The sequence below is a fragment of the Meriones unguiculatus genome, chromosome 14, assembly GCF_030254825.1.
Source record: "Meriones unguiculatus strain TT.TT164.6M chromosome 14, Bangor_MerUng_6.1, whole genome shotgun sequence".
In the NCBI taxonomy this organism is placed as follows: Eukaryota; Metazoa; Chordata; class Mammalia; order Rodentia; family Muridae; genus Meriones; species Meriones unguiculatus.
In genome coordinates this window covers 4,824,567-4,966,664 of record NC_083361.1, presented here as the reverse complement: position 1 = coordinate 4,966,664, position 142,098 = coordinate 4,824,567, and the positions used below count along the sequence as shown (strand labels likewise).

Genomic DNA, 142,098 nt, shown 5'->3' with positions numbered 1-142,098 from the left:
GGTGCTGGGAATTGAACCTGTGTCTCTGGAAGAGCAGCCAGTGATCTTAACTGCTGAGCCGTTTCTCTCTAGCCCCCCTTTTTTTTATTTTCTGGTGTTTCTTTGACAATTTTCTACTTGAGTTGAATGCATTCTGAGAACTCTTTCCTGACCCTCTCCTACTGCGCCAAGGCCACATTTGAGAAGAACCTCAAACGACAGCGATGCAGAGTAAGTACTTACGCCACTTGTTTCTGTCAACATGATCATGGGGCCAATGTTCTAAACCTGAGTTTTTTGCAGGAATTCTTTACTAATGTATACAAAAATAGAGGCTGAGCGGTGGTGGCTCATGGCTTTAATCCCAGCACTCAGGAGGCAGAGGCAGGTGAATCTTTGTAAGTTTGAGGCCAATTGGTCTAAAGAGTTGAGTTCTATGACAGCCACGGCTACAGAGAAAAACCCTATTCTTGAAAAACAAAACAAAGCAAAAGAAATACAATAAGGGTTTTTCATCTGGTGAAGTGAAGAGGCCGGGCAGACACCCCAGGCTGTTATAATTTTTAAGCAAGAATGTCACTACAGTGACCTTAGAATGGACAACAAAGACTGAAATAACTTTGCTTCTCAAATTCCCTGCTAAATGATCAGGTTCACCATCAAGATTTGTTCTTGTAAATGAACCAAAGCCCGGGAAATGGAAATTCTAGACAACAGATGCAGTTTGTATGAAGCAGATGCCCTAGGCTGGTTCCACAAGCACAGTTTCCTCTTCCCCAAATCACTTGAGTCTCTTGAAAAGATTCCTGAATTTCAGTAGTATTTGGAAGCTAAGAAGCCTCTCTATGAACAAAGTGGCAAATTTGGCTTACCTCAGCCATGTCTTTAGATGCAAAATCCATCTCTCCTCCTCCTCTTTTGGTTTCTTAAGAGAAAGAAAAAGGTGGGAAATGGTTAAGAAACTGTGCATACACAGAGCACACTCCTGCACCCCCCTCCCCACTATAGCACCAATGAGACCCCACGGCCTTCTCCAATCTTTACTTAAACAGGTGGCCTTAGGGCCCAGACTGGAGTCCTGGGGCGGAGTCCCAAATGTAGCTTCTTTGTGGAGAAAAGGCTGTCTGCAGCCACCATCTTTAACTAGTCAGCTCTCACCTGTCTCAGAAGGTAGCAGGGCTGGGCCTGCCTGGTGAGCATGCAGATGAGAAGAGCCACTGTCTTCAGTCCCAGCATCTTACCCTGCGCCCAAGTCTGGCTCTAAGGCGCTGCCCAGCAGTGGGTGCGCTGTTCCCTGCGGGCTATCAGACCAGAGTCTACACTGCACAGAGGGGACCTGTGCTCACACAGAGTACACTCCTGCACAGAGGGGACCTCTCTCCACCCAGCTCCCACTGCGTTCACACACGAGGGGCCACTGCTGGTGACTACCGTGTGCCCCACATATACATCTGCGGACGGCCCATAAGAGCAAGAAAGTACAAATGCAGCAACCAGAGCCACGAGGAGCTCTCTTCCATCGGAGCCTTCTTGCACCCTCTACCGACCAAGCTTAACATCATACATCTACGTTCCACGCCAAGGAGTAAAGGCTAACTCTTCAATCAGCAGGCAATACATTGTAATTGCAGCCTTTCCCTCTGGCTACTCAGTTCCTATATGCCATCTGACACATAAACAAAAGCTTACTTATGGCAAAACAACTCTAGTCCTTCCTAGCAAATCGTAACCACTGGCTATAAAAAACTAACTGGATAATTAGTGGCTATATTGCTTTTCAAATGCAGGTACACTACACTGAACATTCTTTTCCCTAAAGAGTATTATAGTCAAGTGTAGTGGTGTGTGCCTTCAACCCCAGCATTCAGGAGGCAGAGGCAGGTGAATCTCTGTGAGTTCAAAACCACCTTGGTCTACATAGTGAATGCTAGGACAGCTAGGACAACACAGACCTTAGCTCAGAAAAAAGAGAGAGAGAGAGAGAGAGAGAGAGAGAGAGAGAGAGAGAGAAAGGGGGTGGTGGTGGTGGTGGTTAGAGAGATGGCTCAGCAGCAAAGAGCACTGGCTGCTCTTCCAGAGGTCCTGAGTTCAAGTCCCACAACCATACTGTGGCTCACAGCCATCTATACTGTAATCTGGTGCCTCTTCTGGCCTGCAGGTGCACATGCAGATACAGCGCTCATACATCAAACAAGGAAATAAATCTTTAAACAAAACAAATTTATAGCTTCTAAAAATTTACATGTAAACTGAAAATAAAAAACCATAAGTAATATGTAAACACAGGCAACAAGATCAACCACAGAGTTACTAGCAGCCTTCCCTTTGTGGTTGCTGCAAGTTGTCCTGATGCCTGCAGTCTCCTTGTTCAGCAATGTCTTCTGTGCCACTTCACTCAACATTCAGGCTACCAAGGACCACTCAAGCCCTCAAGTTTGACAAGCAGGATGACCTAACCTTCATTCATGAACTCTTGACTCCTCAGTCACCTCTCCCTCCCCCTCCCCTTTCACTGTTCCACTTCCCCACTGTAATAGCAGACACAGACTGACCAAGAGCAAACCACAGAAGCTCCTGGGCTCTACAGCCAGCTACCTCCCCGTGCAGCTGCAAGCCGGTTTTCAGGAAATCAAGAGCATTCCAACTAGTAAGCAGTATTTGTGGCAATTCTTTCTCTGAGTGAGAGGAGAGGTTATAGTCAGGTCAAAATGTAAAAGCCACTGGAGCTTGCAAAGGCCTTCTGAGGTGAGGAAAGAGTTAGAACTGGTTTTTATAAGAGGACACCCAAATTATGTTTGCTGCAGCAGAAGTGAACAAGTCCCCTTTCCCTCTACTATTAGTGACATCCCATGACGCTTTATTGTCTACTGTCAATTATTTCTCAGGTACACCATAATTTTTTTATCATTTTGATACAAAGATGAGACAGGCTTAGATTCCTCATGTTATAGTTAACACTATAATTTATTCTTCACCTTCAATATTTGTTTCCCCTCCCTCCTTTCTTTTTCTTTCCTTCTCTCTTCCTTCCATTTTCTTTCTTTCCTTCCCTTCCTTCCTCCCTCCCTCCCTTCCTTTTTCCAGACAGGGTTTCTCTGTGTAGCCCTAGCTGTCCTGAAATTCTCTCTGTGGACCAGGCTGGCCTTGGACTCACAGAGATCCACCTGTCTCGGCCTCCAGAGTGCTGGGACTAAAGGTGTGCACTACCACAGCCTGGCTCAATACTGGCTTCATTAAGTAACTCCCACACACTGCAGAATACCAGACTTTAAAAAGTTATTGTACACAGGATGTATTAAGAAAGTACCATTTTGGGAGGTTGGAGAGATGGCTCAGCACTAAGAGCATTGGCTGCTCTTCCAGAGGACTCAAGTTTGGTTCCCAGCACCCATATGATAGCTCACAGCTGTTTATAAACTCCAGTTCCAATGACTCTAACAGCCTCTTCTCATCTCTGCACTTTCCTGAACACATGTGGTATACATACATACACTGAGGAGTCGTGCAAGTGCACACACGTACACACAATACATAAATTAAAAACAATGTAAAGTAAGCCTTCAAAGCTGAGTGTAACCCAATACTTGGGAGGCTGAGGTTTAAGTTCAAGGCCAGCCCGGTTTATACAGTGTGATGCTGTCCCAAAATTCATAACAAAACAAATGAAAAGTTAACATTTTGCAAAGGTTCAGAAGCTGCCACAGGTGTGTGCCAAGGGCCTCCAGGGTAAAAGAATGTATCATTGGGCCTGAACCCTCCTCGGAGCCCTAGCTGTGCTGCTAACTGTCCTCTGAGCTTCAGTGACTTTTTATTGCTTGTTGGTTTTTTAAGACAGGGTTTCTCTGTGCAGACCAGGCTGCCCTGGAACTCAGAGATCCACCTGCCTCTTTCTCTGAGTGCTGGGATTAAAGGCATGCAGCACTGCCCAGCCTTCTGGAAGCTATGTTGAGAATGAACTTTTCCAGAAAATCCCACTAGTGGGTTGGAGTGTCCCCCAGGCTTGGATGAGAACCCACTGCCTTTAGTCTAAAGATACATATTCTTCCTTGGTTTACCATTTGTGACATTTGTCACACACCAGGAAGGAGGTTAAAGAATTATGAAGATAATTGTCTTTTATCCCTCTCAACTGGATCTGACAAATTAGCCAAAAACCTTGTAACGAGTCTCAAACTCTTTACACATTCAGGTAACTTCATACATTTGGACAGAAAATGCAACAGTTCCTAGATCACAATCTTTTCTGCCTTGGAAGGTGCCCTCTCTTCTGCCAATCTTGTTACAAAAGCCAGACAGGTGGTGGCGCACACCTTTGATCCCAGTGCTCAGGAGGCAAAGGCAGGCAGATTGCTGTGAGTTCGAAGTCAGCCTAATCTACACAGTGAGTTCCAGGACAGCCAGGGCTACACAGGGAAACCCTGTCTCAAAAAGCAGAACAAAATAAAAATCAAACGGACAAAACCTAAACAACCCCCCTCCCTCCCAACAAACCCCCAACCCCTCCGCTCCAGCTGTCCAGCTGCTGCAGCTCTCCTTCCTGTGAGGGGCAGCCTGCCTTGTGCAGCTTTCTTCCCAGCTCAACTCCCTGCTCTGGGGAGTTCCAGTTCTTGGGCTAACACCCTCCTCTGCAGACCCGCTGGGTGGGAGTGAACGCTTGCTGCCCAGCAGCCTCCAGAAAGGCTGAGGGATCGGCCATTGCTCCGCGCAGGGAGCCCCTCACTACCACTCGCAGTTCCCTGGCTCAGGCTAAGACATAAACAAGTACCAAGTTCTCAGTCTCTCAAAAAAGCCCATCCACAGTCATATGGTCTGGTGACAGCCTGACTGCATCTATCTGGATCTCCTTAGTTGTCCTGGAATGCCTGGTAGCAAGAATGGAAACCCTAAACACATCTCTGTCCAATTTTTAGCTGAAAGTAGAGACGGAGACTCACTGTCCATTAAACCAGTTTAAATGACTTTAGAGTTAGGTGTCTAGCTGGGTATTTGCAGGCTTGGATACCACTGAGGAAGGACCCCTCCCTTCAGGGTTTCACACACTAGAGACTATCCCAAGACTCTCCTGATAAGGATCCCACCTTTGCCCAGCAGAAAAGGAACTACTAAAATCACAAGTGTTTCCCCTCCACCCTTTCACCTGGCCCAAACGAAGCAACCAAACACCCTCACGAATGTTAGCTATGGGTCAGCCAGTATCCAGAAGCCCTCCATAACTTGTTTTCTCAGGCAATCCTGCCTCCAGGCCACAGACAGCCTCACTGAAAGCGTGGCACAGACGCTTGCCCCTTCCTCTGAGGCCTAAAGAAAGGGCAGCCATTCTGCCACACGGGGCTGAACCCTCCTCAAAGCCCCCACTGTGCCTGTCTGTTCCTCTGATGTTAATAACTTTTAATAAACCTCAAACATAACGAGAACAGGACATCTTGAACCATAGGGAACAATTCTAAAATAGCAAACCAAGCATGGTTCTGGCACGCTCACCTAACAGAGACTATATTGAGAATGCTCTAAGTGTAAGCGGCTCTTTGTGCTGCTCCCAGCTGTTAAATTCAGTTGGAGCAGAAGCAGCAGCTGGTTAGCTCCAGGGGACCAGGCGTCAGTTATGCTCCAGAAGCAGCTGCTGAAGCTGACCGTGGGTTGGGCAGAGGCGCCCTGCTCAAAGCCTAGTGCAGCTGACGCCATCTGTCATTTGCTGGTACAGTCATCAGTCAAAATTACCACCGTGCCTGGCATGCCCACAGCTTGCCAAGCTGAGAAAAGAAACTTCTGTGATGGAATGAACAGCACTAAACATGACGAGTTCTCATGAGCACACGCCTCACACTGCTCAGCCAGTCTTCCCTCAGCACTCATCTGCTCAAGAGTGACGAAGCCCTCGCCTACATGAAGTCTATGTCTGCATGCGCTGTTGCTTACTTTCTCACAGACCCCACACTGAAAGCCGCCCAACTATTCACGGACAGCTGACTGGACGAGATAGTTGTGGAAACATTACCAGTGAAAAGAAGCTAGAGACCGCAGGGTGGCAGAAGCCCGCAGCCAACAGTGTCAGCGCAGGGCTTCCAGGAAGCCCTACAATATGCAAACCAGTCCACCGAGATGGACACTGGGATCGGTGATTCAGACTGGGAATGGAGTTCTCTGAGGGAAGGACAGAGGACACCATGGGGAATGGATTAAATACTCTACTTCCTCTTCTAGGAGGAGAGACATGGGTCTCTGTAAATTCGGCTTAAGACTTAAAACTTTATGTAAAATGCTTCCATTTTTAAAAGGGAAAACACTTTGTCTTAAAATAAGGAAATAAAGAATTTTCAGAGTCCAGGTAAAGGACTGAAAGAAGAAATGATGGACAAACAGCCTGACTAGTTCAGAGCAGAAGTAATGAGCACTTAAACTCTGGCCTCTGGACTGCGTGCTCGGGGCCTTCCAAGCTCCGTACTCTCACCTGAAAACCCACTTTACAAATGAACACCTTCTCAGGCCCATCCCAGGACAAACTATTCCCCCAATTCTAAAGCAGCAGATGGGAGAGTCACAACTGACTGGAGCAGAGGCCACAGGAAACAAGTGACAGAGAAGTGAGCAATGAGGGTAGAGACCCCCAAACTACAGCTGACGAGTTCCCGGCGCCTCAACACAACTCTGAGGGTACAGCCCCAGTGCCAGGGAAACAGCCCCACAATTTCACCAGTGTTTTTGTTTTTAAATAAAAATATAGTAATTTTATTTAAAATATAAGGGGCAATATCCATTTTGCTTAATAAGATTGGCCTCAAGTGTTTTTATGCCATCACACAAATTGACATGCCAAGGACATTTTGAATGCTAAACACAAGAGTGAGTGAGGAGATTGTTTAGTTTGGGAAAGTGAAACACGACACTAAGCAACTTCCCTCTTTTCCTCTACAAATCCCCCAGGCAGCACTACAGTTTTCTCTGTCAGCTAAAGTTTCAACCTTTCAAAACAGAAGGGCCGAAGGAAAGCTGGCAAAAAAAAAAAAAGGAGCAAACCGACAAATGTAACTGATGGCGGCAGCTGCCACTTGCAGCAGACCAGAGACTAGCCTGGTCTATTTTCTTTATACTCGCCCTGACATCTTCCCAAACAGACTATGGCCACTACATTTTTGAGCAAAGGTGTTCTAGACTCAGGACAGAGAAGCCCGGGCAGCAGCAGACAGGCTGTGCTTTACATCCATTCCTAAGTGGGACAAGCGACTAAGGCCAAACACAGACTATGGAAAGCCGGGAAACTGGGGCCAGGAGCAAAAAGGCTTGAACTCTTGAGCAGTGCAGCCCATTTCCTCCCCTCAGCACAGCGACCTCAGGGAGACAGCATTAGCAAGAGCACCTGTCACCCCTCCCCTGCAACAAACTACAGCGAACAGATGCCAAGCCTAGTCTCCACTTGCTCTCAGCACGTCTTATGTGTCTGCCTGCTGTCTAGCAGAGCAGGCACACACAAGGAGGAAACAGGGAGCATCAAGGAAGAGTAGATTATGTTTATTATCGATTTGTTCTCTCTATCCAAAATTTCCACCTCACTCCCTGAGCCTCAGCCCTGCCTCCTAACATTAGGAATGGTTGGTGTGTGGAAACAAGGCTCACGGAAAGCAGGCCTGTCCTGGAGGGTAGATCCGTCTGATCTGTAGATGCCTCACCAGGTTCTTGGTAGAGAGTACAGAAATTCTCACTGTACATCGGACAGAAGGCCAGGAAAGCCACCCTCTGAAACACACCCAGAGCACTCTGTTCTTCGCAAGGCCAGCCCCAGGGGCCTATGCAAGAGCCTAACCTAGTTGAGCTCCATTAGCACTAACTGGCCTGGGGATGGGGGTTCACTGCAGTCATCCCACTCCCCCTCCAGGGTAAAAGCTGAGACGCACTGGTGAAGCTCACGAGACGACCGCCACCAGATAGGAAGGGATCCCTCCACACCAGGTTCCAGATAGGAAGGGTTCCCTCCACACCAGGTTCCAGAACAGGGGAGCTCACCAGCAAGAGGGAGAATGACTCCAGAGTGGAGAGGCGGGCTGTGTGCTCGCCACCCGCACCTTACTAGCACATCACTACAGGTCTGTTTACTGCAGTTACTCTTGTCAAGAAATGTCTAGTTTTCAACAAAAAAAAAAAAACAAATTGCAAGGCACAGTAAAAATGAAAACACCAAGAGTTAGAACCAGAACCTGATCCAGAACAAGACCACTCAAGTTAAGCAGGTGGGATTTAAAGCAGAATAGCATGTTACAGGCTATTGGGAAAAGGTGGGGGTGAGGAGCCAAGAAAAGATGGGCAGTATAATCAGAGAGATAAAAATTCTAAGGAAAAATAAAACAGGAATGCCACAGATCAAAAAGGCTGCAAAAGAAAGCAAGTTATATGTCATTTTTATAACTAAACCTTAAGTTCACCATGGCTTTTTTATGTTGGAGATTGGCTTGCGCATCGCTTTATCCATTCTATAAACACAATGAAAACAACCCCCCAAACTCCGAGAGACCAGCAAGATGGTTTCAGTGCCAAGCCCAAGAACCCAAGTTCAATCCTGGGACCCACATAATCAAAGGAGATAAGCCACTCTACAGGGGGTCTCTTGATCTCCACACACAGCCCTGTGGAGAAGAGAGCCAGAGAGACGGCTCCATGGGTAAGGGTGCTTGCCCCAGAGTCTAGCAAGCTGAGTTCAGTGCCTGGGACCTGAATAACAGAAAGACTTCCACAGTCACCTATTCCATATACCCACAATGAAGGAATAAATCAATAAATGCAAATGTCAATACACTAGAACAAGAATTTCATATATGAAGCTGCTTAGGTAACGAGTAATACATAGAAAGACGGTACTGGAGGGGTCGGAGACACAGCTGAGCAGGTGAGTGAGCTTCTCGTTCTTCAACGAGACCAGAGTTCTGCTCCTAGCACAACTGGGCCAACTTACAGCTGCTTCTAACTCCAGCTTCTGGGATCCAGTGTCCTCTTCTGGCATGTACACACACACACACACACACACACACACACACACACATCTTCAAAAGGGGGGAGGATGAGTTTCAATTATCGCCTCCTAACCCTCTTATTTTTAGTGTATAGTCGGTACTCTAGCCAGCAGTAAAAGATGAGTATTGATTTCTTGCCTTGGGTTATCCAGGGTTATGTGATTTGTACAGTTTCCTACATTTTATACATTCAAATAATTTAAGCTGACATCCATGTGTAGCTGCTAATATTATTATTGTCAAAGGCATCTTATTTTGGGTCACGGAGAGTCTCTTCAAGAGCTCTTCTAGTCTTTCAAATAATCTCAGAAGATAGTTTTCTTGCCTTTTTTTTTTGGACAGGGTTTCTCTGTGTAGCCCTGGCTGTCCTGGAACTCAGTTTGTAGACCAGGCTGGCCTCGAACTCAGCGATCCCCCTGCCTCTGCCTCCCAGGTGCTGGGATTAAATGCGTGTCCACCATGGCAGGCCTCTTCTTACTTCTTGACACTTCGTTTACTGAATTTATGATGAGCCATCCTTGCATTTCAGAAATATTTTACAATGGTGTGATAATTCTTTCTGGCAGGTATTTAAACTGTTTGCTAGTGCTTTGCCAAGGTTTTTTGCATGAGCAATTTAAATTAAAAATTAATTTATCATTATCAAAACTGTTGTTTTGCCTGAATGTATGCCTGCACTACATGTGTGCACAGAAGCCAGAAGAGGATGTTAGATCCTCTGGAACTGGAGTTACAGCAACCATGGGGACAGGAATTTCCCCCAGCTCCTCCAAGAACAGAGAGTGCTCTTAACCACGGAGCCATCTCTGTAGCCGTGAGAACTTATAAGGGATGTATCAGTCTGCATTTTCTTATGTGTTTGTTTGGCTTTTCTATCAGGGTAATGCTGATCTCACAGGAAGAGAAAGTATGCTTTCCCCTCTAAGTTTTCGGGAAGGTTTGAGAAAGTGGTGTTCTTGGTTCCTTGTACGTTTTTCCAGTTCAGGTAACTATACATTTCGAATATCATGTGTACTAACTCTTCTCAATGACTGATGAATTCCAAATTTTGAAGGATGGGACCCCTGCCCTTTCAGCAACTTCTGTAAGGTGTGGGTTCCTTGGGCACAGCCACAAAAGCCTCTTTGTCAGGAAACCAGACAAGGGCTTCTTTCTGGCTATGAATTTTCAATTTTCTTTTCATCTTAAACAACCATTTCACTACAGAATTCAAACTTTAAAAACATATTAAACACTTTACTTGCACACATGATTTCTCAAGGAAATCAGTATGATTCTTAAGCCTTCTACGGAATATTACCTAATACAGAAAGAAACCATGATATACGCTGTAATAGGGAGGATCTTTGAAAAGCCCTCTCCATTGGCTTCTTTCAAGGTTTGCTTCCTCATTTTCTTTTTTGAGTGTTTTAGTACGATGCACAGAGCAACAGTTTTTCATATTTAACCTGTCTGGTATTCTTTTGAGTCTAGTGGATCTGTGATTTATCATCATTACTTTTGAAAAGTCCCAGCCATTAGTTGTCAACATACTTTTTTTTTTTAACCTTTTCCTCCTTCTGCCATTCCAGTGACAATTATGTTACATCTTTTTAATTGATCCTCAGTTCACAGACATTCTGAGTTTGCATTTCAGTTTGAGAAATTTCAGCTGACATATTTTCAGCTTACTGTATCTTTCCTTGGCTGTGTTCAGTTATACTGATGAGCCTTTTGAGGACTTGGAGATGTTTTCATTTCTTTGCTTACATTACTTACCTGCTTACATACTTGATTATACTTTCCACACACTCCTTCACATTTCAGTCATACTTATCTTAAAATTCTTACTTATGAATCTGCATCAAATCTGAGGCTGGTTTTATGTTCACCTTCATGTACTCAGGCTATTTTTCCTTGCCTTTTAAGCATGCCCTCCAATGTTTAACTGGAAACATGCAATGTAAAGTGTAGGTATACTCTCTTGCGTACTGTATGGATTCTTCATCTGTTGATAAACAGCTGACTGGCCAATAGCTGAGGCAGGAAATAGGAGGGAGGAGTTTGGGTAGAGAGAGTGAATGTTGGGATAGAGTGAAGAAAGTGTGGGAATTCACCCCAGGAAACTGAGGAGGACAGACCCATGAAACCTGAGGAAAGGTAACTAGCCATGTGGCAGAACTTAGATTAGGATATTAGTTATAAGCAAGTCAGGGAACATGCCTAGCTACATTGGCCTAGGCTTTTGTAAATATATTTAAGACTCATAGTCATTTTTTCTGGGAACAAGGGCATTGGTGAAAAACGCGGGTTATAGAAAACCCCATCTACACTTAAGATAAGCATGCTAGACTGTTTTAATGTTTTGCAGCTGGTTTTGAGTGTCCTCTAGTTCTCATGGGTCTTCCCATCGCTTGCTTTTCTCAAGATCTCTATCTTGGTCTCTCTCACAATTGCGTCACTACAGTTTTATGGAGCGGCCTCCTGCGAAGCGCTCTGTAAGTTTACAACCCGATGTCACACTGGACCCCTCAGAGCATGTGGCCTTCAGAAGCACACCCATCCCTTTATCCTCTGGCAAGACAAGACAGAGGGCGTTTTGTGGCCAGATGTTCTTTCCTCAAGTAGGTAAGTCTGTAGTGCCATTTGCCTAGGAGAGCAGAGCTCAGTCACAGGCAACAGTCCCCACTGTATTCCAAAAGAGCTGACCCCTCTGTTCACCATAAAGCACAGAGCTTATGGTTACATTTCTCATCCTCATATAAGCAAGTCCTACTGACGTCACTTCTACTGGTATATCTCTGGCCCTCCCACTTGAGGCAGAGCAAGGGGATGAGAATTTAGAGGACTGGTCATTTGTACCCTGGCGAACAATCACCATCAGCGAAACTCACTCGAACTCCAGGTCCAGTTTAAAATCGGGCACCTCCCTCTGATCCAGTGAGTTTAGCTAGTCTTACTGCTGGGGGGAGGGGGGGAAGAGCCCAAAGAGGACCATTCCAATCTGCAGTGAAAAGGTAATTCTGTTTCCTTCCCAATCATTCTAAGGAACAGGCAGCAGAGACATGTATTTCACACACCTTACATAACTTATATGGTATAAGAAACACAGGCCCAAAGTAAAAAAGAAACACACACACACACACACACACACACACACACACACACACAAGTCAGTCTAGGCAAAAAACAAAAACAAAACCCCAAACAAAGAAAAACCCAATGCACTACAACTGAGAATATTTACAGAGGGTTCTTACGTGGACAAAGAATGAATTTTAAAAATTACTTTTAGATCTATAAATATTAAGTATGTTTATAAAACTACGGTTAGAATAAACAAAGTGTATAAAATGACAATTCTTTATTAATATTTTAGTAAAACATGGTTTCCATTAAAATTAATTCCTGTTATTTATGACATGCTACTGTTTATCATCCAAAATAGCGCCTAACAGTCCAAACACAAAGTTGTACTTCATACTTTTTATCACGTTTTAGTCACTTGTGAAGTCAACTTCAAACAAAATTAATGCTCAGATATAAAATCTAAAGACCCCTCTGACCAACACCCATAATTCTTGTTTTTTTAAAAGAACAAAATGCATCAGTGGCCTTTTGTTCACCAGTAATAGTGTAAAGATGTCAAAAAAAAATTTCAATTATCTTACAGACTAGCTCATGTACTTAGAGAATGAGGCCCTTTTAGAGAACATTATTGCTCAGGTTTTGGGATCCTCCTGCTTTCAACCACAACTAGATAAGTCAATGGCTACGAAAAGATGAACTGGGCAGTAGGTTAAGAGTGAACAAGATAACTGTGTACAGCCACCCAAGGGAACGAAACAGGCTTCTCCTTCCAAAATGCATCCATTAACAACGAAATTAATGTCTATAGCCGCCATCCGCAGAACCATAGGGTACGAACACTACTATCGCAGTGCCAAGTCCCTGGAACACCTTGTTAAATCTGCATGATGCTAAACTTACCAGGAACTAGTTAGCCAGAGCCTAACAACTCCGCTGTGGAACAGATGGTCGACAACTGAAAGAGCAGGGGCAAAACATAGCATTTTCACTGGGCACAGTAGCAAGGCCTATGCTCTCAACACTTTAGGAATCTGAGGAAGGAGGAGCACGGGTTCAGTGACAGCCTGCGCTACATGTGGAGGCTTGTCTCACGAAAACCAAAGGCTAGGACAGAGGAAGTAGGAGCGAGCCTGCCAAACACGCCCAAAGCCCTGGGCCCCAGTCCTAGCACTACACACATACAAAAATAATAAAATCACAAAGGAACAAAAAGCACATTTTATGTTATACTAACCTAGGCAGTCTGGGCTGAGGACGTGGCTCAGTTAAAGGCCTGGGTTTAAGATCAGCAGCTTGTCAGCCAGGCAGGATGAGGCAGGTCTCAGCATGGGGGGGCAGCGGGGGGGAAGATCTACAGCTCAAGCTCACCCTCAACTCTACAGTAAGTTAAGACAGCCCCGGATACGTGACCTGGCCTCAGATGATTTGTCATCATCATGATAAAGATTTACTTGAACGTACGACATCACTGCTGATTTACACTAAGGGGTTGACAGACGTGGCTCAGTGGCAGAGTAGCTAACGTAACACTTCATCAGAGAAACATCAAGACCTCCCACAAGAAAACAACCACGGCACACCTGCTCATGTTGAGTTCTTACTTCCAATTTCATAGTGAAAAACTTACTTGAGTTTAACACATCATTGGTTGAAAAAGGAATCCAAATACCAAAAACGTTAGGATGTGAAACAAATCACAGAGCACACTAACTTTACACAGCACCATGCTAAGTACCATGTGGCTAGGTGTGTTTGTGTGTTCCGTATGCATGTGTGTATGGAGGTCAGAGAGGTCAGAGGACACCCTGGGTGTTGTTCTTCAGGAGCCATTCACTCTCTGGGGAGGGAGCAAAGAAGCCCTAACCGGCCTAAACTTGTTAAATGCGCTAGGCTAGTTGGCCAGCAGGGCTTCCCCAATACTGCAATTTTAAGTACAAACCACTAAGCTTTGTTTATTTTATTAGTATTTTTTAAAGCAAAGGTCCTGGGACTCAAACTCAGGTCCTCACATTTGCAAGAGACGGGCTTTACCAACTGATCTGTTCCCCCAGAGCTTGTCTTTTTGAGACAGCATCTCACTATGGAGGAAGAGTGACCCCACAATCTTAATCCTCTCTGTCAGCTTCTGGAGTGCTAGGAGGCACATGAAAATATTTCTGATCAAATGGATCAGCATTTGAAAGGGCACATGAATCCTCTATAACATTTTATGGGCACAGTTAATGGTGAGCCAGTTAACAGTGAGAATTAACAGTGAGAAATAACTAGAAAAACACACCATCATCCTGGAGGGAATAAAAAGGCCAAAAAAAAAACAAAAAACAAAAAAAAAAATTGCCTTGTGTGTCATAGCTCATTTGTTTAAAGAGAGAATCAATAGACCTTACTCAAATGTCTTGAATGAATTGTTCTATTTTGATATTAGAAAAAAAGACAAGCCATATTATTACCAAGCATCACTAACTTTGAAGATTTATTTTATATTCTAGTAGTCTTTTAAAGACAAAAAGTTCCCTTCCCAAAGTTCCCTTCCCAGCAACACTCTCAGTCCCAAAATCTTGTAATAGACAGAACTAAAAAGAATTTAGCATGTATCTTTGTAATCAAATTTAAATAGCTATACATAATACATGTTTCAATAAAAACCAGTTACATACTTTGTACCTTTTATGGATGTAGTAGACAGCATGTCTCATTGTCTTTTTCACACTCAACACTGACTTAGGTGACTGCCTCTGTGTTTTTAACTGTACGTGCTATTTCACCCTTGGGATGGGTCATTTTTTTCATCCATTAGCTCTCTGCTGGGTCTCCAGGTTTTCAATTTATGTGCACGTGTTTCTTCTTCCTTATTCACAAGATTCCAGAGGCTTTCATAGAAATGAAAATAATCCAAACTAAAACTGTAGGATCTTTTTTGTACTTTCAAAACTAATTCTTTGACCTCAAGTTATAGACAAAGAGTGTGCATATTTTTGTTCTGTATTTTTTTAAGATAGGGTCTTATGTAGCCCAGGCTGACCTCAAGCTTGTAACGTAGCCAAAACTGACCCTGAATTCTTTATCCTCCTGCCTCTCCCTCCCAAGCACTAGGATAGTATGCATGCACCATCATAGCCATTAACATCCAACGATTTCAAGGTTTGATTTTTTCACAACTCAGTGTTCAAATTCTTTGGAAGAGTGTTTATTATATTGCAGTACTGTTTACACCTTAATTTTATCCAAGAGCCAAGTATTCCCAAAACAAATGAATAGATTTTTTTTTTCTGTCAACTCACGATGTCATGTCTGATGAGGAGCAAGTCCACATATTTCCACAGCTCTGTATCTGGACACTCTACAACCTGTTTATCCATCTAATTATGCTGCTATATCATACACTTCTAAGTGGCTATAAATTTACCACACATTACGAACAGTGCTATTCTAAGTACTAATTGGGTTTATATACACACACACACACACACACACACACACACACACACACGTTTTGTTCCGAGACAGGGTCTCACTACGCAGCCCAGGCTGACCTCAAACTCTAGATCCTCCTGCCTCGATCTCCAGAGTATCGTGGATAACAATAAAGATGTTCATACTATTCTTTTTCTAAAACCAGCTCAGCAATCTATAGAAATTTATTTATTGATTGAGACACAGTGTCACTATGTAGACCAGGCTGGCCTCAATCTTGCAGCAATCCTATTTGTCATCTAAATGCTCACAATACAGACAAACATCACCATGCCCGATTTTCACTTACTTCTACTTCATGAGACTTTTAGAATCACTTCATAAATATTATGGAAAGATGTTACAAGATTATTTGAAACTATTAAATCTACAGATTTGCAAAATTGAAAATTCTGTGATGATGTTAATTCTCTGCATTAATGCATGAACTCCAACAAAACATTCCTATTTTTTCAAAGAGATCTTGCTCATGTACTGGCATCAAATATCTCCAGTAAATTAGGCACTGATATATCAGAGGCACTGCCTCAGTTAGTCCACTGGGCGTCTCTCACCTCATGACCTCTTTTATGGATAGAAAGGGATGCTCTTTGAGAAAATGCCTTCCCGCATTCAGTACATTCAAAGGGCTTCTCACCAGTGTGACTTCTCATATGTGTAATAAGTAGTGAGCACTGAGAGAAGGCTTTTCCACATTTATTACATTCATAAGGCTTCTCCCCTGTGTGACTTCTCACATGAAGAGTAAGGGATGAGATTTGAGAAAAGGCTTTACCGCATTCATTCATTACATTTAAATGGTTTCTCTCCAGTGGATTTTTTCATGTTCAAGGAGATTTTGTCTCTGACTAAAGGCTTTTGCACACTGATTACAATGATAAGGTTTCTCTCCAGTGTGAACTTTCTCATGCTCAGTAAGATTTGACTTCTGGCCAAAGGCCTTCCCACACACTGCACATGCATACGGCTTCTCACCGGTGTGAACTCGCTGATGTCTAATGAGGTTTGACTTCTGAATAAAAGCTTTCCCACACTCATTACATTCATAAGGTTTCTCTCCAGTATGAATTTTCTTATGTGTAATAAGATTCTCTTTCCGGCTGAAGGCTTTTCCACACTCATCACACTCATAGGGTTTCTCCGAGGTATGGTTTCGCATGTGTACAGTAAGGGAAGAGCTTTGTGAGAAAGCTTTCCCACACTCCCTACATACGTATGGCTTCTCACCTGTATGGCTTCTCATATGTAAAACAAACACTGAGCACTGAGAGAAAGCCTTTCCACACTTCTTGCATTTGTAGGGTTTCTCCCCTGTGTGACTTCTCCTATGCAGAGTGACAGCCGACTTCCGAGAGAAAGCGCGACCACACTCGCTACAAGTGTAAGGTTTCTCCCCAGTGTGACTTTTCTCATGCTCAAGAAGATTTTGCTTCTGGCTGAAGGATTTCCCACATTCCTTACATTCATAAGGCTTTTCTCCCGTGTGGATCCTCTCATGTTCAATGAGATTTGATCTCTGACTGAAAGCTTTCCAACAATCCTTGCATGCATAAGGTTTCTCCCCAGTATGAACTCTTTGGTGTCTAATAAGGCTAGACATTTGAATGAAAGCTTTTCCACACTCATTACACAAATGTGGTTTTTCCCCGGTGTGAATTTTCTGATGCGTAATGAGATTTTCTTTTCTGCTAAAGGATTTTCCACATTCTTTACAGGTATAAGGTTTTTCTCCAGCATGATCTTTCTCATGACTGAGGAGGTCACATTTATGAACGAAGTCTCGTCTGCACCGATTACATTTAAAGGGAGCTACGGCACAGGGTGAACAATGGGAAAATGGCATTCCATGTGCATTACATTCAAAGTTTCTGTCTCTTACACAGCCTTTCTTCCAAGTAAGTATTTCTAATTTTCGTTCCAAACACTTATTAAATGAGTCACAATCATAGAGGATTTGTCTTGAAGTAATGACATCTGAGCTCAAAGGAAAGATTTTTGCAACCTTTTTACAGTCAATGACATTTTCTTTAGTCAGAGATTTCTTGGAGATGGATGTGACTTTCCTCACAAGTGTTTCCTGTTGTTTCTCCAACTGTTCATCAACTTCCCAAACTTCTAAAATGGAGGACCAAAAATCATTACTTGTGAAATTTTCTATCACTATACTATTTAACAATTTAGAACGTTGCTAATGTGGTATTGAATCTTAATCTTTGGCTTTAGTCAGCCAATTAGAAAGAAACTACAATGCAAATGACCCCCAGTTTTAAAAGATAAAGTTAACTGCTACAGGCAATATTATGGGGAAAAACCAAACCAAACCAAAAGCTGGCATCTGTAGATCTAAGCAGCACTAATGGAATTTTTTTAAACAGTATCCTTGTATTTAATGAAGAGTTCAGCAAAATGAATGGAACTGCAGTGAGAGGTCAACAAAGGGTCAGATAGTGGCAAGATAAAATTACTGTTTGTCATTAAATACAGCGGGCCAGACTAAATATATTTGTTTATTTCTCTTCCTTTTCAAAAAGAATGAAGGGTCAAACCTTAAAGACAAAAGAAAGGAATATATAACATACAAGAGATTTCAACAGGATAGTACAAGATTGAAGTTGTGTAGAGAATCGTTAACTGGAGAGCACTTGGGAAATGCTAGAGCAAATGTATCAGAAAAGTGAGATGACAAGACACATGAAGAATCAGAAGATCCAAGGACTCAGAGAACAAGGCAGAGCTGCTCCTTTTCACCATTGCTTTTCTGCACCACACCCAGTGCTTGGCCAACATAGCAAGATAAGAAAAAGATCCACAGACTGGAGAGGGGAAAAGCAGTTTTTGTTTTGGTTTGGTTTTTGTTTTTTTCCAGACAGGGTTTCTCTGTGTGTAGGCCTGGCTGTCCTGGACTTGCTTTGTAGCCCAGGCTGTCCTGGAACTCACAGAGGTCTGCCTGCCTCAGCCTCCTGAGTGCTGGGATCACAGGCGTGTGCTACACCCCCTGACGGGGAAAAAGCAGTCATAAGAATCAATAACTAAAGTCTGCTGGAGACAATCGTTACACCAGGGTGGAAAGACGCAAAGTGAACACGTGAAACTGAGCTGCTGGCCAGGAATGAACAAGCGGAGTCTGAAATGAAGAACACATCGCTATTGATAAGTACTCCTCAAAACAAAATGAATACAAACCTAACAACATATGCACGAGATCTGCAATGGGAAAAGCACAAAACTCCTGAACTCTAAAATGAACAAATGGACAGTGTATGCTGAAAACAAGAAGACCCAACACTCAGCAGGTTAGTTCTTAATTTCATCACTGTCTTCCCCAGTGGCAGACATGAACTCCTTGAGCTGAAGTTACAACTTTCACCATACTGCTCTCTCCTTTTGCTTCCCACTCTTACAGTTTTCTTGAGGCCTGAGTCCACTGGTGGCTATCTTGGGTTTCTTGGGAACCGGCTTCATTCTGGCCTCAAGATATGTGTTAGGAATATGACCTATTTGTTTAGAATATAAATGTCTCCGGAGTCTCAAATAAACCTCAACTTTGCTGCCATCCGTACAAGTTATGATAAGGACACCACCCACCAAGAGTGTTCCGGGCCACGTCCTTGTTAGGAGGCAGGGTGGTAGGCAGAGGGGTCTGTTGTCTGGATTTTCTTGAGGGTTCGATTTGCTCAGAAGTCAGCACAAGGGGAACTGGTGGTTGAGGCCTATGCTTGAGGAATCATTTGATTCCATAGGGTGGTCTATGGCGGGCTCCTCAGTAACTGGGACCAGCGTTGAAATCACATCCTCCTCACTGAATTCTTCCTTAAAATAGTTCTTGTTATAAAGTCCTAGCTAGAGCGTGACAGCATCAGGCAGGCTTGGGAGACGAAGGCATCGAAGATATGGATGCCTGTGGCTCACTGTTGTTAATCGGAAGCTTTGCTTATTTCTTACTTTGATTCACAGGTTCAATGCAATCTCAGCTTGCACTTTACTCTGTGTACAAACTGAGTCTGACATTCATATGGAGGTAAAACACCCAGAAAAGAGAACACACTATTACAGAAAAAAGAAAATAACGGTGGATGCTGACAGCCCCTGATGTCAAGACTTATCACTAAGCTCTAGCAACCACATAGTCTGGTAGGTAGAAGAAGAAAGGACAAGCAGAACAATGGAACAGAATAAACAACACACAAACAGCCTCAAATAAATATAGTCGCTGGTCTTTGACAAAAGAGCAAAAAAAGTAATACAAAAGGGCAGAGACAGTCTTTTTAACCAACAGCGCTGCAACAACTGCACCAGACAAACCAATCTAGACACAAACCTTACACTTGGCCCAGAAAGTAAAAACCACAGCGCTAAGTGTAAAGCACAGAACTGTAAAACTAGAAGAAGATAACACGGGACAAGGTCTGGGTCATGGTGATGGGACAGAGAGGGAGTGATAAGAACAAAGGCCTGATCAATTAAAAAAAAAAAAAAGAACTTCATTAAATTTCTAAATGTCTGCTTCATAAAAGCCAGTCAGAGTGAGAAGATGAGCCACAGACTTGCACATGGCACAAATGAGAAAGGGTTATCACATAATACAGACAAAAGACATAAATTTTTATATTAAAAACAAGCTAGGAGGTTGTGGTGCACACCTTTAATCCCAGCACCTCAGGAGGCAGAGGCAGGTGGATCTTTGTGAGTTCAAGACCAGCCTGGTCTACAGAACTAGTCCTAGGACAGCCCGGGTTACATAGAGAGATCCTATACAGAAAAACGAAGGCAAAAACAAAATCCCAACCAAACTGTGGCTGTACATGCCTGTGATTTTCCACTTGAAGGCTGAAGCAGAAAGACTGGAAGCTCAACAACAGCCAGGGTACACCTGAGATCACGGTATCCCCCAAACAACTCCCCTACCTGCTACAAAGCATCCAGGAAAACAAATGAACAAAAGAAACTACTCAGACATGGTAGCTAAGCATATGCAACCATGTTCAAAATTGTAAGCCAGTATGTAATTCACTGTAAAGTTTTTTTAAAACATCAAAGAGACACCACTAAGCAGCCATTAGTGTAACCAAAATCTCGGACACCGCCAGACGTAGACAAGGACTGCAACAGGGACTCTCAGACACTGCTGCTGGGGATGAAGACGATACACCTACTTTAAAGATAACCTGGAAGTCTTTGCAAAATTAAAATATTCTTAAATAAATCCTTCTTTCTTTCTCTCTCTCTCTCTCTCTCTCTCTTTCTTTGAGGGAGGAGGGCACCTGTGCAGTACGTGTGGAAGTCAGGGACAACTTGCACCAGCCAGCTCTTTACTTCTTACTACTTTATTTATGTATTTATTTATTTCTTTATGTATTTATGTATGTATTTCTTTCTCTGAGGGAGGAGGGCACCTGTGCAGTAGTGTGGAGGTCAGGGCAACTTGCACCAGCCAGTTCTTTACTTCCACAGTGCGGATCTCAGAGACTGGACGCAAGTTGTCAGGCTTGAGAGCCTGAACCATCTTGCTAGCCAACAAAATTAAATAATACTTTTACACTCCTTGTTATCTGCCCCAGTGAATTAAAAACAAGTTGTTTATTATTATTATTTTAGGATAGTATAAAACTGGCACTGAAACCACGAGATTTTAAAATCTGAATAGGGAGCAATCAGACACTTTGAGGCAGACAACATGGATCTGCTAAGTTTAATAATATCTCTTCTAACCACAAGATGTTTCCCCATCTTATAAAGGATGAGACAGTTCAAAATACTTTTCCTAAATACAACTGAACACAGGGTTTGCATGAGATTTCCAAAACTGCCACCCACATAGATGAACATTAGATTCAGAGCTAAATGAGGAACTGTGCCTTTTTCCTTAGATTAAAAGGAGGAACCAAGCACTCGTAGTTAGAAAACATTTCTCTAGTTCAACCCCAAGTACTCTGTTGATAATTTTTCGAGCAATAATTTCCTCAGCAGCTCACATCTTTGTGACTCACTTCTAGAAAACTTAAAAAGCACTATCTCCTTAGTGCTATTCCTAATTCTGTGAGCCATTTACCGGCCTCACATAAAGTCTTGAAACAGCAGCTGGTATATTTTCTTTGCCATACTGGACTTTGGCTACACCACCACTTAGCAATCTGTACAGGAAAATGGCTGAATCTCGGCAACGCAAACAAGGAAAAGGTTTATTCCAAGAAGAATGAGCCAAAGAGGCTCCAGATGTAGAAGCAGCAGATACAGAAGGGCTCAGGTTAACAAAAACGTAGGAATTCTGTGAACGTTTATACAGCACTGAGAAACCTTCAGTCCTTTTATTACTTAGGGTACTAAAGGTTGTTTTGCATATGCCTCCAGGGTAGGACATGAGAAAGTTTAACAATAAAAGACCTATAGATACTGGTTTTTGGGACACTCAACAAAACTTCCTGGTTCTGATTTAACCAGTACAGTTTACTCCTAAAAAAAAAAAAAAAAAAAAAAAAAAAAGCATAAAAATCTGTATTACCTTAAAAAACTTTTTTTAATAATTTCCATAAGGGAGGGAAAAGATAAGGTTAGAGTGGGATATCAGTATAAGATTTGCATTTCTATTGACTTTCTAAAACAAGTGCATTTATTAATTTGGAGAAAAACTAAAAAAATGTATATTAAAAAACAAAGAAATCTGGCTGAGGAGATAACTCAGTTGGTAAAGTGCTTGTCTTGCAAACAGGAGGACCTGAGTTCAATCCCCAACACCCACATGGAAATAGGAGGATCCCCTTAGCTCAGGGGCCAGCCAAGTTAGCCTTACTGGTGAGTTCCAGGTCAGTGAGAGGGTCTGCCTTAAAGGAAATAGATGGCATTTCTGAGGATGGTATTGTCCTATCCTTTACACTCACACACACAAACTCACATACACATATTGAAATAAAAAAACTATATAAAAGGAAAATATCTCCATTAGAACAAGAGACACAAAACCCACGTTCTTTTTGCCCACGTGAACTATCATACAGACCTAGTAAGTCTGTTCATTTTATATGCCAAAAGCTCATCAGTTTTCATACAGTAACAATTATGAAAACATCTGAAGATGAGGTTGTCCGAACTACAATCTAATCGAAAACTATTAGTATAGCTCTGTGTCAACCAACTCATGAATCAACTAAGAAAACAAGACACGACACAGGCTTCCTCTTGATGGGTTAATAGTTTAAGTACTGGATGCCAAAGTGTGAAAACATATAAGTTTTCACATTCAGATCACTCTGGTGGATGCAGATGGGCAAGTAGGAAAACACTTACTGGGAACTGAGCTCAACGTTAAAAAACTTGACTCTAGATAGGTCAGAGACCTCAAATTAAAGGAAAAGACATTTCTACAATTCTGGAGACATTAAAGATAACACCTTCCCACACTGTTGTTTCTAGAGCTGAGCATCAAACACAGCTATATGATGAAGGCACACAAAAGGAAAGAGTCCACATGTAACTTACGGTTGTTTAGGGGAGATCTTCAATGACCTAAACCTGCAGAAATGGGGGTCCTGAATGGTGAGGTGTCCAGGAGAGGACAGGGATGAGCACATAAAGACACAAAGTTGGAGTGAGGAGGACTGCACAGGGTGACCATGCCAGCATCAGTGCAGCCTCTCATCCACTGTGCGCAGTGAGAACAGGACAAAGCCAGCGGGAAGCTGTGACACAGGGGATGAGGTCAGCAGGAAGCTTATCAAGCCATGCTGCTCGCTCATCAAAGGAACACAGGATATCTCAGGCATGTCACAGGTCAAGCACACAAGTGGCCTTGGGACTGATAAGCACAGCCTTTCCCCAGGAACTGAAACCCTGACTCTCTTGAGGCCCTGGGCCTAGCCCTTGCCAACCAAGTCCGCCCATGGCAAGGACACAGGAAAGCATGTTCCCCCTTTCCTTTCAACAGGGGCCTCTGGAAAAGTTCTGATCGGCCTGGTCCCAGAAGTCCAGGGAGAGTTAAGAAAACGAGTTACGTAAAAGTCATGAAGCAAGAAGAAATAAACAATGAGTAGGAACTGAAAAAAAAACAAAACAAACAAACAAAAAAAAAACAATACAACAAAGAAGAAAGCTATTTCCAAGAAAGGTGGTTTACGGGCTCAATACAACAGAGCTCTCCTGTTTCAGTATGGTGTTATTAGACATGTCTCCCTTCTACCCTACAAGGACAAAGAACAGAATAAAAATACATTTTCAATGGAACTTTTAACTCCAGAATAAAGGAAAGAATGAAAATGGGTTGGTTAAGGTAGAGATCAAGACTCATTTCGATTAGATTTATAGGCAACATAATAGCGCAAAATGCAGACACTCATTTTCAGCTCTGGGATCCAGGTGTGTTGCCATGGTGGAAGGAACCCAGCAGACTTCACTTGGTCCTGACAAACGGCAAGGGAGGAACACCTTGAGTAATCAGACACGAATCAACTTCATTCTGCATAGCATACTACTGGCATAGGAGGGTGGGAGGGTCCGGATACAAGGGAACTGTGAAAATGATGGTTCCTTCAGCTTGCGACAGTGACCAGTTTTGAACTTGGTCAGTATAAGGCACAAAGATTTCCTATTAGCTTAGAACCTTTTTTTTTTTTCCATTTTGTAGTGGGTCCAGGAGAAAAGACCTTGGTTAAAAGATAAAAACTGATGATCAAAAAGGACTGCTATCAAATCTCAATGATAGTATAAAAAGCAAAAACCTGAATCTTTGGGCTAGGGGAGCTGTTTGGTGGTAGAACACCTGCTTAGAATACAGAGTTGGAGAAAGTGGGTTTGATTCCTAACACTGGAAACAAAACAAACAAATGTACAGAAGGAAGAAAAGAACCCGAGTCTAAAGGAAATAGTGATCACGCTGGCAACATTTCTAAAGCTTTAAACAGATACAGCAAAGCAACCCACGGCCTGTAAACCCCTAATTCACTTGTGTGGACAACATACAAGGAGAGACAACCAGACTTCCTCTCCTACGATCTTTAAAAGTGGAAAATAACATAGAGCCGCCTAACGCTCAGCAGAAACTATCCGCAGCAAGGTTCCGGGAAAGAAAATATGGCATGAGAATTTTACACTTGGCCAATCTTGTCAAACATAATTTAGAAAGATTTTTAATTCCTTTCTTATGCATTGGGGTGTATGTATGGGTACCATGTGCATTTGGTACCCAAGAAACTAGAAGAGGATTTCAGAATTCCCTGGAACTAAAATTACAGTGGTTGTGACCAGCCTCCTGTGGGTGCTGGAAACCAAGCCCAGGTCCTCTCTATGCAAGGCAGCAAGTGCTGTTAACTGCTAAGCCATTTTTCTAGTACCTAAAGGTATTTTCAGTTTCTTTCTTTCCTTTTCTTTTTGACAGGGTTTCTCTGTGTATCAGCCCTGGCTGTAGACCAGGCTGTCCTGGGTCTCACAGAGATCCTCCAAGTGACAGAATTAAAGGTATGCGCCACCATGCCTGGCTTCCTATTTTATTACACACAAAATAAATCACGGACTGGGATCCAGCTCGGTTGGTAGAGTGCTTGCCCAGCCCATGATCTTCAGCACCACATAAACTCAGTACTTGAGAGGTAGAGGCAGACGGATCAACAGTTGAAGGATTTCAAGGACGGCATGAGACTCACCAGAGACCAATTAAAACAGAGAAACCAAAGACCCATCCAAGCAACACAAAGGAAATCTGAGTAAAACCCAAGCTCCAAAGATGTAGTTTGTTTTGTACAGTGTTACATGCCCATACCTCAAACAGTATTTTACTTTGCTGTTATTACTGTAAACGGCCGCTCTTTCTCTTATATCCTTACTTGTGAAGCAGTCACGAACGCTATTGGTTTTAATGTGTTACTGACATCTCTAGCACTTCACTGGATGCTCATACAAGCTGCCGTACCTTCTCAGTTGGTTCTAGCATTTTCCAGGGATATAATCCCAACATCTGTAACTTCAAATGGCTTTATACTTTCCTTTTCCATTCTTTCAGATTTCACACTATTTACTTATGTTTTGCTTGTGTGTATGTAAGTGTACCATGTGCATGCAGGCCCCATGAGGCTAGAAGAAAGCATCACATCCCCTCAAGCTGCAGGCACAGACAGTTCTGAGCTGCCAAGAGTGTGCTGGGAAGCAAACTCAGGTCCTCCGGAAGAGCAGCAAGTGTTCTTAACCAGTGGGCCATGTCTCCAGCCCGTCTTCAATTCTTAAAGAACTTGTTTTTCTTTCATGTCTAATGCTCAGGTAAACTTAATAAACAACATACAAAATCTACAAAAGAAAACTTGGAAAGTTGTATTTCTCAAAGTAGATTAAACAAACCAACAAAAAAATTTGTCAGTTGCTTAAGTTAATGCATACACCCAGCATACTCCTAAGGAAATATGCTGGTTTTCTCCAAATAAGACAGTTAAATCTAAAATACATTTGGCAAAACAAACAGGAGAGCTCTGAAAAAAAAAAAAGAGAAGTAAATCCAACTGCAGAAAAAAAAAGACAAGTGTGAAGGAGAAAAGCACACTTTTAAAGCCTATTTTTGGATGGTTTGCATTTTTTAACCTTGTGGGCATATGCTCGGTTTTCAAAGTATTAAAGGGAAGATGTGGGTGAGCACGAAGGGGACACCAGAGTATTCTATGGCTGTAGGTTAAGCTCTGAAACCTCGGGCTATGTGAGAGTTGCAACGTACAATACAAGGTGCGATTCGCTATAAAATACAGGCTGGAGAGCTTCAAAGCGCAGGGAGGCCAGCAACTAAGGAGATCCACGCATGAGTAAAGCTGGCTTTAAAACACCACACTCCACAAAATGCAGACTGTGAACACAATAAGCTGAACACGAGGTAAGGAGGGTGCAAAGACCATATCAAGATACAGTGATCATAAAGTAAGTGTGAACACACTGGAAGGTGGGCACCCTGAGACCACCTGGGGTTACTGCCCTTCCAAAATGAAAGAGAACACAACTCCCAGAGGGCAGTCATTCCTACAACAGAAATGTCACACAGTCTCACAACTGGCACCTCACACATGGCACCTGTCAATCAGAAGACTAGGGCCTTTAACAGCCCTGGGAATGCGAGATGGAAGCAACCCTTCACTCAACAACCGTCATGTGCTTTTCTCACTAAGACCTACTTCTCACTTATTCACCTGGAGAGCGTCTCCAAAACATTTCTTCCTCCAGCACCCATGGCTCCTCTTCCTGTTCCAACTTGAAGATCACGTCTGGTTTGGTGACTTGACAACCTATTGCAGGAAACAGGAAAGAGCTTGCATGTTAATGCTGGAGACAACTGAACAGACTGGGGCTGACTGATGGGGTCTTGAGGACTTAGGACGGAGAGTCAAGGAGCGAGCGTGCACCATGACACAAATAATTAGTATCTACGCTCAAGGCTGGAGCAGATGCCATCATGAGGGAAGGCGAGGCTCATCCAGCAAACTAGTCTCCACACACTTCGGGAATAACGAGGAATTCTGTGTAACTGGAAAGCTCTCCTCACCCGCTATCACTAAGTTGCTGTACGTCTCCAGCATCACATCTCGATACAAGCTCCTCTGAGCAGGCTTCATTTGCTGCCATTCTTCCCGGGTGAGGTCCACAGCCACATCCTGCCATGTCACTGTTTTCTATTAAAAAAAAAAAAATCCCAAAATTAGTCATGAGATCAGGGCCTGTGAGCCAGGCATAATGGCATGCATCTGTAATCCCAGCACTTGGGAGGCAGAGGCTGATGGATCTCTCTGTGAGTTTGAGCCCAGCCCGGTCTACAAAGCAAGTTCCAGGACAATTAGGGCAACACAGAAAAATCCTGTCTGGAAAAACCAAATTAATTAATTAATTAAATTAAATAAGGCCTATGATCAAAATCAGTAAGAACTCATTTAGCTAGTAACCAACGGTCAAAGCATGTTAAAAATTACTTTTGAAGTTTTCATATTTGCCAGCTTTCACAGGATAGAGTGGGTAATTTATGAGAGTGAAAATACCCCATGAAAGTATGTGAATCACTCAGTCAGCAAGCATTCCTTCATCCTCTATTATTAGCAGCTGATGGCTGTGGACGCTGACTTACTCTGACAGGGATGAAACAGATGGACAGGATTGACAGGTAGTTAGGATTCCGCCAATGGATGAGAAAGGGAACGGGCTGAGTAGAGAAAGAGGCAGGCAGGAAGGGCAGAGATTTGAAAAAGGAAAGACTTCCAGATCAAACATCCAGCATTCAGACATATGAAGGAAGGAGAAGAGAATCTGTGAGTCATCAACCTAAAACTGGAAGAAAGGCCGCGGCCAGCAAGTGTAAACGGTTAAAGAGAACGTGTAGTACAGGTAGAAACAAGGCTAAAGAGGACCAAGTTAGATATCAAAGAAAGATGCAAGTTTTTATTATAATCAACATACTAGAATACATGCCATGGTAATAGCATAATGGAAATGACAACAAATGAAGTCTTTCTGGAAAAGCATGTGAACTGACAACTAGTTCTTGCTGTTAAATTGTTTAAAGTCTCTCAGGCGGCAGTGGCACTCGCCTGGCCTGCGACAGCCCTGTGATGGAGGGACATTACTTTTCGCTACAGTACTCCTGCCTTGTTAGGAAATGTTAAAGTTAATATGCCTCTGGGTGTGACACTGCACACCTTTAATCCCAGCTCTCAGGAAGCAGAGGCAGGTGGCTCTCTATGAGTTCCAGGCCAACCAGAGCTATACAACAAAACTGTCTCAAGAACAAAGTCACCATGCTAAGAGACACTGCATTGCCTATCATCAACACTGTACTGGAGCTCCTATTGTCTGCTGAGTAGTGAACATACGTGAGGCAATGCAGGACTCTAGCTCCAGCACTGTGGCTGCACTGCTACAGTCTCTTTTTGCCCATCATGCTATACCTTCTTGTCAAATCAGCAGGACTGGTCTTCAAATGACACAAAGAATCCAATTTAACACAGACTATTGGACACATAAGAACTCCTTGACCTGAAACCCTGTCTACTGCTGGGGTTTCATGGGAAACGTGAATTCATCCATGACAAGAATTCACAGAAAAGAGACCAAACAGTCAAAGGCTAAGCACTGTGGCGCATCATCCTAACCCGACCGAGAAGACTGATGCGACAGCCAGGACAAAGAGTGATGATGAAACCAGACGTGAAAAACTAGCTTTTGGCGCAATGGTCTGAAGAATCACTGCATCACAAGTACAAACATGAAACACTCTTGTTGCTGTGGCCAATTCTGAACTAACCAAACACATCAAATATTCACAAGACCTATTTAAGATTTGGCCTGTCTCTCTAGTACATGCGAAGCCAAGATGATGACTAGCCTGGACAATATAGGGAAACCTGGTCTCCAAAAAGAAAAAAAAAAAAAAAAAAAAAGGAAAGGATGAGGAGGAATGAGGGAATCACTACAAAACAAACAAACAAGAAACCAAAATGCTTCAGCTGGGGCTGAAGAGATGGCTCAGTAGTTAAGAGCACTGACTGAGCTTTAGAGGATTCAGGTTCGATTCCCAGAACTACATGGTGATACAAAGACATACATTCAGGTAAACCACGCAGAGATAGAAAAAAAAATCATATTTAAGAACTGATAATATAAAAACAAATTAATCTTATACTTTAAAAGGCTATGTGTATACTTACATATATTATATACCTTAATTTATAAACACTTAATACCATAATGCTTTCAATAAATTAAACATTCATCAAGACTGAATTTAAAGAGACCATGCAAAAGAAGGACAGAACAATGAATCATTTTTGGTCTGTTTAGAAAGGCTCTCATGGGCTCCAGGCTGGCCTCAAACCTCCACATGGCTGAGAGGTAGAAGGGTACAAACCCTGCTTTTTACTTTCCTGTCGATTAACTTATATAATGAAAGTAAATAGTTTTTTTCTTTCTTTAAATTCCAACATGGTTTCTACAACATCTCAAAAAGACAAAACCCCCAACAAAAACACTATAGGTGACTCAAGACTGTCCAACAAAAAGTGATGTATGACTTTTTTTGTTGCTGGAAATAGGCATCTGTATTAATTTGTAGGGAATATGTGTAGTGCAAAGACTGCAATTTAAGAAGGCATTATATAAAAGGCATTATATATGCAAAACATGCAGCTACATTCCACAGCTTTAAGAACTGTGTCCCAAGATGAAAATAGTCGCAGGGAAAAGAGTCCGACTTTTCAGCATTTTTAAAAATGTTACAACTCGGGACTGGGAAGATGGGTAAGCAGGCTTTTGCCACACAAATTTAATGACCAGAGTTCAAGCCCCATAATCCCACAGTGGAAAGAGCAAACTGGCTCTAAAAGTTGTCCCGTAACTTCCACAGGAGCACTGTGGCTTCTGTGCACCAATAAATAAACAATGTCAAAGTTTTATCTCAGATTCCACTGTAAAAGCTAATTAATTACATGGCAGCACACTTAGACAAAGAAAAAGTCAAGAAAATTTACTAAGGGTGAGTTCATTAGGCAACTCGGGGAGAAAGTAAAGCCAGTTTGTCTCAGCAGGCCACACCCAGGTGAATTCGGACAATGGGCTGGACAGCAGCTTCAGCAGGGAACGGCCTGGCCCAGCTGAGGTGCTGGTGTCTACCTGCCACTTTCCCTGGAGGCACTGGTGAGAACAATAGCATAACTAAAGAAATGGCTTGCATAATTTTTAGAATTATAATTCTATTACATTATAATTTTAAAGCCCTACACACTTTTATGAGTTTTCCCCAGTGTTTGTGTGCTTAATGTGTGCCTCGAGACAATCCTTCACCCTCTGCAGCCTAATGAAACCAAGAGGTTGGACTAAGCAATGTTCTCTGGCACACAGTATGAAAAAACTCTTGCAAACTTAATAAAAAGGCAAATCAGTTAGGAATGGGGAGATGGCTGAGCAGGCCTGCTAACCTGAGTGTGAATTCTAGAACCCGTGTCAAGCTGTTTGTGGTGGCATTCCTGTGCCAAGACAGGAGACAGGAGAATCCACGGGAAGCTTTGTGGGACTGCTGCCCTGGAGTCCACAGCACAGCGGCAGAAGCAAGAGACCCCGCCTCTGCACGCAGAAGCCAAGAACTAATCCTAAAGTTGTCCTGTCAGCTCTTAGTGCTCCCTGTAGCACGAACACATTCATCCACCCACCCCACTCTCACACACATAGTAAACTAAAAAAATTACAAATTCTAAAAAGGCAAACTGGGCCAGCAAGATAGCTCAGGGATAAGGGTGCTTGCAGCCAAGACCAGCAACCTAGTTCAATCCCCAGGACCCACAGGCTAGAAGGCAAGAACCAACTCCAGCTGCCTTCTGGCTTCCACATTTATGTCTTGGCACATGTCCCACTCAAAGTCCAATGAGCAGGAGTAATCTGTTGTTTGTTTTGAGACAGGGTCTTCCTATACATCACAGGACAACTGGGCTTGAACTCACAGAGATCTCCTGCCTCTGCCTCCTGGGATTAAAGGTGTGCATCACCATGCCCAGAGAATAAATGTAATTAAAAAAAAAACAAAAACAAAAACAAAAACAAAAACAAAAGAGAGAGAGAGGAGGCGCTTGCCTTCAATCCCAGTATGAGGCTGAGACAGGTGGATCTCTGAGTTCGAGCTCAGTCTGGTCTACATCCTGAGTTCCAGAACAGCCAGAGCCACATAACAGATACACTGTCTCACCCCCTTCAACCATCCCACACAAAAGACAAACCACTAAATGTGGGCAATGGCTCTAAACAGCACATACTTCATATGCTGTAGAACAGCTATAGTCAAAAGAAGAAACCACAGGTGCTGATGAGGACAGAGACCCTCCACCCCTCCTAACTACAGGGGGATGGCAAATAGGCCAAGTATTTTGAATAATAAAGGAATGGTTGTGTAAAAGCGTAAATATACAACTCAGCAATTCCATTCCTAGATACACACGAGAAAAATGAAGATATGTTCATGTAAAAACTTGTAGTCAAACATTCTTAGCAGGATTACACAATAGTCAAAATGGGAGAGCAGCCAAAACTGGTGGCAAGTGCCTACTATCCCAACATTTGCAAGGCTGAACAGGGGCAGTCCAAGTAAATTCAGGCCAGCCTGGGCTACATAGTGAGACCATATCGCTGCAACAGAGATGCAAATCACTCAAATGTCTAGTATTCAATAGATTACATGTCACATAAACACACAGTGGAGTACTGGGAACTTTTAGTACAGATGAGAGAGAGTGTGTGTGGCGTATGAGTAGGTGTATGTGTATGTGGGTGTACATGAATGCCAAAGGGGCTGGTGTCTTCTCACTTGCTGAGCACAACTCACTGACGTCAGCCAGTCTAGCTAGCCAACTTGCTCCTGGGATGCCTGGTCTCTGCTCCCAGAGTGCTAGACTTATGAGTGCCCACCAAGCCTGTCCAGCTTCTATATGTAGGGATCTGAACCCTGGTCCTCACATTTCAATGGCAAGTGCTCTATCCACTGAGCTGTCTCCTGGTACCTAGTAATTAGAACTCGAAAAAAAAAAATCAAGTACCAGGGACTATGAAAACAGCTCAGATTGCAAGCATGGGAAACTGAGTTTGGATCCCCAGAGCCCATGTAAAAATCTAGTAATCTCAGAACTAGAGAAGCAGAGGTGAAAGGATCCCAGGGGTTGCTGGCCAGGGAGTCAAGTTAAATTTGGAGAGTCCCAGGGTTAACTGAGAGGCTTAACTCTGTCTCAAAAATAAAGTGAGATGCTGAGCATCTTTAATCCCTTTAATCCCAACACTCGGAAGAGGTGGGCGTATTCTGCGAGTTTGAGACCACCTTCATCGACATGGAAAAAAGAGAAAAATGGTAGAAAGCACTGAGCATCTGGTGTCCCTCTGCTCTCTACAGACGCGTGCCAACACGCCCGCTCTGAATAGGTGTGTGCAAGCACACATAAAAAGAGACACCAACGCTGACAGAAGCCACCACACAAATGAGCCCTGAAAACACCGTGTAGCGTGTTCTAGGAACCCATCTCTATGAAGAGCTGTAACAGGCGCACAGCTCTTCACAGAAAGTGTACTTAACGCTTGCCAACGCTGCAGCCTTGGGAGGAAATGGGGAGGAAGAGTTAATAAATAGAGGGTTTCTTTTTAGGGTAATAAAACTCTTCTTACAATATGGTATTGGCGATGAATACAATCAGAAATGCTGAGGTAATTTATGACATGTGACTTATAAATCAAAATTCTTTTTTAAGTTATGAAATTACATTTTCTATGTTTAGGATTCTTAATTAATAGATTAATTACTCAATTAATTCACTTTTGGTTTTTTGTGTAGCCCTGGGTGTCCTGGACTAGCTTTGTAGACCAGGCTGGCCTTGAACTCAGAGATGGGCCTGCCTCTGCCTCTTGAGGTGTGGGATTAAAGGATGTGTGCCATCACACCCTGTTATGGTTAGGATTCTTTAAATCTCAACATAAAGTAATCTCATGAGCTGGGACGTATCTTCAGGGAACAGTCCTTCATAGAATGTATGAGGACTTGGGTTCACTCTCTGGACTGCAAACACCAATTTTCTGTTGCTGTGAAGAACTGACTACTCAACACGCATTCACACCCTGCTTATATTAACACGCCACCCACTAACGCGGGCTCCTCCTGTTAGGGCCCAGAAGCTGAAAGAGCAACCCCAAATGTTTATTCTGCAGAGGTCCAGCGTTCAGGGATCACATCCAGGCAAAATGGCGACCCCCAGATGGGTGTTAGGCCCAGCAAGAGCCTAAATATAAGAAGGTATGAAGAGAACTCAGAAAACTAATCATCTATCGATGCAAAATCGCAAGAGGTTCATTCTGACCATTGCGCAATGGGGTCACCCCTGCTGGTCAGCAAGGAGTGGCACCGGGAGACAAAGACCTTTGGTTTTTAAAAGACAAGGCTCGGGGAATTCTAGGGGTTGGCTTCTTGGCAATTCATGATTGGATGAAGTATTTAACTTTTAAAATAATTGGTTGGTTCTGGGCACCCTTAGGTTTGGTCAGCCCTGTCGTAATGTCTGATCTTCAATTTCCTGCTATATGGGATATAGCCACAGTTAAAGGTGGGAGAGTGATTAACTCATCTGTTCTGAGGAGTGGGGGTTACAGGGTTTGGATCAAAGGTCAGGAGAAGGATTGGGGCCATTTGGCCCACTTTCCAAACAAAGCTCATCTCACCGGCACCAGCCGGTGATTTTCTCTCCATTTAGTAGAGATCTCTGCTTGTTTCCTTCCTTATCTCTGCCCTCACAGATGGCTAATGTCAGGAACTTTTATATTCCTTGGCTCTATGGAGAAGCACTAAGAGACTTTAATTACCATGGGCCTAAAACTTGCAAATATAAGTTCTAAGGCAATTAAAGAAACACAGGTTACAAAGTTAGTCTGATTCTTTCAATGGGCAAAAAGCTCTATTTAAAGTCAACTAGGGGAATCTCAGGCACAGTTAAGTCATCTTTATTTTGATTGGCACAGGTCAAAAGCATGGGTACAAGTGCACTGATGATTGGCTAGGGTTGGCTAGATTGATGGGGGGGGCGCTCTCTAAACTGATTCAAACCAGCCCAAACTGGTGGGTGCCTATGGAGGCGACGTGACTTTGATCAGGACTTAGGGGCTCACAGGACTCAGGCACAACCTTATCTCCAACTGTCCTGGCTGAGCCGGTTTTTCTTGAAGCTTCTTTTTCTGAGGAGCGGAGAACTTGGGCCTACGAAGTCTGTCACAAAGTTTATTGGCCAGGCCTCTCAGTCTGAGCATCTGAAGAGGCGGAATGAATGTTAGCGCAGATAAGCAAATGCTCAAAAAGCTTCTGTACTTAACCTGACTTGTGTAGTCTAGAGACACAGAGCCTGACCCCAGGAGTTTCAGTCCTGTCATCCAAATCGCACAAGCAACACCACACAGAACTGAGCTGAGCTCATTGCACAGCCCACAACAACCCCAAAGCAGAGCTGTCCAAGTAGTTAACTAGGGGACCCGAGGAAGGACATGTCCGGGTAACTGACACATCCCTGGCTGAAACCCAACCTTAAGGTAGTAAGCTATTCAAATGAGCTGGATTTAAATGTTCTGACACTTTAAACCCAAATCCTGCCTTCAAAATTCACTGTGTAACTTGGACAAACACCAAATTTGAGCCTCCAATTTCCTCATCTGTGACACAGTACTGCTCTCCCCATTTAATGAAGATTTTAGAAATGGATCATCTTCTGGAATATAAAGTGTTAAACAAAACCAAACTGCTCTTTCCCAGTGGCTCTAGTAATTAGGAAATCCCATACAAAAGCAAAATAAAAATGGCAACCCTGAGAAAAAGGAAAAGCTGAGGACAGGAAGGCGGAAAGGAAGCGAACAGCTGTCCTCAGACGGCAGTCAAGGATGCATTCCTAGCATTCTGCCCGCCCTGCCTCCACATTCCAGGTGCTGGAACACACCCGCGCCTCCACACCCAGTTCATTCGGTAGTGCTGGGACCTAAGCAGGGCTCCGAGCATGCTGGGAGAGCACTCTCCCTGCGAGCCGTACATACCCCAGCCTCACTGGACAAAAGTGCAACCAGTGCTGCACAGTTTAGTCCATTTCTTCCCGTGTCAGTTCCCTTTATATACATACATAAAGAAAATCCATAGTAATCCTAAGTAAAAGGAGTTTTGGCCTAATAAAACACAGACGGAGTAAGGCAAATAAAAAGGACAGACAATAGGGTAGCCACTGGCACAAATGGTCCTTTTTCACTCATGGGTACACCATCAGAGTGTGGGCTTCAGTCAGGCTCTGTGAGTCTGAATCCGGAGTTTAGTTCACACAGCACCTTCTTAACCTTTGTTTTCCACTTCCTTTATCTATAAAAATTAAATACCTACGTCACAGACTTCACCATGTGTTAAGATTCAGAGTTTTATAGAGGAATAATTTGTCACAGGCTATAATACATAGCACTATAGAGGACTCTTCTAACTGGTATGTAATCTATTCATATACAGTTAAGATCTGCCATGGCAATATCTACCTTTATTTCCTTTAATTCTTCTTCATGTTCTTTAATTTTTTATTTCTTAATTGATTTCTGAAACTTATTAGCATTTCTGATGCATGTGTGTACACACATGTATAAATACAGACATAGAAAGTATCCCTAGTGTGCCTTCTCACAGGGGATCTACTGAACAGTACATTCATGAACCCCCATCAGGCAGTCTCCTCTATCTGTTACGTTACTCTCAAGTACTGCACGGAATCAGCGCATTCAGAGAGCAGCTCAGGATGGAGACACGACATCTACTGAGCGCAAGCAACTTCAGAACACTCACCAGGCGCCCCGGGCGTCCTGGCATTCTTATGAAATGGGTTCCATTATCATCCCCATTTTACATGATGAAAATACAGCACAAAGAAATTAAGACACTTCTCCATTCATGGTCATGTACTTTACAGTGACTGGCCTAAGTTTGAACGTAAGTCTGTGTAGGGCCAGAGAAACACTACACCAACAAGCAGAAAAAAAGCCTCCTGAGCCTTTAGCTCAGTGGTTCTCCCTGTGGGCTGCAACTCCTTTTGGGGTCGAACAACCTTTTCAAAAAGGGTGCCTAAGACCATCGGAAAACACAGATATTTACATTATGACTCATAACAGTAGCAAAATTACAGTTATGAAGTAGAAACAAAAGTAATTTTATGGTTGGGGATCACCATAACTCGAGGAACTGTATTAAAGGGCCGAAGCATTAGGAAGGTTGAGAACCGCTGCTTTAGATTATGTAGCAAAAAGGGTGTGTCTGCTCCATGACAGTGAGAGCTGAAGAAAAAGACAGCCAAGAGAAAACTGTTCAAAATACAGGCATGAGCAACTTCAAGTGTGGAAACAAAGACTCAAGGGTGGAAGTCAACAGATAACACTGTAAGACAGGAACTCGCTGAGATGGCTCAGTGAGTAAAGGCATTTGCTACCAACCCTCCTGCGGACCTCAGTTCCACCCCAGGGCCCAAACGGTGAGACAACCAATTCCTCCACACACTTACACAGCGGCATACCTTCTGCCACCTCCCAAATAAATAAAACCTAATAAAAACTGGCAAAGTACGGTGGCACTTGGGAAACAGATGCAGGTGGAGGAGCTCTGTAAGTTCAAGGACAGCCTGGTTTACACAGCTCCAAGGCTACATACCTTATCTTAAAAAACAAACAAAAGAGGACTGCATCTTCTAAGACCATTAAAAAAGGGGAAAAAAAGAGCTGGAAGGCTACAAACATCAGAACTACAAAGATACTAAAGACTATTCATATAATTTAGTTCAACTTCCTATCAAAAGCTTAAGCTGAAAAAAACAAACTCGGACAAATAAAAACATATGACTAGGATTATTTCGAAGATATATGCATGTTCCACTTATACTTCTTTGTCAAGAATGACTTATAAAAATTGAGCTTAAAACAACAATCATGGAATGATTTTAGAATTCATTTTTTAGTTTCAGTGTCAATGAAAAGCTTTTGCTTTCCTTATGTGGTTTTTTTTCCTCAGAAACTACAAGCTACAGGGAATGGATTTTATGTCTATTTGCTTTGAATCTCTAAATCAGATTTGACTTTGAACCCAGCTGTACTTCCTCCATTTTATCCCAGCTTAGTGGTAGATTATAGTAACGCACAACAAATGCACTGTAAACTCGCAGGGGGAACATTACATTTAGAACGTACACAAGGCCTGGTCACGTCCTCTTCTTCCTGGCAAAGTGCAGACTCCTGGGAACACCAAGCTGAGGAAAAGGAAGCAAAACAGATTTGCTCAGTGTTTCAGACAAAGGAATGTAGTTCTTTACAACCAGATGGTCTCAGATCCCCTAGAAACTTGATCCTCAACACCACGAGAAATGTTAACGACCATATCAATCTCCAGAGACTCTGAAATGTATGCGGAGAACTAAACTTACCACATGCTGTCTGATGAAATTTCCCAAGGTTAGTAAGTTGTCCAAAAAAACCTACTGGCTACAAAACATTTCTTTTAAAAAAGAGAAAAGTCCTGACGTAAATTAAAGAAAACATAAAAATTAGAGAAATCAAAAATTAGCAATACAGAAAAATGGTGATGAATACCCATGGAAGAATGTTAGAAGTAGCTGTTGCTGGGAGGTAGGAACAGGGAAAAGGAGGGACAAAACAGGCAGCGACTATTTCTAGCTTCTAACACCACTTTTAGAATGCACTCAGATATACTCCCTAAAAAAGAATGGAGCCAGTCAGATGGCTTGGCAGGTAAGGTGCTTGCTTCCAGGCCTGACAACCTAAGACAGAAACATCTGCAAGTAACCTCCAGCCTCCACACAGGCCGAGATAGAAGCACAAAATAAAGATACAAAAGAGCAGTAAAGTAACAAAATAAAACACGTCTGTCCTAATGCAATAAGAACATCACATGAACTTCCATGACAGGAGCTGCAAGCTGTCCACTTTCCCTGAAAACACAGCACCCCCACAGACCCACTCTCTGCCCTTCTGAGCTGCCTCACCTCTCCTTCCCACCATCTGGGTCAAACGCTCCATGTCGCACAGCTGTTGCTGGTATTTCAAGGTTGAGATGTCACTTAGCTCTCGCTGGCTCTGCGGAGCACGGTCAAGACAGTCTGTAGGTACAGCGTCCACCCTTCCCAGGATGCTCCAGCTTCTGGTGTATGCAGCTCTCAAGTCAGAAGGTCTCTGTCCATGACAGACGTCAGTTCCCAGGCATCTTTATACTCACACTACAGTGTCTTAGTGTTGTGAAGCAGGACCTGTAGGCACAGACCAGAAAGGAAACTTGCCTCATACATTCTCACAGGTTGTCATAACTAGCCTCACAGACAGCCCCCGGTGGTCAACACCTTCTGATGGATTACTGTTGTTTAAAACATTACGTTTTTGGACAATGTGATACACTGCCTCAACACTTATTTCCTTGTTTGTAACTCTCTCTCTGGAGTCACTGGCCAGAGATATTAGATGTAAAAACCATGCAGGCTCAGGGATAAAACCTAGACTGAGCACCTCAGGCTAAATTAAATACTCAGCAGAGATACCCAGAGTCTAGAAATAAAGTGATGCTCAAACATCTTTGTGTACAGAAGTGTAGCCTCAATGCAGAGACAGATATAATGCTGAATCGAACAAACAATGAAGGGCCTGGCAGGATGCATCACTGGGCAACAAAACTTACTGCATAAGCCTGACGACCTGAGGTCTACCTGAGGTCTGCCTGAGGTCTACCGTGGAGCCCTGGGCATTGAAAGAGGAAAGGAAGAACTGACTCCAAAAGTTGTCCTCTGACCTCCACACGCCCACTGTGACATGTGTGCATCTCACAAGCACATACGCTAAGTTCTGAAAAATACTTAGTCACAGAAATCCCATGTTGGAAAAAAGGAATTGCATTAAAAATCCAGAAATTACCATTTCTCTATCTCAATTGCCTTGTAATTGAGGTAAAAGAACACTATAGTTTAGATTTTCATGACTTTTCATTTGAAATAAAAATTATAACCCTTCCCAGCACTCTGAGAAGACAGAGGCAGGCAGGCGAATCTATGTGAGTTCAAGGCCAGCTTGGTCTACAAAGCAAGTCCAGTACAGCCAGGACTACACAGAGAACTCTTGTCTCGACAATAAGTAAGTAAATAACAAATAGCATATATAGGATACTAGATATAAATAGCTATTAAATATATTAGTTTACCTTTACTAGATAAAGAGGAAAAAGGATACAGAAAAGTTAATAAATTTTTGTTCTGTATGATTGAACTAGTAAAGCAGAAAAATTGTTTTAATAAATCTTGGTGCTGTACTTGAGATACATTCCTAACAGCCTTCACATGGTTACTCTGTTTTTTCAAGTCAAGGTCTCCTCTGTAATCCAGGCTAGCCTGAACTTATCATCCTTCTCTGACTCCTTACTACCAGCATTATCACTACAAGCCATCCATCCACTTTTACAAGTTTACTTTTTATTCCACAATTCTCAAATGCTAAAGAGCAGTATAATTTATACTACAGTCTCTATCTACTGTCTTCATGAAGACAGGAATTCTGTTTAATTTTGCCAGTGACAGACAGGTGTTGGATATTAAGATAGGCAGCCATTACAAGTACGGCAGCCAAAAAAGCTGAACATGGAGTAAGCAATAAAATCAAGCAAGCCTCTTCCTGTGTAGAATCTCAATGTGGCTGAAAACAAGGACTCCGATTCTTTATATCCTTATGCTTATAGCAGTGCCATTTGCAACAGACAAGATACATGTGTTCATAAATTCATAGACACTAAAAATATTTATCCATACACACATATTATGTAGGCTTGCAAAAGAATTTTGACATTCCTAATCCAGAAGAACATTGAGGACTTTATGTTAAATTAAATCAGTTAAAAAGGACAACTACAGCACAGGTCCTCTGAAATTAAATATTTAGAATTTTGCAGTTGCTGGGACTGGGAGAAAGGAGGAAACAAGGAATTATTGTTTAAAGAATATCAATTTCTGTTTTCTAATTAAAAGCTGTGCTGTGAGTAGTGAGGGGTGGAAATGTAACATGGAAATGTAAATGTCCCATGTCACTGAATTATATGTGTAAATATTAATACAATGCAAATATTGTATATTTTCCACAGTTTTACAAACAAACATATTCGTGTGTGTGTGTGTATATATATATATATATATATTTTTTTTTTTTTTTTTTTTTTTGCTGACCTGGTATTCTACCCCACCCCTCAGTTTTGGGGGTTTTGGTTTTTGGTTTTTTTCCTCTCACTATACCTTGGATTAGTCTCAAGCAACCTTGACTGTGAACTCCTCCTGCTTTGGCCTCCTAAATGCTAGGATCACTGGCATGTGTCACCACACCCAACTTGAGAATTTTAAAGAAGGAGAAAGTAATGTAAAGTAAGTAATGTATTACCCAAGAGCAACAGAAAGAGAAGCTACCTAGCTTGGTGTTCAGGTATTTAAATGTCTTACTTAACTCTGAGTTTTGTTAAGTATGCACAGACAAGAACAGAAACCAAGACAATGAGGAAAAAAAGGGGGAGGGGGAACAGGACAAGGTAAATGTAAACAACACTTTTTTTTCAGTAACATGATAAATACAACCGAATTCAACTCATCTATTAATAGTCAAGCCGGATAAATGAGTTTAAAAGCTCAGCTGATACGCTTCTCATGAGAAACCTGAAACATAAAGGGTTTGGAATATGAAATTCCCGACAAACGCAATTTTAAAAACAGAGAGAAGGCAGTATGATCAAACAAGCACACTTGCACTAAAAGGGAACCCCCAGAACTAAGATGGATGTTTCTGAGTGTGGCAAACAGTTATGACTGTCTTCTTGTCTTCGAACGAGCTTATCCACACAGGCTAAAAACGGACACATTTGGAAACGGCCGTTTTCAGAGCCTTTGAACGATCTCCCCTTGTGCTCCGGTCTCCACCGTGAAAATAACGCGTCTTTGGAACCGGTTCTTTCAAACCCGAGGCCCAGAAGAGACAAACGGTACCAATGTGAACTCGCCCTACCGCTCTGCGACTCAGCTGAAGCGCAGCCTGGATCAGCTAAACGCAGTGACCTTGCTAACAGCGGGAACTGGAGAATCAAGCCCAGCTGACGGTTGCTCCTGAGCTTAGTTTGTTTTTTGTTTTTCAGCCATTCCTAAACGGATTTCAGGACTGGAAATTACCTCCTCGGTGGCTTTGCCTGGCACGGTTAAATGGTGGGTTTAACCCCAACATTGCAGAAATAAAGACGGATAAAAATAACAAAATAAGCCAAGCAAGCCATTAGGTGATGACGAACTCAGTCACAAAAAGGAAAACTGAAACGTTAGCGAGGTGTTGGGAGGAGGCAAGAGACAGCAAGGCGGAGGGCCGGTGAGCAGGCGGAGGCACCAGAAAATACAGATTTCCCCCGCTTAGTTACCAGTTACGTCAAATGCGCAAACCCAGGAACCGCCTCGCGGGACCACCCCACGCGCTCCGCCACCCTCACCTCACACCAGGACGCACCCCACACCCACACCTCCTCAGGCTCCTCGCGTGACACACGCTGACGCTCACCTCGCCCCGCGCCCGGTCGGTCCGCAGCCCACGGCCGGCGCCACCCGGACCCCTCGGGGCTCCCCCTCGCTTCCCGCGGACGGCGCCTCCCGCCCACAGCCCCGAAGCGCAGCGGCGGGCACACGCAGGCGCCCCGCGGCCAGGGCGAAGGACTGCGGCAGCTGCGCGCGCCCGTTATGTCCCAGGAGGCCCCGCGGCCCGGCCCGACTTCCGGTCAGAGCTCGGCCCGCGTTTCCGGTGCCTTGAAGGAGCGGCCGAGGGCGCGAGCCGGGAGCGCCGCGGCGCGGGGACGATCTTCCCGGCGACGGCCAGGGGAGGCGCCTTGGCCCTCGGCGGCTGTCCCTCCGTGGACTACATTTCCCAGAAAGCCCGTCAGGCCTCTCGCAGGGACCCGAGCGTTTGCCCTGGCCTGGCGGGACCGTTAGATCAGTGAGCAGCGAGGAGATCCTAGAGCGAACCGTAGGGTTGCTGTTCAGGGCAACCTGAAGGTTGGGTGAGGACGGAGGAGGCCTGTGGGAGCACCAGCATCAGAAAGTAGACGTTCTGATGGGTTTTCTGGGAGGCCATGAAATAATGGCTGGTCACCTACATGTATGTGGCATCCTGCGTGTTCCCGTGGACTCCTCTGTCACCTCTGTGGTGGTGACTTGAGAACTCTCTCTCTCTCTCTCTCTGAGGTGAGGTCTAGACACTGAAATTGGGCGGGATGCCCGTTCTCCCTGATCTCCATACCCTAAGCGTGGTGGGTAATAGGGATAGGGCTGCTGTTGATCTCTGAACTGACCAATAAAGACGTGCAGTGTCACGATTTTTTTTTTTCCTGCTCCCAGTTTTACCCTTTGCCGGATGGGTTGTCTAGAAGAGGGAAAGAATTCACAATGAAATACAAATAATAGCCAAGGTATGGTGGGGTTTCCTTTCTGTAAGCCCTCAGGAAATACTCTCTTGATGATCTGTTTTTTGAGTATAGATCCCTCTATTGTCTCCACTGGAGAAAAGAATACCTGAACCTACTATGAAATCCTATTATTCTCCATACACCTAATGTTCACTTATCTAAAAACTGCCTCTACTATTGCTGGCTGAGCTTTTCTCTTTTTAAGTATGAAATGTATTATTTTAAATAAGTAAATAAATGATTATTTTAGACATTTCAAGACCCAGAAATTAGCAAGAATAGTTGAAATTGACCAAGTGACTGATATTAATATTTTAATGAGTTTCCACCCCATGCATCGTTTGCAGCTTACGATCTTACTAAAAAATATCATAAATATTCTCTTTTACCAAATGGTTTTCCTAAGTTCCATTGTTTAAACACACACATATTCTTAGCTTCTTCAGATCGTTTGTGTCAAGCTTTCAGTAACATCAGGGCTGGTGCGATAACTCAAGAGTTAAGAACACCTGTTGCAGCAGACCCAGGTTTGATTCCCAGTGCCACGTGGCGGTTCACAACTGTGTGTAACTACTCCAGAAACTTGAAAAAAAGAAAAGGACCTATTTTAACCAGGTGTGGTGACACATACAGATAGTCCTACCACTGGAAAATAAACAATCCCTGTCTCAAAAACAAAACAAAAACCAGGCTATTCTCTTCTCTGCAGTGTGCTAATGTCTCTCTTTGTCAGTACTGATTCTACATTTCTTCTCCAAACCCTTTTGCTTTTGTTTTTGTTTTGTTGTTGTTTTGTTCTTCGATACAGGATTTCTCTGTGTAGTCCTGGCTGTCCTGGACTCAATTTGTAGACCAGGCTGGCCTCGAACTCACAGAGATTCGTGTGCTGCCCTCTCCATACCCTCTTCTTACCTCCCTCCTTCTGTCCATGTGGGAAAGGCTCTCACAGAGTATTCATGTTCTCTCTGCCTCTGTTTTAATGCCTGTTACTGCTGGATAGAAGTTATTATGCATTCTGTATTAATGCCTAGATAGCTCTCAAATATCTCTAAGCAGTTTGTATAACTGATAAGAAAAGCAGACATTAAAAGAGGCTGATAGGAGGCTGGAGAGATGGCTTAGTGGTTAAGAGCACCAGCTGCTCTTCCAGAGGACCTGGGTTCAATCCTCAGCACTCACGTGGCAGCTCACAGCTGTCTGTTACTGTTCTAGGGGACCCCACACCAATGCAAATGGGGCCAGTGTGGTGGTGCATGACTTTAATCCCAGCCCTCGGGAGGCAGAGGCAGGTGGATCTTTGTGATTCAAGGCCAGCGTGGCCTACAGAGCGCGTTCTAGGGTAGTCAGAGCTGTTGCACAGAGAAACCCTGTCTCAACCCCCCACCCTCTCAAAAAGAGCTGATGAAGGGAGATGAGGTGATCAAGCAAGTACATGGTCATGGGTTTGGTGCAGACAAACGTGTTAATTATTGTTAATAATTGTTAAATGCATGCCCAAAAGCTATAGAGGTTATATCCAAACAAGGTTTCTCTAACACATTCGTGTTCTCCATAAAGACATCACAGTCTTATGCTCAGGAAGGCTATGAGCACCTCAGCACGTGTTTGGGCACCATTTGTATATTTGTTTTTGTGGTGCCGGGGACTGAACTAAGAGCCTTTCCTTGCTAGGTAATAATCCCTCTGCCACTGAGTTACCTGATAAAATGTGTGACGTGAATGCTTTCATATAATTACCACTGAGGACAAGAAACACAGCTAGCATTAGAACAAACCCCCAGAATCCACTTCACACATTACCATGCTGCCTATGATGAGATGAAGAGCCCCATCGCTTACATAAAGTGGCTCCCAGTCGTCTGTAACTCCAGCTCCTGAGCGTCGCACACTCTCTTCCCCTCTCGTAGCCTCCGCAAGCACCTGCTCACTGTGCCTCCATATGCTCACACACACACACACACACACAGGAATATACATTTTTTAAAGGATAGTTTTCAGGTGAGATGCAGTTTAGTGAATGGTTCATTTAAGGGTACCTTATGGCATTTATTGGGGTTTTGTCTCTGAGCTAAGAATAGATAGATAGGGCGGCACAATCCGATACACATTGTCAGCAGGGGAGAGAAGGGACGTGTTACTTTTATAGAAAGGGAATTAGGGATTTTCAAACTATCCGTTTCCTGTCCCCATGAGAGTCCCTTTCCACTTCACTATTATTTAGCTTATTCCTCCTGGCCCTTTTTCAGAATTTAACTTGCCTTTTTATTTTCCTTCAGCCCGGAATCAGCGTGTGATACCAAGAGACTGTCACTAAAGAGCGGCGTCTCAATCAAGTCACACTCACCTCCAAAGACATGCCTGGTTTTATTCAGCCTGCATTTCTTACTCTACACCAGAACAAAAAAAAAGAAGAAGAAGAAGAAGGAGAGAAACCGTATGAATGTAAGACATATGGGAAGACTTTTAATCAGAACTTAGAGATAATTCAACCCCAGGGTATTGTCCTGGTGAAAAACCCTACGAATGTTAGTGTGGGAAAGCCTTTCATCGGGGCTGGCTTGTTACTCCATCAGCAGGCTCATATTGGTTAAAAAAGAAAACTAGTGAATGTAAGCAGCATGGCAAGACGTTAGTTGTAGTTCATATTTTTCCCAACACCGAAGGCTTCACACTGGTAGGAGACCCTCTGAATGTGAGGAGTGTGGAAAAGCCCTTGATTACTGCTCCAACCTTCATGACCATCAGAGGATTCATATGGGTGGGAAACTGTGGCTGCAAAGTCTGTGGAAAAGCCTTCACTAGAAGCTGACAACCTTTCCCACACCCGAGAATTCATGGGCCTTCTTACGCGCCACAGCCGCTCACTGCCGAGAAACCCTCTGGATGTAAGGAGTGCGGGAAAGGCTTCAGCAGGGCCTCAGCACTCACCACCACTAATCCCACTGAGAAATGTGAGCGGAGAGACTGTGGAAAGACCCTGTAGAGCTCAGCACTTAACGTCAGAGAAGCTGTACAGATGAAAGACCAATGAATGCAATGAGTGTGGGAAGGCCTTAGTAAAGGTTCAACTCTCACTCAACGTCAGGAAGTTCACACTGTGAGAAACCTTATGATTGTGCGGAGTGTGGAAAAGCCTTTGGTAGCTGTTCAAACCTCATTCATCTCGAGGGAATTCATGCGAGGTGAACAGGAAGTAAGACACTTGTTAGCCTTTAATATTTTTCAGGTAAGGAAAGCAGTCTAGGAAATGCAGGTCTTCTGTGCCTACTGTAACAAAGAACAAAGTAACAAAGTTTGGTTTCCTGAGACAACAGAATTTTTTATTTGTTTGTTTCTCTATGTAGCCCCAGCTATCCTAGAACTCCCTGGGTAGACCAGACTGACCTTGAACTCTCAGAGATCCAACTGCCTTTACCTCCTGAGAGCTGGGATTGAAGGTACCAGCCACCATTGCCTAGCAAAAACAACAGAAATTTATAATCACATTTTTGGAGCCTGGAATCCCAAGAAGGTGCTGGCAAGGGTAGCTCCTTCCAAGAAGTCGGCAAATATTTTCTGTGCTTCTTCTATTAGAAGGCAGGAGGTTTTGGGGCCCTCAGATAAGCACCAGGGAAATCCGTAATTTTAAACATGGAGGCTTGTCTCTCCAACAGGGGAGAGGTTTACTGATCTCCACCTGGAAAGCTGAAAATGGTTGTAATTTTAACTTGTTGATCCTTGTTACCTGCAGGGTCAGGCCTCACCAGAACCCCCCAGACAAGCGTGTTTGGTCATCCCAGACTCTTCCTCCCTAGATCTTGAGCATTGTGTCAAAAAAACCTGTCCTGGGGGGGGGATGCCCCCAATACAACAGCCTAGATAACTTCCGTGTCATCTGTAGGGCCAGGCCACTCCTGACTCCAGAGACTTATTCTCCCTAGACCCTTGTCTTGCACAGTGTTTCGAAGTAAACAAAACCCATCTTTATGGACTTTGTACAGTTTCAATGGAAACATGTCTGAAGCTTTGTTAGACACACAAATTGTCCAGTGTCAGACTAGAAGTTTGAACCAGCACCGGCTTCTGCATCCTGTTGAGCCAGATTTTCTTCTTGCCTCATGGGGATCATTACTCTGCCTGGTGTTTGCAGAGAGTCCCACACTGTTAGTTTCTGCAGCAGCCATCATTTTGTAGACACACCGTCCCAGTCCCTGCCTTTATCTCTGCATTGCGTTCCTTCTGGGCACCTTCTTTCATGCAGATTACCATCTTACTGGGTTAGAGGCTCTTAACTTTATCTGAAAAAACAAAACACCTTGATTTCCATGACAAATCAGGAGTTAAGGGAAGCACACTGAGGGTAAGGAGAGTGACACAGTTCAAAACTATGATAGCCTATCAATACTATTTTATTTAATGTATCTATAATTTTCTCCTATATTCAACTTAATTAAATGTATTTTAAAACTCTATCCTTCCCCAAGAAGAAAAGATTTTTATCCCAAAACTACATAAATTACCCTCAATTTCAATGCCTTTTTCTCTTTTTTTTTTTTACTTTAAAAACATCTTTTTTAAAGTTTTTTAAAATTCAACTTCTTTCATGTGTATGTATGTGTCCTATAAGCATTTGTGCCACATGCGTGCAGGTATGCATAGAGGCCAAAAGAGTGTGTCAGATTGCCCTGGGACTGGAGTTACCGGTGGTTTGGAGTGTTCTGACGTGGGTGCAAGAACTCTTAACCACTGAGATGTGGTTGGGCTCCTGTTTTTCTTCCTGTACCCAAGCTCCTGGAGCAATGACTCACGAGACTCAAAATACTTTACGAATACCTAGGTCATACAGCTAGGCTCTTCTCTGACTAACTCATAACTTAAAATAACCCATTTTAATCTATGTTCTGCCACGTGGCTGGTTATCTGTGCTCAGACACCATGCATCTGTTCTCTTACATGTCTTCCTGGGTGAATCTCCCACACCTGGCACTATCCCAGAATCCTTTCTGCCTATCAGATGTCCCACTTCCTATTTTTTGCCTCAGCCATGGGCCATTAGCCTTTTATTGACAGGTGATGCTCCCATACAAACACAAGAGATTCCTTCTACAGAGAGATATCTCTCCAGGCCCTTAAAAATTATATTCTGATGTGTAAGTAACATTTTCTTTCTATAAAATATTAACAGGCAGTACTCATTGCAACTTACAGTATACTCAATAAAATTTTTCTTCCTAAAGAAAAAAGTATTATCAATAGCTTTCCAACCCTCACTATAATCCTTGCTATCAGTGTGTTTCATTACAGACTCCTATTACTAGAATTGCATACATAAACACACAGAGAAAAGGAACTTTTATTTTCCTGAGGTAAGGAAAGGTAAGGTTTTAGAGGCTTATTGCCTCTGTCTGCTAACCCAGGTCTAGTCCTGGACACTTCTAGCACCATAAAATCTAACCTAGCCCTAGAATGTTTCACCCTCTGAGACTTACTGCTGAATAAGCTCACCCTTTCTTGTTCTTACTGAGCTCTTAGCTGGCCGGTTCAACTCAGCTGTTCTGGCTCAAACTCTTCTCCCTGCTAACTTATTCAATCTGGATTTTTCTCTCACCACTGAATTGTTTTACTTGGCCTCAAACTAATTCAAGCAATCTTTTCTAATCTTCCGGCTTCCCGTTCTCTGGCTCATTCCTGAGCTGTCTTCACCTGAGATTACTGTCCCAGTAAAACTGCCCTTCTCCCTCTGCATTGCCCCAAAAATAGCCTCCCTTTCCTCTCTTCATGAGAGTGGGTGGGTCCTATTCTGTCAAATCTTCTATTGATTTGTCGCCTTTTCTGCCAGTCAATTAGACATCACTTTCAAACATGCGTACTTCCTTTTACAAACTAACTACTTTCATTGTTAGGGACTAAAGGGGTGTACCACCACACCAGGACCCATGCTTTTCTTTACCTGAAACTTTCTCTATGCCAGGCTGCCTTGAGCTCAGATCTGCTTGCCTCCTGGATTAAAGGTCAGTTTGTATTCCAGCTAAATCACACAGACCTAGAAGATCTTTGGATATTATCTCTTGCCAGCTGGATTACACAGATTTAGGCCTTTGGATGTGGTCTCTTGCCAGAACAGCCAAGTTCTGAATTAAAATTCCTACAGACACACACACACACACACACACACGGCTGCTTTATATATGTATATAAATATACAATGTGCATTGAAAGGACTAAATGATCTAAGAAATGTAAAATATTGGGCTAGTTTCTAACATTAGTATCTACATGGATATAATCTGATATTACTATCTCTTTGTCTTAGTTTGTTTTTAAGATATTTTATGTTTATGAGTGCTTTGCCTGCATGTGTGTGTGTGCACCATGTGCATGCCTGGTGCCCTTAGAGGTAAAGCAAAGGTGTAACATCCTCTGGTGGAGTTAAGGATGGACATGAGCTATGTGGGTGTTGGGAGCTGAACCCAGGTCCTCTACAGAAGCAGCAGGTGCTCGTCACTGCTGAGCCATCCCTCCAGCCCAATAATAGTATCTCATCACTGTTAGTGGAAAAGATTTTAACAATATTTAAACCCATAGTTGACAGCAGAGTTCATGGCAAAGGCCAGTGAATGTGCTTTTATAAATGTTTCTCACTGTGGAGACGTAGCTGGTCTTTGCTACTTTGTGGGTTCTTCTTTTTCCCACCATTTGTTGCCCTGGTTTCACCCCCTAACACTAGATAGGGGAGAAAGAATATTATGGGGAAAGAGAGAAATTCATGAATCTGATTTCTTTCCCAACCCTTCCTCCCAGTTTCCAGCCCAGCCTCTTTCTTTTTTTGGGGAATGGTTTCTCCCAACCGCTCCTCCCTCAGGCCCCAGCAGGCTGCTTAAACGGCGCTTCCTCCCAATTTTCTCAGTACTCTGACAACTATTCTAGCCTATCGTTAAGATACGTTACAAAAAAAAAGAAAAAAGAGATACATCTTTTTCCAATCATCTCTTCTAACTCCCAGATAAATGACGCGAGACCTATTAGATTTATAAGTAAGGTTCAGGCTCTATAACTGGGCAGATATGATCTACTCTAACCCTCCATGCTAGTCTGACTACTTCCCAGCCATATGTCCCAAATTACTTGCCATATCCTGTCTAGGCTGTGTCTGCTCCATCAACACATCCTTTCTCTGCCTCTTCTCCTCCTTCTCCTTCTCCTCCTCTCTCGTGGTCTCTACCTGAGACCTCTCACTGGATCGGAAGTCCAGCCTTTCTATCTCTCCTGCGTGCTGTGCTGTTTAGCTTCTTTATAAACCAACCATAGATATTTGGGGAGCAAAATTTACACAACATTGATCAGTGTACATGGCAATGTCCAGGTCTGGACTATAACCATATCTCGGGCCCAGAATTCAGCATCTAAACACACACAGCACCAGACCATCCCCCAGCAGCCTGTCTGCTCAGGTCTGCTGCTCCTGGCTCAACTGTTTCTTACCAATATCTTTTGCCCCAACTGCCTTCTCCTCTCATTCTACTAGCCCAATCCTGCACCAACTGTACCTTTGATTTAGGGAAACAGTAACAGCTGAGCAATCCTGTTACCTGTGTTCAATTGCATATCTTCTTTTTATATAAGCCATTATTTTAATTTAGCCTTAGAAATCTTCATGCACAATGAATCCTTGGGAAGTCAAGCTGCTCCTTCCCAAGACCATTCCTACTGTCCACGAGAGCAAAGGAAGGACCACAAGCTTCAACAGTTATTTTATAACATCGAATTTGAGGGGCAGTGTAAGATGTTTATGTCCGGTCTGGAGCAGCACTACCTACTGTAGTGTGTGTTAGAACTGTAACGTTTGGCTGAGGTTTTTTGGCCTGCTTGTTATTTCCTGGCTGACAAGAGGCAAGCGGATTGTGCTTTTAGCTGTGGGGCCTTGAGCTGGGCTTCCTTTTTTATTTCCTGATGGCAAGAAACTGCCTTGGATATCTCTCTGGTTCCGGCACTCACTGGCCCAATGGCAACCCTTGCCACCTCACCTACACATCCTTGGAATTCTAGGCCTCCTTTCTGATTTATATTTAGAAAAACATTGCCCCTAGGGATGCCTTGTTCACAATTTTGTTTCAAATGACCATACTTCTCACAATTACAGCACCGAACTTTTTGAGATCTAAGACCTTTGGCGGCTTGGTCACAATCTCTTTGCAAAAGACTGTATTTCCAGCAACTGAAAAGCCAGGCGTTTTAACATGAGAGACCTCTAGCTATAGTTTGACCTATGATATCAGCATGGTATACATTAGAACCAATATCGGTTATATCCCCTTCGCTTTCATGCATGGGTGCTGCCCAGGCCTGTAATAGTTTAATAGCTTCTTTACATTCAGGATTTGCACTTTCAAATGCCAAGGTCTTAATTAGCACTTGTCTTGCATCAGGGTCCAATGTGACATTGTTCACTGCTGCAACCAATTTTTGCAAAACAAAACAAAACACACACACAAAAAAAAAAATCAATGAAGTCTTCTCCAGAGCCCTGTATAACTTTGTAAATGATGTGAACTCCTTTCCTAGATCCTCAGCTTTGTCCCAGACTCTTAGAGCTGCTAAACAACACTGTTCTTTGGTTGCATCTTCTTGAGCCTGTTCTTGTATATCCGCATACCAACCTTCACCTATCAACTGGTCCCTCACTATATTAATTCCCCTTGTTCTATTGTGCCGTGCCAAATTCCTGGTTTCTTCTCTCCACCATGAGTCATTGCAGTCGGGGACCGGCTTCTCGTGAAGCTGCCACCAATCCCCTCCAGTCTTGGGAACACTTCTATTTTGAGTAGCCCGGTTATTTAGACTTTGTCTCACGAGGGTGAGTATACCCCATAAGATATCACTGCCTCTTTAAAACGCCTTCGGTCTGTCATTTCTGTAGGGCACCATGCTATTTCGTCATAACCTCGCAGAGCTGTTTCCATTAAGTGTTGTAACCTGCTTAAATTCTATAGCCCTGCTGTTCAGACCTACTTTATTAGCTTAAACTATGGCTCCTCTGTTAATACCTGCTATAGCCTTCAGCATTTCAGAAGCCATTTTGCCTCCAAGTCTCCATTTTGATTATGTCCCTATGGTTTCATTTCTCAAATTTTGTATACTTAGTTACCTGGACACTCAATGAAATCCCCCAACTGCAGAACCAATCAAATTAAAGGTTAGAAACGCTTTTTCTAGCTAGTCAAAATGATATAATGTTGCTTCCTACACCTTGATACTTGGTTGCATTTCATTTTTGTACCTGGTTGTTACCTGGTTGCATTTGTTTCCTACACCTGGTTACAGTTTTGTTACCTGGTTGCTACTGGTTAGTCATTTTTGTTAAAAAAACAAAAACAAACAAAAAAAAAACCCTGCCTTAGGAGCAGACCAACATGATGCTCTGGCTCCCAGGTCCAGATTCCTGCCCTGGCAAGTCAGTTCTCGTTTAGCGTTCAGTACCTCTGAGCTCAGCCTGGTGTCTGAGTGGTCAGTGAGCGGCTGTTCCCGAACCTGTAACATTAGCAGGTATATGTTGGTGTACTGGGAATGCTGATGATTCTGTGACCCAGAACTGCCTGTCCCTAAAAAGTGCCGCGGTTTTACCCTGCTTCATCTGACCATCCTCCTGCTTTCTTCATTTCTTTGAGTTGACTGCCCTTTGACGCAGTTCCTTCCCCTCTTGCTACGTGGGGAAAACTCCCTCTCTGGTTCAGTCACTGGCAATTAACCTATTTGTTCTTCCTTTTTTTTTTTTGATGTTTTTATTCCATTTTATTTATTCCCAAATTGTGGAGAGCTGCTTGTTTGTCAAACTGCTCAACAAAGCAGCCAAAAACATGTTTTCACCCTGGCCTTCACCTGGAGACAGAGAAAAGAGGAAGTTTCGTCAAGTTCCTTAAAACTTGTTTGTGTGACCTTGGACCATATTTGCTACAGGGAAGTAGTTTTAGAAAACAAGTTTGGCAGTTCCACGAACTTCTTTCTTGTATTGATGTAACTTGTTTTTGTTTTGCCTGTAAAAAGGAACTGTGGAATTAACTCACCCTGCAGTCCTACTGAGAGCCCTCTTGAGCTGATGCCTTGTGTGGTGTGACTTTGCTTTAATTATTTCAATCCTCACTTCCCACTCAGGAACTCTTTGATTCTGCTGAAGGGCTCTGGCACCAAGTTTCTCTATTTCACCGGTATTTTTTCCAGTTGCTCAGCCAGTCTTTCAACCTTTTTATAAACAGAGTAGCCCACAATGAGGAAAGGAGGGGGGGGAGCAAAAAATAAAAAACCCTGCAGGACATGTCCCAACCACAGCCTCAGCAAACACCCTGTCGGCCTTTTGAAACAAAGCATTATCCTTCCTTTTCCTGCCTTTTGCTCTACTTGAAATCAAACCTCCCATTCTGCCTAGCCTGCCAGTTGGGTGCTGCTTGTAAAATGTGAACTTTTCTTTTAATGTTTATTTTCCCTGCAAACAGCCCCAGGTTGAGTGCCACTTGTAAAATGTGTTTGCAACTTTATGGGGGTTCTTTTTCCCCACCCGTTATCCCCCTGGTTTTACTCCCAGTGTTAACTGGTAGGAGAGAAGGGGGGGGTCCTGAATCTAATTTCTTTCTCAACTGTTCCTTCCAGTTTCCAGCCCAGCCCCTTCAAACGTTTCCTCCAACTGTTAGGATTGTGCAACAGAGTTACAGGGCAGGTTCACAAATCATTCCGTGTAGGGTTTATTAAGGGCAGGGGGAAGGGAAAGGGAAGGGAGACTGGGTCACAGAGACCTTCTCTGGGCAAGGCAGGTGAGAAACAGAAAAAGAGGGGGGAGGGGCTTCAAGTTCTCTTATAAGGTGACCCCAGAGCTTTTGTAGGTGGTTTCAGGTGGTTCGTTTGCGGCTTCACAGAAGCCTGATAATCCGATTTGTCAGGTACCTTGGGCTTGACCGTAGAGATGCCTGTTTACGGATTCCAACACCAACCATTCCTCCCTCAGTTCCCCAGCAACCTGCTTAAACAGCCTCTTCTCCCAGTTTTCCCAATACCAGCAGCTCCAAACTGTCACAGCTGTTCTAGCCCATCAGCTCAGCTCTGCTTCTCCTGGCTCAGCTGTCTCCTAACTATCTCTGCACCAGCTGCCTTCTCTCACTCTGCTAGCTCCCCTCTCTCAGCCTCAGCTGGCTTTTTTTTTTTTTTTTAATCCAGCACTGAAGGTCAAGCAGTCCTTCTAAAAGCTAACAATTCCTAAAGGACTGGTAGACTAGCAACCAGGGATCCATTAAAGAGCAAGGCACACAAGATAAATCACACTACATAGAAAAGATGCTGCTAAAAGCTGTGGCCTGCATCTTCTATCTTTCGGTTATCAGAAAGAGGAACCTTACAACAAGCCTTACGGGTAGGTCGTAGGACACACTGGGAAACAATGGAAGAGGCGTGGACAGCTCAAACTTGTCTTCCTGGTGGTAGAAAACAGGTCTAATGATGGGGCTCATGGTTCTACTGTAAGCACAAATCTTATGAGTTGTTGTAACACTGAATACTGTCCAATATTCATTTGGAGGTCTAATTTTTGGGAAAACCTGCTTTTCAGCAGATGTATGCTAGCATCCAGGGCACATTCCCTGTTAGGGTACTTGCACTTCCTGGTGAAGGAACTGAGGATGGCAGGGGTGGCTCCCTTTTGTTTCTCAGACTCTGTCTTAGGTTGACTGACCTTGGAGTGACTTGACCCCCACCTTTGGGTTCTGAGAGGGCCACACGGCCCTCCACCCTGCAGGCTGTCTCGAATACCACCGAAAGTGTAAATAGATAACTATAATCAGGCCTCCACCCAGCAGGCTACTGTACAGATATTTTAGATATCTTTCAGTTTGGCCAGATGGCTCAGAACAGTTAGCCTAAAAGTCATCTCGATTGCTGAACCCCACCCCACCCAAAACCTACCCTTCCCTGTAATGCCAAGGCTGGGAATTCTCCGCTTGCCATTGTTTTCCTTTAAAAACTGCCCCCCTGAGACCCGGGGCCTCACTTTCTAACCTGCTACATCAGGGAAGATTGGCGGCCCAAGCTTAAGCTTGAATAAAGATCCTCATGTGATTTGCAATGGACTCGACTCCTAGTGGTCTTTTGGGGTCTCTCGAATCGGGCACAACACTGGTCCTTCTGGAACTGTTTGCTTCGAGACAGTTGCACTAAGAATCCATTAGATCCTTAGTTTGATATTCAACACGCACTTGGTACCTCACAACCGTATGTGGACGTAACACCTTCTGATCTAAATGGGCATCGCTAATGCCTATGATGTATAGACACATGCAGGCAAAACACCCATATACATAACACAAAAACTAAAAAAAAAAAAAAAAATTGTAAGCCAAATGGTTATCTAAATTCATCTTCCCCACCAAGATAGTGAAGTTGGACTGGAATGAAAGTATATTTTCAGTAGCTGTAGCTGTAACTACCATATCATTTATTATGAACATAAGCAACAAAGCACTGCAGTATTAGCAGTTCCTATGACTGTGTAATAGTTTATGTTTTTTTTAGTGTGTGTGTGTGTGTGTGTGTGTGAAAGCAGGTGCCCATGGAGGCCAAAACAGCACCAGATCTGTATAACAGCATCATCTGGTGCTTTGTATTTGATTGTTAATTATTTTGCTCCCCAAGATCTGCTTGCTGTCTCTTATGAGCAAACTATCCTGTACCCCAAATGTTACTGTATAACCTTGTCTCTAAGTAATCCCCATTTGACCAATAAAATGCCTACACACCTGGGCAGGGCAGAAATGAGGTGGGTGTGGACAAGTTTCGAGGTCAGGGAGGACAGAAGGATCATGGGAAGGAGAGGGACAGGTATAAGAGAAGAAGAAGGAAGTAGAGCCACCATAGGTTAGCAGGGAGAGAACCACAGGATGGGAGGAGTGGCCGAGAGGAAGAGAAACAGCCCAGAAGGAAAGCATGCATGAGTATTTATGAAGATACTGGATGGAAAGTAGCCCAGATAGGAATGATTAAAGCAAATGGCCTGGGATGTGGGGCTGAGAGATAACAAGGTAGATTAGGGAGTAATATCAGCCCAGCCCCAGAAGAAACAAGGCTTATTTAAAATACAATAGGTGTCTGAGTCTTTTATTGTTATGGTAGCGGATTAATGACCGCCATAATAATTATAAGCGATTAGTGGTAACCATTAGCCGTGTTGTTTTCTTCAGCAGATCTGGGCTCAGTTACAGGCATCTGTGAGTCACCTCGAATGGGTCCTGGGAATGGAACACTGGTCCTCTAGATCGTGTAAGCTCTTAACCACTGAGCCACCACTCCAGTCCCATGCTCAGCTTTTTAAATTTGGTATTTTCCATCTACCGCTATAGTTGTTAAAGATTTCTCACATTCACAGTCTCCTGTTTTGATCATTGTTAAACTCTGCTTATTGTGGTGCATGCCAAACAAGCATCCTACCCCTGAGCCACCTCCCCAGCCCTTGCTTTTCAAGGCAGCCTCCGCCTATACAGGTCATGACCTCAAACTCATGACCATCTTGGCTCAGCCTTAGCCTCATTCTCCATATGCGAGGGCTACTGTTCTCCGCTTTTTTTTTTTTTTGGCTAATTAGTATATGTTAATTTGTTGAATAATATTACAGTTTTACTTTATTTCTTGGCTGTGAGCACAAGTGCGCGTTTGTCAGAGGGATGTCTTTGGAGTTGCTACCAGCCAGCCCCCAGTACTTGTAAGAATAGCAGCAGCAGAGGTGCTGAGTAGCACGCGTCCCCTCCTGTGCCATGGCGCGAGCACTTCATGTGCACACACTGATTTTATGCATGCACCTGCACGTGGGAGGTGGCCAGCCTTCACTACGCTGCTTCCTAGGAGGAGCTGGCCAACGCGTGCAAAGTCTTCTGTTATAAACATACTTTAACTGGCCAGCGCATCCCCAAGTAGAAGGAATGGTGTGACATACTCGAGGAACTGAACCGGGGCTTGCAGGGCTTCCTGCAGTGACTCTTGCTCTAGACTCTTCCAGAGAGGCAGAAGCTAGTAAACATCTCCACTAGCAACACCGCCCCAGGGAACCCTGGGAGTCGCTAGGGTGTTTGCTTGCTTTTGGTTTTTCGAGGCAGGGTTTCTCTGTGTAGCCTTGGCTGTCCTGGACTCGCTCTGTAGACCAGGCTGGCCTCGAATTCTCAGCGACCCGCCTGCCTCTGCCTCCCCGAGTGCTGGAATCACGGGTATGTGCCAGCACGCCTGGCTACTAAGGTGTTTTAAGGAGCTATTTTACAGTTATTCCGAGTTTTCATGGGCTGGGATCGCCATCTGCTTCAGCACCCAGGCCCTCCTGGTTACCTTCCCTGTCCCACTTAGCTCAGGCTCTCTGGTCTCTGGGAGTGGCTTAGCTCTCTGTGTGAGGAGTAAGGAAGTGATGGGGAGGAGACCGGACAGGGCAGGCAGGTCTGAGGCACTCCACCCGAAGCATTTCAGGACACAGAATGGAAGAGGTCAGTGGGGAGGGAAGATCTATAGACGCTGACTTGCAAGAAAGCATGAAGGGGAAGGGGAACAGCCAGACTTAAAGAGATAAACAGACTTAAAGAGAGAAAGGAAGGTGGGCCATAGGCATAAGATATCAAGTGGAATTAGGGACACTCAGATACGGAGAATGCAAGGCTTGGGGGAGTGAGGAGCTCAGAAGAAAGTCAAGGCTTTCCAGAGCAGGACCTAGGCGCCAGGCTCCTACAGCCTGGTTGTTACTAAAACTTTCACGTGTACAGGGCGGTGGCAGCCTCGCCATGCTACTTGACAAACCCACAGCGCTTCTTCCTGCTCCAGATGAAGAATCACACCTGGCTGGGGCCCTCATAACTGTTCCATGGAAACGGTAGAGCCATTGAGAAAAGCTTCTCCGTCTTGAGGAGCTTCAGAGAGTGAGCTGCACACTGGCCAACGGACTGAGCCTTGTCCAGATGTGAGATGGACTCAGTCGCCTGTGACCGCTAAAGCCTGGGCCAAACCCACAGAAGCAGCACAGCGTGGAGCAATTTGGAGTCAGATTTTGAGGGCTCAGGCTGGGCCTCAGTGTGTGACTCCCAGCAAGTCACTTCACCTCTCTTCCTCAGCTTCCTAATCTGTAAAATTGGAACTGAACTAAAGGTACCTCCATCAGAAAAGTTTGTTTTTACTTTATTTCCAAGCCAGGTGTGTTGGCACATGCCTTTAACTGTTCTGCCCAGTTCACGAACCCCAAAAGACCAGGAATATACGGACTCGGCTGTAAATACCATGAGGTTCTTTTTATTATAAATCACAAGCTGCAGCTTGGGCCTACACAGCCCCACCGCCAAAGAGGAGCGCATGGTGCCCAGGTTAGTTGGGTGATTTTAAAGACTCTGGTCCCTCCCAAGGACTCTTGCCCTTGCCAAGGCAGGGGCGATTCCTGCCTGGCAAGCATCTATTGGTTAAAATGCTACATTTTGAATTGATTGGCTATAGAAAGGTTTCCAGACCATTAATGACCTGGTGTCCCTCCCTAGGGGGGGTGGGCCAGTTTCCTAGCAACTGTATCTCTAGTGGGTGGGGAAAGAATGCAGTGAGGTGGCCCTTCCCCTCAGGGCATTACTAGACTTTTCCTACCTACTTCAGGTCTTAATAACAGCTGCTAATTTATCTTTTGGTCTCTCATAACCTCGGCAACTAGGAAGGCAGAGGCAGGAGGATTGCCACAAGTGGGAGACCAGGCTGGTCTACATAGCAAGACCCTTCTCTAAACAAACCAGAAATTCTGTCATAGTTTTTTTTTAACCTTTGTGTAAGTGTATTAAACAAGTGCATAAAAGTGTATTAAACAAGTGCATAAAAGTGTATTAAACAAGTGCATAAAAGTGTTGTTTATAGTGAAGGTATAAAACCCCGAGCCAGAGTCCACGGCCTCAGAATGGCCAGTCTATTTGGACATTCACAGAGATGTATAGAGTTATGGACTGGGCAGTGTTTCTTTGCATTAAGGACACCCACAATCAGATATATCATGTCATAGGTGAATTGTACAGCCACAGGATTGGAAACGGAAGCCAAGAAGTTACCATGTGCAAAGAAAGCATGGAAACCCATCACCCCCATAACTGCTGTTGCTCAGCTACAAGGTAAAGCACAGATAAGGGAGCGTTGATGGAACTGGTCCAATTCATAAGTTAATTGACCCTCTTCATAAGTTAGGAAATAAGAAGGTAGTTCAAGTTCATGGGTGACAAAGCCAGGGATAGTAGAGGCTAGAGACCAGAGGAAGAATCCACTCCCACCTGCAATGTAGTGAAAGGTTAGAATTAATTCATGGAGCTGGGGCAGAATCACAAGACCACATTCCTTTCAGATAATGGGCCAGCAGCAGTCCCCACCCAGATAAAACTCAGGGTTATGACTGGAGTCACATGGCCCCTAAGAACTAGAGGTCAGATGTCTCCCAGGTAGCTAGGCCTGACTGTTAGCAGTCTTGGCGCCTAAAAACAGACCAGTCATTTTAAAGGTCAGCTTCCCTAGAGACCACCCCGCTTGGTTTTGTTCCTCTTACCCAATCCTGTAATGCCAAGGCTCGTACTACCCCACTGGCGTTTTTGTTCCTTTAAAAACTGTGATCTCCCGGAGCCAGGGGTCGCTTGCCTATATGTCTTTGTAAAGGGCAGCCACCCGGCTCGAGCTTGTAATAAAAAGACCCGCGTGTGTTTTGCAACGGAGTCGATTCCTGTAGGTCTTTTGGGGGCTCGGGAACTGGGTGTATCCTGGACACCGTGCGAAATTGGTGAGCTTGAGTGCAGCAGTTTCAGTTCACAAGACTGTCCTCAAGTTTCTTCTTTCCTCCATCACTGTACAGGTACCGTGTTTGGTTAGATGTTATCCCCAGGGAAAGTAGAGAACAGACTCATGAGCCCTCTGCCCTTCTCCTCTTCCTTTTTTCTAAAGCAGAGGTCATTTTGCTCTCACTCACTCTTCTCTTCAGGAATGACGATCCCCGATGGCTGAGATAGGAAAAGAACAGGACAAACCAAGCACTCCTCTCAGCATCTCACTATCTCCCATGTTTGGCTTCTTCCTCCTGCTGCAACCTTCCCTTCAAAAAACAGGGCATGACGGAGACATAGCATTGTTTGCATACAATAAAACTTGAAGGGCTGCAGAGATGGATCAGTGGTTAAAAGCACTGTCTGCTCTTCCAAAGGACCCGGATTCAATTCCCAGCACCCACATGGCGGCTCAACAACTGTCTGTACCGCCAATCCCAAGGGATCTGACACCTTCACACTAATGCACATAAAATAAAATCAAATAAATTAAAAAAAAATTCTCACCGAAGTCATTTCCAATTCATTACTTGGCCATCACCTTTACAGAGTTTGCAGATGAAATGTGGTTGCTTAGATAAAGACACACCTCGAATACATAAGTCACTACGATTAAATAAGGGTCGTGTAAGTCAGCCACCCTCAGCCGCCCTCCTCTGTACTAGAAGAGCGATTAGGAAGCTTGGTAGCACGCTGTCACCTCTTGGTTAGCTTGGCAAGACACCGGTGACAGTTTCAGGAGCCTCGCCTACCCAAAGCTTCAAAGACTACCTTGTCAGCCACTGTCACAAAGACGCCACGGTTCAAGGCCCTGGGTGTAAACATTACGCTCACCCCGTCCTACACCTCCAAGTCTCAAAACACTCTGCTGCCACGGGCTGGCATCGCTAGCAATGGTCTCACGTTCTAGCCACCAAGAGGCTCCACATCCGTGCACACAGGCCGTAGACTCGCTCGCACCCTGTCACACGGTGGACTCGCACAGCGGGTGACAGCCTCGCCGCGCTGGACCAACCTCTGTCTCACTCCGAGGGGCACCCAGAGAGCCAGACGACCGGGAGATGCGCTGGCCCCTCCCCGACCCACTCGTCACCAGCAGAACGAAGTGCCCGGAATGCTCAGGACTCTCTACTCGAGCCACACCCGCGGCCCTTGACAGAATGTAGCCTCGGAGGAAAGGGCCAGGGAAGAAGCGCCTCGGTTGCCTGGAGGACACAAAGGGGCGACGGCCCAGCCCCTGCTGGGGCCATTGGGAAATGTAGTCCGGACAGAAGGGGCAGCAGCCTCGCACAGCTGAGCTGCACCGACAGTCTCAGTCCGTATCTACCTGTGTGAGTGTGTTTTTACCTGCCTCTGCGTACGTGCACGAGCGGTGCCGGGAGAGGCTGGAGGAGGGCACCTGTTCCCAGAGAGCTCTTCATTGCTGAGCCGCTTCTCTAGTTCCTCCTGGGATCTCTTTGAGGGATGGAACCCAGGACCTCAAGAGTGCCAGGCAAGCTAGCACGCTGCCCCTCAGGCCGGCTGTGTCCCCCGCAGCGCCTTCATCGGACTCCATGCTTCATTCAAATAAATAGCACGTTCTTCAGGAAAAACTTCTTTCATGATTGGGATTTTGAGAATCACTGCCCAACCCTCCCTGTCTTTGTGTGTAACTGTGGCAGACATGATGCGCCAGGCTAGGCATGCGCTTCAGGAATTGCGCGCGTGGCTGTGTTCACAGTGTGTGGTATTCGTGATGTTCAAATGTCTGGTGGTAGGGACAGATCCGTGAATCGTGCCATAGGAATGAGCCTGACACAGGGAAGGGTTAAAATAGCGGATGTGTGCTTGTGTACGGAACTCTTCTCTGTGGTAGCTGATCGGAAGCCAATCCTTGCATGGGGAAGCTATCCGTGGTGCTGGGATAGGCAAGCTAGACGTTTTTTAAAAAAACGGTCTGGGTCCTAATCTCAGTAGCTGGGGAGCAGAAGCAGGGCCATTTCTGTGAGCGCACGGCCACTCTGCTCTTCACAGCAAGCCACGGCAAATTCAGGAAGCTTCTGTGACAGCAATGATACCAGGCAAGGAGAGGAGAAGGCAACCATTGCCAACAGTTCTGTACCTACAGCAGGGCCTGGAGAGACGGCCTGAAGACTCCCCGGATCTCACCTGGGGTGGCTCTCAACCACCTGCCAGTCCCGTTCAGAGAATCGGATTCTCTCTTCTGGTCTCTCCGTGCATTGCATACAAGTGGTGCAGACGTACCTGCAGGCAAAATACTCACACACACACATACACACACACACACACACGACAGAAAAAGAAACCTTAAAAAACAAAGACGACCTGCTCCTATAGCATGGATCAAAGTACTTGTAAACCACATAGCTAATAAAGTTGGGCTTTTCTGTTGTTTGTTTTTGTTCCCCAGTGTTGATTGTTTTGCTTGCTGGTCCTGGAATTGGATCCCAGGGCCTTGGGCATACAAGGCAAGCAAGACCCCCTGAGCTACACCCCCAACTCCAGCCAATAAGACAATCAAAACCAATAATAATAAAAAAAAAGCAAAAAGCAAACAATTTGAACAACAGATGTTTCTTCAAAGAAGATACGTATGTAATGTTCGCAAGCGGCAGAAGAGTTGCCCAGTATCATTCGTAATTAGATTACTAGAGAGGGAGCGGTGCGGGGAGCAAGGGAAAGGATGGAGAAAGAATGGCTAAGCGGTACAGGGTCCAGCTGACTAGTCGCCGGCTCAGTCTCCTTGGGAGCCGGTTCTCACGCGGGCCCGGCAACCGTGGTTACAGTCCTGCGTCGTCAGGGCAGCACCGCCGCCGGCCAGAATCGAGGAGCGTTTCTGCCGAAACCGGAAGATGGCGGTGAAACGCCGCGGAGGACCTGCGACGCGGCCACGGTCGGCGTAGCGGTTGCAAATTCACACGGCCTGAGACGTCACTCAACCGCAGGGTCCTTTAACTCCGTAAGCGCCACACCCCGAGCCCGTGATCCCATTCTCCCACACGCGTGTTCACGGAACTCCGCCTCCTCCTACCTGCTCCCAGGAGTCTGTGACTGCGGAGGACCACCCTCGCCGTGCAGGGGGAGACGGTGGCCGGTGGGCCGCGCCTCCCGCCTAGACCGGACTCCTTAAACCCTGAGCTCCTCCTGCCAGAGCCATTTTTTCCCATCTGGGTGAGAGCAAGTCTCGGGCCGTGAAGGCCTCTGGGAGATGTAGTCCGCAGCCCAGAAAGCAGCGGCTCCATTAGGATTCCTCTCAGTTGCAAGTTGCGCTCCCAGGCTGTGAGCGCCAGGCCGTGGGGAAGCCGCTGACGGAAAACCCGCCGAGGCCTAAGGCCATTCCCCTGCCGCGGCGCGGCGCCCTCCCCAGGGCCGTGGGCGCTCCCCCAGCTCGCTCCCGGAAGGCCAGACCCGCCCGGCGAGCCGCGGAGGCCTCTGGGAAGCGCTACCTGCGGCTAACGGACCCCAGGTTTGTGGCCCTTCTCCCCCTGTGACCTTAGCTCGCAGGCCGCTGGGCTGTGCGCCTTGGGCGGCGTTGGGGTGTGGGGTGGCGGGCGGTGGCCGGGCTCGGCGGTGGGTCCCCGGGAGGCCGGAGGCCCGGACTCTTTGTGCTGGGTGGGATCGGGGCCCTCTGCACCCGACGCGGGTGTGGATGGAGGACGCGGTGCCAGCGGTGGGCAGTGGCCGTGGCCTTCCCGTGAAGTGATTGCGGTTTGCGAGTTCTCTTTCGTGTGCTCTTAGGGTGGTGGGTGCACGTGTGATGACTGAGCTAATGAATGGATGAGAAACTGTGTGGGTGGGATTGTGTGTGGAGATGCGTGGAGACGGTGTTTGAACGAGGGCTGTAATGAGCTTATAATAATCGGAAATTCATTTTCATACTAAATATCAGTAGCCCCAGCGCTCGGCTATTCATCTTCCTGTATTGACAAGCTGTCTTGTGTCTTTCGCCCTGCTGCTTGCTTCCACTCCATTCCCCAAAGAGCAAGATGTAGAAAAGCCCGAAGATGAACGATGGTTCAGTTCTACAAGTCATACAGCTCCTGTCAAATTTACTTCTCTCCACTCTTTGCGACTAAGAACACATCTATGTGTTCTTATGCAGAACATGGGGCCTTCAAAGAGCAACCCCATCACATGCACAGTTCTGTAACTTAGGGCTCTTGTTTAACAGTGTGTTGTTAACATAGGGACATCAGCAATTACAAATGTGGACCGTTTACATTTCCCTTCCCATACATCTACGCGTCTGTCTCCGGAATAGTTTGGCCTGAAGTTATAAACCAAGTTTAGGTTTATGACTAAAGAGTTGTTTGACGACATTGTAAGGTCGGCCCCACCCAGTAGGTAGGCTTTTAGAAGTGGAAATGATACGTTAATGGGTATATCCTCACTAAAACCACCCTAAATGTAAATGTTTGTTCCTAGTGCAAGGTTTTAATATTCTATAATATTACTGAAGTCAGATAAATCTATTGTTGGAATATAATAATAAATAATATTGGATAAATATAATATTTGAATAGAAATACACCCTGGATAGCATCCAAAATCAAGCATTTTTTAAAAATATTTTTTGTTATTGTTTCCTAAATTTGTGCTATATTTTCATCTTTTGGTTCCAGAGTGCTTCTTGTGCTGAGGCTCCTTTTATAAACTCAATACTTATTGAATGTTGGATACAATACCAGTCAATTGTTGGTGCTTTGTGTATAGCCGTGAACAAAAGAAGCAACCAGCACCCCACCCCCAGCTATCATGCTGCTTACATTGCTGCTGGCCAGATAATAAAGTAAGTAACTTAAATATGAAATATATCAAATGCTGAAAAACACTAAGAAAAAAAAAGTCAAAATCAGAGGCTATTGAGAATTGGAGATGGGAAGTAGATTTAAATGGAGGGCCAGGGAAGGCATAGAGAAAAGGAACGATAAGGAGATGACAGAGGAAAAGGAGCTAGGAGGGATTCGTCCACACAGGGAGAATGCACTTGTAAAGGTTTTGCAGTTTTCCTGCTTGCTCGGATGAAAACCCTGGTGGTTAAAACAGTGAATGCAGGGGAAGACTAGTGCAAGGTGCACGAAGAAAGCTCGGTGGGGGCGGGGGAAGCAGGAAGGTGGGCTTTGTTACCCGTAGTCACGATTTCAGCTTTCTTGAGGTAGGAGGTATTCTGAATGTGGCAACTTTGGCTGCTCTGGTGCCAGTGAACAGTTGGAAAAGGAATGAAGAAGGGGCAGGGGCAGAGTGAGTGAAGGAAAGAAAGCCCAGTCAGGAAACTTGGAATAGTCCAAGGATGGATTGGACCAGCAGGAATGCGAGGAAGGAGTGGTGCCCTCAGTACAGCGGAAAAGCAGTGCTGTGGGAGGTGGCTGGAGGAACCGAGGCAGAATGTGATTGGAACAGGAGAGCACGATGTTTATCTGGTTGTGAATTTGATCTCCCCACACACAGACAGGGTTCCTTTGTGTAGCCCTGGCTGTCCTGGAACTCACCCTGTAGAGCACGCTGGTCTTGAACTCACAGAGATGCACCCGCCTCTGCTGGGGTTACAGGTGTTGGCTGGACTGGCTTCTTTTAGCTGGCACTTTTCCAGGGCCTATCATTTTGTACCAGGAAGTATACGCTTAAGGTAAACATTAGGTTTATACTGATATTTCCAGTGTTCCCAGTTAGAATTACAGGGCTTTGGGGCTGCAGAGTGTCTCGGTTGTTAGCGTGTAGATGTCAGCTCTCTTCCACTGTGTGTGTCTCGGATTAAACTCTCCTCCTTACACCTTGTGGTCTACCTGAGAGACTGTGAGCCCAGGAAATGAAGCTCCACCTACTTCTCTTCTACCCAGTTACAGGCTGTCCAGCTTTCTTTATTAACCAGCCAGAGATAATTGGGGAGCGAAGCTTACAGAACAAAAACAGGTGTACATGAGAATGCGCTCATCTGGACTGCACCTGGATCTTGGGGCCCAGAATTTAGCATCTGTACTCAAAGCACCAGACCAAGCCCCAACGCTATAGCTCTTTTTCTTGTTTCTGTAGAGTTGTGTTGCTTGTGTTTACTGGCTTCTGCTTTTTTTTCAGCATGTGGCACACTTACGTGTGCGTCGCTCTCCCCCACCCTCAGCCTTCTATTCTCTGAGCTCCTTATAATTATGGCCAAATACTTCATCAGTCTGTGACATTCCTGTACATCATTATTTAAAACACTTCTTTTCCTTTTGGCATCCAATCGCATTTATTAAATGCTTTAATACTGTCTCATAGGTTGGTTGTTTTCCACTGTTCTGCATTTATGTTTAGAAAGTGTCTATTGACATGGCTTAAAACTCATTGATGTTTCCTTGATGGATTGATTCTGCTGAGCAGCAGAAAGACAGTTTTTGCTTATGTTCGAAAGATTTTTATTTATAACATCCCCTTTCTTTCCTAGTTTCTATTTCTTTGCTTATTGTCCGTATGTCTCTATTTTTCCATTAAAGACCTCAACACACTAATCATAATGTCTCAGAACTCATTTGACAAGCTTTCCTGCACCCTTCCTATGACTTGCTGAGCTAGGTCATGACGTCTTACAGTGTCCACACCATCCACGCTCCGTAGTGCAGGGGTCCTGACATATCAACAAATAACACTACTGCAGAGTGCCGATTGTCACAGTATGGGAGACTAGGGGACGCAGGAGCTTCCCAGCTGAGCAGTGAAGTGGTGTTGACTTAACAGAGGCTTTGGCAAAGGAAAGCGGGGCTGGTCAGGAGTCGCTGTGTGGAAACAGAATGTGCAGTGGCTTTTAGGGAGTACGTACTGTGTGTTTTCTTAAAAGTGTATCGTAGCCAGGCATGGTGGTGCACTCCTTTTACCTCAGCATTGGGAGGAAGAAGCAGGTGGATCTCTGTGAGTTCAAAGCCAGCCTGGTCTACAGAACCATTTCCAAGACAGCCAGAGTAGTTACACAGAGCGGTTACCCTGTCTTGAAAAACAAAAACCTACAAACAAGGGTATGTAATTCCGTATAGCTGATGTTCAACTTTGGGAATCAAGGCCAATGAGGCATTTAGAAACAAATCTATGAAAGAAGCTACTGAACGAATTTCAGCAGGAGAGCATTTTAGAAGTATAATTGTAAAAGATTTATATGTCTGTGTGAGGGCTTGCATGTGTGTGTATGAACTGCGTATGTGCTTGGTGACCTTGGAGGGTGTTGGAGCCTCCAGAGATGGAGTTTCAGGCTCTTATGAGTGCCCAGTGTGGGTGCTGGGGACTGAAACTTGGTCTTCTGCAAGACCAGCAAGTGCTTTGAACCACTGAGCTCTCTCTCCAGCCTCAGAATAAAATTATTGATTAAATCATAGGTTTTTAAAAATTAATTTTGAGATGGGTATCCTTAAAATAGTTAGAGATATTTAAATTTGCAGATTTAGAAAACAGGTGGATGTGAGTGTGGGAATGTGCACGGTGGAGGGGCTGCCCAGGGAGGCCAGAGAGGGCACCAGATTCCCCGGAGCTGGACGTACAGGCACTGAGTCACCAGATATGGACGTGCAGCGAGTGCGCTTAACCACGGAGCCAGCTCTCCAGCCCCAGGAATAGATTTTATTACTGTATCAGTGTTCAGTGTTTTTGATATAATAGTGGCATTAGTTTGCATGGGAGAGTTTCTTTGTTTTTACCAGATACAAGCTAGAGAAGAGTGAAGGTCAGCCAGGCAGTGGTGGCTCACGCCTTTAATCCCAGCACTCCAAAGGTGGAGGCAGATGGATCTCTAAATTTCCAGGCCCATTCTACAAAGCAAGTTCCAAGAAAGCCAGGGCTACACAGAGAAACCCTGTCTTGGGGGGAAAAAAAGTAAAATGAATACAAATTGAGGGAATTTGAGGAAAATACTGTCGATGGACTTTTCAGCCCAACAGCCACCCAAGTAATGACACAGAGACCTTTTATTTACATAAGAAAGCGTGGCCTTGGTTTAGGCTTGCTCCCGACTAGCTCACAGAGCTTAACTAACTTAACCCGAGTATACTAATCTATGTTGTGCCTCAGGCTTGTTTCACACACCTGGCTTTTCTTCTGTGTCTGGCTGGGGAGCCCCTTCCCCTTCGCCTGCTGCTTCTTTCCCAGAGTTCCTCTCTCTGCCCGGATGTCCTGCCCATCTTCTCCTGCCTGCCATGGGCCAGTCAGCTCTTTAGTAAACCAATCAGAAGAAGATGGAGAAGATGGTTCCAGAACACTGAGACAGACGATGCTTCATGATAATAACAGTCCTGAAGTCCAGCCTGTACTCAGATCTCTGTTGGTGCAAAAGTCACTATTAGAATAATACAAAAACAACCTTTACACAGCGCACGAGACATTATCCCAACAAAACACATACAAGTTCATGCCCTAACCTAGAGGAAAGGAAGGAAACAGGGAAACTGTTTTAGGAAGCGATCCCTCAGCTTTAACTGCCCATCTAGAGGGAGCGCTTCGCACGTTGGCTAGCGTGTTCTGTTACCCATGTATGAGAACTGCGGGCGGGAGCTTCCTTCTCAGGTGCAAGGACTGAGTGTGTCCTGAGAGCGAGAGAGAGCTTGTAGGCAAACCCTGCTTCTGGTATCGTACGCTTCGTTTTGAGAAAGTATTTCTGTTTAAAGGAGAGCCTTTTGTTGTGCAGTGAGTGAGTGAGTGAGTGGTTGAGACAGTCGGTCTCACTCTATAGCCAGGGTGGCCTTGACCTTATGGAAACCTTCCTGCCTCAACCTCCCAAGTTCTGGGAATACAGGCAGATGCCTCGCTTGGAATTAAATAAATTAAAATTATGTGTGTGTGTGTGTGTGTGTGTGTGTGTGTGTGTGCGCGCTTGTGTGCATACACATACGTACAAGGGTGTATATATTCAGAGATAGCCAGATGGTTTCAAGTGAGAAGCAAGCCTCTTTTCTGCCCCATTTGTGTCCCTCTTCTGCTGAGGCCAGCGCTGTGTACCTGCCCGTTGTTGGCTTGGAATCTGTGGGTTCTTTTTAGGTTTGAATGGTGCTGAGTCTTCATGTACGTGTGAAGAAGAAAATCTGCTTCTCAGTGTGGACGATGACAAAGTTTCACAGCCACTACTTGAGCAAAGTTTTCGAAACTATAAGCACAGTTATGAGAGAAAACTGTCATCCTTTGTCTCGTTAAAAATACCCAGTAAGAGAATTTAAGAAATGTAGACCAGAAAAGGGGAAAAAATAAGATCAAATTAAGTTTCCGTGGCTGAGAGTTTGTAGCATGTGTTTTAAAAGATGATGAGCAAACAAAAAGGGGAGCCCAAGTTGCTCTTTCCACCTTCCGAGAGCTCTTGCAAGGGGCAATGTAGACTCTGGGCCGGGTCGGGTGGACAGGAAGGACACAACCATCAGGTGAGGTCCCTGACCGGCAGGAGCACTCCTCACCATGAGGGAGGAAAAGACTGCCTGTCCCCACTCCTCAGGGTGTTGTTCTATGTGCCTCGGTCGAGGAAGGGTAAGTGCCTGTGTTAGTGTCTGTGTACACGAAACTATGAAAAATAAAGGTTTGATTATCTTCCTCATCAGTACTTCTGATACACACTACTATCAGACATATATATATATATATATACACACACACATTGCATTTCTGGGACACATCACCTTTCTGTTATGTTCCCATTTTATTATTATTATTATTATTATTTTGTGAATGTCTTGGTACCCTAAGGGAGCCTGTATGCCTTAGCGGTGTCCTAATTCTCCCTGGCCTATGCTCTCAGAGCTGTTGATGAGGCGCTGGGGACCCCAACAGACCCCACTCCCAGCTCCACACCATCTTTCTAGTGATCCTTAGGCCATTAGCTCTTGAGTAGTGTGAATATTTTTGCACTTTCTGCCGGATCCAAGAGTGATTAGAAGTGGTGAATACAGATTTCTAAAGCCACATGTGCGACCGTGTTTTAATGACGTCCATTCTTTTTCCAGCTCAGCCTGCCCAGGACGCCCCTCCCTGAAAAGAAGAGGAAATGACTGAGCCCACGGTAAATAATAAATAGTGTCTCATTTTCCGCTTCTTCTGTGTGCAATTTAAGGACCCTGCGGAAGCCTATGGCCTGCATTTAGAAGGTCTAAATAAGTAAAACATTTTTTTCCAGAGGAAGTAGCATTAGAAGAGTAAAACTAAGGGAGAGCTCAGGTGTGGTTGCTTCATGAAATCCATCCAGAGAGGTTAAGGCTGGGCCTCAGGTTTCGGTTTCATTCTTTTAGGGAACAAGTTGACTACATTGCTTGCATTATATACATAAAGCTGAAAACAGTCATGTCCTCACCAGAACAAGCCGTTCGTTGGCACCTGCATCAATGAGAATCAGTGAGAATAGTAATCCACGGTTCCTTACATTTCCTGCATTTCCGTTTGTCTGTTTTGAGTAACTATGAAACAGTATCTGTCCAGGGAGTTCAGACATGGAAGGAGCCCAAAGGAGCATCTGCTGTAAACACAGTTCAGCGGCCGCCCTGGAGCTCAGCAGCAAGGGAGTGTGTCTAAACTGTCTGGATCTGCACGTGGTGGAGCAGTGGAGCACTGCGCAGCAGGAGGGGACATTCAGCTATTTGCTGTTGACTGTAACCCTCACCTCCTGACTTCTTTATCTCAGCTGAGGCACAGGTCAAGAAATAGAATTGTTGGCCAGTGAGATGGCCGAGAGCGAAGGCACTTGCCAGATTTGAAGATGTGAGTTCAGTCTGGGTCCCGTGTGATGGGTAGAGGACCCAGTCATGTGACCACGTGAGCTGCCTGGATCTGGCTGTATTTCATGTTTGTCAGATTCATCCATGGTAAAGTCATCCAGGTTTGCTCAGTTCCTCTCATTCAATTATCAAATAAATTAGCTTTTATTTATACATATTGTCGAAGACACTTAATTGGCTTGATTTTTAGAGGATTATCAATATAAAAATGAAATTTCTTATAAATGGCAGGTTGTGCATAAAGTCCATTGTTATGGAAAACAGTTTTCTTACTTTCTGTTTGTTTGGTTTTTGTTATTGTTTTGTTTTTTTAAGGCAGGGTTTCTCTGTGTAGCCTTGGCTTTCCTGGTCTCACTTTGTAGACCAGGCTGGCCTCAAATTCACAGACTCCACCTGCCTCTACCTCCCCAAGTGCTGGGATTACAGGTGTGCACCACCACGTCCAACTGGAAAAGTTTTCTAAAGTGTCCAAAATGACAGTGTGCCCAGTCGCCCCAAATGACCTTGTTGAGTGTCGCTCTTGAGGTTTGTCTTGTGGTAATAGGGATTGAACCCAGGGCACCATGAATGAGTGCTCTACCACAAAGTAGAAACCCTCACTCTTAGGATTTCTAAAAGAGGTGTGTGTGTGTGTGTGTGTGTGTGTGTGTGTGTGTGTGTGTACGCACGCACGTGTACATGTTCGGGTACCCTTGGAGTCCAAAAGAGAGTGTCAGAGTCTCTGCAGCCGCAATCACAGGCAATTGTGAGCTGCCTGACATGGGTACTGGAATTGAACCTGGGTTCTCTCTGAAAGCAGCGAGTACTCTTATTAACCCCTGAGCCATCTCTCCAGTCCTACTGAAAGGATTTTCTATATTTAAAAGCTTGCCTTTTCAACATAATAGCAATTCCTTTGTTGGTAAAGAGAAACTCAACTTTTGAGTACATAAAAATATTGTTAAGGGTGGGATTGGGAAGGAAAGAGGGAGGGGGGCTACAGCTGGGATAGAAGTGGATGACCTGTGATTAAAATAAAATAAAAATTAAAAAAAAAACTGAAAAAATCATATTGTTAAGGAAAACAAAGATGGTGGCAGGTGCTGGCACCCCGGAACTCCATGGAGTCTGAGTGACCCACAGAGGGTCTGAAGGGTGATGCAGCAGTGGAAAAGGAGTCTGCGGAGCCTGCAGTAGCTCTGGAACAGCTCTGAAAAAAAGGCAGGTCTTATGGGAAGATGTTTTTAAAACACGGACTCGTGCAGTTGAGAAGAAAGATGGTAGAACAGAGCCAAGCATGGCAGAGAATGACAAATCTATACTCTAGGCCATTGCATCTCAGCGAGCAGTCTGCATGTGCAAAGATGGTGCCCAACAAGCCATGGGGCTGCCATGGATGCACCAGTGGGGAGGCATCGTGGTCTGGAGCTCCCACAGAAACAGATCGTTACTGCATATGGCCAGCTGACAGCCTACAAGCTCAGTGATTGTGCCTGGTGAGCTGCGGGGCGGGGTGGTGGGGACGACACCAAGGTCAGGGTAGTGTGCCGTGACCCTGAGCTCCCTGGGAAACATGTCACTACTGAATAGGACTGGTCTCGGGCTTCCAGCGTGGAGCTGCTGTGGCTGCAGCGTATGCAGCCTGCACTGCCGAGTGACAGCAGGGCCGTAGTGCCGCCCACAGGTCACAGGCACAGAGGGTGAGCCTGGTGAGCAAGCATCACCCCGATTCTGGGCAACAGCAGGATATCCGAGACAAGTCTGGGCAGGGTCAGTTATTTATGGTGCTTCAGAAACCGTGAACTGTTACGCCCAATTCATGAGATCCCAAAGACCACCAGGAATCGACTCTGTTGCAAATACATGAGGGTTTATTTGATACAAGTTCAAGCTTGGGCTGCAAGTTCCCTGTGAAAACAGAGAGGTATGCAGCCCTGAGGTCTGGGGGAACAGGGTTTTTAAAGGGCAAAACCGAAAGCGGGGAATTTCCAAGCCTTGGTCTATTTTAGGCACCAAGGCCGTAAAGGTCTTGGCCTGTCCATCTGGAGGGATATCTGCTCCTGCTAGGGAGGGGAACGAGCAGCACATCTTGTGGTTTTTCTTAATAGCAGGGCTATGTGACCTTGGTCACCCCCTAGGGGCCACCTGAGTGCCTTGCCAGGCAACGGTATCTCCCAAGCACAAGCCTAGTTACTTTTCTGCAGCAGGCTGGGTCTGTCTCAACTTGCTCACTTCTTTGTCTAAGCTGGTACCCAGGACCTCAGTCATGTTGCCCCAGGAATTAAATTTAAAATTTTGGACCTCTCAGAGCCAGGTTTCAATGACTCACTGCAGCGGATGTTTGCTTGTAAAGCCGTCGGGGCAAAAAAATACACTGCGTGACCTCCTGCAGTTTCCAGTGCTACAGCAGTGAATGACTATTAGGTAGTTTTCACCTGGTAGAACCGTGTGTGCATGTGTCTCTGTGTGAGCGTGTGCATATGTATTCAAGTGTATGTACGTGTGTGTGTGACTGTGTGTGTGTGTGTGCTTAGAGCCTGGGTAGGATAAGGAAGGGGCAGTAGCAACCCAGGCACTGTGGCTACCAGTGTGATGGGCAGGACTGAAGCTTCCTGGACATGCCAACCTCACTGTGACAACAGGCAAGGATGGCCTTCCCAGGGATGCTGTGCTCATCAGGTGTAATGTCGTTTTTCTTTGTAGCTGAACAAAATTCTATAGTGTGTACATACCACTGCTCTATTTCCTAGTAAGTGAACATTACTGACAAGATTGCCAATATAATCTCTATTTTGTTTTGTTTACAAAATGGGCAATGCTTTTTTTAACATCTTTTTTCTGAATTATGTCTGAACAAGATTTGTTATAGTCTTCCTACATCATTAAAATGGATAATTTGAGGTTGAGTGTAAATATGTTGTTACAGGGAACAGTGACGTTCAAAGATGTGGCCATTGACTTCACCCCGGAAGAATGGAAGCAGCTGGATCCTACCCAGAGGAACCTGTATCGGAATGTGATGCTCGAAAATTACAACAACTTAATCACTGTGGGTAAGACAATGGGCTTCTTAAAAAAGATAAAGAGACGCCTTTGTTCATGTTCCTGTCTGTGCTGCAGCTTTCAAAACAGACTCTTTGGGGTGTTTCAGGGCACAACACTCCAGAAGTTAGAATACCTGGCTTTGGCAGGCCCGTCCCAAGTTCCTGGGTTGTTTTTGTCCCTGGTGTGTGTACCCAAATCTGTGTCATTTCCCCCTGACAGGCTCACCACTCAGCAAACCTGATGTGATTTTCAAGCTGGAGCAAGAGGAAGAGCCATGCATAGTAGAGAGAGAAGTGTTGAAGAGACACTGTCCAGGTTAGTGGGGAAGGAGATAGGTGAAGAGAGAGGACCAGTCAGTGACTGATCTGAGGCGTTTGCAAGCTATAGTCATGGAGCGTGTAGCCGTGTGCAGTAGCAATTACGTGTGAACTCTTGGAAACTAAGATGTCGTTTCTCTTAAAAAATTTTAAAGATTTATTTATTTATTATGTACACCTACGGGCACCAGATCTCACTATAGATGGTTGGGAGCCACCGTGTGGTGCTGGGAATTGAACTCAGGACCTCTGGAAGACCTGTCTCTCCAGCCCCCTCTTTAGAAAATTTTTAATTACATGTTTTACGTGTGTGTGTGTGTGTGTGTGTGTGTGTGTGTGTGTGTATACGTGTGTGTGTGTCTTTGAGCTTCTGAGGGTTTGTTTTATGTTTTTGAGTTTTAGAGTTTTTGCTTGTGTGTGTGTGATGTGCATTGGAGGCCAGAGGACAACCATATTTTGAGGCTCTGGGAGTTAAGTTAGGATTGTAGTGTATCTTTTGGCAGCACTCAAATTCATGCCATCTTCTTTTTGGTTATTGTTGGTGTTGAACTAAGACAGGGTCTCATATAGCCCAGGGCAGCCTTGAACTCCCTGTAGCTTCACCTTGAATTCCCAATCCTTCTGCCTCCATCCCCCAAGGGATGAAGTTCTAGGCAGGGTCTATAACACATAGCCATTGTGTGATTATTTTTGAGTGTTTGGATATTTATTACTAATTTTTCCTTAGATTTTTAAAATATTTTTTACTTTATAAATATAATTTTCTTTTATTACATTTCCTAAATAGTATATGTACACACATATATGAAGGTTATTATAATTAATATTACTTCTGTTGCATAAAACAAAGGTAATTGAATTTCTAAATATGGGTTTGTGCTCATAATTTCCTTTCCTGGAATTTCCTTGTCAAAACTGAGGAGATAGGAGATGTATGAAGGCTGGACAGACAGCTCGGCAGTTGGGAGCACTTTCAGGCCCCGGGCTGGATTGCCAGCACCCACATGGTGGCTCACAGCTCTCTGTAACCGCAGTTCATGGAGTATGAACAGCCCCAAGCATGCATATGGTGCGCTGAAATGTGCGCAGGCAAAATGCCACGTACATCACGTGAAAACACTTCTAAAGTTAAAACAGGAGAGATGCTTTTGCAATTTGTTTAGTTGTGGGAACGTTTTTGAAATATACTTGTTATTTCAATATTGGAAAAGAAATCACCAGTGATATTTATTTGCTGTCTATTTTAGGAGAAACTTGGGAAATTGATGATCACCAGGAAGCCCAGGACAGACTCTTAAGACAAGTTTTCAAGGAAACAGTGACTGATGGCGCCATTGACTGTTCGAAGCAACTTACAAGTACATTTTCTGCAGACTCAGAGTCCGTTCCCTCCAGTCTCTATGAGTGTGACTCTTTTGGAAAGCATTTGGAACAGGATTTTGATGACCATAACAATAATGTGGAGTTCCCCATGACAGAGGAGCATTTTGAATATGATGATGATATGCAATATCCCCACTTCATAGTGACCCCCTTTAAGTGTAACCACTGTGGGAAAGGCTTTAGTCAGACCCTGGACCTGATTAGGCACCTCAGAGTCCACACTGGAGGGAAACTCTATGAATGCCACCAGTGTGGCAAAGGCTTCAGCCACAAAGAAAAGCTTATCAATCACCATAAACTGCACAGTAGGGAGCAGTGTTATGAGTGCAGTGAGTGTGGGAAAACTTTCATTAAAATGTCGAATCTCATCAGACATCAAAGAATTCATACTGGAGAGAAACCATATGTATGCATGGAATGTGGGAAATCCTTTAGCCAGAAATCTAATCTCATTGATCACGAAAAAATTCATACCGGTGAGAAGCCTTATAGATGCAGTGAATGTGGAAAGGCCTTCAGTCAGAAGCAAAGCCTCATTGCACATCAGAAAGTACACACTGGGGAAAAACCTTATGCATGTAATGAGTGTGGAAAAGCCTTCCCTCGAATTGCTTCCCTTGCTCTTCATATGAGGAGTCATACAGGAGAGAAACCTTATAAGTGTGATAAATGTGGGAAAGCCTTTTCTCAGTTTTCCATGCTAATTATACACGTAAGAATCCATACAGGTGAGAAACCCTACGAATGCAATGAGTGTGGAAAAGCCTTCTCTCAGAGCTCAGCTCTCACTGTGCATATTAGAAGTCACACAGGTGAAAAACCCTACGAATGCAAGGAATGCAGGAAATCCTTCAGCCATAAGAAAAACTTCATTACCCACCAGAAAATTCACACTAGAGAGAAACCTTATGGATGTAACGAATGTGGGAAAGCTTTTATTCAGATGTCGAATCTTGTTAGGCACCAGAGAATTCACACCGGAGAAAAACCATATATGTGTAAGGAGTGTGGCAAAGCCTTCAGCCAAAAGTCAAATCTGATTGCTCATGAAAAAATTCACTCTGGAGAGAAACCCTATGAATGTAACGAGTGTGGGAAAGCCTTCAGCCAGAAGCAAAACTTTATCACACATCAGAAAGTTCATACTGGGGAGAAACCCTATGATTGTAATAAATGCGGGAAGGCCTTTTCTCAGATTGCGTCCCTTACTCTTCACCTGAGAAGCCACACAGGGGAGAAGCCTTACGAATGTGATAAGTGTGGGAAAGCCTTCTCCCAGTGCTCACTCCTTAATTTACATATGAGGAGCCACACGGGGGAGAAGCCCTACGTTTGCAATGAGTGTGGAAAAGCCTTTTCTCAGAGAACCTCCCTTATCGTGCACATGCGGGGCCACACTGGCGAGAAGCCCTACGAGTGTAACAAGTGCGGGAAAGCCTTCTCCCAGAGCTCGTCCCTGACCATCCACATACGGGGCCACACGGGCGAGAAGCCCTTCGACTGCAGCAAGTGCGGGAAAGCCTTCTCCCAGATCTCCTCTCTCACCCTCCACATGCGGAAACACACGGGGGAGAAGCCCTACGTCTGCATTGAGTGCGGCAAGGCCTTCAGCCAGAAGTCGCACCTCGTCAGGCACCAGAGAATCCACACGCAGTAGAAACTCCGAGAACGCCGCGAGCGGGGGCTGCCTCTGACGAATGACTGCCTCAGAGCACGCTGCATGTCGGATCTGGAGCAGAAGACTCTGACCACGGGAAAGCTTGTGAAGAATCCACGAGGCTATCAGAGAGAATCCCGACTGAGCAACCATTGTGCGCGAAAACGAGACACCTTGGACACCAGTTGATACGTGACTAGTGTCTCATTCACATCGAAAGAAGACAGCTGCAGCGTATCACCATACTGAACTCCTTCCAATGAATTAAGCAAGATAAGAGGATCGGGGAGAAAGCGGAAACAATAACCTTTTAAGGGCAACCTGAGACTAAAATGGAGCTTTTGTATGTTAGTGTGTCAATAAGAAAATATAAGATAATCCGGTAACATCCACAAAGTTACAGAACTTGTTGATGATCTCAAAAGAACACCCAAAAAAATCAACTTCGGAAATTATAAAGATACAAGTATTCTTCCAATTGTCTATCTTTGCTCTACTTCCACTCAAACTTTAGACGTCAGTTGTAAAGAAGTTCCTGGACTGATTGCAGAGTAGCGTGGCAAGGCGAAGATAGCAAACAAACCAACAACAAAACAAGTAGGGAAGATGCTGGCTCCTGGACATCATTACATCATCTAAAATTTTTCTCATTTCAGTCATTTTGAGTGAATGAAGAAGCCTTTGGAAACAGATTGAGGGTAAACAGAAGTCCAAGAGCTGGCAGTTCTGTGGGTGGGTAGTGCTGCTGACCTCATCGGAGTAAGTCTGGCCTGTTCAAGATACGGAAGACTCATATGACCCAAGTGTATTATTTCTCGGCCATACTTACCCATCAGGCTGCTGGGATGGCCCAGCTGAGAGGACAAGCCTGACAGCTGACTTTGATCTCCAGAATTCACGTGGTGGAAAAAGAACTGACTGCCATAGTTGCCCTCTGACCTCCAATGGCACGCCATTGCATGCATCTGTGCAAGCGCGCACGTGCGCGCGCACACACACACACACACACACACACTCCAAATAGAAAAGGTAAAATTCTAAAACTGATGGAAATAAGGTAGACTATGTTGCTTTAGCCTAAGACGATTAAAAGAAACCCACAAACATGGAATAGTTTATCTTCTTTTAGTGTACTGGACTCAGATGTACCTGTGTGTGTACAAAGAGATATCCATAGAAATGTTCCAGGAATCATGGTTTGTTTTGCTCTAAATTGTATGTAACATTATCATCAACACAGAGTGAGATCAATGTACTGTATCTAAAATATACAAAATTCACATGTAGTTACATGGATAGATCACGATATTTTGAGAGGAAAACCCAAAATACACAAACATGGTATAGTATTTGTAACTTAATAAAACAGTTCAGAGAACAGTACTGGCTATTGCTCATGGGTCGACTTACGATATTATTTGCCTTTGAGAATGTAGAAGGTTTCATGGGCATTGTCACATTGACCTGTAATACTTCTTTAATAAAAGAATGAAAGCAAGTATGACAGTGCTAACAAGTCTGCTCCTCAGAACTAGCTCTGCGATTTTACAGGCTCTCGTCTTCAGTTGTGTCCTTTTACAGAGGTGAGTCAAGTGGGTAAAGGACACATGGCTTATAGAATCAGTTTTAAAATAGCATTTATGCGTTATTTTCTATCTAAGCCTCTTTACACAAGCCTGATTTAAGATGTTTTGTTTACTGTGGTTGTGTCTGGGATGTTTCCCCAAAGACTCATGTGTTGAGACCTTGTTCCCCCAAACAAGAGTGTTCAGAGGTGATTTGGTCATGAGGGTTCTGACATCGTCAAAGGTTTAACCTATCAGGGGAATCTTGTGGGTCTCCTCTCCCCTGGGGGCTGTTGGCCATCAGCTCATGAGGGCATGGGGAGCAGAATTGGGGTGCAGGGCTTGGAAGGCCTGCAAGTATGAAGGAAAATGACTTCTGGAAACCAGTAAAATAGTTCAATTTTATTCCTTGGGGAGTGGGGAGCAGGCCTCCCAGGATGGGTGTACATAATTGGGTGGAACTAGGGATTCCAAGGAGGCTTGATTTGCAATTGGCAGCATGCTCCTGTCAAATGAACAGGAACACAGAACCTAATTATCCTACAGAGGGGAGAGGCAGCAGGGGACTGCGGCAAAGGCCTAGGAGATAGGTACAGGAGATGTGGTGAGAGGCAGCCATGTCTACAGACATGGGATGAGGTCAGGCAGAGTAGGAGGCCCTGCTGAGGAGGAGCCCTCCAGCTAGCACCCAGCTCAGAAAGGCTAGCTCAAACGGCAGGGTCCTCCCCCAGATTCCTAGCCAATTCTGGAAGGTGGCGGCTGTAGGAGGTGGGGCACCTGAGGCATGCCTTCAAAAGGGGAATCATTTTCTCCTCGATTCAGTTGACTTTTCTTAGACCTTCTTGTCAATGGTACCAGGAATGTGAAGGCCAGGTACCGAGGGGGATGGGTGGGATCAGCAGTTAATCACTTAGCAAACTTCTCTCGGAGGGAGCAAAACTTCCTTCTCCAGGGCCAGCAAAAAGGGTTAGGAAAACACACACACATGCACGCAAACACACATGCACGCACACACAGTGAATGAAGCAAGCAAGCTTCAGCCACTTCATTTTTCCCCCACAGACTATATCCCCCAGCAAATAGTTCAAGTAGTATAAAAATTACAATGTGGATGCATTCTGTTTTTCTTTAAGTGAATGATTACAGAGGGCATAAACATTTTACATATTACAGGTGAAAAACAGATTACCCCCAAGAACCCACATATACTCACGTCTAAGAAACTTGTTATAGATTAACAAAGTGTAAGCCAGCAAGGTATTTTTCTCAGACAGTTTCTCTTACTGGCAGGCTACAATTTGCAGTTACAAAGAAAGGAGCCCTCATTTTATTATTGATCTTAAAAAGTAATCTTATAAAAAAATCTTAAGAGAACCACAAATTTAAACTTACATATACATACCAAAACAACCAGCCATTTCTACTTTAAATCCTCAGGGTACACACCTACTCACCAGCATTTTTTTTTTAATTATATCATAGCAGAATGCCAAGGGCAAAGATGGGTACAAGAACTTAACCATCACCTGATCAACAGCTTGAGCAAGGGCGTATCAGCTAGCACTAGTTGGTTTGCCATTGTTTTGGTTCCCTGGCCTCAAAAAGCCCCTGCTCAACTGTCAAGAGAGGACCTTCCTGAGTTTTAAATTGTTTCCTGAGATTATTTATGTCAAAGCCACTAACAAAACACCTTCACCTAACTTCACTAACAGTCTATCTCTCCAAATTCTTTGTACGGGTTGGAGCAGTAACTAACAGCCTACATCTCTAGGTTCTAAGGGTAGTGGCTGAATTATTAAGCCGTCCGGCAGCAATGCTTGGAAAAGATCCATCACTATTAAGTGCCAATCAGCTACCCAGGGAGGGGCTGGAAATCTCAGTTTCCTTGAAGCTCGTAGTAGAGTATGCGGGAAGTGGTGGTGACCAAGGGCAAGGATCGGAGCAAAACTCCGTAACAGCGAGAAGTCCTCAGGACAGAGTCCTCAGGGCTCTGCCTCTCCAAGGACCACCCGTCACGGCTGTACTAACCGGCCGGCCATTTTCCGTGAGTTCTAAAGCTGTTGGCTGTTCCTTTTGCAGGCCCCCAGCACAGGAAGCTGGTTAACTTGTCAGAACATGAGTTGGGATAAGGGGAATCAACAGAATAAAACACTTGAGGCCAGTTTTAAAATTTTGAAGTATTTATCTTCAACCTAATTCTTTCCCTAGTTCAAAGTAATAGAAAAACAAAAGGCATTATTTGTTGAAATAATAGACTCTCAAGTTTAACAAACAAAAGGTCCTATTGCATCTAGGTTTAGTTTGGAGAGTAGGAAAGGAACAGTGTGTTCCGAATGTGTTAACAATCCTGTCAAGCCAAGGGCCGGTACCAGCATCAGGGCAGGAGCAAAGCTCAGCGATCTCAGCAAAGCTTTCTGAGTGTCTAGCCTCCTTGGTTTTTAATTATTCTTTTGTTGGTGGTTTGGTGGGTGGCATTGAAAAACCTCTGTAGCCCAGGTTGGCCTCAAACTTATGGCAATTCTATTGCCCTTACCTTCTGAGTCTGCAGGTATGTGCAGTATGGTATCCAGTGGTTTCTGATTCTTAAGTAGAAAGGTTTATCTTGGAGATATTAATGTGTGCCAGGGAAAGGCCTGGTGGGCGTAAAAAGCTCGCTCCTTGCTGTTGGAGTCCTGTGTAATGAAGTTTTGGTTCCGTGTATGTTACATAAGTATGCTTTTGTTTTGATCAATTAATGCAGGGGATGGGATAGAATTGCTCAGCTGTTACTGTTCCCCTACCTCAAGGACAAAGTCGCTCTAGTACAAAGAACAGGTCCTTTGGGAGCACTGGAAAATGTGTGTTCTGGCAAACAATGGGTAATAATCAGAGAATCAAATTAATGGTACAAATGAATGGTGCTGAAATAGAAAGCTTGGTAGATATGGGAGCTGACACCAGTCTTTTCCCAAAAGTCTTGGAATCCAGAATGGCCACTTCAGAAGGTTTATGTACAGTTTATAAGAATTGGTAAATTATCTCAAATAAGACAAAGTGCACGATGGCTTAAATGTATGGAACCAGAAAGACAAACGGGGAAGTGAAACCTTATGTGGCTGACATACACTTACATTTATGATCTTTTACAACAGTGGAGCACTTAAATTAAATTAAATTCCCTGCAGTCCCAGATACAGCCAATGATGAAACTAGAAGTGCAATGGTAGATGCTCCTGGGGGAGGTGCTGATGCCTTTAATCAAGAAAAATCACAAGCTGTGCCCACTGTCCAAAAACGGAACATGGCAGGGATTGGCTTTCCAAATTTATAAGAGGAGGGGCCACTGCTGAAACGGCCCTACCCCTAAGATGGACATCAAGCAGACCTGTGCGGCTAGGTTAGTGGCCCTTCACTGAGGAAAAACTGCACGCACTTGAACAACCAGCGTAAGAGCAGTTGGAGGCTGAACATCTAGAAAAGCCTACCAGCCTGTTTTTGTCCTAAAAACATAAATCAGGAAAATGGAGGATGACACGGATTGAAGAACAGTGAATAGAGTCATTCAGCCGGTGGGTCCTTCACAGCCTGGGATTCCTTTATCTTCTTTGTTACCTGCCGGAGCCAGCCAGCAGAGTCGAACGGTTCTTGAGTTGGGAGTGAGGATTAAAATTAATAAAATAAACACACAGCACACAGGAAACTTTTTAAAGGTCCAGAGTCGACAGTCACAGCAAAAGGCAGGCTGCTGCAGCAAGCACCAAGTCTCAAGTCTCTGCCTCCTCCTCTGCCTCCAGCCTTCTGACCACTTTATTTTTTGAGGAGTTACTTTCAGCCACTAAAACATCTCAGAACAATAGGTTAATTTGCACAAGGAGCCAGAGGAAGAGGTGTGACCCTCACAAGCTATCCCACCTGTTGTCACAAACAAAAGGAGATGGACTTGCAAGTTCTCCTCTGCCGTTAGTAAAGGCCTCCTAAAAGCCATCTCTCCACCGAGATTTAAATATCAAAGCAGGCCGCTGAGTCATGGCCGACGGTTACCTAGGTCACGGCCTGTGACAGTGATTGATCTAAAAGATTGCTTTTCCGCCGTTCCCTTTCTTGAGCAGGATAGGTAAAGGTTTGCTATCTCAACACCTACTTTTAATAATACTGGTCCAATAAAGAGATCCCACTGGTGGCTGCCTCCACAGGGAATGTGACATAGTCAAACTTTATGTCAATATTTTGTACACTTACACATGATACACTGTGTATCTTGTACTGGGTTTGGCCAAGGACTAAACAGCCAGTGCGTGTTAGATCATTATTTTCTTAGGATAGTAGGTAACGATAATTATTATGGCTAAACCAAGAGTCAAGGAACGTGGTCTCTGCATCCGCAGCCCTCCGGAAGCTGGAGGAGGCCTGGGGTACCGCAAGAATCTGTTCCAAAAACCCAACTCCAGGCCTGGACGGAGGGTGTAGCTCTGTGGTAGAACATTTTCCTAGCACATGCAAGGTTTTCGTTCCAGTACCAGAACTGCCAAAAAATAAAAACTTACACACATCCATAGAACAAAAGATACTGGAGTGCCAAGTCCCACTGTAATCTTTTCCAATAGTGAAGCCTGGCCTTCAATGTTTTTTTTAAATTTCCACAGGTAATCCTGGTTTAATGTTTCTGTTAGCAAAAGCCAGGCATTTAAGGAAATATATATATTTATTTTGTGTATGAATGCTCTATCTGCATGTACACCTGCACGCCAGGAGAGGGCGCCAGATCTCATTACAGATGGTTGTGAGCCACCATGTGGGTGCTGGGAATTGAACTCAGGACCTCTGGATGAGCAGGCAGTGCTCTTAACCACTTAACCATCTCTACAGCCACCAAACCAAAAAATAAAAAATAAAAATGTTTTAATAGTGTACTTGCTGATATAAGGTATGTGATGTGATTGTCACTAAACTATGAGATCTACTTATGGGTAAAAAAGAAAGAAAGCACAGTGGCCAGTAGGAGGGGGTTGGCAAGGCAGGGTAATGTGTGTGTGAATATGATTACACCACACTGTATACATAATGAAAGTTATTAACCATGCACCTAAAATGTTTGATGTCTGTGTACACATATGTCCATGTCCATGTGCTGTGGCATACATGGAGAGGTCAGAGGACAAGCAGGGTGTTGGTGATGCCCAGCACTCAGGAAGCAGAGGCGGGAGGATCTCTGTGAGTTCGAGGCCAGACTGGTCTACAGAGCAAGCTCCAGGACAGCCAGGGCTACACAGAGAAACCCTGTCTTGAAAAACCAACAGAGAGAGAAATCTCTTGTTCTGCTTAACTGGCATGAAGCCTGACCTTGGCCACTTGTTTAATAAGATCCTTAGGTCATTTCCTTCCCTCTGCTTTACTTGCGCTCATCTCTAACTCCATAAATCATTCATCCAAGAGGACATCTATTCAGAAGATTGCTTTCATCCATCACACACATTTGATCACATTTGATTAATATCCTTTTTAGGATATTAATTTTTTAGCATATTTTCTTTTTCTTGTTGTGTGGTTTTGTTTTATTTTGTTTTTGAGATAGGGTTTGTCTGTGTAGCCCTGGCTGTTCTGGAATCACTTTGTAGACCAGGCCGGCCTCAAACTCGTAGAGATCTGCCTGCCTCTGCCTCCCGAGCGCTGGGATTAAAGGTGTGCACCACCAAGGCCAGCTAGGGTATTAAATTTTTAAAGTCGTGTTTTTACCTTGATTCGTAGCGTGTGGGGGTGAATGGGTAGGTTCCATGATGGCGGTGTGGAAGTACCAAGACAATTGGTGGCATTTACCCACTGAGGTGTGCCATCTCACCAGGCCACATATCCAATATTGTGTAAGAGTGTCACATGAACAAAAGTAGAGAGAGTCCCTCAGGGACAGCTCTACCTTTCCCTGTGCTCTCAAAGCCGTGAAAGACGAGGTCAGACTTCTCACAGCATCAGCTTCCCTGGGAATAGAACTGTCAGAGCCTAACAGTCACCCCTCCTTCAGCCTCTCCTTCAGTCACACACAAGCTCGAACAGGCATGCCCACACACAGTGACATAGGTGACGCTGTCACAGCTGGGGCCTCTTACACAGTTACACACAGGAACACAAAGCCACACTCCCTCACACACACAACGCCTCGTGATGTCCTCGGGGTCCCCACAGGGTTCCCCAGGCTCCATCTGCAGCCTAACTCCCCAGCCCGCCACGCAGGTGAATGAAAGATGCTCTGTGACCCGGGCCCGTAATGTCACCGCGATGTCACTGCCCAGCAAGCCAAAGCCTCCCTCTCTGGGCTTCCCAGCCAGCGCCCCCGAGAACTACCAGCCCCACAGTGCTTTGCGGCGTAACGCTTTCCACTTTGCGCTTGTGTGACGGTGGGAATGCACGGGGGAATTGTAGGTCGCCCAGGGCGCGGTTAGTGTGGCTCGGTTTGCGTGAGCAGCTGGTGAGGCTCCGCAAGGACGCGCTAGTGGCTGAATGTGGTTTGCGTCAGACTGTCGGCCTCTGTCAGGTGTTGTGTGACAGCTTTGAGTGTGCCACGCCAAACTGCGGGTGTGCAGGTAACTGTCTTTAAGAGTGACTGTTTCCCTCTGGGTGTTACTGTCTTGTGTCTTTTGTTTCAGGTCAGGGCCTGTGTTTAAGGGGTGTGTGTGGAGTTTCAGGTTGGCAGTGCCTGGGGGGGCGCGCACGCGTGCTCATGGGCCCGCACACACGCATAAAGTGCTTGTATGTTTTCTTCGTAGGGGAGTGAATAAGGAAAACTATTATTTCTTCCTGCTGTTTTGACAGCTGTGACTTCAACTATTCACCAAAACTTTCCAGAATTTCAGACTGATATTGTTTGTACAACATTAAAAGTTCAATCTGAAGCTGGGTGCAGCGGCCCACATTTTCAACCCCAGACCCTAGGAGGCAGAGGCGGGAGGATCTGCTTTCCAGGTCAGCCTGGTCTCCAGTGAGCTCCAGTCCAGCCAGAGCTACAGTGTGCAACCATTCTGAAAAAGAGAATGAAGTCCACATAAAGACTGTCCACACACACCCTTTTCTACTTGTACTTTAATAAGCGGTAGATGAAGGGCTTTATATCACATCATGAATCCTCCAGTTTTGATAGCACATAGCAGCTAAAAGTAATTTCCAGACATTGGGAGGAGTGGGTTAGCAGTGAGGGGCTGGAAATGGCTCTGTGACAGAGCGCTCGCCCTGGGTTCTATCCCCTGCACCCCCACCCCCAACACACACACTTTCCACAAATCAGGAAGAAAATGATGAAACTTATTATGCTAATGACAACAGAGAAACCTTTTTTTTATTAAATCCATACTGTGTGCTAGGAACAGATCTAAGTTCTTCATATTTATGAATTCATTGAGTTCTCATAGCAAACCAATGCATACACTTGACTGCATATGTAAAATAAGAAATACACAACTACTGATAACATATACAAAAAATCTGGAAAAATAACACTTTCCTAAATGTACTTGCCTTTCTGGCACACACTAGGATTAGGGTTAATGAAAAATAACTAAATAGCATACAAGGAGAAAAGGTGAATACATTCATCATTAAAAGAAATGTTTCTGATTTTAAGAGAAACAAAACATCAAACATCCAAACCTAAGTTTGGGGTCATATTAATAGAGACAGCGTTTATAAATGCAAAAATTTAGAAGCAACTGTAACATGAATAATAGTCACTTAAAAGATATTAAGTCATTAAAAGTAGAACCTGTATTTGCTGGAAAGCAACTGTCATGACGACTTTTTAGCATGATGAAGGCGGGTGGAGGAAGAACACAAGCACCCTGACCCCACACCTGCAGAGAGCGAAGTCCAGGAGAACTAGCAATTCATAGTCCTCCGTGTAATCAACATAATCTCAGTTCTGATGACTGAGCTTTACATTGTTAAAGCGACTTTTATTTGCCTGATTTAATTGTCACCTCTGAGGCTTACTGCCTCCATCTGCTAACCAAGGCCTAACCCTGGAAGCTCTGCCCTCACTACAATCTACTCTAGGCTGAGAATTCTTTCAGCCTCTGAGCTGTGCTGCTGAGTGAGCTCACCCCTTCCTAGCTCTTCCTGAACTCTGGCTGGTTCAACTCAGCTGTTCTGGCTCAAACTCCTCTCCAAGCTGCTTCCATCTGGCTTCTCTCTTGGTTTCAAACCAACTCCAGCAATCTGCTCTAGTCTTCAGGCTCCTTTTCATTCTCTGTCTCGTCTGTCTTCACCTGAGCCGAGCTTGTTCCCGCTTCCACCTGCCTCTGTAGAACTCTCCCTGTAAAACTGCCTTGAATTCCACGAACTGAGCTGCCAGCTCCACAGATGCTGCCTCTCCACTCACTGTCCGCAGAACTGACTGAACTGAACTCGGCAATCTGCCTGCCTCTGTCTCCCAAGGGCTGGGATTAAAGGCGTGTGCCACCACGCCTGAACCTAAGCCTTTCTTTACCTGAAACTTGCTCTATACCAGGCAGGCCTCTGGCCTCTTGGATTAAAGGCATGTCTGCGTTCCAAACGGATCACACAAATCTAGAGGATCTTCAGATGTGATTTCTTGCCAGAGCAGCCATGTTCTGAATGAAAATTCCTCTCAGATTTCCTAATTTTTTCATTTTTTTCACTTATAATAAAAAATAAAAATAAGCTCATGAAACAGTGATACTGACATTGCCTCAAATACAACATTGGAATTCGACAAGGAATTTAAAATCATTAAAGGTTACACAATCAAAACACTATTATTAGTGCAAGCAGTAAGAACACAGTTTAGAAAACAAAAGACAGTCCTAAAAATATAAGCAAATATAAACAACAGCATGACAAATCCACAAGCAATGGGGAAAAATTATTAATAAGCAACTAGCATTGGTGTGGGAGGAGAGAGTACATGTAGGCGTGGAACTCATAACCTACAGTTAGCTGCACTCAGATGAAGACGTAAAGATCTGGTCGAACAATGTCAACCGTGGATTTTTAATACTCATGGGTATGACGTCCCCGATGGCCAATAAGGTCTGCGCCAGTCCTAAACGGCCTCCCCCTCTCGTTAGTTGTAGGGCTTGTCCTCACTGTGAATCCTCAGATGTCGGGTGAGGTTTGAGCATTTATTAAAGGCCTTTCCGCACTTATTACACTTGTATGGTTTTTCATCTGAATGGACCCTCTGATGCTGAAAAAGCTGCGAGTTCTGAGTAAAGGCCTTCCCGCACTCAAGACATTCAAAGGGCTTCTCCCCGGCATGAATTCTTTGGTGTTGCCGAAGTTGTGAGCTCTGAGTGAAGGCCTTCCCGCACTCCTTGCACTCGTAGGGCTTCTCCCCGGTGTGGATTCTCTGATGGTTCGTAAGTGCCGAGCCGCTGCTGAAGGCCTTCCCGCACTCCTTGCACTCGTAGGGCTTCTCCCCGGTGTGGGTCCTCTGGTGCTGAGCCAGCTTCGAGCTCTGAGTAAAGGCTTTGCCGCACTCCTTACATTCGTAGGGTTTCTCACCTGTATGCACCCGCACGTGCTGAAACAGTTGGGAGCTCTTGGTAAAGGCTTTCCCACACACTTTGCACGCGTAAGGCTTTTCACCGGTGTGAATTCGCTGATGGTCAATGAGATTTGAGCAATAGCTAAAGGCCTTCCCACACTCCTTACACTCATAAGGCTTCTTGCCAGTGTGTATTCTCTGATGCTGAGAGAGGTACGAGCTACAGCTGAAGGCCTTCCCACAGTCTTTGCACTCGAAGGGCTTCTCACCGGTGTGGATTTTCAGATGTCGCGTGACGTGTGAGCCGCAGCTGAAGAACTTTCCACACTCCTTGCATTCGTACGACTTCTCCCCGTGAACCCTTTGATGCTGAAGGAACTGTGAGTTCTGAGTAAAGACCTTTCTACATTTCTTGCACTCGTAGGGTTTCTCGTCATTATTTATCATTTGATGTAGGGTAAAGAAAGTCTGTTGAACAAATGTGGGCATGTACTCACGCGTGAGTAATTCTTGGCTTACGTGTCCATTTTGAAATTGGCTGCCACACTCCAGAACATCTCTGAAACTGGAGTAAGCGAGGCCGTGCTTGCTAAGTCCCATTAACTCCCTCTGGCACGATTCTATTTCATAAACTTCCTTCTTTAGGGATAATAACTTGCTTTCGCACATTGACTCCAGAGCTGAAAGGAAAGAAAGCAGCAAATATTCTTTTCCTCTCCTATTTGGAAACTTTCATAATGGAATGAAAGAAAACTAAGATGAATATACTGTCTAGTAGGTAAACAATCTCCTAAGGAGATCCGTCTAATACGAAAAAACGGACAGAGAGCACAAGGAAATTAGCAAGATACAATGTGGATGCAGAGAGACCATGGTGGAAATAAGTTACCAACAATGATTCTTTGTTTTGTTTTGTAGACAGGGTTTCTCTGTGTTGCCCTGGCTGTCCTGGAACTCCCTCTGTAGACCAGGCTAGCCCTGAACTCAGAAATCCACCTGCCTCTGCCTCCCGAATACTGGGATTAAAGGCATGTGCCACCACTGCCTGGCTAACCTAACGATGATTCTTAAATACGGATGTAAGTCAGAATAGTCTGGAGAAGTTAGTGTGGAAAAAACAAAGCACTGGGCACAAAACATGACAAAATATACGGCAAATTCCTGGATACTTTGTGGTATAAAAAAAAACCATAAATTTGGTCTTTTGCTTATTTTGTTTGTTTTGAGACAGGCTCTCATTCTAGCCCTGGCTGGACTTAAACTCAGAGATCCTCTGCCTCCCAAGTGCTGGTATTAAAGTCGCGTCCCCTGAGACGTCTTACTGTGTAACTCTGGCTGGTTTTGGACTCTGTATTATTCTGCCTCGGTCTCTCTAGCTGCTAGGATTATAAGCATACACTGCCACATTGGTCTTTGTCCATATAACTTCAAAAAGCCTTGGGATGCTGTGAATGACAGAGTATCTTGTATTGCTACAGGGGTAATTCACGTGAGGCCTTGGGGAGCCTCAGGACTGGTTCTGGAAAGGTGGCCCAGGGGAAGGATGTGTGCTGCTCTTGCAAAGGGCCGAGGCTCAGTTCCCAGCACCTATAGGGCAGCTCACAACCACCTGTGACTCTAGCTCCAGAGGACTTTACTCAGCCTTCTGACCACGAGCCCTGTCCACAGCCTACATCTGCGCACAGGCACACCACACGCACGCAGGCCACGCACATAAAATGATACATCTTTAAGAGACGGGAGAAACCGTCAGCGTTGAGCCTGCTCACCAGAGAGGTGAGCCAGGGTGTTAGAAGGCTGGGGCCGTAGCTTTCTGACCTCTGGACGGAAGGGAGAAGGTAAACAAAGGCTGGCATGCCAGCTATATAGCACACCTATGTAAAAACAAAAACAAGCTTGATCACAGGGAGAACCAGCTCCAGCAAGCTGTCCTTCAGCCTCCACACTACACTTATTAATTACAACAAATAAATATAATATAAACAAACAAACAAATAAATAAATGTAACTAAATTTTTTTGAAAATCCTAGGTTCTTGGCAGAGGCTTACAAGGTAACACCTGAGAGGCGCAGCCAACCTCCATCACCGGCGAGTTAATCCCTGCAGCCGCTCAATGCTTGGTGCATCTCACTCACCTGAGCACAAGCCTCTTGTCAGCTCTTTGCCAATCATCCAGGGCTCTTTGCCTTGTTCCAACAGAGAGATCACTTGAGGCTTGGGGATGTGAGGTCCTGCTTATGAGAAAAGATAGGGAACATCGTTATGTTGTGGGAGACAGATCCAATCCCTCGATCACCAAGCAAGAGAAGCCAGGAGAGGAACAGCCAAAGACGAGGACGACGCTTCCGCCTCAGCCCACCGGAGCTGCCTGGGTCCCAGGCTTCTTTGCAGCCCGGCTGAAAGCACTGGTTTGCAAACAAGGAGCAGGAACTCAGGCGCACACTTGGAAAGCAGCTGAGGAAGTCGCGGAGGGAGCAGCAGACCGTCCAGAGGGGCCGCGCTGTTGTGCAGATGCTCTTACCCACGGAAAGCAGGTTGCTGTAGTTCTCCAACATCACATCTCTGTACAGGTCCCTCTGAGCAGGGCCCAGGCACTCCCACTCCTCCTGAGAGAAGTCCAGGGACACGTCACTGAACGCCACCGATTTCTGAAACGAGAAACACACGCCCCAGACGTGTAACACAAACAATACTTCCCAAACTCCGGGGCTTGTGTTGTCAGGATGAGCAAGCGAGCCGTTATACTGATGTCACCAGGAACCGGTACTGTTTTCTCTGTTCTTTCAGAAACAGATGACAGGAGGCCAGGCCTGAGGGTGCACAACTATAATCCAAGCACCAGGGCGGGTGAGGCACGAGGGCTGTTCCGGAGTTTGAGCCGTTAGTCAGTTTACATAGTGAGTTCAAGACCAGCCTTAGCTATGTCGTGTGCTCAAGTCTGAAAACAGCAGAGCTAGGGAGTTAGCTCACTGGTAAAGCCTGTGCCTACGTAAGGCCCTGCTCAAGCCCAACACCAAAACAACAAATCACTTCTCATTGATACACATCAGTTTTCTGGTGGCCAAATGTTTTGATTTCTGACTATACAACCTCAACAGCTTACACACAGAGCAGACTTATTAGAAACATCCAGTATCATATTTGTCCTTATTTCTGAGATAAATAAAAGTGATGATTCTTTTAGAAAATTGGCATGACCCACATTTCCTGTTAGACTTCAACTTAAACTTGTTTCATGAATGCCACAAGAGTCTCAGGAGTCCGTACTAGCCAGTGACAATTCCCAAAGCCTCATAAGCTAGAAAACCTTTCAACATTTGCAACTACCAACCCCACTCACTTCCCATCCTCGCTCAGCGGATCGTGCCAGCTTGTGGACGTGATTCTGGCTTCTCCCTCTGTCTCTATTGTCAGCCGAGTGGCTCATACTGGTACCTCAGCAATTTCACAGTCAGGCAGGACAAGCTTATTCTGTAATCCTCCTCTTACTTCCCTGGGCGCATCACTTCCTGTCTGTTACGGTGCCTGGGAAAGGCCGAGAAAAGACGGTCTGTCGTTTGCTGAATAAAATATTAGTGCTGCGTGAAAATGAGGGGCGCTGAGAGATGGTGCAGTGTTAGCTGGCCAGCACGGAAGCCACCAAGGCCAGTGTCTCAGCAGGACCCTGGACAGCCACAGGGTCAGAGCATTTGTCGGAGCAAATGCAGCCTCCTGCGTTGCAGGTATTACAGCCTGTGGTTAGCAGTATTCACACCACTGCATCTATCTCACCCGGAAAAAAACACCGGAATGGCAGGAAGGAAAGACGCACCCGCTACCTCAGCCACGGCTTTCAGCACGGGCTTTAAGGACATGGCCAGTCTACTCAAGGTTCTCCTGGAGGCAGGGGAGGTTCTGGGGAAGTGAGACTGGGTAAGGAAAGTTGCTCACCAAACACTGTACCGGTCTAATATGCTTGCAGCGGTCTGATAAGCACTGTCTCTGCTGTCCTTGTCGGAACTCCAGTTAGTGAACGTGGAACAATGCTGCCTACACTTCCTGTGACACTGCACTCTGTTGACTTTGCTCCAGACAGGGTCTCAGTAGGTGGTCCTGGTTGGCCTGGAGCTGGTTAGCCGGCCCGGCTGGCCTTGGACCGTTAAAGGCGTGGGCCATCTCATTACTATGTGCCAACCTCTTTATCTCTAAAGAAGCTGCCTGTCTCAATGTGCACTCACACACCAAGGCTGGAAATACAGACGGTACATCGGCTGTAGGAAGCCAGCATCAAGCCAAGCAGGATGCATATGGAAGGTCCAGGCCAGCAATTTCACTACACAGACAGACTGAAAAGAAGCACACTGCATGGGTGCACTGAAAGACAAAATGCTCCGTTCGTAATAACCTAAGTTTGAAAACAACTCAAATGGCAATAGTGGAATAAGCTGTGCTATCGTCCACAGTGGGGAAAATGTCATTACTGAGGTTGGTTCCTGTATGCAGCACAGGCTGGCTTCGGAACTCACTATGTAGCCCAGGCTGGCCTGAAATTCACACTCCGCTGCCTCAGCCTCCTGTGCACTGAGATTATAGGTGCCATCTCATCTGACTTCTTACAGTGAAACCTTAAAGGACAATAGCAATGAGCAGCTCTTAACATGGGTGAATATCCCATTATTTATACCACCTACTCCTAACTAATACCTTCAAGAAACACGTGAAATAGAATGCTGAGCAAAAGGAACCAACAAAAACAGACACTCTGTGATTCTGCTTATAAAAACACTGCAAGCAAAACTAATCTACAGATAGAAAAGACAAAGGAAAAGCTCTCTCTGGGGGAGGTAGACAGGAAGTAGAGAAGAAGAAAAGGAGTGCTTAGGAACCTGCTTAAACGAATGTGTGTTCTTAAGCCGCCTCATCAGGCGTGGCTGCAGGCACACTATGTGCTGAGCCAACTTGCCAGACTTTTTTTTTTTTTTTTTTTGAGACAGGATCTCATGTGTCTGTGTGGGCCTTAAGCTCACTACATAGCCAAGGAAGACTTTGGCTCTGTTTCCCAAAATCTTTGAAATAACCACGTTGTTTTAGATGTGTGTTTAGAAATAAACAGAAACTTTCAGAAGTTATCTATCTCCTAATTTAACATGTGACCATTATACAGAAGGAAGTCCAGGAGACTATCTGTTCATGTCCGAGTTCCCCACCACTTCACGAATGGAAAACTGAAGACCTAGGTCGCTTGACAAGTCTGTGTTGGGCCAGCCCAGAGAGAAACCTCAGCGCACCTTCTGTTTGGCTTGGTCCACAGCCATTCCTCTTTTCTCCACTGGGTTCCTCTGGAGGTGCAAAGCTGCGGAAGGAAAAAGCAGTCCTGAGGTCCTCAGCCTTCTAGTAAAAGATCACCCTGGGTCCACACCAGTAACCCAGGAGGAGAAACCTAGGTTGGCGGAGGGGCTGTGGAAGACTGGAAGCCGCTCTCATCTCACTGGGGACTCTTGGGACAGAAAACTGGAGTCACTCGGGCAGTCAGAGGCATCCCACAGCTGCAGTCACCCCCGCCCCCATCCTCACAGCCACAGCCTATCCAATCAACAGCACTTCAACACACGGTGGCACGGTCACGCACACACACGCTCACAGGACCCTTAAATACAAGCCACATAAAACCACAGGGCCGCAAGAGGCCAGAAAAGCACGCTCACTACGCAAGAGTTATCACTCCCTCTAGTTCTCCTCACGAGAATTAGCACACGAGTTCCACAGGATGCAACAGCCTGACGGTAACGCGCATCTTCCAGCCACAGTCACCGCACCCCACACCGTTACATACTCCCAACTCAAAGGTCACCAGAGTGTCACACAGTAGGTCCAGTCCACACGGTTTACGCACTCACGCCCCACCCCCGAAGTTAACAGCCATGGAAACGTAATTAGCGATTCCCTATCTGTGGATCCCTCATCCACAAGTGCCGCACTGTTAACAATACCCCTACACACACTGCCGCCAAGTTACCAACCACACACACTGACAACCAAAACGCGCACGCTCACACACCCAGCTCTGCGCATGTCCACAGGTCAACGACACACCCTCCAGGGGAGCCTAACAATCACACCCGCGCACTCCCGGCGCCCTAGGGTCACTTGAGGTCACACTTACACGCAGCCAAAACCTCGCCACCGCTCACCCAGCTAGAGCAGCTCCCACAGAGCTGACGCCTCGGATCCTGGCTGGGACTTCCCTTCGGAGCCCAGGGCCGCACCTGGGGAGCCTTAACGAGGGCCTAGGCCGCTCACCGTGCACTTTCCCGTGCCCGGACGAAGAGGGTCCCGCGGGCAAAAGAAGAGGCCGCCCGGACTTCGCGGACGTTTCTGGGAAATGTAGTCCGCGATGGGAACTGGCGGGGAACATGGCGCCCGACCTCGGCTTCCCGCCAGCCCACCGCCCGAGGCGGCCCGGGACGCTGGCTCCGCATTTGGGATTGCGTGCGCGAGTTTCCTAGACACAGACACAAACTCGGACTGAAACGCTCACGACACGCAGGACTGACAGCCCGGGCACAAGCCCCCTCCACGGTAGGCTCTGTGTCCTCGGGGAATCGCTGCCTTCGAAGGAAGTGCGAGCGGGAAGTCGTGTGGCGTCGCGCGTGTTTCTGGGAAATGTAGTCTAGAAACGGAAGCTGCGTGGCACTGGCCTCTTGGAACAAAGTTGCTTAAATGATTTTGGAAAAGACCACACCCGGTGTCTGGACGTTTCTGGGCGTTGGAACGCGCAGGGTTCAGGATGAAGGACGAGTTGCCCGTTTTGCCTTTGTTGGTGAGCCATAGTATAGGATTTATATAAATTTAAGTGGCATTAGAAAGAATGAATATTAGCTATTTACAACTAGCTAATATTTAGCAAGAATTGTGAACGAGTGGTTGCTCCTGACTAGGTATAGGGTTCTGTTATACCGTTAAAAACTCTCTTTGAATTTTTATTTATTTATTTGTTTGTTTTGAGTCTGGTTGTGACTCCAAGCTAACCTGAAACTCACTCTGTACACTGGGTTTGCACTGAACTCACAGAGATCTGTCTGTCCCCGTCTCACAAATGCTTGGACTAAAGGCGAGCTTCGCTACACCCCGTTGTGGAAATATTCTTAAATTAGGTGATGGTGGTGTGTGCATTTTAGTGTGAATACACTAAGAAACAACTAAATTGTATGCAAACAGAACTCATACAGGGAATTGAACCCTGGAACTCTTGCCTGTGGTGCAAGCCCTTTCATATCTTCTGAGTTATATTTGTGTTGGGTATTTTTAAAAGAAAAAAAGTCCACCGAGGTACAACTTAGATATAATAAAATACACTCATTTTCTGTTTATTTTAAAATACACCTTTAAAGGTTTATTTCACACGTATGTCTTCTGCTTGCATGCATGTATGTGTGCACTATCTGCAGAGGCCAGAAGAGGGCATCAGATGTTCAGGAACTGGAGTTAGAAATGGTTGTGACCAACCATGTGGGTGCCGGGAACTGAACTCAGGTCCTCAGCCCCAAGAATACACTAATATTAGAGTGACCTGTTTGATAAGGTTCAACATGTGAATCTGTGTCCCTGCTGTATGCGCTAGTTTTTTAAAAATCTACTTTATTTGGGGTTCCTAAAACCTCCTCCTCTGGGGCTGGAGAGATGGCTCAGAGGTTAAGAGCACTGGGTGTACTTCCAAAGGTCTTGAGTTGAATTCCCAGCAATGCACTGTGGCTCACAACCATCTATAATGAGATCTGGTGTCCTCTTCTGGCATTCAGGCAGAATACTGTAAAAATAATAATAATTAAAAAAAAGGAAAGAAAACCTCCACCTCTCTTGCAACCCTCCAGCCACAGGTAGGAGAAAGAAGGTTCAACCGGAACAGGATGTGGCCGTCTTTACTTCTTCCGGTGGAAGGTTCTTTCTGGGCCAACAGCAGCCTCCGTCGTCAGGATATCCAGCAGACCAGCTAATGGCAAACCAGCAAACACAGCAAGCAGTGTGCTGTCCGCCTCTCCAAGCTGTGGGACTGTCGTAGTTAGTACTCCTCAGAGTCCTCAAAATTCAGCTAACTCCAGCTGGCAAAGACCTCGCCCATCCAGGAGGCAAGGATCAGCTTTGGACAAACAAACCCCACACTCGGGATGAAAACAAAAACATGTTTACATCACCATAACTGAGTTTAAAAGAGAAAAACCAAACAAAGCTTCCCTTACACCCACTACTTTCAGAGATGTTAATTGGACTATTTTTATACAGCAAGCGCTGCCCTGATTTTCTGTGGGCCTCCACTAAATAGGCCAGGCATGCCTGGGGGAGTTCCTTATAAATCACAAGTTGCTGGGAGAGGTGAGGACACCCTTAATCCCGGCACTTAGGAGGCAGAGTCAGGCAGATCTCTGAGAAACAGCCTGGTCTACACAGTCAGGATGGAGTTCCAGGCAAGCCTGAGCTATAAAGGGAGATCCTGTCTGAAATAACCACGGACTGTGCCTCCTTGATTTCTCCCCTCCATCCCAAGCGGTTTCCCCCACGAGTCCTCTCAATGGTCCCTCCTCCCTCGCCCCCCCCCTCCGCCGCCGCATCAACTGCCTCCGATGATGTCTTACAGCAGACCGTGCTGTATTCGGAGTGGGAACTCGGTTTTTAAGTAAAACAGAACCCCAGATCCCAAGACGAGTAATTTCCTCCTCTTGGATGATGCCCAGATAAGGACCACGGTGCTCGCACCACCTACGAGACAATTATTCTTTATCTCATTCTGCGGAATCTGGCCAGGATAGCTATTCCTCCGCTGTACGGAATGGATAAGCCAAGATGGCGGCCTACGTGGAATCTGTGGGTGCCGCCATGTTTTTCCGGCCTCTTACGGAATTGTTTACAAAGCATTGTAAGCGCCAAGTCGAGTGTTGGAGTCCTCCGGTTTCCGAGGCAACGCCGAGCATGCGCAGTACTATAGTCCAAGGTGTTTTGGGTTTTTTTTTAAACCGGAAGTGGCCGTGGCCTGCGGAGGCGTTTCCTCCCCGCCCCCAGCCCTGCTTCCGTTGAGTCTTCCCGGCGAGAAGTCTCGGGAGATGGTTCCGGTTGGTTTCCGCTGGGATTCTGTGGCGTCTGGAGCGTGCGTGTGTGTGTGTCGGGAGTCGGTGCTGGCCGCTGTGGTGATGGTGGTCAGGGGCAGGGATCCTGGCGACGGCGGGACCCCGAGCCCCGGCGGTGGGAGGTGGGCGCGGGGGGCGTGTGCTGGGGTCCGGGCTGCGCGCGGGCCGCTGCGGGCTGCGATGCGTTGCTCTCTACCCCGAAAGCTTAGGCCTTCGTTAAGAGTCGCCACCTTTGCTGTGCGGGGTTTTTATTGTCCAAGTGTAAATGGGTTTCTCTAAAAAAAAATATATATATATATTTTTTTGGTCCGGAGTCATTTTGAAATGCATTTTCTGTTTACAGATAATGTCTCCAGGTAGTGGTCGAGTTGAAAAATGCTTTGTGGTCTATGCCGTCATCAGTTTTCATAAATGTCACATCTATTACGCAGAAGGAACGCATTCCATAATTGCATTGTGAGCCTATATATATTGTAAGCATATATTTTAATATAGCCATTTATGACATTACATTTTTGGTTGGTTGGTTGGTTTTGGTGACAGGGTTTTTCTATGTAGCAACCCTGTCTGCCCTGGAACTCTATCTGTGGACCAGGCTGACCTTGAACTCAGAGATCTGCCTGCCTCTGCCTCTCCAGTGCTGGGACCAAAGGCCTGTGCCACCACGCCCAGGAGACCGTACAGATTTTTTTGTCTGCTGCGTTGTGGGGGGAAGGTATATTGCTCACAACGGGAGGGTGATTTATCCATCCCTCCCTATGTCCTTTTCTGGTTCATACGTTTGAAGTTACATCAACATTTAAGTGTCTTTTTGCACAGTATGTTTATTCTTTGAAAATATATTTGTTCTTTGATCTTGCCCACCCTTACTGCCTCCCTCCAGTTATTTTTAATAATAAGTATGACTAAGTAGCTCGGGATATTATAGCATTTAAAGAGTCCATCAATTTGTAAAGCAGCTTATTTTCACAAATGCCTTTTCTTCTTGCAAGTTTTCTATCTTTTGTCCAGTTTTTTACCCCTTGGTTTTTTAAAAAGAATTGCTAGATTTTTTTTTAACATTAGGAAAAAAAAAAAACAACAAAAACTATTGGTCTCATGATGAAAATTATATCTACTTGTATTTCAATTTGTGGCATTTTTTTCCTTTTCTCTCTCTCTCTCTCTCTCTCTCTCTTTTGTACTGGACCCAGGGCCTCAAGCATGCTAAGCAAATGCTCTAACTCTGATTTATAGCCTCCAAGCCCCCTCTTCCTCTCCCTGTCTGTCACACGTACATGCACACACACATATTTAATATATATGTATTAAAACTTGTGTGTGTGTGTGTGTGCGCGCAGACTTGTCATGAGTGTGGAAGTCAGAATAAACAATGGGAGTTGGTTCTCTTTTTCTGCCATGTGGGTCCCTCGTATCAAATTTGGGTCATCGGGCTTGGTAACAAGTGTCTTTACTGAGTGATCTTGCTTCTCCCCATTACGGCATGTTTTATCATATGATACGGTCTGCTCTGAAATGTGTGTTCTGTCTTTTATAGCTTCTAGGCTTCCTCTTGTTTGTGCTATTCATGGGAGCTTTTTTCCTCTGGGCATAACTAGATGCCATCTTAGACTTTGCTCCAACTTAACAACTAGAGCAGAACAGATAGTGACAGTTTGTGTCAATGTCACGGAGCTGCCATTTATGAGGCTGTCATCCATGAAGGGGTGAGACTTTTAATGTAATGTAGTTGTTTGGGGGTTCATCTGTGGTCCTTTCAGTGACCCCTTACGTGTGCTCTGTAAGCAAGCCCCATAAGCTCATTGGTCTCACCAGTTTGGACTTAGCTGAAATTGTTATTTTTTCCTGTCACTGATGTAATCTGGGGTGGTTAGACTTCAGCTTGTATCTATCTGCCCAGTGTCATGGCACCATTTCAGTCCCTCGCAGTGGTGCACAAATACAGACTCTAAAATTATATTTTAATATTTTGGGGTGTCTCCAGTATGCATATTTAAATTTTAGTCCTGCCTGAGTTTGTCTACTGAACAGTGTGGAATGGTTGATTTAGTTTTTTTTTCTTCCAGGTGGTAGCCAGTTAGAGCAGCATCAAATGAATGTCTTGGATATGCTTGGGTATATCTCTCTTACTTTTTTGCATTTATTTAGTGTATGTGTGTGTGTCCGTGTGCATGAGCACATGCCATGGTGTGCATGAGGAGGGGAGAGGGCAACTTTTGGGGGCCAATTCTCTTGTTTCACCTTGGGGGTCTTGGGGATGGAACTCAGGTTGTCAGGGTTGGCAGCAGGGAGGGCTCCCCAGTCCCAAAGTTTCTTAAATTTTCTCCTCTCCCAGCACTATTTCTTGAGTGTAATCCCTGGTACAACAGTTTCAGCATAATTCTGGGTACTAGTTAGGAGCATAAATTCTTAGGTCCTTAGACCTGCTGGAGCAGAAATCGTGGCAGAGATTTTACCTGTGTTTTGACAGTCTCTCTAGAAGATCTGAATGCACACATGCTCAGGTTTGAGAAGCTCTGCTCTGTGGCACCTGTTACCTTCAGGGCCCCATGGGGAATTTGAGTGGTGAGTGTCTTCTGACTAAGGACTTGATCTTTCCAGGTCTCTTGGTGTCTCTCTGGAGCTCCTGACAAGATCTTTCACCACACTCCAGATCATCTCTTCCCCTCAACCCTGACTGAATTCATAGAGGACCACTAAGCTCCTGGTTGCTGAGACAACAGGGTTGAGACCCGGGGTGACCATGACAACTAACTGGACTTCAACTCAGGAAGCTATACTGTTGGTTCCAGAGGATTCTGGGAGCTCCTATGAGGTGAGGGGAAGGGATCCTGGGGGTGGGAGTTCCTCCAAGAAGTAGATGTCTCTGGTTTGTCACTAGAGTCTCCAAAGAGAAGCAGGTAAACCAGAGAAGCAACTAGACTCTTAAAGCTGCTCATTGCCCCAATCTTGATTTTTATTAAGAAATAAGAAACAACTGTGCAAATGCCCACAGCCCCAGAGACATCAAGGTAAACCATAATGATAACAAAAGACTGCTTTTATCATCCTGTGTTTATCTTTTGTCCGAGGATAAAATTCTTGGTAGAAATTGCTTCTGTGTAGGGGTTTTGAAACTGATTGACTCTCTTTCTCCTTTGATTGCCAGACTGAACACAAATATTCTGTAAAGATAGAATATTATAAAGATAGAATATTTGTGGGACTTTTCTATTCACCCACTCCAGCTCCCACATAAAGGACAGAGACTTATTAGATATTTTAATAAGCTTTAGGATCAATAACTGGGCAGATATGATTTATCCTAACTCACTATGCTAGTCTGGCTACTTCCCAGCCACACAGCTGGAATTACTTGCCATATTGGTCCTGCCTGGGCTGCTTCTGCTCCATCAGGCAGTGCTCATGGGCTTTCCTTTCCTTTCTCTCCCTCTTCCTTCCCCTCTCCTTACCTCATGGTCCCTACCTGAGACCCCAGGACTGGGAATGGAAGTTTCACTTACCTCTCTCCTCTGCCTAGTAATTGGCTGCCCAGCGTCTTTATTGACCAATCAGAGATAATTAGGGAGCAAAGTTAAATTTTTTTCTAAAGAAAGAAATTATTTTACCAATTAAAGACTCAGGAGCCAGATCCAGGAGTGAAAGCCTATTCTCTCAGAGAGGCAGAAAAAGTCAAAAGTTCCTTCTCCACACTGCCTTATATACCCCTCTCTCAAGATCCCTCCTTTCTATTTAATCCCTGTCAGCTGGTGTCTTGCTCCGCTTCTTGACCTAGGGTTGACTTTATTTAGCTCTTGGATTAAAGGTGTTTGGTAGGGTTGAGCCACACACAACCACCTATTTACAATAAACAGAACGTTCTTGGATTAAAAATGAGGCTGAGCCACTCCACAACTAGAAACAGGATTTTACAGTTCACAGTCTTGGGGTTCACAAGGGGATCAAATATCCTGCATCAAGGTTTACACAACACCAATCAGTGTATATGACAGTGCCCACAACCAGAGTGCAGTCAGCCCTCAGGGCCGGAGTTCAGTGTCTCCAGCACAGCAGACCAACCCCAGCAATATTCTCTTTATTACCTTATTGAAATCTCTGCTTCTCAGTATGTCTCCAATTTAGATTTTCCTCCACCATGTTTTGCTGCTTTTCTTTCTGGGAAATAATTGCCAAACATTGCCAACTACGTGTCTGTTCAGCTGCGTGTTACCACTATTGACATTTAATTTTAAAATTTCTAGTCTAGGGCCAGTGGGATGGCGTACTGAGTAAGGGTGCTTGCCCCATAAGCTTGGAGACACAAATAAAAAGTGGAAAGAGAGAACAGACACCACAGACTTGTCTTCTGTGTTCCGTGTACCATCCCAGCACGCACAAGCACACACAGATCCCGGAGAGGTATAGCTAAAAGCACTCACTGCTTTTTCATGAATTCCCAGGTTCAGTTCCCAGCATGCACATGGCAGCTCCCAACCTTCTGTAACTCCTCTTCCAGGGGATCCATTGCCCTTGGGTGGCTTTCTTGGGCATTGCATACATGTAGTACATATTCACACATGAACAAAAAGACCACAGTGGGCTTTCCATATCATTAACATCATCAAGACAGTCTCCCGCAGACCAACCTGCTTTAGACAGTCCCACACGGGTCCTCTCCTCTGTGATTCTAACTGTGTCAAGTTGATAAATGTAACGGTTACAGTGTCCAAGGTCATGTTGGTCGCTGGGGTCTTCCTAGCCTCCTGGTTCTGAGCCGACTGCTGCTAGGGCCTTAGTGGTGGTAGCAATGAGCATGTGGCCCTCCTGAGCTTGACCTCTCTTATGTCCTCCAGTGTCCTCCTTCAGTAGTTTGTTATTTTGACTGCAGGATGAATGTCATGGATTCTACTTGGCCAGCTTGCTGGCATTACTCTCCAGGGACTTTCACAAATGAATTAAAGGCAAAAGCAAAACCCATGTTCCTTGTTTCTGAATATGGTTTTACATCCCCCAAATTTGTTTACAGGGACCAGTGTCCTTTATGGATGTGACTATAGATTTCAGCAGAGAGGAATGGCAGCATCTAGACCCTGCTCAAAGAAGTCTTTACCGGGATGTGATGCAGGAGACCTACAGTCACCTGCGCTCAGTAGGTAAGCACAGTCCCGTTGGTATCTGCAAGGAAGCCTCACTAAGCATATTTTATTCTTAGCTGCATGCCTGCCATCAGGCATCTTAACTATGTCACGCTTGCGCGCGCACACGCACTCTCCCTCCCTCCTTCCCTTCCCATGAAGGTGCAGTACCTGTGGAGGCCAGAAGAGGGCACCAAACTCCCAGGAACTGCATTTACAGGTAGCTGTGAGCACCCAACCTTAACCTTCAAGATAAGAGCAAGTGCTCCTAATTGCCTAGCATCTCTCCAGGCCTGTGACCAGGATCTTTATCTCCTTTGTGCACTCTAAATATTATCTTGTCTGTAGATAATACGTGGTTACTTAAAACCAACTCTCATTGAACAACAAGGCATTACTGAATGGGTGCTGAAACATGAGTAGCTGGACCAAGTCCTTGATCATTTCCCTTGAGCAGGATATCAAGTTCCCAAGACAGAGGTTTTCGTGCTGGAGGAAAGAAAGGACACATGGGCACTGCAGAACGAGAGCCCATGTCAGCACTGTGCAGTGTGACCTCTTTAGTGGGAGGCAGGATATCCTTAGCAAAGCAAGAGAGAAAAATCTTAGCTGTCTTGAGCAGACTGGCACCTTAGAAATGCCATTAAGATGACTTCCAGGAGAGCTCTAAGTTTTCTGTGTTGCTTAAGGACCCTTGATGTTGACTGCTCAATCACTGAGTACCTTCCGCCTGGTTGACCTCTGCCATGTCCGTTCTCTTGGCTTTGTAGATTCTGGATTATGTGCTAATCTACTTCATTCTTTTATTACTCTTTTCTTTTATTTATTGGCTTTTTTTTTTTTCTTAAACTTTTTCCTTGTCTATAGTCTTTATTTATAGACACGGGTGTTAATGAATCTTTCTTTTATAATTACTTTGTGACGTCCACATTCATACTCCTGTACATCCCCTTGTCTTCTTTTCTGGTGAGATGCTTCAGAACACTATCTCCACCCTAACTGTCCTGCTTTTTTTGTGGCCACTGCATTAGATTTCTCATTGCTTCCCACTTACCATGTCTTTCCTGTAGGTTATGACTTGGGAGTCCTTGTCAACCTTTGGGAGTATCTGCTGTGTTTGACACTTTTAATTACCCTTTGCAAAGCTTCGTTTTAATGCTGCCCGAGTGAGTCCACATTTGGCAGGGTCTCTTCCTAGGTAGTTGATATTTGTTGTTGTTTTCTTGCTGTACTTCAGTGATGATGCCTGCGTTTAATTAGACTCTTTGGTTTGGATGGTTTTGTTATGATAGGTGGTTAGTATTCCCTTTTCTCTCTTTAGCTCTCTTCCTCCTCCCTCGCTGCCATGGGTCACTGATCTGTATGGTGAAGACTTGTAAAAACCATCCATGTTATAAAGTTTAAAATAAGTTAGAGCTATATAACAGTTCAGGTCAGCTATATAAAAGCAGGTCAGCTTTCTCTGTGTGCCTTGCTCTTTGCTTTGCTCACATCTGGCTGTATGTAATCTGTCTATCTAGCTGTCCCCTCTAACGGATGTGTCGTGGACCTAGATGTTTCTTGTCCATCGCAACCTTCTTCATCAAAGTATTACCCTTATCCTCTTCTTTATGTTCATCCTGGATGAGCATTTGTACCTGCCATCTAGCCTTTGCTAGCTGTACTGTGAACTAAAATCACTTGTTTCTCCTTTAGAAAGGAACTTGGCTTTATAGCAGGGAATTCTGAAAAAGCATCTTTGTACATTGAGCAAGAAAGTAGTTTTATAAATAATGTTTTCTCATATTTCATTCTAGAAGAATTGCAGCAGATTGGTGACCAGAACAAGACCTGTCAGCAAATAGAATATAAATCAGCAAGTGACTTAGTTTTCATCAAGAAGCCACTGGATACAAAGAGCCATGAATATAAGGGCGTTAAAAAAATAATTCATGTGAATCTGTACAGTGTTCTTTCTCCCAAAAGATCCCGTCAGTGTGATTCACTGGGGAGCAATCTGAAGTATAATTTGGATTTACAGAGGCATAATGGGACAAAGAGAATTAAAAAGATTACTGAATATGGTAAAATTTCATCCTATACCAACGTTGAGCATATTCTGACAGGAGAGAAATTATGGGACCATAATCAGTATGGAAAAGTCCTCAGTTATGAACAAGTCCCTTGTCAATATCAGAAAATTCATATTGGGGAGAAATCATATGAATGTGCTGAATTTGGAAAGATTTTCACCCAAAAGTCACAGCTCAAAGTACATATGAAATCTCATACAGGAGAAAAACTCTATGTATGTATTGACTGTGGGAAGGCATTTTCACAGGAGCCTGAATTCATCACACATCAAAAAAAACATACTAGAGAGAAGCCCTATAAATGCAGTGACTGTGGAAAGTCCTTTTTCCAAGTATCTTCTCTCTTCAGGCATCAGAGGATTCACACTGGAGAAAAGCTCTATGAATGCAACGAATGTGGGAAAGGATTCTCGTATAACTCGGACCTCAGCATGCATCAGAAAATCCATACAGGAGAGAAACATCATCAGTGTATCGACTGTGGCAAAGCATTCACTCAAAAGTCCACACTCAAGATGCACCAGAAAATTCATACAGGAGAGAGGTCCTACGTCTGCATTGAATGTGGACAAGCTTTTATCCAGAAGACGCATTTGGTCACACACCGAAGAGTTCACACTGGAGAAAAGCCATATGAGTGCACTAACTGTGGAAAATCCTTCACTTCCAAGTCACAACTCCAAGTCCATCAACGAACTCACACAAAAATGAGGCCTTATGTTTCCACTGACTATGGGAAAATCTTCAGCAGTAGCTCCAACCTCATTACACATAAGAAAATTAAAAGTAAAGAGAAATCTTCCATCTGCACTGAGTGTGGGAAGGCCTTTACCTACAGGTCAGAGCTGATCATTCATCAGAGAACTCACACTGGAGAGAAACCCTACCAGTGCGGTGACTGTGGCAAAGCCTTCACACAGAAGTCAGCCCTTACGGTGCACCAAAGAATTCACACAGGAGAAAAGTCCTATGTGTGCATGAAATGTGGGCTGGCTTTCATCCAGAAGGCACACTTGGTCGCACACCAGGTAATTCACACTGGAGAAAAACCTTATAAGTGTGCTCACTGTGGAAAACTCTTTACTTCCAAGTCTCAACTCCATGTACACAAACGAGTTCACACAGGAGAAAAACCTTATGTGTGCAGTAAATGTGGGAAGGCATTCGCCAACAGATCAAATCTCAGCACACATCATAAAACCCATACAGGGGAAAAATCCTATGTCTGTTCAAAGTGTGGAAAGGCTTTCACTCAGAGGTCGGACCTGATTACACACCAGAGAATTCACACTGGAGAGAAACCATATGGATGCAGTACCTGTGGGAAAGCCTTTACCCAGAAATCACACCTCAATGTACACCAGAAGATTCATACTGGAGAGAGACAGTATGAGTGCCAGGACTGCGGGAAAGCCTTTAACCAGAAATCAATCCTCATTGTGCATCGGAGAACTCACACGGGGGAGAAACCCTATGTATGTACTGTGTGTGGGAGAGCTTTCATCCGAAAATCCAACTTCATTACCCACCAAAGAATCCACACTGGAGAGAAGCCTTACGAGTGCCCCGACTGCAGGAAGGCTTTCACCTCCAAGTCGCAGCTGCTGGGGCACCGGCCAGTCCACACGGGCGAGAAACCTTACGCCTGTGCTGCCTGCGGGAAAGCCTTTAGTGGCAGGTCAAATCTCAGTAAGCACCAGAAGACCCACACCGGGGAGAAGCCGTACATCTGTTCTGAATGTGGGAAGACCTTCCGGCAGAAGTCAGAGTTGATCACCCATCACAGAACCCATACGGGAGAGAAGCCTTACGAATGCAGCGACTGTGGGAAGTCCTTCACTAAGAAGTCGCAGCTCCAAGTGCATCAGCGAATCCACACAGGAGAGAAGCCCTATGTGTGTGCTGAGTGCGGGAAGGCCTTCACCGATCGGTCCAATTTGAATAAACACCAGACGACACACACCGGAGAGAAACCTTATAAGTGTGCAGTCTGTGGGAAAGGCTTTTCGCAGAAGTCAGTGCTCAGTGTGCATCAGAATATTCATCCTTAAACAGTAGGAGAACGGGTCTCATTGTGATCACCACCTCTGTGAAAGGATAAAATGTACATTGTTGTAAATAGAAAAGCCACGTGACAGTGTCACACATAACTGCTCACAAAAGGATCTCAGAAGGTACTGAATGGGATTCCAGGGAAGGACACACCTGCTGAGAAGCTCAGTTTGACCCAGTAGAAGCTTTCTCCTGAAAAGCTACAATGGAACACTGTTGCCAAGTTCTTCACAAGGAAGATCATGCGACCTCCTTGTTGGAGGGTGGTGTATTCAAATGCTGATTTCTGTGACCAGAGATCTGGTTGCAGTTCCGGCTTTGGCATTGTAACTTTTATGAAGCATCTCCTGTTTTAATGTGTAAAAACTGTTCTCCATCACCTGATTGGTGAATAAAGAGAACAGCCAATAGCTGAGCAGGAGAGGTAAGGTGGGACTTCCAATCCCAATGAGAGGGTCTCAGGTGGGGACTAGAGAGAGGAGTCACCATGAGGATACAGATGAACAAGGAGATGCTACAAGGAGACTAAGATAACCTGGGAAGTAGGCCAGGCCAGCATAGTCAGGTTAGAATAGCTCAGTATCTGCCCAGCTGTAGTGTCTGAAGATTTTAATAAAATTCATAGGTCTCCTTGTCATTATTTGGAAGGTAGGGTAGGCATTAAAAAAAAAAAATTGCATTTTTACACCTCATTTGATGAAAATCCTGATGATGGAGTACGCACACTGTGAACTAATTGAATGGTAATAGAATGTAACGTACATGCCATGATAGTCTTCTGTTGTTTGTTGCAGAACATTAACCTGTGGTTGGGGCATGGGCACTCTTGGTTGGATCTAACGTCTGTGCATATCCAGTGCTTCTGCTGAGACACTCCAGGACTGGGTGTGGCATTTCATGCCAGTAATTTCAGCCTTTGGGAAGTGCTGAGGCAGGAAGGTCACCGTGAGTTCAAGGGTAGTCTGAGCTAAAAAGCATTAAAAAAGACCCAGTCTCAAATACAAGAAAGACTACAATAAATGTGAGGCTTCCCTTCCCTTTGAGGGGCTTTTGGTCACAGCCCACGAGGGCAGGAGGTGCAGGGTTCAGAAGGCCTGCAAGAAAATGACCTTTGGAAATCACTTTGGCAGGATGGTTCAACTTCCTTGGGGAGTGAGTGGGCCTCCCAGAATAGGTGTACATAATTGGTTAAGGCCAGGGATGCTTTGATTTGCATTTAGCAGCAGGGTACAATCACATCAGGAACACTAATTATCCTGTCAGCACAGGAAGGGGAGAGCTAGCAGGGAGCTGTGCCAAGGGCATATTTCAGAGTTGGTTAGAGGCATCTTGTCTAAAGACACTCCAGATGAGATCAGGTAGAGAGTAGGAGGCCCTGCTAGGGCGAGGGAGTCCTCCGTCCAGCCCTCAGCTCAGATTTTCCTGACTGGGAGGACTGCAACTGCAAACAGCAGAGTCCTCCACAAATAAAAGCATGAGAGTGTGAGTGGACTTCCCATTGTCGTTTGCACCAAGACCTGTAACCCCCTTCATAAACCACCAGTACTTTCTGTCACAAACAGCATGTCTCCCACCTCAAGTACACCGTCTTTTGAATTTTCCTGACCCTTGGGAAGGCCTGAAGTAAAACAGTTCAGATCACCTGGGTCGGATTAAGTCTCTTGTCCAGGTTTTTACATTCAGTTGCTTTTTGTAACGATTTCGTAGGAGAATGTCTGGGGTTGGAGATTTAACTGAACGCCCACTCATGCACAGGTGGCGCACGGCAGCCATGCCACCAGCAGCCATCATTTGCTAGTATTTCCTCAGCTGGATATTTACAAAAGGCTCCTTCAAAGCCCAGGTGCCATCGCTCCAGAATTCATACCACATACAATGGCTCTGGTAAAATTCTGCTACAACAGAGGGAGTTCCAGGACAGCCAGGGTTATAGATAGAAATCCTGTCACAAAACAAACTCCTTCGTGTCCCTCCCTCCTGTACCTCCTTTCTCTGACAGAGCATCAAATAACTGAGGCTGCCCCCAAGCACTGGGATTACAGTCATGTGCCCCTACAGCCAGCTTTGTGGTCGCTAAAGATGAAGTACTTAATCTTTTGAGCTACAACCTCAGCCCCAAATACCAATTTCTCAACCAAAAAATTATATATTTGATATATAATATCAAATATATGTTATGTGTGTATATATATAGAGAGAAAGAGGCAGAAAATTATGAGTAAAGAAAAAATATAGACAACTATTCCTGGGGAAAACCACATGGAAATTTGTTTATAAGTTTTGTTTTGTTTTTCAAGACTGGGTTTCACTATGTAGTCCTGGCTGGCCTGGAACTTGGTAGATAGACCAAGCTATTCTTGGAGGTATGGTTCACTGGAGCATGGTCAACTTAGCAAGGACCACACTGAGTGAAAACAACCTCCCCAGCAGCTAACACCTGACGATAGCTTTTCAGGTAGGGGCCTCATGCCCAACTCTCCTCTTCATGCATGGATGCAGTCTGGCTTTATTCTACAGGTTTTGTGTGGTGTCACAAACCCTGTGAGCTCACTGCCTTTCTTGTCCAGAAACCACTCTTTCCTTTAGTCACCCACCAGCCCTGACTCTTAAACTCTGTCTTTCCCCAATTCCATGATAATCTCTGAGCCTTGAGAGACCAGGGTATGATACATATGTTCCCAAACACTTGTAGTCAGAGACAGCACGGTGGGAAGCCCTGCTGCTAAAGCTGCAGTTGGCCATCACTGGAAAGCCTTGAGCCAAGTGTAAAATAGAGGACTCCATTTGTTGGCCCCAGAATGCAGAATGTCATGTAGTCCTTAGGGAAATTAAAGGTCCAACTATCTTTGTCCTGGTAAGATCCCTTCAGCAAGTGAGACCAAAGAATTAAAAATTAGTTTTTTGAGGTAGTGGTTCAAAGTTTAAAGCACAACCTGAAGGCCAGCCAGATGGAGACATGTCCAGGGGGGTGGCCTGAGGGAAGGACCCAACCTTGCTATATTATTTTCCTGCCCACTAGAGGTAATGTTGCTAGGAAACTGGCCCAAATGGCCTGGCTGGAACCACTCAAAGAGATCCCATGTCCTGGCAACCCATCCAGATGGCCAGGCCAAAACTATGAACTTGATGCCTAAAGTTAACCGATCATTTCAAAAGTCAATTTTCCTTAATCATGTAACTCCCCCCTTGGCTGTTTTGCCCTTTTAAAAACTTTGTTCCCCTAGACAGACCTACCGTATACCTCTCTGTTTCCATAGTGATCTTATGACCTGGGCTTGAGCTTGTATCAAATAAATCCTTGTGTGTTTTGCAGCAGAGTGGTGGTCTTTGGGGTATCACGAACTGAGCATTAGCACCTGAAATTCCTGAAATGCCCTTCCCATGTAAATGAGACATCAGTACTTTAGCTCTTCAGCCAATGACCTTTGCCCATCTGAGTATACCTACCACTACCCCAAACTGAGAGTCCAAAGAATTAAAAATCAGTTTCTTGAGCTCTTAAAGTTTGCCAGGCAGGAATTCTCCTGCTTTGGACTTGCCAGGAGGGACTGGGACCTTTAAATCACCCACCTACTCTGAGCACAGGGCTCTCTACTCTCAACTACTATGTTAGTGAAGATGTGAGCCCAAGCTCTAGCTAGTAATAAAAAGACTCTTGTTTGTATTGGACTGGTGTCCTGGTGATCTCTTGGGGGTCTCGTGATCTAGGCATAACAAAACTTCTATGTAACCTTCATTCACCCCAAATTGACCTGCTTCCCCAAAGGTGGTCCCGGCATGTCATTTCCATTTGCGCTCCCAATCACTGAATCCCTTGTTCTTGAGGACTGTGGCCAACAACCCCAGGAATGAAGGAGAGCCACAATTGCCCACCCCCCTTTCTCTTTGAAAGGATTTTTCTATGTAGCCCTGGCTCTCCCTCCTGAGTGCTGGGCTTAAAGGCACGGGCCATCATCTCTGGCTGCACCTCTTAATAAAGTAATGTCACTACTGGCCTGGCTATATCTACACGGAATTGTCTTTTACAAGACATTTCTTAAAAGCAGCAAGAAATGCTGAACTTGCACGTTCTGTATCATTCCTGCCATTTCCTCGAACACTGCAGCCTAGAATGGTACTAGGTCTGCCTTACAAAATAGTAGGATACAGGGTTAGCAAATGACCTGCCTGAAAAATAAGACTACTCACTTTTGTAGCTCATGGTCACCCTCACTCTCCAAGGCCTCATATTAGTGACATATTTGAGATCCCATTTATCCATAGCATCCTATTTCCAGGTAAAATATTATTTCATGTCCTTAGGAGAAGATTTATTATTCAGAGAACTAGGAGAACATCGGAAAATATGAGGGCTAATTTAATTTTAAATAAATAAATAAATAGGCAGGGCACAGTTGGCATGACTGTTCACAAAATCAGCAGGGTTGTAGACTCTACCATCCATAACACTCAGATACCATTTCTAAAGTCCTCATGAGGTCCTCTGGGCTCCAGATGTCTACAGTGTTAAGAAAAGAAAAAAAAAAGGGAGAGAGGAAAGGATTTCTTAAACACTGTACTCAAACACCATTTCATCTTCTTGGCCTGAAATAGAGGCTGAGATAGTTTGTTGGTTTTTTTTCCTTTGGGGGGGGGGGGGCTAGGTTTTATGATGAGTCTCTGATACAAACTCATCATTTTTTTTCATTGTAAATAGTCTATGAGTGTAAATTTGTACTTTTAGTTTCATACAAAAATCTACATATTCAAGTTTTATTTTAAAAATTTCCTAGATTTATCTTGAGTATTTACTTCATCATGTGTAAACGATCTTCTTGAGTTGAAGTTAGAGATGATAAAGCATATATGTACAGTGGTACCCGATAGCCCATGAATACCAAGGGTTTCTTTACAGTATGAATTCTCTGATGTTGCATTGTGACCCATGAATAAAGCCTTTGCACATTTTTTACATTGATACGGTCTTTCAACAGAATGAGTTCGTTGGTGCCGAGAAAGATGTGAGCTCTGGGTGAAGGCCTTTCTACATTCCTTACTTTCATATGGCTTCTTGCCTGTATGGATTCTCTCTGATGTAGAGTGAGCTGAGAGCCATTTCCTTTTACAATAAGTACGTAAGATCTGAATGGAAGTGTTCTCACACCAACGACACCATATAGTACTCCCACCCAAGTAAGTTGTCTAGGGCAAATAATAATGAAAGACTTCTTTACATTAACTATATTCATAAGCTCCCTCCTTTCATGCAAATCCTCTAAAGTCACAATGAAAATAGTACCTAGTATTTCTGATATGCTATATTCAAGGCACTATTCTAAGTGCTTTTACATGTTAAAACATGATATTTAGAAGAATCGTGTGAAGAAAACTGGTCTTAGATCTACCTTACAAATGATCAAACCCAAGCAAGGTTACCTGTAACAAATGTCACAAAGGAAACCAATTGACAGGACCATGACAACAGTGACAGAGACATTTCCTATGCTAAAGAGCTTTCTGTACTACAGCAACAGAATCGCTTTCTATTTGCTATAATGTAATATTGTTTGTAAAGAAAAGGTTTTCCTATGTGGATTACATCAACATTTCTATTCTCCCATATAAATTTACAAATGTTGAACTTCATGGAGTCCCATATTCACATCTGTAAGAATTCTGTACTAACAACGAATGACCAAGAAAAGCTATGTTAATTGCAAAGAATAAATTAACTCATATAAAAATTTGTGAATGACTAAAGTCTAGTCCACATTCCTTATAGTCAAAAGATTTGTCATTGACATGAATTCTCTGGTGTTGCATTAATTGTGACCCACGAGTAAAGGCCTTTGCACATTCTTTACATTGGTATGGTTTCTCACCAGAATGAGTTCGTTGGTGCCGAGAAAGATGTGAGCTCTGGGTGAAGGCCTTTCTACACTCCTTACATTCATAGGGCTTCTCTCCTGTATGGATTCTCTGATGTAGAGTAAGTTGAGAACCATGACCAAAGGCCTTCCCACATTCCTTGCACTCATAAGGTTTTTCTCCAGTGTGAGTTCGCTGATGCTGAGTAAGCTGTGAACCATGAATAAAGGCCTTTCCACATTCCCTACACTGATACGGTTTTTCGCCAGTATGAATTCTCTGATGTTGTATAAGCAGTAATCCACGAGCAAAGGCTTTCCCACATTCACTACATACATAGGGTTTCTCACCAGTATGAAGTCTCTGATGTTGAGAAAGATGTGAGCTCTGAGTAAAGGCCATTCTGCATTCTTTGCATTCATAAGGTTTCTCGCCAGTATGGATTCTTTGATGTTGAGTAAGCTGTGAGCCACGAATAAAAGCCTTGCCACATTCCTTACACTCATACGGTTTCTCACCAGTGTGGATTCTCTCATGCTGAGTAAGCTCGGAACCCCGACTGAAACTTTTCCCACACTCTTTACATTCATAGGGTTTTTCACCAGTGTGGATCCTCTGATGTCGAGTAAGGAGTGACCCACGATTAAAAGCTTTCCCACACTCCTTACACTGATAGGGCTTCTCACCAGTATGGATTCTCTGATGCTGAGTAAGTTGTGAGCCGTGACTGAAGGCCTTCCCACACTCCTTACATTCATAAGGCTTTTCATTAGTGTGAATCCGCTGATGTTGAGTAAGTTGGGAGCCACGGATAAAAGCTTTTCCACATTCATCGCATTTATAGGGTTTTTCACCAGTATGGATTCTTTGATGCTGCATAAGTAGTGAGCCTCGAATAAAGGCCTTCCCACATTCCTTACACTCGTATGACTTTTCTCCATTATGAATTTTCTGGTGCTGTGAAAGCTGTGAGCCACAAATAAAAGCCTTCCCACACTCTTTACATTCATAGGGCTTCTCGCCAGTGTGAACTCTCCTGTGGAGGATGAGCTGTGAAAGCTGAGTAAAAACCTTCCTACATTCTTTACAGTCATAAAGCTTCTCGCCAGTGTGCAGTCTCCGGTGCAGAGTGAGCTGTGAATTCTGAGTGAAAGCCTTTCCGCATTCTTTACATTCAAAAGGTTTCTCGCCAGTGTGGACCTTTTGATGCCGGCTGAGCTGTGAGCTTCGAATGAAGGCTTTCCCACATGCTTCACACTTATACGGTTTTTCACCAGTGTGAATTCTATGGTGTAGAATGAGCTGTGAGCTTTGTGTAAAAGCCTTTCCACATTCCTTGCATGCATAGGGCTTCTCGCCCGTATGAAGTCTCTGATGAAGACTGAGCTGAGAGTCACGACTAAAGGCCTTCCCACACTGCTTACACTCATAGGGCTTCTCACCAGTGTGAATACTCTGATGCTGAGACAGATGTGAGGCTCGTCTGAAGGCTTTTCCACATTCTTCACATTTATAGGGCTTCTCTGTAGAATGACCTCTTGGATGCTGAGATAAGTAGGTACGTGGACTGAAAACGGACATTTTATCATGCGTTACCATCTCTTGTCTGAAATAGTCTTTCTGGTTTTCTTGTTCCTTCTCTACCCTGCCTTCGACTTCCAAATATCTTCTAGAATTAGGCTTGGGTGTGCAGTGGCAAGCCTGTCATTCACTTCCCACTGAGACAATTCTGGTTCCTTAGTGGGATATTTTGAAGGTAAGTCTTTAACCAGACACCTTGAGGCAAGCCTGAAGGAGAACAGCAAATGATTTCAGCGAAAGAGAACTAACGTCCCAGAAAAAACAAGAAGACAATAATATACGTAAGAAATGACAAGGCTGTATCAGTGTTTCTCCAGTATTTCTTACTACATCCTACCAATAACAAAATTTCACAGCAGAATTTACTGCAGTTTCATTAAAACAATACTGCTTTCTATTCTACGTTATTCTATACTGCCCCACAGCCAAAAACCAACTAAGGTGATTTTGATGCTGCTATCCAAATTAAAAAAAAAAAAAATAGCTTAGGCATCAGACATGGTGATCCTTGCAATAGTAATAATAATGTATATACTCACACATTAGCCTAAATGATTTCTTATATTAAAACATAAAATGGGTGCCTTTAGATCAGAGAATAATAGGAATGAAAAAGGATGAGAGTAAGAAAATTTTCAAAATTAATGATTCTTGGTGATGTGCTCCAGAGAGATACACACCAAACCTTGAGTGTGCATGATCTGCTCACTGAGCATTTTTCTGTTTAGCCCCTTGCTTAAATCTGTTACAGATCTCTTCCTAATCATTTCTAACTCTGATTTTTTTTTTTTTAAATCAATGGTCGTCAAGTTTTGGTGGGGATAAATATCAAGTTAAGTAGTTGTTAAAATTAAAGATGTCCAAATGTACAGATTAACTGAATCTTAATCCGGTAAACCAGAAAAAGAACACAGAGGTCAGTTTTAATATTTTTATTAACTGATTCAGATTTAATTATGATTTGTTATCCCTGCTTAAATTTTTGGTAGCAAAATCCAAACTCATAGCTCTATGATACTGATACAGTTCTCTATGGTCTGGCTCTAATCACTATGTTTGATCACTTTAATCAAACTTGCTAACTCCCTTACTACTCTGACAATGTCCCCTGGCCTTCCCCAGCTTACAGGCAACTACGTAGCCCCTGCCATCTCATCAGACCTCTCTGTAGGAAACTATGTAAATGTGCTCTCCTCCACAGGTATCAGCTTAATTATCCTTCCTAAACAGTGTGAATCCTGCCTGGGCTGGGGGCATAGAGAGGTGGAGCAATGCTGCTCCTCCAGAGGACTGGGGCTCAAGTCCCAGCACCTACAAAGCAGCTCACAACTGTAGTGCCAGTTCCAGAGCATCTGACACCCTATTCTAGCTTCCACAGACAATGAATGTATTTGGTGCACAGACATACACGTAGACAAAGCAGTCATACATATAAAAGTAAAATTTATTTTTTAAATGTTATAGAGTTTTAGGTTGTTTTTTTTTTGGGGGGGGGCAGGGCATCTTTGTGTAACAGCCGTAATTGTCCTGGAACTCATTTTGTAGATGAAACCGGCTTCAAATTTGCCTGCCTCTGTCTCTTGAGTGCTGGGCTTAAAGGCATTTGCAACCATGCACAACAAAAGTAAAATTTTTAATAATAATAATAATAATAATAGAGATTCTTGGCCAGAAATAGTGGTGCACAGCAGTACACCCCTTTGCTCTCAGCACTCAAGAGGCAGAGGCAGGTGGATCCCCGTGAGTCTGAGCCCAGCCTGGTCAACCTAGCAAGTTCCATGCCAGTCAAGCTATGTAGATAGACCTTATCTCAAAAAAATAAAATAAAAATTTAAAAATCTTCAGAATTCATTTTGGTTAATTCAGCATTAGCTGTGAAAATATAAAAAGCACAAGACTGAAGGACACTGAAAGAACTGGTAGGCTAAAAGTTAAAAGACAGAAACTGACAACTCAGAGAGACAGCAAAATACACGCTCTTTCATCTTATGTAGTCCAGGCTGGCCTGGAGCATGCACTCCTCTTGCCTCAACCTCTGGGGTACTAAGACAGACACTGAGCCCAATTAACACTTTCAAATAACTTAAAACCCAGACATTTAAAGAGACGGCTCAAAGGTTAAGAGCACTGGCTGCTCTTCCAGGGGACCTGGGTTCATTCCCAGGGGGGCTCACAACCATCTGTAACTCCAGTGCCAGGGGACCTGACGCGCTCTTCTGGCCCTGCATGCATGGACACATACGTATGTGTAGGCAAAGCACTCATACACATAAACAAATCGCTTTTTAAAATTAGGTTATGAGATAGAAGGAGCAGAAATTCTTACCGAGTTACTATAGTTTTCCAAACATCACATTTCTGTATGAATCCCTCTAAGTAGACTCCAAGTATTTCCACTCTTCCTGAGAGAAGTCAAAACAACACCACTAAACTTCTCTGATTTCTGAAAAATCAAACACAATTATTGGCTGCGGAAATAAAGGACAAATTCCTTGATGGAGGGGAGATGAAAAAGAGCGCTCCATGAAGGACACTGCCAGGAAGCAGACTGAAGCCTGCTAGCACAGGATGGACAGGAAAAGAGTTAAGTGGTGAGGCATGAACACGTTCCATTTTTTTCCTGCGGTTATCTTCTGCATATGAGACATACAGGTAAGTCTTGGCATGACTAAACTCCACACAAGTGTCCCATTTCTCTTTATGGAGCAACAATACAAATACCCTGTCAAAACATGTAAGTTGGGTATCATACAACAAATGTGCTTTCACTTCTCTGATTGGGAATAAGAAAAATAGTTGATTTTTTTTTCTATAAAGTCTTTTCGAGAGCTCCTCATATATATCAGGATATATATCAGGATGACCTTGACCTTACCATTGGACCAAGGATGACCTTGGCTTGAACTCCTCACCCTTGTGCCTTGCTTTCCTTAGTGCTGGATGCAGACGCGTGCAAGCAAACCTGGCTGCCAACAGCCTTGTCATAGAAAGAAGCACGTTCCACATGTAGAGCACTCTGACCTGAGGCACACTAAGGAAAGGGGGAAATCATTTGTACAACAGACGTTTCCCTCAGGAAGCTGGGATGCACGGTTTCTTAAGACAGACGGGTTTGTTCTGTTCACATACAGTGTTCTCTGCATGTTTCACTGTCTTTGCTAGCCTTGGTGACTTATGAAGCAAAGCACTCCATTCCTTGTGAACACAGCTTAGTGACTATATTGTGCCTCTAATAGAGGCCCAGGGCAAGAGGAAGTCTGGGTTCTCAGAGCCTCCTGCAAGCTCTTTGGGTCCCCAGCCGGCCTTGCTGGCGATTCACATTCCAGGTTCAGAGCCTTGTCTCATAAACTGAGATCTCCAAGCTGTGCAAATACACAGCCGTTACAATCTTATAAAAATAAGATTTGTACAATACTAAAGAATATTCATCATCATATCTGTTTATAAGTAAGGATTCTCTCTAGGGTAACAGGACTTACGGAATCTATCTCCCTACCTACCTACCTACCTACCTACCTACCTATAAAGGAGCTTTATTAGAATGACTTCCAGACTGTGGTTCAGTTAACCCAAAGATGGCTGGGTATGAATGGAAAGTCCAAGAACCCAGCAGTTGCTCATCCCACGAGGCTGCATGGCTTTAGTCCAGCAGTTTTCGAACTGTGGGTCACGACCACAGGGGGTTGAACAACCCTTTTACAAGGGTCACCTAAGACCATCTGAGAACACAGATGCTTTACATTGATTCATAACAATAACAAAGTTGCAGTTATGAAATACCAACAAAAAAAAGTTAATGGTTATGGGTCACCACAGCAAAAACAAAAACAAAAACAAAAAAACTCTATTAAAGGGTCACAGCATTAGGAAGGTTGAGAACTACTGTCTCAGTAGCCTTCGGTATGTGCAGTAAGAAGTAGGTTCTGATGCTAGTGAAGAAATGGACTTGCTAACAAGGAGACAGCAAACAGGTAAAAGCAAAAACTTCCTTCTTCCATGTCCTCATAGGTTTCCAGCAGAAAGCGTGGCCCAGAATAGACCTGGATTAAAGTTCTGTCTTCCTACCTCAAAGATCTGGATTACAAGTAAATTTTCCACTTCAAATTAAGCAGAAATCCCTCACAGGTTTGACATCTAATTTTGGGTTTTAGTTAATTTCAGGATGTAGCCAAGTGGTCAACCAAGAATAGCTATTACATATAATATTATATTACATCATAAGGACTTTCCACATCACCAGTAATTTCATAATTTTTATAAACTTCAGAATAGCATCATATAATAAGTAGATCTGTTTTATCTTTGAAAATTTCAGGTTATTAAAACTGTTTCTTAGTTCTGAATTTCTTACTACTATTTATCACTCTTAAAATCTCCTTTTCCCATCTAAACAACAGGAAGATGGAATTATCTATCCCAAGTATACACATTCAACTTCAGAACAGAACATTAAGCTTCCAAATGATCCAATTATCAATACTGATCATTCCACATTCCTTGTCTCTCTGTACCCAGTCCTTGGCCATTTTCTAACCCTAAGGTTTATAAAGCAGGGCTCTTCCGGCAGTCCCTCTCTCCTGGACTCCTGCATACACATGGAACAAATTCACTCAAATACTCATGAACACAAAACATTATTTATTAAATAAGCAGAAAAAAGAAAACTGAAAATCAAAGAGCTCAATTCAGGAAGGTTGAGGCAAGAGTTTGACCTATATCCAGCAAGATGGTGTTGATAAATAGAAACATTTAAAAAGCTAAACTCTGGGCAGTAATGGCGCACTCTTTAATCCCAGCACTCAGGAGGCAGAGGCAGGTGGACCTGAGTTTGAGGCCAACCTGATCTACAGAGAGAGTTCCCAGATAGCCAGGGATACAAAGAGAAACTCTTGTCTTAAAAAAACATAAAAACAAAACAAAAGCTAAAATCAAATCCTCCAAAAGTTAAACATAAATAGTACAAGAATGCTCTTACTTTTAATTTCAAAGATTATGTCCTGACACAAGAAAGGTAGTTGAGGTAACAAATATCTACTGACCTCAGACTTCCCTTCAGAAGGTACAATGGCCATTCTTCCTCTTCTGTGTTGTACCCTGAGGAAAAGAAAGGGAAGCAAGATGCTACGTCATCCCTGCCATATACTCTGAATTAGAAACATGGTTTCTCCATCCCCAAAATCCATATGACATGAAGCAAAGTCAGGAGACTGGTACTGGAAATGGAGAAGGTCAAGCTGTCTCGGACATGAATTTCTTTCTAGACTTAAAGACAGAGACAGAGCCCTGCTGGGCCATGTCATGGGGCCAACTAGAGACAGAGCCCTGCCAGCCCGCGTCATTGGCCTAGTCTCTGTAGCATCTCTTCTACAAGCATTCCTCACTCTTAGAGGTGCTAGCGCTATCCTCTCAAAATCTCATCTTAATACTAGGTCCAGAGCGTCTTCACGTGGAGTCTCAGCTCTCTGCCTCCCTTCCTGCCAGTTTCCTTGGCTGTGAGATTAGGGAGCACTGGAAACCAGCAACAAAACTCTATTTCCCAGGTGCCACGGGGAGGTATAGCAGAATTGGATTTATCCTGGCTGTGAAGAAATGGATGAGCAGCCACTGTGGTCAAAACAGAACTTAAGTCCTCAAACTCTGGAGGTATTTGGGGAGAGGCCCTAAGTCACAAGAAGTTCATGATTCTTTGGCAGATTCAGCCCACCCGCCCCCCCCCCAAAAAAAAAAAAAGAATTCCAAAACTGGGGTAAGATCACAGGTACAAAAATACACTAATGACCACATAAAGCCACATGCAAAACAATTTCCACAGCGACATAGCTAGAGTCACAATTTACATGGTTAGGGCCACAGTGCGATCTTATGGTTAAAAAGGATCCAAGCACACACACAGGAAACAAACATCCTGTCAGGGATGAGCACTGTCACTTTATTACGAGGGTGCACTTCTTTCTTTCCATCCTGTACATCCAACCCCACAGTCACACACCCGCACACAGTCACCCACAGGCCTCGGAAACAAGCAGTCGCGGCTCTGATCAGCGGCACCGTGCCACACACGTCTTCACTGGCAAGCCAGGCATGCACAGAATACACACGCGGGGCCGACACCACCCCTGTCACAAACAGCTCCCGTCAGAGGAGCAACGGTCACACACCCCCTCGGCGTCACAACTCCTATTCCCACACAGCACGCCAAGCACAAACCAGGGTGGCAACAGGCTTCGAGAGCACAGGCTTGTGGCTCACGCAGGAGACTCGTCACCTAACGCCACACACACACCCTTCAGGCGTTCCCAACACTCCCACCTCCGCGGGAGCGCAGCGCAGGGTTCCGCCTCCAGCGCTCCACGCCCGAATTCAGGGCAACCAGCTCGCCAGGATGCCCTAACGAGCATCCCTCGCTCCTCACACCTGAACTCTCGCGAGAAAACGAACCGACGCGGCGTTCTTGCCCCGGCGACTCTGGGAAATGTAGTCCAGCGTCAGCGAGACAACGGCCAAGAATGCTTCTTTCTTTCCATCCATCCATCCATCCATCCATCCATCCATCCATCCATCCATCCATCCATCCATCCATCCATCCATCCATCCATCCATCCATCCATCTATCTATCTATCTATCTATCTTCTATATATCTATCTATATCTCTATCATCTATCTCTATCATCTATCTATCTTCTATCATCTATCTATGTCTATCTATCTAATCTCTATCATCTATATCTATCATCTATCTGTCTTCTATCTACCTATTTATCTACTGTTCGTTTATTTATTTATTCTCTTTAAATGTTTGTGAGGTGATTTATACATGCAGTAATGCGATTTCATACCTCTGTGGATTGCTCAACAGAGACCTCAGCCATAGGGATTTGTTTTTTGTGGCGGGTCACTATCTATTTCTGGAATAATTGACTAGTTGCCTGTGATGATTTGTGTTATATAAATAAGCTTTTCTAGTACCTGTATTTCATAGTGACTCCATAGGCTCCATTAGCAAATGACTATGTGATCATGTTGACTGTGGAAAAAATGTTGGTCAGGTTATTTCTTCCTAATACTAATTGGATGATTGAAAAAAAATGCAAGTCATTTATCTGAAAAGTAATTTAGACTTGGCATTTTCTATTAGAGGTGTATATACAATGGAAAAGAATGAAAAAAAGTCATCATTTTTCTGAAAAATTATTTCTGACCTTTTCTGTAATAAGAATGAAGCTTAAGAAGATAATAATTATGATGTCTGAAGTCAATGAACCATTTGTTCTGTTAGACAGTTTTATAATACATATTACAGACACTTTAAACACTCCAATCATTCCTACATAATCATGTATATGCCTTAAATATGTGCATATTTTATACATATACACATATTCATAAAAATATAGAAAGTGATGTGGTGGTTTGAATGAGAACGGCCCCCACAGGCTCATATATTTGGATGCTAGTTCCCAGTTAGTGGGATGTTTAGGAAGACTTAGGAATTTGGGCAAAGGTGAGTTCTTAGCTGCCCTGCCTGCCTGATGCCATACTCCCTGCCAGGATGACCTCATACTCAGCCTCTGAAACTGAAAGCAAGCCCCAATTAAAAGAGATTTTTTTTTTCTACAGGAAGCAGAGGCAGGCGAATTTCTGTGAGTGTGAGGCCAGCCTGGTCTAAAGAGTGAGTTCCAGGACAGTCAGGGCTACCCAGAGAAAGCCTGTCTCAAGAACAAACAAGCAGAGAATAAAAATATGATAATTATTTTCCTATGTTGCCTTGGTCATGGTGTCTCCTCATAGCAACAGGAAAGCAACTAAGACATAGCTCTACCTTCCTCTGGGAAGGAAGTGACATCAGGGATGAAGGCTAAAGGGAAGCATAGCTCTGCCTCTAATGTGTAAGTCCTTCACAAGCAGAAGAAACCCACACATTGCCTTGGAAATGAAAAATAAACAATGCAGACACATTCAAAGGGGCATTAAGATAACTGTTTATAATGGCATTTTTTTCTATATCAACAAAATAAGAACAAAATAAGAATTTGATACACAGGTGAATACTGGAGAAGTAGGCCCTCATGCCAACAAAGGAATGGACCTGCCAGTGAGGCCAAGAGCAAGCAGGCAAACAGGGGATTCCTTTTTCCATGTCCTTTATACAGGCTTCTAGCAGAAGGTGGCCCAGAGGTGGGTCTCCCAGCTCGAAGACCCAGATTAGAAGTGGATCTTCCCACTTGAAATGTTTGTGGGGGTTTTTTTGTCTTTTTTTTTTTTTTTTCCAGAGCTGAGGACTGAATCCAGGGCCTTGCGCTTGCTAGGCAAGCGCTCTACCACTGAGATAAATCCCCAACCCCCACTTTAAATGTTTTACTTAAGCAAGAATTCCTCTCAGATGTGCCCATTTTGGAGTTTTTTTTTTTTAATTAAATTCAAGATGTAGTCAAGATGACAACTAAAATAGCCATCACAGATACTTATAAAACTAAGAAAACAATGGTTACACTTACAGACAATATTTAAGGCTTGTCACAGTATAACATAATCATGTTTGGTTAACGAACAAACCCAAAGATATATATTCCTAAAAGGAATGCTCCAAGCTTGCCAGAAATTGATATTATTACAGATAATAATAAACTTTTTCCATATTTGTATTTTTTAGACAGGGTCTGTTATGTAGCTCAGGCTTTCCCAGTACTCACTCTGTAGATGAGGCTTGACTCAAACTCACAGAGATCCACCTGCCTCTGTATCCCAAATGCTGTGACTAAAGGGGCATGCTACCATGCCTGGCCTTATTTGCATTTTTTAGGACTTATTTTTATTGTACGTGTATGTTTGTCTGTGATTCATGTGGTCGTGAGCATGAAGGTGCCTGCGCTCACAGATCTCCAGGGAAATTAGGAATGTTAAACACCCAGGATTTTTCTTTCACCCAGGACGTCGAACCACTTCTTCCAGAAGGCTGAGAATTGGAGGTGATCTGGGATATCTGTTGGGCCAGGACAGCTCAAGCTCCCACAACCAGGTCCTGAGGTGGCGAGTAATATAATGGTCCTTACATTACCTGCACAGCCAGGGGCTTCCCCTAACCTTCCCCGACCAGGACCTGAGGTGGCTAGCATCCACCATCATGCGCTATCTGCATGAGGCCACAGCAGGTCCTTCCCCTGCCCTTAGGTTAGTGCGGTCGCCTATCTCTAGGGCCCATCTTCTTGGAAGAAATGATGTAACTCTCGCCTCTATGTACACTAAAAAAGTTTTTTTTCCCCCAAATTATATTGTGTTTAAATTTGCCTTCCAGTACAACCCTTGGCATCAGACTTCCCAAAGTCTGATCTTGTTTTCATTCTCATCTCTTCAAGGATGGCTGCCTGTGTTGACCTGCAGAGACACCTTCATATGGGCAACTCTTGTGGGCCCGGTGCCACAGGGCATCTGACTCTCTGGAGCTGGAGCTGCGGATGGTTGTGAGCTGCCAGGAGGGTGGTCGGAAGTGAAGCCAGGTTCTCGGTAACAGCAGCGAAACCTCGTAACTTCTGCACCTCTTTCCTCCCCCCTGGACTAGCCTGGGTTCGCAAAGCAATAGAGCCCATAGAATGAATCTCTACATAGGTATAGGAAGGGGATTTATTAGCGTGGGTTCGGGTTGTGGTCCAGTCAGTCCCCCAATGGCTGTGTGCCAGCGGAAACCTCCGAGAATCGAGGAGTTGCGTTCACCAGGCTGGATGTCTTATCTGGTCTGCAGCGTATTTCAGGATCCTGACGAAGGAGGCTTAAATACCAGTAAAGGAACAAACAGACTTGCTAGCAAGAGCTAGAGCAAGCAGGCAAAGAGAGAGGCTTCCTTCTTCTACGTCATTTCAGAGGCGCCAGCAGGCAGTGTGGTGCAGATTAAAAGCGGATTTTTCCCCCCTCAAAAGATCCAGATTAACACTGGGTCTTCCCACTGTGGGGCACGTCGAGGTGAGCCTTTCACAGAGCAGGGCGAGTGAAGCGTCAGCGGCTCCTGCGGCTCCACCAGAGGCCCTGATCCGCTGCACACAGCGCTGATCCACTGGGGGCTCCGACCTCACTAGTGAAGTCTCAAAATGGATCTGAGGGCAGGCCGGTGACTGCTTCCCCCTTCTTTACGGAAGTCTCCTGAGGTGACCTTACCCCCCCACCCCCATCTCCCACATTCCACGGAGTCGCACCGACCTGCTCGATTGTTCCTGGTGCCTGAGGCTAGCTTGGGAGGGTCTGATTGGCCCTTCCATTATGTAAAGGCTGTTGGACAATAAAGTCAGAGTGCACCTTTGAGTCCTGTCTCCGGCGTCTGATTCCTGGGATTCTTCCATTGCTCCAAACCACTTCTGGTACCACAGCAGGTATCCGTCAGGATTCTCTAGAGAAACAGAAGTTACAGAATGAATCTCTTTATTTTTGTGCCTTCAGGGGATTATTAGAATGACTTACTGTTGGTATAATGTTCTTTTAAAATGTATATGCCTTACCCTTGTTAATTCAAATGCTGATTTCCCCACCCCCAACTCTCTGGTTTCAATCCGGATATTGCATTGTGATACTCACTATAAGCATCCTGTCTCAACTCTTGTGTAAACAGGACACAAATTGTTAGGCCCAGCAAGAGCCTAAATATAAGAAGGTATGAAGAGAACTCAGGAAACTAATCATCCATCGATGCAAAGCGCAAGAGACTCACTCTTCTTAACCATTGCAATGGGGTCACCCCTGCTGATCAGCTAGGAGTGGCACCAGGAGACAAAGAGCTTAGGTTTTTAAAAGACACAAGGTGGGAATCTCCTGGGGTTGACTTCTTGGCAAATTAGGATTGGATGAAGTGTCTAACTTTTAAAATAATTGGTTAGTTCTGGTCACCCTTAGGTCTAGTCAGCCCTGTCGTAAATATCTGATCTTCAAGTCAGTTTGGAATTTCCTGCCATCCACAGTTAAATGTGGGGGGGGGGTGATTAACTCATCCCATGTCTGTTTTGAGGAGTGGGGCTTACAGGCTTTGGATCAAAGGTCAGGAGAAGGATTGGGGCCATTTGGCCCAATTTCCAAACAAAGCCCATCTCACCGTTGCCAGCCAGTGATTTTTACTCCATTTAGTAGAGATCTCTGCTTGTTCTCTTCCTTATCTCTGCCCTCACAGATGGCTAATGTCAGGAACTTTTACATTCCTCGGTTCTCTGGAGAAGCACTAAGAGGCTTTAATTAACATGGGCCTAAAACTATAAGTTATAAGGCAATTAAAAGAAACATACACAGTTATTATTTTGGAAAACAAAACTTTTCATACAATGCCATTAATAGGGTGTGATAGGTTTTCATGGTAGTCACCTTGACTACATCTGGAATTAACTAAAACCCCAAGATAGGGGTCACACCTGTGAGGCATTTCTGCACAGTTTGAAGTGGAAAGTGTACTATGAAGTATTTTATATGCCTTGACCTTCACTGTCAGTTGGCTCTTGGTCTCCTGGGAACAGGAGAAGATACTGAAGCCAGAAGAGGCTGAGAGCTGAGAGAGAGTAGGAGGAGGAGAAGGAGTGGTAGGAGGAGGAAAGAGAGAGACAGAGACAGAGAGAGAGAGAGAGAGAGAGAGAGGGAGAAAGGAGTATCAAGAGTAGGTGGTTCTGGGAGATAGAAAAGTAGGGTCAGAGAAGACAATTGATGTAGGAAGAAAGAAGACTGAGTAGGGCTAGGGAGAAGACGAGACTGAGCAGAGTGAAGAGACAGTTGACCGTGAATTGAGCCAGCAGAGTGAGAAGAGAAGACGGTTGGTGATAGTTGAGCCAGGAGAAGCCGAGCTGAGCCAGAGAAGAGCTGTTGGGATAGAGTTAGGAGAGGAACCCACTTAAACGAACAAAAGACAGCGACAACCTACATCTTACGAAAAGTTACAGGAAAGATCGACTTGTAACCTGGATTTCCCCCCCTAATCTGGATCTTTGAGGTAGGAGGGCACATCTTTAGTCCAGATCTTAATCCTGATCTAACCTGAGCCGTGCTTCCTTCTAGAAGCCCTTACCAGAAGGAAGCTTTCGCTTTTTGCCTGTTTGCCCTCACCTTGGTAGCAAGTCCCTTCCTCCCCCGGCCAATTTTCTTTCACACACCCCAGTCTAGCGGTCAGGGCTCCTTGCCTACAGGTGATGGGTGGGGTCGCAGGCCTCCTGGGAAATGTAGTTCGCGACCTGGCCAGAGCCGGCTCGCAGGCTGAGGTTACCGGGCACCCCTGAGAAGCCGGTGGGAAAGCGGCTGCTCGCTCTGCTCGCTCGCGCGCGAGGCTGTGGAGGCGAACGACCGAGGAGCGCAGCGAGTTCCCGAACCCGAGCCCCGAGTGTTTGAGACCAAAGCGGCGCGGGGAGTCCGGTAAGAGGAAGCCGCCTGCCCAGGCGCGAGCGAGCCCTGGAGTCCCAGCGCGTGAAGAGAAGCCGCACGCGGCTCCGCGGGATGGGTTGACGAGGGGGGACCCGAAGGAGGGGTGCTCTGACCTACGCGCGAGGTGGCCGCCTGTGTTAGCCCGCGAGTGGGGATGCCCTGGGTGGGCAGACGGTGACCGGGGAAACTCGAACCCTCCAGATCTCAGGCCCTCCGAATCGTGGGTAGCGCCTGGCAAGTTTGAGGTTTTCGGTTCAAGGCGGGTGGTGTCTGCTTGCCAAAGAGAGCAGGCCGGGTCCCCACCCCAGGAAGACAGCCTTGGGGGCCTCCGAGGAGCTGATCCGAAACCAGCCTGTCTTCATCCCGAGGGCTGCAGGCGGGGGGTCGGGGTCGGGGTGGAGCGGGGTCGCCTCTGGAGGAAGGAATGTGTGACCTTGAGGATGGGGGGAGAGGGGACAGGAGGGACCCAGTTCGTGTATATTATCATGCCGAGTGTGTCGCTGCTCTTAGTGGCCACAGCTAGTTTACACTTTATTTTTATGTATTTATCTTTGAGACAGGGTCTTGTCTAGGTAGCCCGGGCTGTTCTGGAGCTCACTACCAGGCTGAAAGCACAGAAATCTACCTGCCTCCGTTCTAGCACCGGGGAGCTGATGGAATGAAGCTGTTCAGCGGGTACCTGAATGAAAATTTAGGGCCAGAACTGCTTCTCACAGATAGATCACCACGTCCCTAATCCTCTACTGTGAACAAGAAGAGATGATAGTAGATAGACGGACATAAAGAAGGCTCGGACCTGGAGGCGGTGATGGCGGCGGCGCTCGCCTTTGATCCCAGCACTAGGGAGGCAGAGGTTGAGTACCTCTGTGAGCCTGAGGTCAAGCTGGTCTGCAGAATTCCAGGACAGCCAGGGCTACACAGAGAAACCCTGTCTCAGGAAACAAAAAACAAAGCAAAACAAAAGTTGTAGTGGGAATTCTGGAATTTTAGTTTCTTTAAAAAAAAAAAAAAAATAGGGCTCTGGAGATGGCTCAGAGATTAAGAACACTGGCTGCTCTTCCAGAGGTCCTGAGTTCAACCACATGGTGACCCACAACCATCTATAATGAGATCTGGTGCCCTCTGCTGGCATGCAGGTGTACATGCAGACAGAACACTGTATAAATGATAAATGTATCTTAAAAAAAAAAAAAGAAAAAGAAAAGAAAGAAGCAGGGCACAGTGGTGGATATCTGTGAGTTCGAGGCCAGCCTGGTCTACAAAGGAAGTCTAGGATAGCCAAGAATACACAGAGAAAACCTGTCTCAGAAAAACAAAACCCAAAACCAAAAAACCACAGCAATATTATGAGTCTGTTTTTGTCTTAATCCCAGGTGTGGGCCATATGGGCCTGCTTCGAAGCAGATGGCTATGATTTGCCTCTTGCTCTAGCAAAGACGTGACTTTGCCAGCTGCAGGCAGTTTCTGCGATGGTGTTTCTTTTGGAACGCTGGGAATTTTTCAGAGGGTGTCTAAATGCTAGAGCCCCATAGCTGGGTGATTGTTGGTCATTCAGGTGAGCTGGCTGTGGTTTGTTAGTGGTCATACTCAAAGAAGAAAGAAGAAGGAAACTTAGACTCAGGGATCTCTCTCTCTATCCCCTCCGCCCTTCTTTCTCTCCGGTCTAGTGATGGGGGTGAGACTGAGCGGATAAAGGGTGAGAAAAGAAACCACAGAGTAGTGAAGACCAGCTGCAGGAAGAAAGAAATTAGATTCAGATCTCTCCCTCACTCTTATTCTTTCTCTCCTTTCCCCCTGTATCCTTCTTTCTCTCCTAAATAGTGATGGGGGTGAAACCAGGCCGGAAGGAAGGAATAAAGAGCAGGGGAAAAAGAAGAGCCCACAAAGAAGCAAAGACAGGCTGCAGAAGGTTATGGGCGAAGGAGAGGCACACGGGGCCCAGAGGTGCCGCAAGGGGTTGACGCCACCAAAGCATTCTTCAGGACTTCCTAATAGCTTCTACTTGTACATATTAGTTAATGGGAATATTTAGTTGTAATTCCTTTTTTTTTTCCTTTTAAGATTTACTTACTTATTTATTTAATATGTGTGAGTGTTCTACCTGCATGCCAGAGGAGGCCATCAGATCTCAGTATAATTGGTTGGGAGCCACCATGTGGTTGCTGGGAATTGAACTCAGGACTCTGGAAGAGCAGACAGTACTTTCAACCGCTGAGCTATCTCTCCAGCCTAGTTGTAGTTCTTTATCAGTATGTTGGGTTTGTTTGGTTTTGCAGCATGTCCTAATAGCCCTTTCTTATTCATTTTCATGTTCATACAAATTCAATTCTTTATGGATGTGCAATCTTTCCAAACATTAACTACTTCACATTGAGGTTTATTTTCACTTTTTAAATCTTATTTTTATTTGATTATTTTGTGTAGATGGGTATTTGTCTGAATGTATGTCTGTGTACCACATGCATGCAGGAAAGAGGGCACTGGAGTCCCTGGAACCGGAGGTAGAAACAGTTATGAGCTGCCATGTGGGTGCTGGAAATTGAACTCAGGACCCTGGAAGAGCAGATAGTGCTCTTAACCTCTGAGCTATCTCTCCAGACCTTCCTGTCCTGTTCCATCCTGTCTTCCCCCTCCCCCTGCTCCAAGGCAACTCTTAAAAGGAAGCATTTAACTGGGCCTTTTACTGGCTGTTCTTCCAAAGGTCCCAATCACCTATAATGAGATCTGGTGTCCTCTTCTGGCACGCAGGTGTACATGCTGAAGAACATTGTATAGAAGATAAATAAATCTTAGAAAAAAAAAATCCTCTACAGGATTTTATACTTGGGGGTCTGCTGCTCTCCAGGACCAGTCCCCCACCCCATGTGTGTGAGTGTGAGTGTCTGTGTCTGTGTCTGTGTGTCACCTGGATCAGATGTAAACTCACTTCTCCTCTGAAACTGTAAACAAGCCCCCAATTAAATGTTTTTTTTAATCAGTTGTATTTGTCATAGTGTCTCTTCACATCAATAGAAAAGTAACTGAGACAACTGACATACATGTTATGAGCAGTTTTTACCAGGATACAAAGAGCTGTATTCAGTCTGGCTCAGCTGGCTCACAGCCATCTTCACTGGGGTCTGATGCCCTCTGCTGGCGTGCAGGTGTACATGCAGAAAGAGCACTCACATAAATAAAATAAATAAAATAAATAAATAAAATCTTTATAAAAACAAAAACAAAAACAGAGTTACCTTGGTCTTCCTTGATTTTGGTGTTTCTTCACGGCCAAAGAACAGTAACAAAGACAAAGTTCAAACAAACCCTAACCTCTCACAATTCTTTCCCTCTAGCTTTGCTTTTCCAAGACTGTACTTTGTTGATATCAGAATCCAGAAGAGAACTGGTCAACTCTTGAAAACTTAAGCCATGGCCCAAGTAAGTTGAACTTGTCTTCCAAGATAGCATATAAATATCTATTATTACTGTCCTTAAACTGCTTGCCTAGCTGGGCACGATGGTGCACGCTTGTAATCCCAGCACTTGGGAGGCAGAGGCAGGCAGATTTCTGGGTTTTGGTTACCCATGCAGTGTTGGGTACTGGTTCCTTATTGTTGGGTGAGCTGTAAGTCAAAGAGCTGTGTGCCAGGCAGGACACCACGGCAGATCAGAGGGTTTGCAGCTGGCTTGGTAGCTGCAGAGTACCCTCCTGTACACAGTGCTAAGTTTGACTCTGTCTGTATTTTTTAACATGTAGCTATCCAATTTGACCAGATCCATTTGTTGAAGATGCTGTCTTTTCCTATGTGTATTTCTGGCTTCTTTATCAAGGATCAGTGGTCTGTAGGTCTGTGTTTATATCTGGGTCATCAGTTCAATTCTCTTGATCAACATGCCTGTTTTTATGCCAATACCCTGCTGTTTTTATTATTGTAGCTTTGTAGTATAGCTTGAAATTGGGGATGGTGATACTTCCTGCAGTTCTTTTATTATTCAGGATTATTTCTTTTTTTTTTTTTAATGTTTCATGAAGCCTGGTGTTGGTATCACATGCTTTTTTTTTTTTAAAGATTTATTTATTTTATGTATATGAGTGTTCAATCTGCATTTACATCTACCACATGGTTGTGAGCCACCATGTGGTCGCTGGGAATTGAACTCATGACCTTTGGAAGAGCAGACAGTGCTCTTAACCGCTGAGCCATCTCTCCAGCCCTCAGGATTATTTCTAGCTCTCCTGAGTTTTTTGTGTTTCTATGTGGAACTGAAAATTTTCTTTTCAAGATCTGTGAAGAACGGTGTTGGATTTTGACAGGGATTGCATTGAATGTGTAGATCGCTTTTGGTAGGATGGCCATTTCTACTCTGTTAATCCTACCGATCCGTGAGCATAGGAGATCTTTCCATCTTCTAGTATCTTCTTCAATTTCTTTCTTGAGTGACTTGTTTTTTTTTGTTTTTGTTTTTGTTTTTGATTTTGATTTTGTTTTTATCATCCAAGTCTTTTACTTGCTTGGTTAGAGTTACCCCAAGATATTTTATATTATTTGTGGCTGCTGTGAAAAGTGTTGTTTCCCTGATTTCTTTCTCAGTCCATTTGTCATTTGTACATAGGAGGGCTTTGATTTCTCTGAGTTATTTTTGTCTCCGGTTACTTTGCTGGAAATGTTTCCCAGCTGTAGGAGTTCTCCGGTGCAATCTCTAGGGTCACTTATGTATAAAATTATGTCATATGCAAAGAAATATACTTTTATCCTTCCCTTCCAACTTGTATCTTCTCGATCTTCAGTTTTCTTGCTCTAGCTAAGACTTCGCATACTATATTGAGTAGGAATGGAGAGAGTGGACAGCCTTGTCTTGTTCTTGATTTTAGTGGAACAGCTTTGAGTTTCTCTCTGTTTAAGTTGATGGTGGCTATGGGCTTACTGTAAACTGCCTTTATTTTGTGTCCCTGATCTCCTTAGAACGTTCATCATGAAGGGCTGTTGGATTTTTGTCCAAGGCCTTTTCTGCATGTAATGAGATGACCCTATGGTTTTTGTCTTTCAGTTTGTTTATGTGGTGGATTGCATTTATCAGTTTACATATGTTGAGCTGTCACTGTGTCTCTGGGATGAAACTGTTTGATCATGGTGGGCGATCTTTTTAATGTACCTTCCTAGGCACCTCCTGCTTCAGATTAGGGAGGTTTGGAGGTTGTTTTTTGTTTTTTTTATGGTTTTGTTGAAAATATTTTCTTCTTCTTTTATTCCTTCTATTCTTAGATTTGGTCTTTTATACTGTCCCAGATTTCCTTCATGTTTTTTTTTTTTAAATAATTTATTTTATTTTATGTGCATCTGTGTAAAGGTGTCAGATCCCTTGGAACTGAAGTTACAGACAGTTGTGAGCTGCCATGTGGGTGCTGAGAATTGAACCTGGGTTCTTTGGTAGAGCAGACAGTGCTCTTAACCACTGAGACATCTGTCTAGCCCCTTGTTTCATGTTTTGTATCAGGAGTATTTTAGATTAATTTCCAGATTTTCCTGTTTGGGTTTTCTTTATTGACTCTGTTTCCACCCTCAGGTCCTAAATAACATTTTTTACTTATTTCCACTGTTTGTGTTAGATTTCTTTTCTATTTTTGTTTTTGCTTTTCAAGTCAGGGTTTCTCTGTGTAGCCCTGGCTGTCCTGGAGCTTGCTCTGTAGACCAGGCTGGCCTTGAACTCAGAGATCTGCCTGCTTCCACCTCCCAAGTGCCGGGATTAAAGGTGTGCGCCACCACTGCTGTGTTCCTTGTTTAAGGGAGTTATTCCCTCCTCTTTAGGGGCCTCTGTCATGGATGTAAAGGCTGTTTGAAGGTCTTCTTGTCCTTCATGTATGTTGGACTATTTAACGCCTGCTGCGTCGGAGCTGCTGGGCCCCAGCAGAAACGGGCTGCCCTAGCCGCTACCGGTCATGCTCTCACACTGGCGTCTGGGGCCGGGAAGACGGTTATTCCGAGTGCTGCCGCCTGTTCTTTTTAGGCGGGTTTTTCGCTCCTGGGTTTCTGTCTCCTCTCTCTTTCTTAGGAGAGTGTGATGGGTCTGTGTCCTGGTGGAAATTTCTCCTGGGGTCCCGGTAGGTGTAGCCACTGGGGGTTCTAGGCAAAACGTGTTTCTTGGGTAGTGGGAGCTGCCCCTTAGGGATAGGACAGGCTGGTGAGGAGGCTGAGAGGGTCCACAGGAGGGAGGAAAACAGGGTGCTCCACCAGGATCTGCTTAGTCAGTCCCCTGGGAGTCAGGGCACAGTGGGGAGAGGCCGCAGCGGAAGGTCCGATACAGAGCTGGGGATGAGACTGGGGGACTGGATTTGGAGAAGCAGAAGGAGAGGAGAAGACTAGACCGCAAGCTTCCCTGGCCAGGGTGGCCTGGGGTTTTGCCAGCAGTGTGCTCTGGAGCTGGGAGCTGAGGAGGATGGAGAGTTGGGGGAGGAGGGAGGGAGAGGGGAGGGAAGGAGAGGTGAAGAGCTGCAGCCAGCCCACCCGCCTCCGTGGCACAAGTTGAACTGTTACAACTTAAAGAGTTAGAGAATTCAACTAACAGTGGCTTACTCAAAATAAATAAATAAACGAATGGGTGAATAAATAAGTGGGTAAATAAGCACCTCATTTTTCTCAGGTGGGAGCCTGCTGTTGTCAGTTGGCAGCTGATATAGCCTCTGTACAATGTCAGCATGATCCCTTCGGGTTTATTTTATTTGGGGCTACTTACTAATTCCTTTCTTTCTGTCTTTTTGTTTGTTTGTTTGTTTGTTTTGTTTATTAATTTGTTTGTTTTGTTTTGTTTTTGAGGTTTCTCCATGTATCCTTGGCTGTCCTAGACTCTCTTTGTAGACCAGACTGTCCTCGAACTCACAGAGATCCGCCTGCCTCTGCCTCCCTGAGTGTTGGGATTACAGGCGTGTACTAAATACGAGAAGCTTTTTGGGGATTTGCCTGTGTAGCCCTGCCTGGCCTGCACTGACTAAACCAAGCGGGCCTGGAACTCACAGAGCTCCACCTTCGTCTGCCTCCAGTGCTGGGGTTATAGGTGCGTGCCAACATGCCCCAGTGGCAGCTGGAGCTGTTAAGTGCCTGCAAGCCCTCAGCTTCTGTTAGTTACATTCATTTCTCTTCCTGCCTCTTCCTACTGTACTCCAAACTATCAACTCTAGGGGCTCATTTGTTTTTTTTTCTGGCCACCACTCTTTTTCATAGTTTTTCCCTCCATCTAATCAGTTTCTTTAGATTCACCTCTGGTGTTTTGGTGTGTCCTTTTAGCGTCTGATAACGCTCGGAGATGTGGCTGTCGACTTCTCTCAGGAGGAGTGGGAGTGCCTGAACCCGGAGCAGAGGCGTCTGTACACAGATGTCATGATGGAGAACTACAGCCACCTCGTCTCAGTGGGTGAGAGGCAGAGCTCAGCGCTGGACTTGCTCACGGCATTAAAGGGGTGTTTTTTAAAGGCGTGGAGGAACTTCTGTGAGCACGGTTTCTGCTTTATAGAATTAGCAATGGTCACTCTTATTTGGGTCCTCCATCTTGATCACCCCTTAAAAATATGTTTTGGCTTTTTCTTGTCATTCTTATTCTTGTCTCTTTTAATCCTTAAGGGACCAGTTGATACACAGGGAATTCTTTTTGTGTGTCCTCATTTCTTTTTTTTTTTTTTAATCTCCTGGGCAGGACTTTGTGTTTATCGGCCACATCTGTTCTCCTTACTGGAAAAAAGACAAGACCCCTGGGTGATATGGAGGAGTGAGACAGTAGGACCTTCTCCAGGTGAGTGAGGGCTAAGGCAGAATGGGATGTCACCAGTGTTGATAGCTGCCCTAGTTCTCGTTTCTGTTGCTGTGGTGAAACACCATCGCCAAAGAGCAAGTTGAGGAGGAATGAGTTTATTTGGCTTATACTTCCGTGTGGTAGTCAATTGCTGAACAAAGTCCAGGCAGGGACCTGGAGGCAGGAGCCAATGCGGAGGCCGTGGAGGGGGCCTGCTTCCTGGCTTGCTCCCCACCGCTTGCTCAGCCTGCTTTCCTAGAGAACCCAGGACCACCAGCCCAGGGGTGGCCCCACCCACCGTGGGCTGGGCCCTCCCCCACGATCACTAATGAAGAGAGTTCCCTGTAGCCTGGTCTTATGGAGAGGCACCTTCTCACTTGAGGCTCTCTTCTCTCAGAAGAGTTAGCTTTGCAGTGGACGAGACTACCGTGGAATTAGCTTTGCAGTGGGCGAGACTACCGTGGAATTAGCTTTGCGATGGCCAGAGGCCTTTGGCAAAGATATTGGTGGCAGAGAAATGTCTTTCCAAGTTAACTCATGTCACTTCAGGTACCATTCATTTCTGTTTGTCCCTTGCGTTACAGAGAGGTCAGTGGATTCTCTGCCTCCGCTGGTCACTGTTTTGTGGGGGGGGGTTTAGATCAAGTCCTTCCTCCCGCTCCCTGTAATTTTCATTCGGACATTTGTATGGAAAACTTGAATAAACGGAGACTTTGATCAGAAATACTGTCTTGGTCTTCATCTCTCCCGCCCTTGTCCCCCTTTTTCATTCCCACTCCCCCATTCAGGATCTCTGTTGACGGACCTGCGGGACGGGTCACAGCAGGAATGGAAAGGATTAGACAGCGTAGGGTGTCCACTGTTATGACATGGTTGGATTGCTCTGTTTATGCTTACTGGCGCCTGGTTTATGTAATATTGTTTACTCTATCTTAAGCATGCCACTCTTTTTCTTTTTCTTTTTTTTTGTCATATATTCGTTCCAGAACTGTTGTTAAAATTATCAGTGTGCTGACTTGATTAAATCACATTGAATGAAGCAATCTAAAGTCCGCTTTCTGTTACAAGTCAGTTACCTGGACAATTGTTTGTTGGTTGGTTTTTTTCTTCGATTCCTTAGATGAGTATGGTCAAAGAAACACTTGTTGCCTCCTCACCCGACCCAGTAATTTTGTTTACTTCTTGTTTCCTCTTCATATCATATCTTGGACATTTGAAAAGCCATTAATCTTTGTTGTATTATGCTCTAAGGTTTACTTTATTTATAATGGATGCTTTATCTGTGTATTTATCTTTCAGACATAGATTTCAGTTCTCAGAACAAGAAGTTATTGGAAAAAACTAGCACACATGAAGAATTATCTCAGTGGGAAATGAAGGAAGTTTTTAGAAAACACAGTCTTAACGATTTATGTTTTGGTGATGATTGGGTAGGCAAAAATCAGTTTCAAACACATCAAAATCAAGACTATTTCAAGCAGCTGCCACTCACCTATGAAAAAATAGTCACTGGAAACCAACGTATAGTTTTCAACCACCAGGAACTTCATACAGGAGAGAAAGTGAATGAATTTAAATGTGAAAATCCTCCTGGTGTTGGGTCAGACTGTAATGAGCAGGAGCTAATTTACCTTGGTAACAAATCCCATGGAGACAAGGACTGTGGGAAAACCTTTCTCCCTGAGTCTGTTCTCCCTCACTCTCAGCAAGATCTCTGTGGTGAGAAAACTCATCAAGGGAAGAAATCTAGAGAGCCATTTGGTTTGCGTTCAAGACTATCTGGGCTTCAGAGAGCTCATACTGCTAAGAAACTGTATGAGTGTAAGGAATGTGGAAAGCTCTTAACTTCAAAGTCAAACTTGACTCGACATCACAGGATTCACACTGGTGAGAGGCTGTACGCGTGTCAGGAGTGTGGAAAAGTCTTTACTCAGCGCTCACATCTCACCTCACATCAGAAACTTCACAGTAGAGAAAATGCTTATGCGCTCGGAGTCTTTGGAAAAGCTTTTAATCATGGCTCCAGCCTGACTAGTCATGAGATTACTTATTATCACGTGGCTAATGCTGGCCAGAAAGTATATGAATGTGAAGAATGTGGCAAGGGCTTTAGATGGCATTCGAATCTCAGTCGCCATAGAACACCTCATGGTGCAGAGAGACCTTTTAGCTGTGAGGATTGTGGAAAGCATTTTAGATTTTATTTACATCCTAGTGTACAGAGACGATTACACACTGATAAGAAACTGTATGAGTGTAAGGAATGTGGAAAGCTCTTAACTTGTAAATCAAACTTGACTCGACATCACAGAATTCACACTGGTGAGAGGCCGTACGCGTGTCAGGAGTGTGGAAAAGCCTTTACTCAGCGCTCACATCTCACCTCACATCAGAAACTTCACACTAACTCCATGAAAACCTTTTAAATGTGAGGAATGTGGAAAGGCCTTCAGAGAACGATCACATCAAACACCAAACCAGAGAGTTCACACTGGCAAAAACCCGTAATGAATGTCAAGAGTGTGTCCTCCGAAGATCACACCTATGTCGACATTAGAAAACTCATACTAGGACAAGGAATATAAAAAAGTCCTTATCTGTGGTGTATAGTGTACTCCACATTAGAACATTCACATTAGTATGAACCCCTAAGTTTGAAAGCTGTGGGAACTCACGCTTTCCTCATCATCAGAATTAATCATTAGAACATGTATATTGGTGAAACAAACTGAATTCAAGGAATCCAGAGAGACTATTAGGGGTTCAAAACTTAATCACCATCAGAAAATGTGTACTGGAAAGAGAGTTACTCCATCAGAGAGGTTGTGCTGTGGAGATCCTCAAGTATGGAATGGGCACGGGGAATTTCTTTGATGTGGTATAACTGCATTTTCTAACCTGTGGGTCGTGACCACCAGAAAAGGAAATGCACCACCACCCAGTAGCCAATAATATATTTGCAATTTACCTGGAATGTTAAAGCTTTTGCTTAAATACATTTTTTATGGTCCAGCCACAATTTCTTTTTTTTTATTATTATTTTAATGTGTTTGGTGGGTTTTCTTGCATGTATATTGTGCACCGCACGTGTGTTTCCACATGTGAGTACCTGGTACCCATCGAGACCAGAAGAGGATGTTAGGATCTTATACCTGGAGTACCCGACGGTTGTTAGCTGCCTTGTGTGTCAAAGGCCAGCTTTGATACACAGGGCTAAACCGAGGCGGGACATGGAGTCATAGAGTTGGGTGGGGAAAGAAGCCAATAGTTGAGATCCCGGTGTCTGGGGGCTGGGGAGTAATGTTTGTTACAGCCTAAAAACTCTGAACTCTCTTCAACTCTTTAGGAGCCAGAGTTGATGGATCCTGGCGGGGCTGGTGAGAAAGAAAAGAGGGAAAAGGATCAGACATACACACATACACATACACACCTAGTGGATGAAGCAAAAGCAGGCTCCAACATAACCTCAACAAATTCACACAGACATTTGGTGGATGGAGCAAAGCTCCAGTTCCAACAGCCAACACTTATATTTTTTTCTCTCAGCTTTTATGTACTGCATCAAACAAAGTTCTCTGTGAGAGGAAAAATTGCCTCCTAGCCGTAAAAGCAGTTATCACAAACACAAATACACCCATCCATAAGAGGTAGTCACGGCAGGGTTATCGGTTATGTGTTTTTCTGTTAAAACCCGAACCTAACTAAACGTTCTTTCACTCCACAGGTTCATTGTAAGTTCACAGCAACCATTCTTCATGTCCTAGGCTAACAAGGTGCAAGGGATCACAGCAGGATGACTGCTCACATGTCTTTCCATTAAGACTCAGATCACAGCCAGGCGCAGTGGCACATGCCTAAAATCCACCACTTGGGGAGGCAGAACCAGGCGTATCTCTGTGAGTTGGAGTCCAGCCTGGTCTACAAAGCAAGTGCAGGACAGCCAAGGCTACACAGAGAAACCCTGTCTCTAATATTCTTTTAGCTATCTTTCATTCCACAAGTTTATTGAAAATTCAAAGTAATGTCTCCAGTTATCAGGATTTAAGCAGGACAAGCCTGTAGCAGCAAGTTTTTCCCTACACTAACTGGTTAAAATCCACATCTAGAAATGGGTCGTCTGTCTCGTGTCTTATTTTTAAAAGTCTTGTACACTTAAACTAATTAATCATCCATTCTCTGTTCTTGCTCACTTATTGTTCGTGGCTTTTCATATGGTAGGCACAGATTTGTGAGCGAATCCCTGAACCTAACCTGGAGTGAATATTTTTCTTGCTCATAAATCTGCCCCAGGCCTATTTTTTTTTTCTAGTGGAATTTATGCGCTTGTACATGAGAGCTCACCAAACTACTATTCTAAACTCCGCAGACTTTGCAATTGTACTTTTGATTCTAACTTTAAACTTCCTGTTGATTGTCTTTTAACTTTTTTATTTTTATTTATCTTATTTAATTTTGTGGCTGGAGAGACAGCTGTGTATGCTGGGAACTGAACTCTTATATTTATGGTTGTGAGCCTAGTCTTTAATGGCTGAGCCATCTCTCCAGCCCAACTTTTAACTTCTTAAAAATAGTTGAATCAAATCAGGAATGCCATACAATCATTATTGGGAATTATGAAGTCATCAATTCTACCAAACAGCATTATTTCATGAAAAAGTATGTCTTCATGTTGATCTGCAGGAAATTTGCCCAACAGAGAGGGCTAATCCCCAGGAAGCAATCACACCAGACTATAGGCAGTGAGGGGCTCCCACCCACTTCCAGTCACACTGGGCCCCACACACGAGGAATACAGTTTTGTTGTTTTTTTTTTGTGTGTGTGTGTGTGTGTGGCACCTGCCATTTGTGGATGTTGGGAACGGACCCAGGATCATCCGGAAGTGTTAAGTTGGAAATCACCGGAAGGGAGTACTTGAAGAAATCGTGTATCAGGGAGCCTTATGTTTATAGAATACCTCAAAACGTAAATATTGTGAGAGATGAGGATACAGCCCAGAAGGAGGAGGCACATTTACTGGGTACATTCTGGATTCTGTATTCAGTACCGCCCACACACTCAAGTGTAAATACTGTATTGAACAGAATTTGAGTGATTAATGGCATTCCCATACCCTGACCATTTGCACCTCAGAAAATATGGTTGGTAATTAAAGACATGACCAATTCTGTTACATTGATCAAGTATGAAAATTTCCATGATATGTAAACTGTGGGTCCCAGATGAAAGACTTCTCATTCCTTGGTGGTTTCCTCACTGTGGTGCCTTCTCTAATATCCAGTACCTTGTGAGCTATGTAGAAATGCTTTTCCACAATCTTCACATTCATGGGGACACCTCCTAATGTGGATTTTCAGGTGCTGACCAAGTTCTGAATCATGACAATGGGCCTTTTTTTCAATCCTTGCACTGACTTTCTTTCACCATCATAGATTTTTTTTTTTTTTTTTGATGAAGCTCTGAGCCACAAAGAAAGGCCTTCCCACATTCCTGCTGGGGGATGGTCTTGTGCACTGTGTATTCTGATGCTAATTTCTGTGGGCTGAGATCAGTTTGCGGGCAGGACTTGGGCATTGTCATGATTATTGAAGAATCTCCTGTGCTGTTGTTCTGTAAAGAGTGCTCCCCAGTTATCTCTGATTGGCTAATAAAAAGCTGAACAGCCAATGACTCAACAGAGGAGACAGGAAGGCTGGACTTCCAATGCCAGTGAGGGGTAGGCAGAGAAAGGAAAAAGTCACCAGGAGTCCACAGTGAAGCCAGAGTTAGAGGACAGATGGCCAAGGCAAGACTGAAATGGCAAATAAAAAAGCACATGGCTGAAAGGCAGACAGATTAGCATGATTGGGCTAGAATAGATGAGTATCTGCCCAGTCATAGCGTGTGAAGCTTGTTGAACAAATCTAATAGGTCTCTGGTTCAGTTATCCGGGAGCTAGGACAGGTAACAGAGAAGACCCCCCACCGTAAGTCAGCACATTCCGTCCATTTACAGTTTCCTTTCAGGGCTTTTCTCATGCTGAGCAAGGTAATGAGAGACCAAAAGATTAAAAATTAGCTATTATTAAGGCCTGAACTAGGTGGGTGGAGAAGTCCAGTAATGCCCTGAGGGGAAGGACCGCCTTACTGCATTCTTTCCCCACCCACTAGAGATACAGTTGCTAGGAAACTGGACCCTCCCCCTAGGGAGGGACACCAGATCATTAATGGTCTGGGGACCTTCCTATAGCCAATCGATTCAAAATGTAGCATTTTGACCAATAGATGCTTGCCAGGCGGGAATCGTCCCTGCCTTGGGCATGCTGAGATGGACCAGAATCTTTAAATCACCCAACTAACCTGGGCATGTGGCTCGGTTCCCACTGCTTCGGTTCTGGGGGTGTGTGGGCCCAAGCTGCAGCTTGTAATTTACAATAAAAAGAACCTCATGTATTTACAGCGGGGTCTGTTTATTCCTGGTCTTTTGGGGTTCGTGAACTGGGCAGAACAATATCCAATAAGGTCAGCTTTACAACTATAGTCCTTCCCTCATTTCTTATATTCGTTCAGTTTTTCACAACTATAGAGCCTCTGATTTGGGGGGTTGGTCTGGCGCTCTGTGTATACAGATGCTGAATTCTGGGCCCTGACATCTGGTTGCAGTCCAGATGTGGGCATTCTCATGTCTTCTATTCAATGTTGTGTAAAGTTTGCTCCTCAACTACCTCTAATTGGTTAATAAAAAAAGCTGGACAGCCCATAGCTGGGCAGAAGAGAGGTAGGCGGAGCTTCCATTCCCAGGCTTGGAGTCTCAGGTAAAGACCAGTAGGTGAGGGAGAAGCAGGAAAAAGAGGAAGAGAAAGGGCAGCCACAGGAAATTGGCTGGACAAAGTAGATGCAGCCCAGACAGAGCCAATAAAGCAAGTAACTTGGGGCGTATAGCTGGGAAGTAGCCCAGACAGGTTAAAGGATTAATATAAAGCATATCTTTCCAGTTATTGAGCTTAAAGCTTATTAATAAGTCTAATAAATCTGTCATTTATCTGGGAGTGAGAACAGGTGAATAGAAAAGCCTCTAATTATTAAAATACCTAAAACATCTGATGTCAAATAAGTTCTGAATCAAAGCTAAAAGGTTTCCTATTTTCTTTACATTTAAAGGTTTTCTGTCCAGTATGAATTCTTTTAAGATCAGCCACACTAGGAAAGGTCAGTCCTCATTTTTCATATTCATATATTTCCTTATCAGTGGGAAATGTCTGATATTGAGTGAGTTCTGTGTCAGGAAGAGAGGGGTTCTCACATTCCTTAATCTTCATAGAATTTTTCACCATTGTGGGCTAGCTGATGTTGTCTATGGTCTGAAGCAGAATTAAGGGCATTTCCACATTTAACTTCATTCAATTTCTCATGCATTTAAAGTTTTTGGTGTTGATTTTTGGCTGGGAACTGGCTCAAAATAGGCACTTTCTCCATCAGTGACTCTTGCTGGCTTTCATCTCTGCCTTTCTGGTTACTTCCAAAACATCTGCTGCAGTTTCCAAAATCTTCCGTGGTTTCCCGTTTGGATGGTTTTCTTTTACTTTCTTAGCTAGCCACCCACAAGACTGTATGTGTGAGAAAGGTAAGAAGGCAAGATATGTAATGTTGTACTATACAATAATTTTATATATCCAGTATAAAATTTTATACTGGATCCCCAAAGTAAATCCTAAAGTCAGGCACACAACTGATGCCTGAAAAGAAAAATTCCCTGATCCTGGCAAAGCGAGAAAGAACAGACAGAAACTCAGGAGACCTAGTGAAAGGCGAGTCCCGGCCTCATCTTTTTGACAGAAGCAGCGAGTTTTACTCTCAGGCCCTTGCCACAGCATCCATTTCTAAGGTCAGCGATTGCATCTTAGAAAGTAAGTACAGACTTTAAAAGGCTACAGCCACATGCGCTGCGATGAGGGTAGCCTCAGCTCTGAGGAGACTGAATCAGGAGGTCTCGAGAATTTGTGGGGATGAGGAACTGAGGGGAAGGGAGGCAAGTGGTGATGGAGCCCACGCAGGATCCCGGGAATCAGACTCCGGGGACCAGGCTCAAAGGTGCAGATCTAACTTCACTGTCCAGTGTAACAGCGTTAAATGACTGAAGGGCCAATCAGAGCGTCCCACGCCAGCCTCAGGCACCAGGAACAATCAATCAGGTTGGTGCGACTATAAGGAATGTGGGAGATGAGGGGGGCAAGGTCACCTCAGGAGACTTCCGGGGGGAAGCAGCCACCGCCTAGCCTCAGATCTATTCTGAGACTTCACTAGTGAGCTAGGACGCCGGAGCCGGCAGAGTCGAACAGTACCTGAGCGGGGAGAGAGGGCACCGCACACTTCACAGGGGACCGGCCTGAGGGGGCCGACATCTGACTGAAGCAGCGCGGGTTTATTCCAGGGCTCATTATTTACAGGCACGCAGTGACATCAACACAAACGGAAAAAGGTGTGGAACCACCTAACCTTTTTTTCAAAAACGACTTCCCCGGGTGAAAACACAACAAAGCAGCTCAACAAGCAGCTCTCCACAGCACCGTGGGAGTCCTGGCGATCCGACTCAGCTGTCAAGCTTGGCCGCAGGTGTGTTGCTTTAGCAAGAGGCCATGTGCGTCCAGGTCCTGGAGGCTGCCGGGTCCCCTGGGGCATCCGGGACTGTCACTCAGCCTGGCTCTGTCTGTAGCTTCGCCCTCGGCTCTCCACACTGGTGGATCAACGCTGTGTGCGGTGGGTCAGGGCCTTTCGAGGAGGCGT

The 142,098-nt window shown here is 44.7% G+C and overlaps 5 protein-coding genes and 2 long non-coding RNA genes across 24 annotated transcripts in view; 3 read left to right on the top strand and 4 right to left on the bottom strand.

Annotated features, from left to right (window-relative positions):
• LOC110550686 (zinc finger protein 568-like) overlaps positions 1-41,764 on the bottom strand; it is a 52,135-nt gene extending 10,371 nt beyond the window's left edge. The window contains exons 1-6 of the mRNA XM_021640722.2: positions 41,607-41,764; positions 38,036-38,296; positions 37,224-37,282; positions 27,022-27,148; positions 26,669-26,764; positions 852-904 (exon numbers count right to left, since the gene is read on the bottom strand). Of these exons, the coding sequence (XP_021496397.2) occupies positions 852-904; positions 26,669-26,764; positions 27,022-27,148; positions 37,224-37,282; positions 38,036-38,069 (369 nt within the window). The 5' untranslated portion in view covers positions 38,070-38,296; positions 41,607-41,764. The remainder of the gene's footprint in view (positions 1-851; positions 905-26,668; positions 26,765-27,021; positions 27,149-37,223; positions 37,283-38,035; positions 38,297-41,606) is intronic.
• An 18-nt stretch (positions 41,765-41,782) lies between these two features.
• Positions 41,783-50,751, top strand: LOC132647118 (uncharacterized). 2 transcript variants are annotated; one of them, XR_009585403.1, is made up of 3 exons: positions 41,783-42,283; positions 42,437-42,507; positions 44,781-50,751. It is a non-coding gene; the product is annotated as an uncharacterized LOC132647118 (long non-coding RNA). The 2 variants fall into 2 exon arrangements; XR_009585401.1 differs by lacking the exon at positions 42,437-42,507.
• Positions 50,752-57,758: 7,007 nt separating this feature from the next.
• Positions 57,759-62,478, bottom strand: LOC132647119 (uncharacterized). Its single transcript, XR_009585404.1, has 2 exons — positions 62,347-62,478; positions 57,759-62,151 (listed from the first exon to the last, which is right to left on the bottom strand). It is a non-coding gene; the product is annotated as an uncharacterized LOC132647119 (long non-coding RNA).
• A 163-nt stretch (positions 62,479-62,641) lies between these two features.
• Positions 62,642-77,903, top strand: Znf569 (zinc finger protein 569). Of its 3 annotated transcripts, none has more exons than XM_021640681.2 (6): positions 62,642-62,781; positions 63,938-64,104; positions 69,257-69,312; positions 72,927-73,053; positions 73,265-73,360; positions 74,610-77,903. In XM_021640681.2, exons 3-6 carry the CDS (start codon positions 69,298-69,300, stop codon positions 76,400-76,402), a joined length of 2,031 nt encoding a protein of 676 aa, XP_021496356.1. In that variant the 5' UTR covers positions 62,642-62,781; positions 63,938-64,104; positions 69,257-69,297; the 3' UTR covers positions 76,403-77,903. The 3 variants fall into 3 exon arrangements, with proteins under 3 accessions (XP_021496356.1, XP_060222602.1, XP_021496365.1); XM_060366619.1 differs by lacking the exon at positions 62,642-62,781 and adding an exon at positions 62,829-63,023; XM_021640690.2 differs by lacking the exon at positions 62,642-62,781 and adding an exon at positions 63,056-63,659.
• Positions 77,904-85,001: 7,098 nt separating this feature from the next.
• LOC110550759 (zinc finger protein 383-like) lies at positions 85,002-93,983 on the bottom strand. Of its 2 annotated transcripts, none has more exons than XM_021640911.2 (5): positions 93,717-93,983; positions 92,705-92,769; positions 89,959-90,085; positions 89,573-89,671; positions 85,002-88,116 (listed from the first exon to the last, which is right to left on the bottom strand). In XM_021640911.2, exons 1-5 carry the CDS (start codon positions 93,829-93,831, stop codon positions 87,014-87,016), a joined length of 1,509 nt encoding a protein of 502 aa, XP_021496586.1. In that variant the 5' UTR covers positions 93,832-93,983; the 3' UTR covers positions 85,002-87,013. The 2 variants fall into 2 exon arrangements, with proteins under 2 accessions (XP_021496586.1, XP_021496594.1); XM_021640919.2 differs by having other exon boundaries at positions 89,573-89,668.
• Positions 93,984-94,059: 76 nt separating this feature from the next.
• Znf585a (zinc finger protein 585A) lies at positions 94,060-106,539 on the top strand. Of its 13 annotated transcripts, none has more exons than XM_060366616.1 (6): positions 96,199-96,520; positions 96,879-97,008; positions 98,602-98,650; positions 99,137-99,350; positions 101,541-101,667; positions 103,449-106,539. In XM_060366616.1, exons 4-6 carry the CDS (start codon positions 99,279-99,281, stop codon positions 105,770-105,772), a joined length of 2,523 nt encoding a protein of 840 aa, XP_060222599.1. In that variant the 5' UTR covers positions 96,199-96,520; positions 96,879-97,008; positions 98,602-98,650; positions 99,137-99,278; the 3' UTR covers positions 105,773-106,539. The 13 variants fall into 13 exon arrangements, with proteins under 13 accessions (XP_060222598.1, XP_060222599.1, XP_060222592.1 ...); XM_060366609.1 differs by having other exon boundaries at positions 96,366-96,520; positions 96,879-96,991; positions 103,446-106,539; XM_021640648.2 differs by having other exon boundaries at positions 96,366-96,520; positions 103,446-106,539.
• A 3,027-nt stretch (positions 106,540-109,566) lies between these two features.
• Positions 109,567-119,628, bottom strand: LOC110550718 (zinc finger protein 420). Of its 2 annotated transcripts, XM_021640786.2 has the most exons (5): positions 119,511-119,628; positions 118,241-118,295; positions 115,528-115,644; positions 111,635-113,408; positions 109,567-110,271 (listed from the first exon to the last, which is right to left on the bottom strand). In XM_021640786.2, the coding sequence occupies exons 4-5, from the start codon at positions 113,217-113,219 to the stop codon at positions 110,207-110,209; spliced, it is 1,650 nt and encodes a 549-aa protein (XP_021496461.2). In that variant the 5' UTR covers positions 113,220-113,408; positions 115,528-115,644; positions 118,241-118,295; positions 119,511-119,628; the 3' UTR covers positions 109,567-110,206. The 2 variants fall into 2 exon arrangements, with proteins under 2 accessions (XP_021496461.2, XP_060222603.1); XM_060366620.1 differs by lacking the exon at positions 109,567-110,271 and having other exon boundaries at positions 110,403-113,408.
• Between the last annotated feature and the right edge of the window lie 22,470 nt (positions 119,629-142,098).

Excerpts from the sequence above, each read along its gene's own strand:
- Znf569 (XM_021640681.2), top strand. Across the intron at positions 73,054-73,264 it reads CAACAACTTAATCACTGTGG|GCTCACCACTCAGCAAACCT; the intron begins GTAAGACAATGG and ends TCCCCCTGACAG. Across the intron at positions 73,361-74,609 it reads GTTGAAGAGACACTGTCCAG|GAGAAACTTGGGAAATTGAT; the intron begins GTTAGTGGGGAA and ends TGTCTATTTTAG.
- LOC110550759 (XM_021640911.2), bottom strand. The coding sequence starts at position 93,831 with ATGTTCCCCGCCAGTTCCCATCGCGGACTACATTTCCCAGAAACGTCC. Across the intron at positions 92,770-93,716 it reads CGGGCACGGGAAAGTGCACG|CTTTGCACCTCCAGAGGAAC; the intron begins GTGAGCGGCCTA and ends TTCCTTCCGCAG. Across the intron at positions 90,086-92,704 it reads TGGACCAAGCCAAACAGAAG|AAATCGGTGGCGTTCAGTGA; the intron begins GTGCGCTGAGGT and ends TTCTCGTTTCAG.
- Znf585a (XM_060366615.1), top strand. The coding sequence starts at position 99,279 with ATGACAACTAACTGGACTTCAACTCAGGAAGCTATACTGTTGGTTCCA. Across the intron at positions 99,351-101,540 it reads ATTCTGGGAGCTCCTATGAG|GGACCAGTGTCCTTTATGGA; the intron begins GTGAGGGGAAGG and ends ATTTGTTTACAG. Across the intron at positions 101,668-103,445 it reads CAGTCACCTGCGCTCAGTAG|AAGAATTGCAGCAGATTGGT; the intron begins GTAAGCACAGTC and ends ATTTCATTCTAG.
- LOC110550718 (XM_060366620.1), bottom strand. The coding sequence starts at position 113,219 with ATGGTAACGCATGATAAAATGTCCGTTTTCAGTCCACGTACCTACTTA.